Below are 134512 nucleotides of genomic sequence, written 5' to 3'. Positions count from 1 at the left end.
GATGACTTCTTCCCACTTGCCTGGAAAGCCCCTTGCTAGAGTCTCTATAAGTAGAAATCTAGGCAGGGTCAGTACTTTGAAGGGAGACCACCAAGGAAGACTCTGCAGAGGAAGGCAATGGCCAACCATCTCCGCTTCTCATGTGCCTTGAAAGCCCCTTGCTGGGGTCACCAGAAGTTGGACGCTAAGCGGTGTCGGTACATGGAGGGGAGACCACCAAGAAAGGCTCTGCAGAGGCAGACAATGGCTAACCACCTCTGCTTCTCGCTTGCCTTGTAAACCCTTTGCTGTGGTCACCAGAAGCCACCTGTGAGTGGACAGCACTTGACACCCGCATTCTGTCAGTTCAGACTGCCAGCCTGGGGGGGGTGGGTTTGACATCAGAGGTGGAATTCTAGTGGGAGCTCTTTTGCATATTAGGCCACACCCCCTGTTATAGCCAATCCTCCAAGAGCTCTTTTTTGTAAGCTCTGGGAGGATTAACTACATCAGGGGTGTGTGGCCTAATATGCAAAGGAGCTCCTGCTAGAATTCCTCCCCCTGGTTGACATTATTAACGCAGGGAGGATTAGAAACTGGCCACCTGAAGTGATCATCTCAGCATTTTGCTGCCTCTTTTTGCTGTAGGCGAGGATGCAGAAAACCTTTCTTAATAACTCCCCTCGTTTCCCTTCTCCCCAACCCCCACCACTGTGTGCATTCAGGGGCCACCTCAGCCTTGACGCCAGATCGATCCCTTCCTTCTGCTTGTCTCGTCTCCCACTCGGCAACCTTCACAAGCTGACGCTTTCGGTGAACAAACGGTAGCACAGTCATGTGCCCAGCCACTGCAATAAAGACCTTTTTTTAAAAAAAAGAAAGAAAGATTGCAATATTGTGGTGTGGTTGGTTTTAGCCTTTAGTCATTTCAAGAGCATTTTAAAATGTACTCCAAAAATCTGGCCCCTCTGTGGGTAGCCCAGGCAAGCTCGATTTCGTCAGATCTTGATTTTGTCAGCTAAGCAGGGTCAATTCTGGCAAGTACTTGGATAAGTGGAAAAGGAAAGGTCCAGTCGTTTCCGACTCTGGGGTGACGTTGCTTTCACAAGGTTTTCACAACAGACTTTTTACGGGGTGGTTTGCCCTTGCCTTCCCCGGTCATCTACGCTTTCCCCCCAGCAAGCTGGGTCCTCATTTTACCGACCTCGCAAGGATGGAAGGCTGAGTCAACCTCGAGCCGGCTACCTGAAAACCCAGCTTCCGCCGGGGATCGAGCTCAGGTCACGAGCAGAGCTTAGGACTGCAGTACTGAAGCTTTAACACTCTGCGCCATGGGGCTCTTCTTGGATGAGAGACCTCCTTGGAATACTAGCAGTTTGAAGGGCAGGGGCAGGCTTTGATTCAGCCCCCTCTCTGAATATCCTCCAAGCCCTCCCTAGAGGTCAATCACAAGAGGTTACCATGACTTCCAGGCAATGTTTCCTCTAATTTACGGAGACTTGTGAGCAAAAATTTTACTTTGTGAGCTGCTGGCATTAAAGTTGTGAGCTTCTGCATAAATGAGTGCGCTTTGGGGTCATCCTTCCTGAGCTAAAAGAGCCCCATGGCACGGAGCGGTAAAGCTGCAGTACTGCAGTCAGAGCCCTCTGCTCACGACCTGAGTTCCATCCCGGCGGAAGCTGGTTCAGGTAGCCGGCTCAAAGCTGACTCAGCCTTCCATCCTGCCGAGGTCGGTAAAATGAGGACCCAGCTTGCTGGGGGGGGAGGGGGGAAGCGTAGATGACTGGGGAAGGCAATGGCAAACCACCCTGTAAAAAGTCTGCTGTGAAAATGTTGTGAAAGCAACGTCACCCCAGAGTTGGAAACGACTGGTGCTTGCACTGGGGACTAACTTCACCTTTTTATTTTTTCCTGAGATAAGACAAAAATGTGTGAGCCGGAGGCTAAAAATCTGGGAGCCAGCTCATGCTAACTCAGGTTAGAGGAAACACTGCTTCCAGGTTCTTCTCTGGCAAGTTCTTGGATGGGAGCCCTCCAAAGGAATACCAGCAGACGGGAGGGCAGGGCAGGCTTTATTCAGCCACCAATCTAAATAGTCTCCAGGTCCCCAGTAGGGGTCAGAGGTCACCGTGACTTCCAGGTGCATGGTGCACTCACACACGCACATATGAATACAAAAAATATTCCCCCCCCAAAAAAAATCTGTATCTTCTTCATCACCACCAAACTCCTCCAAGATAGATCATTATAATTCCCATTTTGCAGAAAGCAAATTGCAGTAAGAGGGTGAGGCTTTAGCAGGCTATCAGCAGGTGCGGTGAGATCTGAACCCAGCTCCGCCACATTTGCAAGTCAACGTTCTGTCCCCAAAACGGGCATCTGTTTGCAGGTGTATGTCTGCTTTTGCCCATAACTTCGTACTTAGAGGAGAGTCAATGAGTGGGTATCAGACGCCACACCTCCGTTCCTCTACAACAGGCGACTCTTTCACACATATTGTGTGGCTCTCAAAGCCCCCACCACCCTGTTGGCCAGCTTGAACATATGAACATATGAAGCTGCCTTCTACTGAATCAGATCCTGGGTCCATCAAAGTCAGTAATGTCTACTCAGACTAGCAGCAGCTCTCCAGGGTCTCAAGCTGAGGTTTTTCACGCCTATTTTCCCTGGACCCTTTTTAGTTGGAGATGCCGGGGATTGAAACTGGGACCTTCTGCTTACCAAGCAGATGCTCTACCACTGAGCCATCGTCCTACCCCAGCTTGGAGAAGGCATGGCTCTTTTAGAGCCAGTTTGGTGTAATGGTTAAGTGTGAGGACTCTTATCTGGGAGAACCAGGTTTGATTCCCCCCTCCTCCACTTGCACCTGCTAGCATGGCCTTGGGTCCGCCATAGCTCTGGCAGAGGTTGTCCTTGAAAGGGCAGCTGCTGTGAGAGCCCTCTCCAGCTCCACCCACCTCACAGGGTGTCTGTTGTGGGGGAGGAAGGTAAAGGAGATTGTGAGCCGCTCTGAGACTCTTCGGAGTGGAGGGCGGGATATAAATCCAATATCTTCTTCATCTTCTTCTAAATCCCTTCTCCAAGCCAAGCCAGCCAGCAGCTTGGAAAACATATTTAAAGTTGCTTTATTTCCACCCTTCCCCCCCATCTATTTGTTTTCCTTCCTTCCTTCCTTGAACATCTGACATTCATTCTATGCAGCTCTTACATTAAACAAGTTTGGCCACCCTTGCTCCACGCCCTTAGCACAGTCCCATCCCAAGAATTGACACTTACGAGCAACACCAATCTTGTAAGGCGCAAAAAAGACGACACCGGTGAGGTCGAAACTACGTTAAAATACCTGGTAGGCTTTTAATAATTAATTCATCGACACCAAAACTCTGGCCGCAAGCGTGATCGAACGTGGGGACGAAACAAGCGTGGGAGTGCGCTGAACGAGGGGGAACACAAAGGCGGAGTTGCAGCTCAGACAGAAACAAGCGGAGGGGAGATCTGTAAGGGGGGGAGAGGGAAGAAAGGAGTGATAAAGGGTTTTTTAAGGCTGGAGGAGGATTTGGCATCGAGGGGGTGGTTTGAGCCACGTTCCACCCCCACCTGCCAAAAACCGAGGACGTCAGGAAACTGAAGATGCTGAGGAGGGCGAGTTGGGCGGGTAGAAGGGGCTTTAAGACGCACCTGCGTTTAACTGCATCAGCTTCACATGAACCGGAGCTCTATAAATGGGTGCCAATAAGTAGGGCTTTTTTGTAGCAGGAACTCCTTTGCATGTTAGGCCACACACATCCCCCCCCCCCCGATGTAGCCAATCCCCCAAGAGCTTACAGGACTCTTAATCCAAGGCCTACTGTAAACTCTCAGAGGATTGGCTACATCAGGGGGGTGCGGCCTAATATGCAAAGGAGTTCCTGCTACAAAAAAAAGCCCTGCCAAGAAGTACAGATAGTGGAAGCTCCCAAACACATCAGAACACTGGGACCTGGGGACGCCAGCTCAAGGCAACCTCCCTTTGTCCCTGGCATTTTGGGGTCAAGAAGCAAGACAGAGGCAGGAAGGAACAGTAGGCGTCACTCACAGTCCGTTAACATTCAGCGACTGGGCGTGGGGAGGGGGCAGGCGGTGGAGAAGTGGCACCCCCGGTTTAGACAGAGGCCAATCCCCACTATTCGGGGAGATAGCGAAGCCTCTGAGCTCCCCCCGTCGCCCCCTTCTTCCTCCCGACCCCGTCCGTCCGCTTGACTCGCTGCAGTTGGGGGGGCTGCCCCCCTCCGGCCTCCACACCCAGCCGCTTGACCCTCAGGAGGCTGGGTGGGTCGGGGAGGTCCCCTCCGTCCAAGAGAGCCCGCCGCAAACGCCGGGGGGACGCTGGGAGGCGCTGAGGGGGCAGGTTGGCACCGGACAGGATCTTGCCAATCAGGTACCTGCAAAAGAAGGAGACTGTAGATTTATACCCCGCCCTTCTCTCTGAATCTCAGAGTCTCAGCGCAGCTTACAATCTTTTTCATTTTCTTCCCCTGCACCAGACACCCTGTGAGGTAGGTAGGGCTGAGAGAGCTCTGACAGACGCTGCCCTTTCAAGGAGAGCTCTGCAAGAGCTACAGCTGACCCAAAGCCATTCCAGCAGCTGCCAAGTGGAGGAGTGGGGAATCAAACCCTGTGAGGTAGGTGGGGCTGAGAGAGCTCTCCTAGAAGCTGCCCTTTCAAGGACAACTCTGCGAAAGCTGCGGCTGACCCAAGGCCATGCCAGTAGGTGCAAGTGGAGGAGTGGGGAATCAAACCTGGTTCTGCCAGATAAGAGTCCACACACTTCACCACTACACCAAACTGGTTCTCGGCACAAAAGATCGTACAAAAGATAGTGAAACCAGGGGCTTTGAAATCAACAGAACCATTTGCTGGAGCCAGCAGCTGCAAGTGGAGAAGTGGGGAATCAAACCCGGTTCTCCAGGTAAGAGTCCACGCACTTAACCACCACATCAAACTGGCCCTGGAGATGAGTAAGGATTATGTCACTAACCAGGCACGAGAGCTTTACAAAATATGGCTCTTTCATGCCACAAGTAAATTGTTATTTCATGGCAAGCTGTGAATTTGGTGATGTTCTCTTATTGCAACAATTTGTTATTTTCCCTTAGAGCTGAAAAGCATGAGCAGTAGTCAGGGCTTTTTTGGGCAGAGAAAGCCCAGCAGGAACTCGTTTGAATATCAGGCCACGCCCACGGAACCAAGCCAGCCAGAACTGCGTTCCTGTGCATTCCTGCTCAAAAAAAGCCATGAGATTCTGGAGCAGAACGGTCGTGGAATCAGAGATGTTAGGTAGAAATTTCAGGGCTTTTTTGGTAGCAGGAAATCCTTTGCATATTAGGCCACACAGCCCTGATGTAGCCAATCCTCCTGGAGCTTACAGTAAGCCCTGTAAGAAGAGCCCTGTAAGCTCCAAGAAGATTGGCTACATCGGGGTGTGTGTCCTAATATGCAAAGGAGTTCCTGTTGCAAAAAAAGCCCTGGGTAGAATGCACGAATTCCCGTAGGTTTTGTTTCCTTAAGTTCCTAACAGGTTTTGGCGCATTGGAGCTACTTATCAGGCATTTTCTTTCTTACTGTCCTACAGCACAGTTGACGCGCTTACAAATTTATTCAGCTAGCATAAACCAGCTCTGATAACTGAAGTACCCTCTCCAGAACAGCCCTTCCTCTGCCGTCATAAATCCCAGGAAGAGAACCCTGGCATCACAACCGGCAACTCATCTTCAGCCTTTGCAGATCTGCTATTGCATCAGATCTCCGATTCAGCAGGAGCTCACAGGCGCACAACTTCTGAACCTTTCTGATGCCCCCCCCTCGTCTTCCCCACCTACCTCATCCATTGAATAAGTGTAGCTGCAAAACAATCCCTGGATTAGGAGAGCGGGCAGCCAGCCAGCCCCCAGGGGCTTTGCCACACCCCCAGCAGCTTTCATTAACCCCTTGAGAAGCCCGCACCACCCTTTCTCCACTTCTTATGTGATTTTGGGCAGCGGGTGGCTTGCTGGCCTTTGGACTGGGGGGGGTGTGTGGCCCAGGAGAGCCCCAGGCGAGTGAAACCTGCTTGGGCTGGCTGGATCTCTAGCCAGCCCAAGCAGGCCTCGCTCACCCAGCGCTCTCTTTTCTTGTGTCAGGTTGCTTTTGGCTGGGGGGTATATGCTAATGAGTTATGCTAATGAGCTTCACCACAATTTTTCATAGAATCATAGAGTTGGAAGGGACCTCTAGGGTCATCTACTCCAACCCCCTGCACAATGCAGGAAACTCACAAACACTTCCCCCTAAATTCACAGGATCTTCATTGCTGTCAGAGGGCCAGCTAGCCTCTGTTTCAAAACCTCCAAGGAAGGAGAGCCCACCACCTCCCGAGGAAGCCTGTTCCACTGAGGAATCGCTGTAACGGTCAGGAAGTTCTTCTTAATGTTGAGCCGGAAGCTCTTTTGATTTAATTTCAACCCATTGGTTCTCGTCCTACCTTCCGGGGCCACAGAAAACAATTCCACACCATCCTCTATATGACAGCCCTTCAAGTACTTGAAGATGGTGATCCTATCACCTCTCAGCCGCCTCCTTTCCAGGCTAAACATCCCCATTTTTCTACAAAACAACCCCTGTATAGCATCACCTTTAGCAAGCTGCGGATACACAAATGCACCCTTTCACACGTACACCCTATACCTAAGCTCTCAGCATTTCTTGGAAGACTGCGTACAGTTCTGGTCACTGGACCTCAAAAAAGATATTATAGCACTGGAAAAGGTACAGAAAAGGGCAACTAGAATGATTAAGCGGATGGAACACTTTCCCTAGGAAGAAAGATTAAAGAGGTCAGGTCTCCTTAGCTTGGAGAAAGGATGACTGAGGGCTGATATGACAGAGGTTTACAAAATTATGCATGGGGTAGAGACAAAGAAAGAAGTGCTTTTCTTCCTTTTGCACAGTACAAGAACTCGTGGGCACTCAAGGAAATATATGAGCTTAGAACAGATCAAAGGAAGTCCTTCTTCACCCAAAGAGTAACTAACATGTGGAATTCACTGCTGCGGGATGTGGGGGCGGCTGCAAGCATAGACAGCTTCAAGAGGGGATTGATTATCCTGTCGAACAGAGGTCCCTCAGAGGCTCTTAGCCACAAGGTACAGATGGACCCCTCTGTCTGGGGCAGTGATGCTCTGTATTCTTGGTGCTTGGGGGGCAACAGTGGGAAGGCTTCTAGAGTTCAGGCCCTGCTGGTGGATCACCTGATGGCACCTGGGTTTTCGCCACAGTGCGGCCACAGAGGGTTGCACTGGATGGGCCATTGGCCTGATGCACCATGGCTTCTCTTAAGTCCTTACGACATATGAGCTTTTCGAGGCTCAACTCAGTGACAGTACCTTGCCCGCATGGGCATCAGTAAAAGACCTAGGATTTGGATTCATTTGTAGACGCAGTTTAGTTAAGCCAGGGCTGCCACGTATTCTCATTGGCTCACAACAGCCTTTACGCATGCCAGTGTGACCTGCAGGGGTGGGATTCTAGCAGGAGCGCCTTTGCATATTAGGCCACACCCCCTGATGTCGCCAATCCTCCAAGAGCTTACAAAAAAGAGCCTTGTAAGCTCTTGGAGGATTGGCTACATCAGGGGTGTGTGGCCTAAAATGCAAAGGAGCTCCTACTAGAATTCCACCCCTGGTGACCTGACGTTTCCACTCTACCTTAGCATTTCGGGGTCCACCTCTCCGACAGGCTCTTCTTCCCCGCCCAGCTCTTCTTGGGGTTCAAACCCCCCTTCCGGGGCCCCGTAGCGACTGAGGGATGCTCTCGGTGGAGAGGAGCCACCACCTGCGAGGCTGGTCTCATCGTAGTCGGGGTACAAAGCAGCTCCCTTGGCCTCATCCCAAAGCCTCAACAGGTTGGCCAGATAGACAGACTCCTGTTCCCGGCGATGTCCGTCCTGAAGCAGACGCTGCAAAGCAAGGGCCATGCGCTCATCTGGTTGGAACTGGCTACCGGAGGGCGGTGCCACAGCCCTTTCTAACGCTTGGGCCAAGCGTTCATCTTGTAGTTGGTTGCCAGAAGACGCCAATGCTCTCTCTAAGGCTTGGGCAAGGTGCTCATCCCGCAGCTGTCCACCGGGGGGCGACATGGCTCTCTCCAGCGCTGCCAGCCGAACCAATTCGGGGTAGTACGCTTCATTGGCCAATGCAGTCTCCACCGCCTCATAGGGCGCTCCCTGAAGCTCACGTCGAACCCGTCGGGGACCCACAGATAAACTGTGGGGTTGACCTCCATGAGAGCTTCCCGCAGTGGAGAAAGGCTGCAAGAAACAAGAGAGAGGATGGAAAAGGCGTGAATGGAAACATCAGGAATCGGGCTGGTCAAATAAAGGGAAGGGCTACCCCACTATCCTTCCGGGCACCCTAATTGCTGTGGTGGAGCCCCTGAGTCGACATGATACAGGAGAAAAACAAACAAACCTTGATACAAATACTGATGTGTTGTTACCAGAATGTTAAAAGGTCACTTACAGAGCATTCCCAAACAGGTCTGCATGGAATTCCTTCTCAGCCTATCAAAAGAGAGTTTTTGCTTAAAATTAGGAAGAACGTCCTGACAGAGTGGTTCATCAGTGGAACAGGCTTCCTCGGGAGGTGGTGGGCTCTCATAAGAACATAAGAGAAGCCATGTTAGATCAGGCCAATGGCCCATCCAGTCCAACACTCTGTCTCACACAGTGGCCAAAAAAAATTATATATATATATACACACACACACACACACACACACACACTGTGGCTAATAGCCACTGATGGACCTCTGCTCCATATTTTTATCCAATCCTCTCTTGAAGGTGGCCATGCTTGTGGCCGCCACCACCTCCTGTGGCAGTGAATTCCACATGTTCATCACCCTTTGGGTGAAGAAGGACTTCCTTCTATCCGTTTTAACCTGTATGCTCAGCAATTTCATTGAATGCCCACGAGTTCTTGTATTGTGAGAAAGGGAGAAAAGTACTTCTTTCTCTACTTTCTCCATCCCGTGCATTATCTTGTAAACCTCTATCATGTCCCCCCGCAGTCGACGTTTCTCCAAGCTAAAGAGTCCCTTCTTTGGAGGTTTTCAAACAGAGGCTAGATGGCCATCTGACAGCAATGCGGATCCTGTGAACTTAGACAGAACTTAGGCTTTTGGTTGGGGCAGCGGATGTCCTTATTTCCATCTGCTTGGCCTCCCCTGCCTGTCGTGATGGTATCTTATCTGATCCTAATCTATTATTCCATCTCTGGGCCTACTGCTGTACAGATATATAGAATGAGCCCAATGGAAACCGCCCACCTGTGACATATATGCTATTTGTTTTATTGTATTTTATGGTTTTACCTTGTGGTTTTTTAAATTGTTTTAACTTTTGTTGCTATCCGCCCTGAGCCCGCTTGCGGAATACAAATTAACAATTTTTTTAAAATAAAAAAAAATTGTGAGAGGGAGGACAAGAAGGGTTGCATCAGTGACCACCACACTTTGGAGTCAGGCAACAATTTTTCTCCAGACCAGTTTAGCCAGGGATCCTGGAGGCTTTTTGCCATCTTCTGGGCTTTGTGCAGGGGTCACTCTGTGTGTGTGTGGAGGTATTTGTGAATTTCCTGCACTGAGTAGGGGGTTGGATTAGATGACCCTGGAGGTCCCTTCCAACTCTGTGATTCTATGCAATGGGGCTCTCTCCCATGAAAATGTTCCTAAGATTGCATTATTAATCATCCCCTTGAAACCAGAGACATCTAAATGAACTTCACTTTGGCTGCCTTCCACCCAAAAAATTCCTGGTCAATCCCCCAGAACAGTACGACGTAGAACAGGGGGTGACCAAACTATGGTTTGGGAGCTACATGTGGCTCTTTCACATACATCGTGTGGCTCTCAAAGCCCCCACCGCTGCATCAGCTGGTTTGGAGAAGGCATTTGTCTCTTTAAATCACTGCTGGCTTGGCTTGGGGAATGCATTTAAAGTTAAAATTGCTTTCTTTCCACCTCTCCCTTCCTTCTCCATCTCCTCTTCTCTTTCTTTCTTTCTTTCTTTCTTTCTTTCTTTCTTTCTTTCTTTCTTTCTTTCTTTCTTTCTTTCTTTCTCTGTCTCTCTTTCTTTCTCTCTCTCTTTCTCTCTTTCTCTCTCTCTCTCCCTCCCCCCCTCCCTCCTCCCAAACATCTAATGTTCATGTCTTGTGGCTCTGACATTTATTCCAAGTTTGACCATCCCTGATGTAGAACAAAGTAAATTTACTTTGCACTGAATAAAAAATAGACTGTGTGGTTTGCCTCATACCTCTTGGAATATTAGGTCTGACTCTAGAGGCTTAATTTAATAAAATGTACGCTGAAAATCCAAAGAGACCTGGAATATCTCTGGGCTCCTCCCCACCAATCTGTCCTCAGCCAAAGCCCTTCCCTCCGAATACAGAAGTAAGACCTGTTCCAGATTTTTCTCCTCAGCTTCAGTCTTGATATCCCTTCAATCAGTATACAGGAGAGTAGCAATCTACAGCTGGGGTGTCAAACATGCGGCCCAAGGGCCGGATTAGGCCCCCGGAGGGCTCCTATCAGGCCCCCAAGCAACTGGCTGTCATCTGTTTCCTTCTCCCTCTCTCTTGCTTCCTTCTGCATTATGCGTAACCGCTTGCTTTGCAAGACTTTCTCAACCACACAGCAGCTACGGAGCAAAAGCTCTATTTTCTCCATTGGCTGAGGGTCCTCCTTGCTTTGCCAGGTTCTCTCAATCACACAGCAGAGCTACTGAGCTAAGCCTCTCTTCCTTCTACTGGTTAAGATGCCTCCCCCTCTTGGTCCCCTGGAGAAAGAAGGAAAGAGCCAGAGCTTCCTTTGCCCAGTTCCCTGGATACCATGGAAGAAATACAAAGAAAGCACCTTTACATGCTAATGTTTTATGGGTTTTTTAAAAAAAATCTGTAATTGTGTTTGTCTGAATCCTTTAAAAGTGTATATCTCTGCTACCGAATCTTAAATAAGTACACACATGGCCCAGTCCAACGAGGTCTCATTTATGTCAGATCTGGCTCTCATAACAAATGAGTCTGACCCCCCTGGTCTTCAGTATCAAGGAAAAGCAGATGTACGTTGGGCAGCCCTGTGGGTTACAGTGGTATTCGTAGCAGATATCCATAGAAACATTTTTTGTAGCAGGAACTCCTTTGCATAGTAGGCCACTCCTCCTTGATGTAGCCAATCCTCCAAGAGTGTACAGGGCTCTTCGTAGAGGGCCTACTGTAAGCTCTTGGAGGATTGGCTACATCAGGGGGAAGTGGCCTAATATGCAAAGACGTTCCTGTTACCAAAAAGAGATCTATATACACACAAACCATGCAAGGAAACTCGGTTCTAAATTCTGGCCTACCAGCTCAATCGATCACCGACCTAATTGACGATAGAGACTCCCAACAATCCATTACTGTAAATCATCTGTCCGATTGTCGGAGCGTTATTAATTATTATTATTATTACTGTCGTTATTGCGCATTCCCAGGCTCATTTCGTAGAAAAAGAAGTGCCAGAGCACATTGGATTCTCTTATGTTCATATTACAAGCATTGCCAGCTTCAAGAGGGGATTGGATCAACATATGGAGCAGAGGTCCATCAGTGGCTATTAGCCACAGCGTATTGTTGGAACTCTCTGTCTGGGGCAAGTGATGCTCTGTATTCTGGGTGCTTGGGAGGGGCAACAGTGGGAGGGCTTCTAGTGTCCTGGCCCCACTGATGGACCTCCTGATGGTACCTGGGGTTTTTTTCCTACTGTGTGTACAGAGTGTTGGACTGGATGAGCCACTGGCCTGATCCAACATGGCTTCTCTTTTGTTCTTATTGGTACAACTCATTTGCATATGCTATACACCCCTGACATCACCGGAAGGTGTACTCAATTATATCAGCTCAGCATCTAACCTAAAATGCTTCTTGAATTAGGATTTTCATCATAAAACCTGACTCCCATCATACTTTTAAAATGACTTTCTCCTATGTTGCCACAGTGCCATGAAGGAGATTTCCATCTGTCGGCTTTATATGTTTTGGTTATTTTCCCATGTTTTTGTGGGGGGAAAATATTAAAAAGTTTGTCAACTCATAAAGTTCAGCAAAATTCTCACAGGGGGTTTGAACAATGGAGCCCAGAAGCAAGTATTTGGGGAGGGAGGGGGTTTTAAGAAAGAAAGAGAACAATAAAATTAAGAGTTTCCAGAGCTCCACTCCTGTGAGCTCCTGGCCAAAACGAGGCCTGAACTTTCCACATATCGTTGGGGGCAAAATGAAGTCATGAGCAGTGTTTTCTCTAAGCTGGGTTAGTGTGAGCTGGCTCAGTTTTTTAGCCTCTGGCTCACACATTTTTGTCTTACCTCAGGAAAAATGGCCCCAGAACAAACGCATTTATGCTGAAGTTCACAACTTTAATGCCAGTAACTCACAAAGTAGAAATTTTTCTCACAAGACCACAGCTTAGAGGGAACATTGGTCATGAGATGCTCTGATGTGGGGGCCAAAAACAAAAAGAGGAATCACATGAACAATAGGCAAACCAAAAACCTCTGGAGGTAAACGCGATCCAAATTACTAGGCTGTAATGTTCATATTGTATATCAAAGTCTTTAATAAACTAGATGTCTCACAGAATAGTTTCACACAGGTATGGTTCACAGTAGAACAAATATATCTTCAAATCCCAAAAAATTGTAGATTGTGACAGGATTGTTAACGTGTACTTCCTGTTTCCTATATATATATATATCCATTTCCTCAAGCTTGGGATTTACTAAGAAACCCAGAAATTAATCTGCTACTCAATTTTGTTTCATTTCCATTGTACCCAAAGGTCTCCACAACAATTCTATAACCGGCAGAAAAAGCTCAGTCAGGCTTACTGTGAACCATACCTGTGTGAAACATTTCTTTGAGACATCTAGTTTATTAAAGACTTTGATATACAATATGGACATTACAGCCTAGCAATCTGGATCACGTTTACCTTCAGAGGTTTTCGGTTTGCCTGATGTGGGGGCCAGCAGGCAAGCCTCTGCTCTCCCCTGGGGTTTCTGGGTAGGCCGATCTAAGCTGCCCCACGATTCAGAGGTAGAAATGTCCAGGGGTCATTTTGTAGAAAAACAGGTGGCGGAGCTCATTAGCATATGCCCCCCCCAGCCAAAAGCAACCTGATACAAGTTAGGAGAGCCCTGGGTGAGTGAGGCCTGCTTGGTCTGGCTAAAGGGAGGCCTGCTTGGTCCTGGCCCCTCCCTCCCAGTCCAAAGGCCAGCAAGCCACCTGCTGCCCAAAATCACATAAGAAGTGGAGAAAGGGTGTTGCTGGCTTCTCCGGGGGTTAATGAGGCTGCTGGGGGTGTGGCAAAGCCCCTGGTGGCTGGCTGGCTGCCCGCTTTCCTAATCCAGGGATTGTTATGCAGCTGCACCTGCTATTCAATGGACAAGGTAGGTGGGGAGGAAGAGGGGGAACCCTCAGAAAGTTTCAGGAGCTGTGCTCCTGCTGAATCCGAGGCCTGGAAATGCCCCCTCTGGAAATGGGGAAGGATTCCCGGGGTAGGAAATCCTGAGCCAGGCATCTCTGCAGCGGGATACAGAAAAGGGCGAGGATGCCGAAGCGGCTCTGCAGTCTGCCTGCAGGGTTAGTCACAGCCTTGAGGAGGAGGAGGAAAGGGAAGCTTGGTCCCCGGGAGAGTTGCTGATGCTGTGAAGCAGGAGCCTCTCAGAGCTTAGAGGAGATGTTTATTTCTGTCCTTTATCTCCTCCCGCCCCATATCCGTTCCACAATAGGCAAACGCCTCTTGGTTTCTGGTTTTGCATTCACTGTGCCGTACGATTTCCTCAAGCTGATACAAGTAAGGAGAGCCCTGGGCGAGCGAGACCTGCTTGGTCTGAGATCCAGCCAGCCCAAGCAGGCCTCGCTTGCCTGGGGCTCTCCTGAGCCACCCCCCCTCCCAGTCAAAAAGCCAGCAAGCTGCTCCCGCTTCATCGGCAGCAGCTTCAAGATGGATTAAAGCAGGGGTGTTGAACTCATTTGTTATGAGGGCCGGATCTGATATAAATGAGGCCTTGTTGGGCCGGGCCATGTCAGGCCAGGCCATGTGTATATCTATTTAAGATTAGATAGCAGAGATAAAAACTTTATAAAGGACAGAAAAACACAATTTTTAAAAAACACTTAAAACATGTTGGTCTTAAAGGTGCTTGCTTTGTATTTCTCCAATGGGATCTAGGGAACTGGGCAAAGGAAGCTCTGGCTCTTTCCTTCCCTCCCCAGGAGAGGGAGGAGCCTCAGGTAATAGAAGGAAGAGAGACTAAGCTCAGTAGCTCTGCTGTGCGATTGAGAGAGCCTGGCAAAGCAAGCTGCGATGCAGAAGGAAGCAAGAGATAGGGAGAAGGAAGTAGATGACAGCCAGTTGCTCGAGGGCCTGATAAGAGCCCTCTGGGGGCCTGATTTGGCCCCCGGGGCGCATGTTTGACACCCCTGGACTAAAGGAAATACTTTGGTCACCATATGAGAATGGAGCACTCACTGGAAAAGATCCTGATGCTGGGAAAGATTGAAGGTAAAAGAAGAAGGCGACGGCAAAGGGTGAGATGATTAGACAGTGTTACCGATGCAATGAATGTGAATTTGAGTGAACTAAGAAGGGCAGTGGAAGATAGAAAGGCCTGGTGTGATGTGGTCCATGGAGTCGCAAAGAGTCAGACTTGACTGTGCGACTGAGCAACAACAAAAAGAAATACTACTTTACACAGAGAGTGATTAAAGGAGGAGGAGGAGTTAATACCCTGCCCTTCACTCAGAGAGCAGCTTACAATCTCCTTCCCTTCCTCTCCCCACAACAGACAACCTGTGAGAGAGGTGGGGCTGAGAGAGCTCTGAGAGAACTTGTGACTGATCCAAGGTCACCCAGCTGGCTGCACATGGAGGAGGAGTGTTGGAATCAAACCTGGTTCTTCAGATTAGAGTCTGCCACCCTTCACCACCACACCAAACTGCAATTGGCTGCCAGAGGATGTAGCGACAGGCATAGACAGCTTTAAAAGTGGATTAGGTAGATTCATGGAGGAGAAGTCTATCAATGGCTACTGGCCATGGGGACTAAGGGGGAACCTCCACAGTCAGAGGAACTAATCCTCTGAATCCCAGAGCCAGGAGGCAACATCAGGGGAAGGCCTGGGCCTCTGTGCCCTGTTTTTGGCCCTCCAGAGGAACTGATTGGCCACTGTGGGAGACAGGATGCTGGACTAGATGAACCACTGGTCTGGTCCAGCAGGGCTCTTCTGATGTTCTAATGAAGGCCTCAGCCTCTCTGCCCTGTTGTTGGCCCTCCAGAGGAACTGATTGGCCACTGTGGGAGACAGGATGCTGGACTAGATGGACCACTGGTCTGATCCAGCAGGGCTCTTCTGATGTTCTCATGAAGGCCTCAGCCTCTCTGCCCTGTTGTTGGCTCTCCTGAGGAACTGGTTGACCACAGTGTGAGGCAGGATGCTGGACTAGATGGACCACTGGTCTGATCCCACAGGGCTCTGCTGATGTTCTTATGATCAATTGTCTTCTGGAAGTCCCTATGGGTCATAAGAGTTGGCAAGCACACCTCTTACAAAAAGGGGCACATATTTTGACCTTTGTCACCTCATCCACATCCACTCGAGACACACTATCTTTTCATAAAAGTGGGCATCGCACCTGTTTGATGGGCATACACCCCCCACACACACCTGTGAGAAGAAACACTGAGCACTTTTCTTGCAGAACTTACCCAGGATGCATCACAAACTCACCCCCCCCCCCCGGCTGCTTGTCTTCTCAATGATCCCAGATGTCCCCTTGGCAATTTGGTGTAATGGTTAAGTGTGCAGACTCTTATCTAGGAGAACCGGGTTTGATTCCCCACTCCTCCACTTGCAGCTGCTGGAATGGCCTTGGGTCAGCCATAGCTCTCACAGAGATGTCCTTGAAAGGGCAACTTCTGGGAGAGCTCTCTCAGCCCCACGCACCTCACAGGGTGTCTGTTGTGGGGGAGGAAGATAAAGGAGATTGTGAGCTGCTCTGAGACTTCAAGATTCAGAGTCTAGAGCAAGGTATAAATCTAATATCTTCTTTACACAGACGCCTGACGTTACTTATAATTCCCTTGCCTATCTATACACACTCACGCTGCCTAGTGTGGTGCGTGTTGCATGTTTTAAGCACAAGCCGTGAAATTCTGCACTAGCATATGCACAACTCCTCGTAAGGCAGCTTCCCTGCCCTGCACGACTACCCACCACACAAAACCTGTGACACGATTTTTCAGCAGGAACGCAAAGGAGTCACACGTCACAAGCACCTGCTTCCCTCTCCATCGAAGCTACACACACACGCAAGGCAGTTCTGGAGAGGTGGGAGAGAAAAACACACACACACACAAACATGACTCACTGCCTCCTGATTTCTCACAACACACACAGAGAGACACACACAGGGAGGGACGAACATCCTCAGATTTTGAGGGCAATTTGTCATTTCTGGATCTGCACAGTCTTATACAACACAGTGCCTGTCTCTTGATCTCGCACACACCGCCCTTCCCTAGAAAAAAGCACAAAAATTGCTTTCCTCCGTACACAAACTCCAGGGCTCCATAATCACATTCATCCTGGGGAGACAGAAAGGGGAAGAAAGGCCCATCTCTCCTGCTTTCTCTCCCTCGCCACACCACACCCCCAAACCAAGCCACATTCGTCCCCCTCCCCCCCCCCCCCGCCTCAGCCTCCACACAAATCAAATCGATGCAGTTCAGGCCAAGGTTCGCTAGAGGCAGGCAAAGAAATGTCTTGCAGAAAGAAAGGCGACCGTCATTATTTCTGCAGCACAGAATGAGGTCGTGTAGTGTTGCCAGGTCTGTGTTGGAAAACACCTGGAGACTTTGGGGGGGTGCAGAAGAGTGGGTCACGGGGAGGAGCCTCAGCATGATACAATGCCACAGAGTCCACCCTCCAAAGCAGTCGTTTTCTCCAGCGGAGCTGATCTCCGTCAGCTGGAAATCAGTTGTAATAGTGGGAGATCTCCAGGCCCCACCTGGGGGTTGGAAACCCTAGGCAGCTCCTGCTTGTCTGGAAGTAGGGTTGCCAACCCTGCGTTGGGAAATACCTGGAGACTTTGGGAGTGGATCCAGGAGAGGGTGGGTTATAGGCGCAGGGCCCTTTTGGTAGAAAAAGCATCAGAAGGAACTCATTTGCATTTTAGGCCACACCCCCTGACATCACCATCGTTCCACACAGGGGGGTTTAAAAAAGAAAAGGCCCAGCAGGAGTTCATTTGCATATTAGGCCACACCCCCTGGTGGCAAGCCTGCCGGAATTGCGTTCCTGCTCAGAAAAAGCTCTGGTTACAGGGAGGGGCCTCAGCCTGCTTCAATGCCCTAGAGCCCGCCCTCCAAAGCAGCCGTTTTCTCCGGAGGGGCTGATCTCTGCCAGCGAGAGATCAGCTGTAAAACCTGGAGATCTCCAGGCCCCACCTGGAGGCTGGCATCCTCACGAGATCAGCAAATTCATGCCCAGAGCCTAGATGGCCACTGGGGGAGTGGCACCAGAATACCCGCCTGCTAGAGTTGCCAAGTCCAATTCAAGAAATATCTGGGGACTTTGGGGGTGGAGCCAGGAGACTTTGGGGGTGGAGCCAGGAGCAAAGGTGTGACAAGCAGGATTGAACTCCAACGGGAATTCTGGCCATCACATTTCAAGGGACCCCACACCTTTTCAATGCCTTCCCTCCATTGGAAATAATGAAAGATAGGGGCACCTTCTCAGGGGGCTCACAGAATTGGACCCCCTGGTCCAATCCTTTAGAAAATTGGAGGGTATTTTGAGAAGAGGCATCGGATGCTATGCATAAAATTTGGTGCCTCTACCCCAAAAACAGCCCCCCCTCCCGAGCCCCAGATACCCACAGATCAATTCTCCATTATACCCTATGGGAATCGGTCTCCATGGGGAATAATGGAGTGCCCAGCAGACATTTCCCTCCACCACCTCACCACCACCACCCCCGCCTCGTCTGCCTACCTTGGCGGCTCCGAGGCCCGAGAGCAGCGCGAGCAGCAGCGCCGGGCCCATCGCTCCCTCGGTCGGACGGCGGGAAGCAGAGGCTGCCCAGGCGGCGGCGGCGGCGACAGCAAGCGAGCGACGGAGCCGAGCCCGACTACTGCGCCAGACAAGCGGCCGAGAGCGCAGCCACAACGCTCCACCCCTCCGCCGCCGCCTTGGCTCCGCCCGCCCGCCTTTGGGTCAAGGACGGTGCAGGAGGGGACGAGACCACCCCCCGAATCCGAGGGGAGCATCGCGGGAGGACCAAAAAGGGCAGGCAAAGGGGATGTCTCCCCCATGCCCGGCCAGCTCTTGGGGGGAGGGAAAGGAAAGACAGCGCATCATTCCTGGATTGTTCTTTGGGAAGAGGGAAAGGGTGCCTTTGGGCATGGGCAGAGTGCATCCCTCTCACCTCTGACCAGTTTTCCTGGGGAAAGGGAGAGGGTGCCTCTAGGCACGGGCAGAGTGCATCCCTCTCACCCCTGACCAGTTTTCTGGGGAGAAGAAGAGGGTGCCTCTGGGCACGGGCAGAGTGCATCCCTCTCACCCCTGACCAGTTTTCTGGGGAGAAGAGGGTGCCTCTGGGCACGGGCAGAGTGCATCCCTCTCACCCCTGACCAGTTTTCTGGGGAGAGGGAGAGGATGCCTCTGGGCACGGGCAGAGTGCATTCCTTTCATCCCTGACCAGTTTTTCTGGGGAAAGGGTGCCTCTGGGCATGGGCAGAGTGCATCTCCCTCAGTCCTTACCAGTTTTTCTAGGGAGAGGGAGAGGGTGCCTCTGGGAATGGGCAGGGTGCATCCCTCTCACCCCTGACCAATTTTTCTGGGGAGAGGAAGAGGGTGCCTCTGGGCACGGGCAGAGTGCATCCCTCTCACCCCTGACCAGTTTTCTGGGGAGAGGAAGAGGGTGCCTCTGGGCACGGGCAGAGTGCATCCCTCTCAGCCCTGACCAATTTTTCTGGGGAGAGGAAGAGGGTGCCTCTGGGCACGGGCAGAGTGCATCCCTCTCACCCCTGACCAGTTTTCTGGGGAGAGGAAGAGGGTGCCTCTGGGCATGGGCAGAGTGCATCCCTCTCACCCCTGACCAATTTTTCTGGGGAGAGGAAGAGGGTGCCTCTGGGCACGGGCAGAGTGCATCCCTCTCACCCCTGACCAGTTTTCTGGGGAGAGGAAGAGGGTGCCTCTGGGCACGGGCAGAGTGCATCCCTCTCACCCCTGACCAATTTTTCTGGGGAGAGGAAGAGGGTGCCTCTGGGCACGGGCAGAGTGCATCCCTCTCACCCCTGACCAGTTTTCTGGGGAGAGGGAGAGGGTGCCTTTGGGCACGGGCAGAGTGCATCCCTCTCACCCCTGACCAGTTTTCTGGGGAGAGGGAGAGGGTGCCTCTGGGCACGGGCAGAGTGCATCCCTCTCACCCCTGACCAGTTTTCTGGGGAGAGGGAGAGGGTGCCTCTGGGCACGGGCAGAGTGCATCCCTCTCACCCCTGACCAGTTTTCTGGGGAGAGGGAGAGGGTGCCTTTGGGCACGGGCAGAGTGCATCCCTCTCACCCCTGACCAGTTTTCTGGGGAGAGGGAGAGGGTGCCTCTGGGCACGGGCAGAGTGCATCCCTCTCACCCTTGACCGCTTATATGAAAAGAGGGAAAGGGTGCCTTTGGGCACAGGCAGAGTGCATCCCTTTCACCCCTGACCAGTTTTTCTGGGGAAAGGGTGCCTCTGGGCATGGGCAGAATGCATCTCCCTCAGTCCTTACCAGTTTTTCTGGGGAGAGGGAAAGGGTGCCTCTGGGCATGGGCAGAGTGCATCCCTCTCACCCCTGACCAATTTTTCTGGGGAGAGGAAGAGGGTGCCTCTGGGCACGGGCAGAGTGCATCCCTCTCACCCCTGACCAGTTTTTTGGGGAGAGGAAGAGGGTGCCTCTGGGCACGGGCAGAGTGCATCCCTCTCACCCCTGACCAATTTTTCTGGGGAGAGGAAGAGGGTGCCTCTGGGCACGGGCAGAGTGCATCCCTCTCACCCCTGACCAGTTTTCTGGGGAGAGGGAGAGGGTGCCTTTGGGCACGGGCAGAGTGCATCCCTCTCACCCCTGACCAGTTTTCTGGGGAGAGGGAGAGGGTGCCTCTGGGCACGGGCAGAGTGCATCCCTCTCACCCCTGACCAGTTTTCTGGGGAGAGGGAGAGGGTGCCTCTGGGCACGGGCAGAGTGCATCCCTCTCACCCCTGACCAGTTTTCTGGGGAGAGGGAGAGGGTGCCTCTGGGCACGGGCAGAGTGCATCCCTCTCACCCTTGACCGCTTATATGAAAAGAGGGAAAGGGTGCCTTTGGGCACAGGCAGAGTGCATCCCTTTCACCCCTGACCAGTTTTTCTGGGGAAAGGGTGCCTCTGGGCATGGGCAGAATGCATCTCCCTCAGTCCTTACCAGTTTTTCTGGGGAGAGGGAAAGGGTGCCTCTGGGCATGGGCAGAGGGCACCCATCTTGCCCCTGTCCAGTTATTTGAGGGTTGTAGACTTCTCAATTTCCTCTGAAAATCTAGTCATGGATCCAGGGAGAATTATGGCTTCCATTCTCAGATGGAATAGGAATCATTGCATTGTGACCCTGTCTGGTTGCCCTGCCTTAGAGAGAGAAATGGTCCCATCTCTATTTTATCTTTCGCTACCAGGATGTGTGCTGTCTGCCCTGATTCCATCCTAGCTGAATTTGCTTTGGCAGCCATGTTAGGAGTTAGCAGTGCCTTGCAGTGGAGAAAGACCAAGGTGCATAGCTGCGTTAGTCTGTTCTGTAGCAGCAAAAAAGAGCCGGCGTCCAGCAGCACCTGAAAAGCTAACAAAATTTGTGGCAGGGGAGGAGCTTTTGAGAGTCACCGCTTGCTTCTTCAGGTACCAAGGTAGGGTAGCCATGTTAGTCGGTCTGCAGCAGCAGAAAAGAGCACTTTAAAAGACTAACGAAACTTGTGGCACAGGGAAGGAGCTCCTGGAGAAATGAATGGCGGCTCATTTTGTTAGTTCAAGGGTGGCCAAACTGCAACTTGGGAGCCGCATTTGGCTCTTTCACGTGTATTGTGTGGCTCTCAAAGGCCCCACAGCCATGGTGGCTGGCTTGGAGAAGGCATTTCTCTCTTTAAATCACTTCTCCACCTCTCTGTCCCCTCGCCATCTCTTTTCCTTCCTTCCTTCCTTCCTTCCTTCCTTCCTTCCTTCCTTCCTTCCTTCCTTCCTTCCTTCCTTCCTTCCTTCCTTCCTTCCTTCCTTTTCTGAAACATCTGACATTTACTCTATGTTGCTCTTACATTAAGCAAGTTTGGCCCCTCCTGTGTTAGATCAAGGTGGGTAGCCATATTTGTCTCCATCTGTTGCAGTAAAAAAGAGCAGAAGTCCAGGAGCACCTGAAAGACTAACAAAATTGGCGGCAGGGCAGGAGCTCGTATGAGACACTGAAGAAGGGTGCTCTTCTAGCCTAAACTGTGCAGTCCCATCTCCATCCTCTCCACGTGCACAGAGACTCTGCTTTTCCTTCTCAGGGGCTTTGGGAGGTTCACTTGCCGCATGAGAGCACCCCCTCCACTGCCTTCCCTTATTCTTCTTTAGGATCTTTGTCTAACACACATACTCACTACCAGTTTGGTGTAGTGGTTAAGTGTGCGGACTCTTATCTGGGAGAACCAGGTTTGATTCCCCACTCCTCCACTTGCAGCTGCTAGCATGGCCTTGGGTCAGCCATAGCTCTGGCAGAGGTTGTCCTTGAAAGGGCAGCTTCTGGGAGAGCTCTCTCAGCCCCACCCACCTCACAGGGTATGATTCCCCACTCCTCCACTTGCAGCTGCGGGAATGGCCCTGGGTCAGCCGTAGCTCTGGCAGAGGTTGTCCTTGAAAGGGCAGCTTCTGGGAGAGCTCTCTCAGCTCCACCCACCTCACAGGGTATGATTCCCCACTCCTCCACTTGCAGCTGCGGGAATGGCCTTGGGTCAGCCGTAGCTCTGGCAGAGGTTGTCCTTGAAAGGGCAGCTTCTGGGAGAGCTCTCTCAGCTCCACCCACCTCACAGGGTATGATTCCCCACTCCTCCACTTGCAGCTGCGGGAATGGCCCTGGGTCAGCCGTAGCTCTGGCAGAGGTTGTCCTTGAAAGGGCAGCTTCTGAGAGAGCTCTCTCAGCTCCACCCACCTCACAGGGTATGATTCCCCACTCCTCCACTTGCAGCTGCTGGAATGGCCTTGGGTCAGCCGTAGCTCTGGCAGAGGTTGTCCTTGAAAGGGCAGCTTCTGGGAGAGCTCTCTCAGCTCCACCCACCTCACAGGGTATGATTCCCCACTCCTCCACTTGCAGCTGCGGGAATGGCCCTGGGTCAGCCGTAGCTCTGGCAGAGGTTGTCCTTGAAAGGGCAGCTTCTGGGAGAGCTCTCTCAGCTCCACCCACCTCACAGGGTATGATTCCCCACTCCTCCACTTGCAGCTGCGGGAATGGCCTTGGGTCAGCCGTAGCTCTGGCAGAGGTTGTCCTTGAAAGGGCAGCTTCTGGGAGAGCTCTCTCAGCCCCACCCACCTCACAGGGTATGATTCCCCACTCCTCCACTTGCAGCTGCGGGAATGGCCTTGGGTCAGCCGTAGCTCTGGCAGAGGTTGTCCTTGAAAGGGCAGCTTCTGGGAGAGCCCTCTCAGCCCCACCCACCTCACAGGGTATGATTCCCCACTCCTCCACTTGCAGCTGCGGGAATGGCCCTGGGTCAGCCGTAGCTCTGGCAGAGGTTGTCCTTGAAAGGGCAGCTGCTGGGAGAGCTCTCTCAGCTCCACCCACCTCACAGGGTATGATTCCCCACTCCTCCACTTGCAGCTGCTGGAATGGCCTTGGGTCAGCCGTAGCTCTGGCAGAGGTTGTCCTTGAAAGGGCAGCTTCTGGGAGAGCTCTCTCAGCTCCACCCACCTCACAGGGTATGATTCCCCACTCCTCCACTTGCAGCTGCGGGAATGGCCCTGGGTCAGCCGTAGCTCTGGCAGAGGTTGTCCTTGAAAGGGCAGCTTCTGGGAGAGCTCTCTCAGCTCCACCCACCTCACAGGGTATGATTCCCCACTCCTCCACTTGCAGCTGCGGGAATGGCCCTGGGTCAGCCGTAGCTCTGGCAGAGGTTGTCCTTGAAAGGGCAGCTTCTGGGAGAGCTCTCTCAGCCCCACCCACCTCACAGGGTATGATTCCCCACTCCTCCACTTGCAGCCGTAGCTCTGGCAGAGGTTCTGGGTATGATTCCCCACTCCTCCACTTGCAGCTGCGGGAATGGCCCTGGGTCAGACATAGCTCTGGCAGAGGTTGTCCTTGAAAGGGCAGCTTCTATCAGATCTCTCTCAGCCCCACCCACCTCTCAGGGTTTGATTCCCCACTCCTCCACTTGCAGCTGCTGAAATGGCTTTGGGTCAGCCATAGCTCTGGCAGAGGTTGTCCTTGAAAGGGCAGCTTCTATCAGAGCTCTCTCAGCCCCACCCACCTCACAGGGTGTCTGTTGTGGGGGAGGAAGGGAAAGGAGATTGTGAGTCGCTCTGAGACTTTGAGATTCAGAGTGAAAGGCAGGATATAAATCCAATTCCTTCTTATTATTAATGTTCTTCATTGAAACATATGCATGCATGAACATGTTGTATTTTCAAAATAAAGTAACACCTAAGATGCAAACAGTTCTTTGGCAAATGCAAATGACCAAGAGTCTAGAAATCCTATCCACAGTATGAATATCAGCTTTAAGAATATAAGAGAACATAAGAACATAAGAGAAGCCATGTTGGATCAGGCCAGTGGCCCATCCAGTCCAACACTCTGTGTCACACAGTGGCCGAAAAACCCAGGTGCCATCAGGAGGTCCATCAGTGGGGCCAGAACACTAGAAGTCCTCATACTGTTGCCCCTCCCAAGCACCAAGAATACAGAGCATCACTGCCCCAGACAGAGAGTTCCTACAATACGCTGTGGCTAAGATTCGCTCTGCTGCCGCTGTGTATCCTATTTGTTAGTTACTGCCCAGTTTTCTTCCGAGAAAACCTTATTGTTTTCTCAGTGTGAGTTGCTAGAATTGCCTTCAGGGTTTCTCTGTAGCTTTACAGCTGGAGTAGATGCCTCATTTTCAGTGCATTTGAATGTAAGCAAACATCCCTGGGTGAACACGGCCTGTCGTTTGAATTTCACAGTCTCCTTTTGTTCTGGATTGCTGGTCAGCCTGTAAAGCCGTCGTGTCTTTCTAGCGTCTGCAACATACAAAACAGGTATCTTCTTGGTCTTTCATACGGTGGCTTTAGATCATTGTGGGAATAAAAGAAGATAGCAGCCGGACTTCAATAGTGGTTGTGACTCATGCTGTTATCTTTCATATGATCGGTTTACAAGCTCGTCCTTGTTTTCATCTGTGAAATATTGGACAGTGAGCAGATTCTCAGCGTTATTGTTGCTTCTCTGGCCACCTCAAGTCAGACAAGATAAGGCTAGAGACTCAATGTTTTAAATAAATAATGCTGCCCAGGGGTCGTTTTGTAGAAAAATAGATGGCGGAGCTCATTAGCATAACTAATTAGCGTATGCCACCCTTCCAGTCAAAAGCAACCCAATGCAAGAAAGGAGAGCCCCAGGTAAGTCAGGCCTGCTTGAGCTGGCTAGAGATCCAGCCAGCCCAAGCAGGCCTCGCTCTCCTGGGGCTCTCTGAGCTGCCCCCCACACATAGTCAAAAGGTCAGCAAGCCACCCAAAATCACATAAGAAGTGGAGAAAGGGTGGTGTGGGCTTCTCCAGGGGTTAATGAGGGCTGCTGGGGCCGTGGCAAAGCCCCTGATGCCTGGCTGGCTGGCCGCTCTCCTAATCCAGAGATTGTCAGGCAGCTGCACCTACTATTCAATGGACAAGGTAGGTGGGGAGGAAGAGGAGGAACCCTCAGGTTCAGGAGCTGTGCTCCTGCTGCATCTGAGGCTTGCTCCCGCCTCCTTTTAACATGGCTTGAAGTTCTACATTCCCTCCCCCCCCCCCCCCCGCAGCCCCATGAGTGGTCATTGAAAATCAGCTGGATAGTTTACAGTACTGGGACCCAATGACATTTGGAGGGCTTACTTTCTGGACAGCACCACGAGAGAGAATAAGGATTATAGAACTTAATGGCATGATCAGCATACAGCGGGGGGGGGGGGGGGGGCAATCTATGGCTCGGGAGCCTCACGTGGCTCTTCCACGCATATTGTGCGGCTCTTGAAGCCCCCACTGCTTACAGAAGGCATTTGTCTCTTTAAATCACTTCTCCAAGCGAAGCTAGCTGGCAACTTGGAGAATGTATTTAAAAGTTAAAGTTGCTTTCTTTCCAACTCTCCCCCCTCCTTCCTATTTGCTTCCCTCCCTCCCGGTCTTGCAGCTCTCAAACATCTGATGGCCGTGTCTTGCGGCTCGCAGACGTCTAATGTTCGTGTCGTGTGACTCTCAGACATCTGACATTTATTCTATGTGTGGCTCTTGTTAAGGAAGTTTGGCCACCCCTGGCGTACAGTAAGGGCCTCCCCCTGAGATGACTCACTGACCGATTCCCCACCTAGCCTTATGCCACCCTCACCCTCCTCTTCTCCGCGGGGCTTCCATCGGATTTCACACTGTCTGCCCCGGGGCTGCAACTAGCTCCACTTTTTTTGCATAGCAAACAAGATCCTCTAAAAATCATTTTCTGTCTGCCGTTTGTTCTGTTTGTTCCTGTGCATCCACCTTCCCTCCCCACTGCCTTCTAAGCATTTGAGCGGGTGAGATGAGGGCCGTACTGGTTGTGAGAGTCCTATAATCTAGCATCTCATATTCAGACAAAGACTTCCTGGGCATGTGATGGAGATTTTAACCCTTGCCAATGGGATTTAAGTTAGACACAGTAGTTAGATTGGCTGACATAGCAATGAAAAATGAAAGTTAGGTGGTTAATAATCTGTTGTTGTTTTTTAAAGGTGAAAGATGTATACGATCTGAAGAGAAACCTAATCACGTTTACTTATTACCAAAACCTTATCACAGGAGGTTTTTTGATCCTGAAAAGGAATGTTAAGAAAGCTTTTTGTTTATTAAATAGTGAATGGCCACTCGTTTTAAAAAGAGGAAGGAAGGAAGGCAGGCAGACAAATAGATGAGGGAGAGGTAGAAAGAAAGCAACTTTAACTTTACATGCCTTTTCCAAGCCGCTAGCTGGCTTGGTGAAGTGATTGAAAGAGACAAATGCCTTCTCCAAGTCAGCTGATGAGGCAGTAGGGGCTTTGAGAGCCATACAATATGTGAGAAAGTGTCACATGCTGGCCACCTCTCCTTTATAGCAATTATGTCTACAATGTACACAGGGAAATGCTGTTGGTTCTTTACATAATGTTTACCATCGCAGATTTTGGAACCCCAGATTTTGTCTATCTGACTCAGACGCATGTGCATCCTCTCTCTGCCCTTCTCCTGTTTTCCTCCTGGGCCGTTACTGCAATTTTGCTTCCTGCTGCATCTGTCACCATGGAGATGTAATGACTCACTTAGGAATTAGGGAGGCTGGTGGCAGCGAAAGAGAGAGCCTGGTGTGGTGCATGATGGGATTGGTGTGGAGAGGCTGGCAATAAAACGGAGGTTTTTGGCTTCTAATGATGCTCTTAGGAGAGAAAAAGGGGTGAGGGCTTGCCGGGCGCCTTTTGATGCCCTCTTGCAATGCCCCCTAATGGTTGTCTGCAAAAGGGTACTGGGAGCGCAGTTGCCCCCAAATCCTAAATTTATGGTATAAAAACTGCAAGTCAAGTGATCTGCAGTGACAGGGAAAAAACCTTGCCCCCCTTCCAAATTATCTGTGGATACCCTTGTCCCTTGAGAGCAGAGTGGTGCAGCAGAGTGGTAAAGCTGCAGTACTGCAGTCCGAACTCTCTGCTCACAACCTGAGTACAATCCCAGCTTGGTTCAGGTAGCCGTCTCAAGGTTGACTCAGCCGTCCATTCTTCCGAGGTTGGTAAAATGAGCACCCAGCTTGCTGGGGGGAAAGCGTAGATGGCTGGGGAAGGCAATGGCAATGGCAATGGCAAACCACCCCATCAAAAATCTACTGTGAAAACATTGCGATGCAACATCACCCCAGAGTCAGAAACAACTGGTGCTTGCACAGGGGACTACCACCTCCACCTTTATCCTTGCTCCCTGCTGACCCCAGCCCAAACCATCCACAAACAGCCACACACCACAATACTTCACTTGTCAACAGGCCCGTAGCTAACCAGGTCCCTATGTAGGATTGCCAAACCTGCCAATTGCCAGGTGGAGGCAGGGGATCCCCCAGTTTGGAGCCCCTCCCTCTACTTCAAAGTCATCAGAAAGCAGGGGGGAGGGAAATTTCTGCCGGGCACTCCATTATTCCCTATGGAGAACGATTCCCATAGGGAATATTGGAAAATTGATCCATGGGTATCTGGGGCTCTGGGGGGCTGTTTTATTAAGGTAAAGACACTAAATTTTCAGCATAGCATCCAGTGCCTCTTTCCAAAGTACCATCCAAGTTTCAAAAGGATTGGACCGAGGGATCCAGTTCTATGAGCTCCAAAAGAAGGTGCCCCTATCCTTCATTATTTCCAATGGCGGGAAGGCATTTAAAAGGGGGGGGTGTGTGTGGTCCTTTTCAATGTGATGGCCAGAACTCCCTTTGGAGTTCAATGATGTTTTTCACAACCTTGCTCCTGGCTCCACCCCCAATGTCTCCCAGCTCCATCCCCAAAGTCCCCAGACATTTCTTGAATTGGACTTGACAACCTTAGGCCCATGGGGCCTGGTCCCCTGGCAGTTTTGGAGGGCCCCAGACTGCCCCGCTCCCTCCTGCATGGTTTTAATCGCATGGGAGGGGCACCCAGGAGCAGTTGCTATGCTACCCCTCCCATGCCAGTCAAAGGACCCAGAAACCAGCTGATTGGTGGGGTTCCAAATTACAGCAGGAAGGGTGGCAGAAGCAGCCACCAGCCTCCTGCATGATTTAAAGGGTCCCCTCCCCCATGGTCCCTCCCTCCCACACACCCCATGGCTCCTAGCTATGGATGGGGCTACTTGTCAAGTCTGAGCTTCCTTCCTGCTGTCTGGACCCCCCCTCCCTTCCAGCTTGCAGCAATTAAGCCGGGGAGCAAATAGATGCTGAGCTTTTTTGGCCTGGTTCCCTTTCTACCTTGTTAAGGGCTCTTTTGAAATCTGTAAGTAATCCCAGCCTGGCTGGCAGCTCTGGGAGGTATCTTGCCCATCCTGCTTACCCCAGGAGGCCGCCTCTCACCCTCTCCTAAGTGGGATGAATTACTTATGGTTGAATCCATTACCTCCGATGCTGCTGTGGTGGATTCTTGCTCTCCTCCAGGCCTCATTTTGGGCAGGAGCTCACAGGAACAGAGCTCTGGAACGTCTTGATTTTATTGTGCTCTTTCTGTCTTAAACTCCCCCCTCCCCCTAAAATGAGTCCCCAGCTTGCTGGGAGGAAGCGTAGATGACTGGGGAAGAAGAAGAAGATGATATTGGATTTATATCCCGAAGAGTCTCAGAGCGGCTCACAATCTCCTTTACCTTCCTCCTCCACAACAGACACCCTGTGAGGTTGGTGGGGCTGGAGAGGGCTCTCACAGCAGCTGCCCTTTCAAGGACAACCTCTGCCAGAGCTATGGCTGACCCAAGGCCATGCTAGCAGGTGCAAGTGGAGGAGTGGGGAATCAAACCCGGTTCTCCCAGATAAGAGTCCGCACACTTAACCACTACACCAAACTGGCTCTCCACTGGGGGGAAAGCGTAGATGACTGGGGAAGGCCATGGCAAACCACCCCGTAAAAAGTCTGCCATGAAAACATGAAAGCAACGTCACCCCAGAGTCGGAAACGACTGGTGCTTGCACAGGGGACTACCTTCACCGTTACCCCAAACTTGCTTTACCTTTACCCCAAACTTGCTTTACCTTTACCCCAAACTTGTTCAAATCCCTTGTGAGAATTTTGCTGAACTCTGAGGTTGGACAACCTTTCTAATCTTTCCTTCCCCCACCAAAAAATAGGGGAAAAAACCCAAACATATCAAGCAGACAGATGGAAATCTTCCTCGTGCCACTGTGGCCTACATAAGAGAAAGTCATTTTGAAAGTATGATTATAGGAAAGTTTTATGATTACAGTTCTAATTCAAGGAGCATTTTAAGGTAGATGCTGCGCTGGTATAAATTAGGTGACAGAAGTGTGTGGCATATGCAAATGAGTTGTGCTAATGAGTTCCAGTACTTCTTTTTCTACAAAACGACCCCTTTCTCTCCTCTATGGTTTCATGCTCTCTCCCTTTATGTTCCCACCAAGATAATACCTAAATGCAGCTGCCTTTGGTGTGCGGTCAGCTCTTTACGTGTCCCACGGCAACGCAGTAGTTGTTATAGCAAAACACACAAACACTTTTCAGTTTTGAGATGCTGCTTCTGAAACACTGGCGTTGGGACAGTGTTGTAACTCCCTTATTTCTTTCCGCCCACTGAAGCCAGCATGGTGTAGTGGGTAAGAGCAGCGGAATCTAATCTGGAGATCTGGGTTTGATTCCCCACTCCTCCTCCGCCTGCAGCCGGCTGGGTGACCTTGGGTCAGTCACAGTTCTTTTAGAACTCTCTCAGCCCCACCTACCTCACTGGCAATACTCCCTCTAAGCTGCAGCCAGATCAATACCTCGTCTTCTTTAATATTGCAATTGCATGCACAAGTATAAAATTGCAATGATGAGGAAGGAAAACGTGAGCAGTCGCTTTGGCTGCAAAAAGAAAAAAAACAGTACTTTGGCTGCAAAAAGAAAAGCAGCACACTCTTGCATGCACACTGGGAACAAGATTTAATCATTGCCTTCAGGAAAGCCTCGGCCATCTCAAGCGAAGAGGAAGGAACTAATTAAGCAAATAAAGGAAGCCGCCGTGAAACCGAGGAAACTTCACATAGCTCTTTCTCCTAGATCTTATAAACACTTCCTATTGCAGTAATCCTGACAACCAACTTTAAAGCAGGACTTTTAAAACCACTGTGTTGCGGAGGGTTGACATCTGTTTGCGTCTGCAGATGTCACAGCATTTCAGTGGCCTGCGCTAGGAAAGGGGCCGGTCAGGGGTCGTTTTGTAGGAAAAGATTTGCCGGAGCTCATTAGTAAAACTCCTTTGCATAACTCCTTTGACATCACCAGAAGGTGGACTTAATTATATCAGCTCAGTATCTACCTTAAAATGCTTCTTGAATTAGAATTGTCATCAGAAAACCTGACTCCCGTCATACTTTCTCCTCTGTGGCCACAGTGGCATGAGGAAGAGTTCCATCTGTCTGCTTTATATGTTTTGGCGATTTCCCCGTTTTTGTGGAGGGAAATATTAGAAAGGTTGTCAAATCTCAAGAGTTTCACCAAATTCTCCCAGGGGGTTTGAACCATGGAGCCCAGAAGCAAGTATTACGGGGGAGGGGGGGGGGGGAGAAAGGAACAGCACAATGTGAGCTCCTGCCTAAAATGAGGCCTGAGGCTGGTGATAGGAAAAAGCCCGCAGCAGTGGCTCCCAGCCTTTTGACACCAGGGACCAGTTTCATGGAAGACTATTTTTCCACGAACCTGGGGTGGGGGGGATGGTTTCAGGATGATACAATTGTGCACTTTATTTCTATTATGTTGTAATATATAATGAAATAATCATACAACTCATGGCCTGGTTGCAAAGAGGCTACATACTGGTCCGTGGTCCAGGGGTTGGGGACCCCTGGCCTAGAGAAGGAAACAGAAACCCTACACTAGGGGTGTCAAACAAGCAGCCCGGGGGCTGAATCAGGCCCCTGAGCAATTAGCTGTCATCTGCTTCCTTCCCTCTCTCTTGCTTCCTTCTGCATCACAGCTTGCTTTTCCTGGCTCTCTCAATCGCACAGTAGAGCTACTGAGCCAAGCATCTCCTCCTTCTATTGGCTGAGGCTCCTCCCCCTCCTTGTGCCCTGGGGAAGGAAGGAAAGAGCCAGAGCTTCCTTTGCCCAGTCCGCTGGATCCCATGGGAGAAATACAAAAAAAGCACCTTCCAGACCAATGAGCGCTAATATTTTAAGCATGTTTTATTTGAAGGGGTTTTAAAAAATTTAATTGTGTTTGTCTGTGTCCTTTATGACGTTTATATCTCTGCTACCTAATCTTAAATAGATACGCACATAGCCCGGCCTGATATACGGCCCGGCCTGACAAGGTCTCATTTATGTCAGATCCGGCCCTCCTAACCAACACCCTTGCCCTACACCTTGCATACAGCGGGATGCCGGCAAAAAGAACTCGTTCTGGGCAACAGCACATCGCTTTGAATTGCTTCTTCCCAACATTTGCCAACTTTGGGATGCAGCTGGCTCTGGAATGTGTGCGGCTGTTTATACACCAGGCGCTCAGATGCAGCCGCCTTTCGGGTGGAGCAGCTCACTGTGCTGTGGAACTCCCGATAGAGAGAAATAACTCTTTTCAGCGGAATCTCTCAGGCCGTTCCCTAGGCGGGAGAGGCTAAGCCAAGCCAAGGCCAGCCCAAGCTGGGCGCGATGGGAGCGGCCCCTCCATGTGATCCCATATTTGTTTCCCTCCCCGGCTATCAACGCCGAGCGCAGATCAGGATGTTGTGACGACAGACGAGCTGCAGCCTCGGGTAGCCCACAATGAAAGCACCACGAAAGGCGGAGGAGAGCCCATCGCGGCCTGCAAGCGTGGACCCCTCGCAGCGAGAGTGTGGAGTGCTGTAAAGAAGCCTGGCTCCATTTTCCAGGTCTGTGCGCAGGTAAGTTGGGGCCCTTTGGAGGAAAAGGGGCTTCCTTGGAGGCTGGGAGCTCTTGCTTTCTCAAACCCCTGTCCCCAACTTTATTATGCATCCCTGCGTTTGCCTGCCAAATTCGGTCTTAATCCTCGAAGACTACGGCTGCCAATCCCCAGGTGGGGGCAGGGGATCTTCCGGTTTGGAGGCTCTCCCCTTCCCCGCTTCTGGGTCATCAGAAAGCAGGGGGAGGGGAGGGAAATGTCTGCTGGGCACTCCATTATTCCCTATGGAGAGCAATTCCCACAGGGGATAACGGAGAATGGATCCGTGGGTATCTGGGGCTCAGGGGATTGTTTTTTGAGGTCAAGGCACCCAATTTTCAGCACAGCATCTGGTGCCTCTCTTCAAAAAAACAAAACCACCCATGTTTCAAAAAGATTGGACCACGGGGTCCGATTCTATGAGCCCCCAAAGAAGGTGCCCCATCCTACATTATTCCAAATGGAAAGGAAAAGTCCCCTGTGCAAGCACCAGTCGTTTCTGACTCTGGGGCGACGTTCCTTTCACAACGTTTTCGCGGCAGGCTTTTTACAGGGTGGTTTGCCGTTGCCTTCCTCAGTCATCTACGCTTTCCCCCCAGCAAGCTGGGTCCTCATTTGACCGACTTCGGAAGGCTGAGTCAACCTGAGCCGGCTACCTGAACCCAGCTTCCGCCGGGATCGAACTCCGGTCGTGAGCAGAGCTTAGGACTGCAGTACTGCAGCTTTACCACTCTGCGCCACGGGGCAATATTCTTAGGGATGAGTATTCTTACAGATCCTATAAAGCTAATATATCGGCAGTTTCAGTTAACAGCTAACTGAAATAATGTTGTCTTGCTGGCCTTTGCAGAACTGGTCATCCTGGAACCATCATTCTCTTCCTTGCAAGCAAAGCATACGCCTGAATTTCCAGCCGGTGATGAAATTGACCAGGTAGCACTGGCAGTCTGCAAATAGCTGTATTTCTTCCAAGAAATGAATGGCAACATGAATCCTAGGCTTACTTCATGTTTCTGTGATCCTTCTTCTCGGCCACCACTTAAATTGGAACCCGTGCTTTATATATTTCTCTCACTTTGGCTCACAAAAGCTCCAATGTGCTCACAGTAGCACATCAGTTCTGAATATGGAGGTCCCCTTCGTCCCCATGGCTACCAGCCACCAATGGACCCCTCTGCCGCGAATCTTTCCAATTCTTTCTTAAAGCCATCTGTGCTTGTGGGCAGCGCGGCATCCTCTGCTTAGGGTTGCCAGGTCTGTGCCACCTGGTGCTTGGCAACCCTAGCTCAAACTTTTTAGTTTCCAGTCCCCAGGTGGGGGCAGGAGATCCCCCCGGGCACTCCATTATTCTCTATGGAGACCGATTCCCACCGGGTATAATGGTGAATTGATCCGTAGGTATCTGGGGCTCGGGGGGGGGCTGCTTTTTTAGGTAGAGGCACCGAATTTTCAGCATAGCATCCAGTGCTTCTCTTCAGAGCACCCGCCAAGTTTCAAAAGGATTGGACCAGGGGGTCCAATTCTACGAGCCCCCAAAGAAGGTGCCCTTATCCGTTATTTCCAAATGGAGGGAAAGCAATGAAAAGGTGTGCAGTCCCTTTAAATGTGATGGGCAGGTCTCCTTTGGGGTTCAATTATGCTTGTCACAACCTAGTTCCTGGCTCCACCCCGATGTCTCCTGGCTCCACCCTCCAAGTCCCCAGATATTTCTTGAATTGGATTTGACAACCCTACTTCTGAGACCGTCCTGCCATCGCACTGCGGCTGCTGCTCCTGTAGCTGTTGGAAAGGAAAAGGAAAGATCCCCTGTGCAAGCACCAGTCGTTTCCGACTCTGGGGTGACATTGCTCTCACAACATTTTCACGGCAGACTTTTTACGGGGTGCTTTGCCCTTGCCTTCCCCAGTCATCTGCGCTTTCCCCCCGGCAAGCTGGGTCCTCATTTGACCAACCTCGGAAGGATGGAAGGCTAAGTAAACCTCGAGCTGGCGACCTGAAAACCCAGCTTCCACCGGGGATCGAACTCAGGTCGTGAGCAGAGTTTAGGACTGCAGTGCTGCAGCTTTAACATTCTGCGCCACGGGGCTCTTGAGGGGAGATTAAAAAGTCGCCAGGCTGCTGTCCTTCTTTGCTTCAGCCCACTTTAAAACTGTCTCCCACCCTAAAACCCAGGAGTCCCAGCCCCCTCCCCCCTCTCCCGCTCTTGTTCCTGCTGTTTTGCCTTCCCCTGTTATTCTAGCCCCAGTGGGGTGGGAGGTTAATGAGCCTGTTGCTTCCTGTTTCCCCCTCCCGGGGCTTTGAACTGGCAGGGTTGGTGGGGAGGACGGGAGAGGTCAGGAAATCACGGCCCAGCAGCCGCCTCATCTCCGAGCCCCTGGCTGCTTTCATCTCTGCACTGGCGCTAGCTCCGTGCTGTGGCTGTACCCACCTGATCTCGAACCCAAGTTAGCTGAAATGCCTGCCCTGCAGTTGACACAGAGTTTGGCAGGACTCTTCCATGAAGAAAGGTTCAAGTGGGCAGGGAAGCGTGTTGGTTTGAAGCAGGGGTCGTTTGGTGGAAAAATAGGTGGTGGGGCTCATTAGCATATGAAACACCCTCCCACACACACACCTGCTCCTGGCAAGCGAGGCCTGCTTGGGCTGGCTAGAGATCCAGCCAGCCCAAGAAGGGCTCGCTCACCTGGGGCTCTCCTGGGGTTGCCAGGTACGACTTCAGAAATATCTGGGGACTTTGGGGTGGAGCCAGGAGACTTTGGGGGTGGTGACAGCAGCAAGGGTGCGGCAAGCACAATTGAACTCCGAAGGGAGTTCTGGCTATCACCTTTAAAGGGACCGCACACCTTTTAAATGCCTTCCCTCTATTTGGAATAATGAAGGGTGGAGCACCTTCTTTTGGGGTTCATAGAACTGGACCCCCCAGTCCAATCTTTTTGAAACTTGGGTGCTTTTTTGGAGGACTGTCACCAGATGTTATGCTGAAAATTTGGTGTCTCTACCTCAAAACACAGCCCTCCTAGAGCTCCAGATACCCACGGATCAATTCTCCATTATACCCTATGGGAATCAGTCTCCATGGGAAGAATGGAGTGCCCAGCAGACATTTCCCTCCGCACTTTCTGCTGCTTTCTAATGACCCTGAAGTGGAAGGAGGGCCTCCAAACTGGGGGGGGATATCCCCTGCCCCCACCTGGGGATTGGCAGCTCTAGGCTCTCCTTGGCCGCTCCCCCCCACAGTCAAAAGACCAGCAAGCCACCCGCTGCCCAAAATCACATAAGAAGTGGAGAAAGGGTGGCGCGGGCTTCTCCAGGAGCGAATGAGGGCTGCTGAGGGTGTGACAAAGCCTCTGGTGACTGGCTGGCTGCCTGCTCTCCTAATCCAGGGATTGTTATGCCGCTGCACCTACTATTCAGTGGACGAAGTGGGGGGGGGGGGAGGAGGGGGAACCCTCAGAAAGGTTCAGGAGGTGTGCTCCTGTGAGCTCCTGCTGAATTCAAGGCCTACAAGAAGTACATTTGAGACCAGTGGCACCTTTATGACCAACAGAGTTTAATTCTGGCGGGGCTTTCTCAGCCGTACTAAGAGCCCTGTAAGCTCCAGAAGGACTGGCTACATCAGGCATGTGTGGCCTAATATGCAAAGGAGTTCCTGCTACAAAAAAAAAAGAGAGAGAAAAGCCCTGAATATTTTTCCACGGGCAAAGCTGTGTCCTTCTCTCACAGCAAAAATAAAGAGAAGTCTCGCGGCACCTTAAAGAGGCTTAAGAGAGGTTTCCCACTTTCAGCTTTTACAAATAATTGGGATTTCTGTCCCTTAACAGGCATTAACTATCTCCAGGGCTCCCCCCCCCTTCTTTAAAGCAGGAACGCACAGGAACGCAATCCCGGATGGCTTTGTGTCATGGGATGTGGCCTAATATGCAAATAAGTCCTTGCTTGGCTTTTTCTGCAAAAAAACCTATGTAAAACAATGGTGATATCAGGGGGTGTGGCCTAATATGCATATGAGTCCCTGCTGGGCATGTTCGACAAGCAAAGCCCTGACTATCTCAGCAAAACCCATTATAGGCGTTTCCTAGCTTAGCGTGAACAGCTTCTGTACTTTTCCTGATTATATGTGAATTTGACATAGTTACATTTCAGGCCGTACATCTCACATTCCATGTCCTTTGACATGTCTGGGGGTTTTTTTTCTCCCCATAACACTCCTACATAACACATCTACAGAATAAGAATCCAGTCACGGTGTCAAAAAAGGGGGGACTTTAGTGCACAAAGCTTTTGCTAGATTAAAATTCTATTAGGCTTCATGGCTCAACATGCCTTCTGTATGTTTATATATTGTTATCAGTCAGCACTGTGAGATAGATAAGTATGAGTAAGTTTAGCCTGGAGAGGAGGCGGCTGAGAGGTGATATGATTACCATCTTCAAGTACTTGAAGGGCTGTCATAGAGATAAAAGATGGTGTGGAATTGTTTTCTGTGGCCCCAGAAGGCCGGACCAGAACCAATGGGTTGAAATTAAATCAAAAGAGTTTCCAGCTCAACGTTAGGAAGAACTTCCTGACCGTCAGAGCGGTTCCTCAGTGGAACAGGCTTCCTCGGGAGGTGGTGGGCTCTCCTTCCTTGGAGGTTTTGAAACAGAGGCTCGATGGCCATCTGACAGCAATGAGGATCCTGCAAATTTAGGGGGAGGTATTTGTGAGTTTCCTGCATTGTGCAGGGTGTTGGGCTAGATGACCCTGGAGGTCCCTTCCAACTCTGATTCTATGAGTGTCCCCGCAATTGCTTTTTTAGTCTTTTTCTCTTTTTCAGGGCAGCTCTCTTTAATTAAGGGGTCATCCTCTTCCACCTACATTGTTGCACGCTGTCAGTATTGGTAAGTGTTTGCGCCGGACTCCAATGCTTCAAGGAGCAGGCTGTGGCCACCGCTGAGCCTTCTCTGATCTAGTTGCCACTCCACATTCGTCCTCTCCTTGTCACGGTTTCAGTTTCCAGATGTCTGCTGTCAACTCGGACGCACCTGGTGGGACTGAAGGAAGAAATGCAGAACCCAGTAAAGGGCCGGCAGACTCTCCAAAAGCCACTCCAGGCTCAGGTAAGAACTTTTGACTCTCTTTCTCAAGTGCAGATTCTTTGAGATTCCTGGAAACTTTAAAGGGTTATTCTGGCTCCGTGGATTTACCTTGGCACATGTGAGCTATAAAACAGTCTCCCTTGGTGATCAATTCCCCCCCTCCAAAAAAAAGAAATGTGACGGACAGATCAAACACGCTAACGAGGTGGGTCAGCAAAGGGACAACCTGTTCTGGTTTAAAAATTCTTCTCACATGAGCAGTAAGTTTAAGCAGGGGTGTCAAACGTGTGGCCCGTTGGCCGCACCAGGCCCCTGAATGGCTCCTATCAGGCCCACAAGCAAATCTGCTTACTTCTCCCTCTCTCTTGCTTCCTTCTGCATCACGGTTTGCTTTGCCAGCCTTGCTCCATTGCACAGGAGCTGCAGAACAAAGCCTCTGTTTTCTCCATTGGCTGAGGCTCCTTTCTTGCGGAAGAAATGGGGGAGGAAGGGGCAGCTCGCTTAGATACTGACCACAGTATTGCAAGAGTGCTGATACTTTAAGCATGTCTTATTTTAGTTTTTTTCTTTTCAAAAAATCTTTAATTGCGTTTGTCTGTGTCCTTTTTAAAATTGTATCTCCGCTAAAGTGATATTACATTTTGCAACACGCGTGGCCCAGCCAGACATGGTCTCATTTATGTCAGATCTGCCCTCATAACAAATGAGTCCAACACCCCTGGTTTAAGGCACTGGCGATCAATTATGGCAAGCAGTAAGCCCCTCAAGAGCATTGAAGCGAACTTAGCTGTGCTGGATCAGCTGGACTGGTCCAAGACTTTCTGCTCCCGAAAGCAATTGCAGCAGACAGTTTTTCATGGCCACCTTCATTAGAAAGAGACAAGGTTTTTCTTTGCTTAAGAAGAAGACGACTGCAGATTTATACCCCGTCCTTCTCTCTAAATCAGAGTCTCAGAGTGGCTCACAATCTCCTATATCTTCTCCCCCAATAACAGACACCCTGTGAGGTGGGTGGGGCTGACAGGGCTCTCACAGCAGCTGCCCTTTCCAGGACAAAGTCTCAGAGCGGCCTACAATCTCCTTTCCCTTCCTCCCCCACAACAGACACCCTGTGAGGTGGGTGGGGCTGACAGGGCTCTCACAGCAGCTGCCCTTTCTAGAACAGCGTCTCAGAGCGGCCTACAATCTCCTTTCCCTTCCTCCCCCACAACAGACACCCTGTGAGGTGGGTGGGGCTGACAGGGCTCTCATAGCAGCTGCCCTTTCAAGGACAACCTCTGCCAGAGCTATGGCTGACCGAAGGCCATTCCAGCAGGTGCAAGTGGAGGAGTGGGGAATCAAACCCGGTTCTCCCAGATAAGAGTCCGCACACTTAACCACTACACCAAACTTAGGGGATGGATGCCAAAAAGCGAAACAGCAAAATGGGTTCCCTCCGTCCCTTCAAGTGACGTTTGTGTGTGTGAAGGGGTGAATAGCCCACTGCAGTTGCTCAGATTACTCTTGCTCTTCTAGGGTCTGGATCTGGCCCAAAGTCCTGGGCTGATTCCCCGCTAGCCTTACCCCACTCTCACTCTCCTCTTTGCCGGATTTCGTACAAGCTGTCCTGAGGCTGCAACTCACTCCGCCTCTTTCGCGCAGCAAGATCCTCTACAAACCGGTTTCTGTTTGCCGCATGAAAGAGGCAAAGCAAACTGTAGCCTCAGGGCAGCTTGTGTGAAATCCGATGGAAGCCCCGTGGAGAAGAGCAGCGTGAGAGCGGGGGAAGGCTAGTGGAGACTTGGTCATGGTCCCTACCTTCAGAGATCTCAGAAGCAAAACAAAATCACCCTCTAGTCTCCACTCTGTGGTTCCTGCTCTTGAATCACCCCCTGCCCTGATCAACATACCAGAATTTTTGATTTCAAGAGCCTGAAATCCCAGGTATAATCCAAGATCTCTTGCAGAGGATGCTGCCTTTAATCATCAAAAGAGCCCCAGTGGTCCATCTAGTCCAGCATCCTGCCTCACACAGTGGCCAACTGGTTCCTCTGGAGGACCAACAAAAGGGCAGAGAGGCTGAGGCCTTCATAAGAACATCAGCAGAGCCCTGCTGGATCAGACCAGTGGTCCATCTAATCCAGCATCCTGTCTCCCACAGTGGCCAACCAGTTCTTCTGGAGGGCCAACAACAGGACAGAGAGGCTGAGGCCTTCATAAGAACATCACAAGAACCCTGCTGGATCAGACCAGTAATCTATCTAGTCCAGCATCCTGTCTCACGCAGTGGCCAACCAGTTCCTCTGGAGGGCCAACAAAACGGTAGAGAGGCTGAGGCCTTCATAAGAACATCAGAAGAGCCTTGCTGGATCAGACCAGTGGTCCATCTAGTCCAGCATCCTGTCTCATGCAGTGGCCAGCCAGTTCCTCTGGAGGGCCAACGACATATATACAAAATGTCACGGCTGTGTAAGTGTGGCATAGCCAGCACTGAAGTCACAAGCACCATATATCCCCCAGAGAGCACTGCGTTCAGGGGCAAAAAACTTACTGTCCGCCCCCGGACCAAAAGAAGCCAGGTTATGTGTGACAAGACCTAGGGCTTTTTCGGTGGCAGCACCAGAACTTTGGAACACCCTTCCGGAGGCCATAAGGGCCCTGCGGGATCTGTCTGCGTTCCGCAGGGCCTGTAAGACCGAATTGTTTAAGCAGGCCTTCGATGCTTAACTGAAAGAGGGCTGCCACCGGACATAGTAAGTAAGTAAGTAAGTAAAATTTTATTTGTATCCCGCCCTCCCCGCCTAGGCAGGCTCAGGGCAGCTAACAGCATTTCATACATATACAATAATAAATATAAAACTTTAAAACATCATATAGAATGCTGGTGATCGCTGTTCGAAAATTCAATGCCGCCTATATTGTACTGATGCAGCACCACAGAATTGGTTTTAAAAATCGAAAATGTAAATTATGGTTTTATATGTTTTATTGGTTTAATTGTATTGACATGATGTTGTGAGCCGCCCTGTGTCTGCTTGCGGAGAGGGCGGGATGCAAGTCGAACGTAATAAATAAATAATAACAGGGCAGAGAGGCTGAGGCCTTCCTAAGAACATCAGGAGAGCCCTGCTGGATCAGATCAGTGATCCATATAGTACAGCATCTTGTCTCATGCAGTGGCCAACCAGTTCCTCTGGAGGGCCAACAACAAGGCAGAGAGGCCGAGGCCTTCCCCTGATTCACTGTCCCCAAGTAACTGATTGACCCTCATGCAGTTGGGCCAACCTCAGGGAGAGGGCACAGCCTCTAGAAATGAAAGGGGAATTATTTTGTCACATGGTGCAGGATACAAAACGGCACAGCTGTGTAAGTGTGGCATAGCCAGCACTGAAGTCACAAGCACCATCTGTGACCACTAAGGAGATCCGACCATGAGGAAAAGAGAACATGGCTGCCTGATAGGGTCGTCAAGTCCAACTCAAGAAATATCTGGGGACTTTGAGGGTGGAGCCAGGAGCAAGGGTATGACTAGCACAACTGAACTCTGAAGGGAGTTCTGGCCATTACATTAAAAGGGACCACACACCTTTTCATTGCCTTGCTTCCCTTTGGAAATAATGAAGGATAGAGTCACCTTCTTTTGGGTTTCACAGAATTTGATCTCTTGGTCCAATCTTTTGAAACTTGGGGGGATGTTTTGAGGAGAGGCACTGGATGTTATGCTGAAAATGTGGTGCTTCTGCCTCAAAAAACAGCCCCCTCAGAGCCCAGACACCCATGGATCAGTTCTCCATAACACTCTATGGGAATCGGTCTCCATAGGGCATAATGGAGTGCCCAGGAGACATTTCCCTCCCCCAACCCGAGCTATCTGATAACCCTGAAGCAGAGGGAGGGCCTCCAAACTGGGGGAATCCCCTGCCCCCACCTGGAAATTGGCAACCCTACTGCCTGAAGAGGCAGATCTTGGGTGCTGTTAAGAGTGACAGGAAGCAAGACAGGTCTGCCCCACACTATCTTCTGAGGAACAACAGGTGCCAATGAAACAGGCAAGAAAAGTAGCAACCACTTTCCTTGTGCATCTGTACCCCGCGGCCATGAGCCAGAGAATGCCAGACATTTGAATTTTCCACTTCAGGTTTCAAAACAAGCCAGGCCCAACAGACAGGCCTTGAATTCAGCAGGAGCTCACAAGAGCACAGCTCCTGAACCTTTCTGAAGTTCTCCCTCTTCCTCCCCACCTACCTTGTCCATCGAATAGTACGTGCAGCTGCATAACAATCCCTGGATTAGGAGAGCGGGCAGCCAGCCAGCCACCAGGAGCTTTGCCACACCCCCAGCAGCCCTCATTCACCCCTGGAGAAGCCCACGCCACCTTTCTCCACTTCTTATGTGATTTTGGGCAGCGGGTGGCTTGCTGGTCTTTTGACTGGGAGGGGGAGGGCAGCCCAGGAGAGAAGAAGATATTGGATTTATATCCCGCCCTCCACTCCGAAGAGTCTCAGAGTGGCTCACAATCTCCTTTACCTTCCTCCCCCACAACAGACACCCTGTAAGGTGGGTGGGGCTGGAGAGGGCTCTCACAGCAGCTGCCCTTTCAAGGACAACCTCTGCCAGAGCTATGGCTGACCCAAGGCCATTCCAGCAGGTGCAAGTGGAGGAGTGGGGAGTCAAACCCGGTTCTCCCAGATAAGAGTCCGCACACTTAACCACTGGATCTCTAGTCAGCCCAAACAGGCTTCGCTCGCCCTGGGCTCTCCTTTCTTGCATCGGGTTGCTTTTGGTTGGGGGGTGGAGGTGGGGGTGGCGGCATATGCTAATGAGTTATGCTAATAAGCTGCACCCCTATTTTTCTACAAAACAACCCCTGCCGACAGACAAATGTCATCTCACCATCACAAAACACAGTGGCACGGTTGTGCTCGAAGGGCCAAGAAACGCTGTGTTTCCAGCAAGTGCGTTTTGCATCCCTTGTGCCAGGAAGAAGTAATTTGCAAGGGATGAGCAATAGCTGCACCAGGGAGAACCAGAATGTATGGTACAGCACTTCTGCAACAGCAAATTCGTCAAGCTATTTAGGGATAGCTCTCTTGAAACCAGTGGAATTAATCTGCGGTAAGCGGTTTGAGGATTCGCACCCGAGATTTATTTAGAGACCTACACAATGACAGCTCTCTGTTCAGAAGCATCACATTATACTGGAGGCAATCAGACTTCTTATCAAGTATCATGGCGCAGAGTGGTAAAGCTGCAGTGCTGCAGTCCAAGCTCTGCTCACGACCTGAGTTCGATCCCGATGAAAGTTGGGTTCAGGTAGCCGGCTCCAGGTCAACTCAGCCTTCCATTCTTCCAAGGACGGTAAAATGAGGACCCAGCTTGCTGGGGGGAAAGCGTAGATGACTGGGGAGGGCAATGGCAAACCACCCCGTAAAAAAGTCTGCTGTGAAAACGTTGTGAAAGCAACATCATCCCAGAGTTGGAAACGACTGGTGCTTGCACAGGGGACTACCTTTACCTTTAAGAGCCCTGTGGCACAGAGTGGTAAAGCTGCAGTACTGCAGTCTGAGCTCCCTGCTCACGACCTGAGTTCGATCCCGGAGGAAGCTGGGTTCAGGTAGCCGGCTCAAGGTTGACTCAGCCTTCCATTCTTCTGAGGTCGGTAAAATGAGGACCCAGCTTGCTGAGGGGAAAGTGTAGATGACTGGGGAAGGCAATGGCAAACCACCCCATAAAAATTCTGCCATGAAAACATCGTGATGCGACATTACCCCTTCTGAACAGAGAGGTGAATCCAGACTAACTGGATTCAATCTGCCCACCTGGACATTTCTGCAAGGAACTCCAGTCATGGGGGTGAATTTCCTGCTTCTTCCAGCCCATAGCCACCCAAAATGCCTCCCAAAATAATGTTTCCGGAGGGTCCCCTGTCTCCAAAAACAGGATTCAGGGAGCATTTCATGTTGCTGGTTGGGGACGGGGGAAGCATGCTCCGTGAGCAGATATCCTTGTATTTGCGGAGACATCTACTCTGGACCCAAGCCACTGTCTAAAACAGGGTGTCAAACTCATTTGTTTTGAGGGCCGGATCTGACATAAATGAGATCTTGCGGGGCTGGGCCATGTGTGTCAAAATGTAATGCCAGGTAGCAGAGATATATCAGGCTGGGCTGTGTGTGTTCCTATTTAAAATTAGGTAGCAGAGATATAAACATTGTAAAGGACACAAACAAACACAATTAAAGATTTAAAAAAAAACCCTTAAAATAAAACATGCTTAAAGCATTAGCTCTTGTTGGTCTTAAAGGTGATGATGATGATATTGGATTTATATTCCGCCCTCCACTCAATCTCCTTAATCTTCCTCCCCCACAACAGACACCCTGTGAGATGGGTGGGGCTGAGAGGACTCTCACAGGAGCTGCCCTTTCAAGGACAACCTCTGCCAGAGCTATGGCTGACCCAAGACCATTCCAGCAGGTGCAAGTGAAGGAGTGGGGAATCAAACCCGGTTCTCCCGGATAAGAGTCTGCAAACTTTACCACTACACCAAACTGGCTCTCCAGGTGCTTTCTTTGTATCTCTCTTGTGCAATCCAGGCACTCTCAGTTGCACAGTAGAGCTACTGAGCCTCTCTTCCTTCTATTGGCTGAGGCTCCAGCCCCTCCTGGTCCCCTGGAGAAGGAAGGAAAGAGCCAGAGCTTCCTTTGAAGCAAGTTATCCCTCCCCCCCTTCCTCCTCAAGGGAGGAGCCTCAGCCAATGGAGAAAATAGAGGCTTTGCTCTGTAGCTCCTGTATGGCTGAGCAAACATGGCAAAGCAAGCTGTGATGCAGAAAGAAGCAAGAGAGAGGGAGAAGGAAGCAGATGACAGCCAGTTACTCGAGTGCCCGATAGGAGCCTTCCGGGGGCCTGATTCTGGTGTGATGCTCTAGGAATCATGGTGAAACTCTGTGGTACCATAGAATTTTTAGTGCAAGTCCTAGATTGTCCCTGACACGACATCCCCGGTACGATGACATCACTTCCAGGTGACGTCATTGTGCCCTGCATGCGAAGGGTGTGCGAGGAACAAGCCCCACCCCCCACAGTGGCAGAGGGACTTGGCAACCCTAAGGAGGGCCTTCTACTGGCTGCCACCACTCTGCTAAGGGTCTGCATGGGAGGGCCCCTTTTATGCTTTCCTCCCAGGTCCCACTCCTCTCTGGGCCAATTTTCCCTCCAAAACCTTGCCACCCAATCAGAGGAACAGAGGGGATCCTGGAAAATGTAGGCTGTCTATAGCTACTTCTAGGCAGGCTTCTGGAGCCTGTAGGCCTCACTAGGCCCAGAATCAGGTCACTATGAGGATCAGGTCACTATGAGGATCTAGGAAAATTGCTGAGCAACTTGTCATGGAGAAGCCATTGCCCCTACAGCACCAGCAAAACCACACAGATGTCCCCAGATGTTTGAGAGCTGCAAGACATGAACGTCAGGTGCTTGAGAGCCGCAAGGCAGGAAGGAAAGGTAGAAAGAAAGCAAATACATATGGGAGGGAGCTGGAGGTGGAAAGAAAGCAACTTTAACTTTAAATGCATTCTCCAAGCTGCCAGCCAGCTTGGCTTCGTGAAGTGATTTAATGAGAAAATGCCTTCTCTATGCTGGCTGACAGGGCAGGCTTTGAGAGCCACACAATACGTGTGAAAGAGCTAAAGAGTCCTGTGTAGGGTTGCCAAGTCCTCTCCAAGCCCCGGCGGGGGTCATCTGTGCGCATGCGACGAAATGATGTCACCTGGAAGTGACATCATCAAAATGGTGGCGCGCACGCAGGCCGCTCTAGGCGTTTCTGGGAAAACTCTACGGTTTTCCTGGACACTCTAACCATTTGGGAGGTTAAAACTCTATGGTACCTATTGTACCATATGATGCCATAGAGCTTTCCTGGAAATGCCTCGAGTGGCCCTGCGTGCGCGCTGCCATTTTGATGACGTCACTTCTGGGTGACGTCAGTGTGCCGGCAACATGGGGAGGTTCCGGGGTGGGGGATTCTGCTTGGCAGCCCTCGTCCTGTGGCGCCTGAAAGATGGCTGCAATAGCTGTTGCCAGCTGCTTCCCATGATCTCTGGGCTTCACACCTTCTGTCATATTTCCTTGCAGAGCTCCCGTGTCCCACCAGCCCTGGCATCACCAGCTTCCCTTTCCAGCAGGGGAAGGTTCCCCTCCATCCTGTCTATGCCAACGGCTTCCGGGTTCCTCCGAGCTCCGTGAAGCAGCAGCCGCCGCCGGGGAAGCAGAGAGTCAGCTCTACTGCATCCGTCTGCTCCAAAAGCAGTCAAAAGAGCTGCAAATCCACAGCCTCTCAGATCCAGGAGGTGGCTGGGGATGGTGAGTGTGGGTGTGTGTGGGTGTGCCAGGAGGGGCATACGCAGGGGTGGAATCCTAGCAGGAGCTCCTTTGCATACTAAGCCACACCCCTCTGATGTAGCCAATCCTCCAAGAGCTTACAAATCTCTTTTTTGTAAGCTCCTGGAGGATTGGCTACATCAGCAGTGTGTGGCCTAATATGCAAAGGAGCTCCTGCTAGAATTCTACCCCTGGGCATACGCAGGGCTGAGCCAGTATGGGGCAATTGGCAAATGTAGGGTTGGCAATCCCCAGGTGGGAGCAGGGAATCCCCTGGTTTGGAAGTCGTCCTCCCGCTTCAGGATAATCAAAAAGTGAAAGGGTGGGGGAGGGAAATGTCTGCTGGGCACACCATTATTTGCTATGATGACCAATTCCCTTAGTATATAATGGAAAATTGATTTGTGGGTATCTGGGGCTCTGGGGGGGGGGCTGTTTCTTGAGGTAGAGGCACCAAATTTGCAGCTTAGCATCCAGACCCTCTCTTCAAAACACCTTCCAAATTTCAAAAAGATTGAACCAGGGGTTCCAATTTTATGAGCCCCCAAAGAAGGTGCCCCTATCCTTCATTATTATGCTTGTCATACCCTTGCTCCTGACTCCACCTCCAAAGTCTCCTGGCTCCACCCCCAAAGTCCCCAGATATTTCTTGAATTGGACTTGGCAACCTTAGGCAAGTGACTGGGGAGGCAGAAGACAAATCAGCATTGCTGAGGAATGGGGAGGGATAATCTCCAGAACAGAGGAGGAAGAGTGGGAAATGGGACCTACAGCCCACGACTGCGAGTGGACAATTGTGTGCCTACCTTGTCCCCTGGGGAAACAGCTTGGTGTTCTTTAGGCTTCCTTATTCCAATGTAAGCTAATAGTTAAAGAGCAGGAGTAGCCCAGCTAGGGTTGCCAAGTCCAATTTAAGAAATATCTGGGGACTTTGGGGGTGGAGCCAGGAGACTTTGGGGGTGGAGCCAAGAGCAAGGCTGTGACAAGCATAATTGAACTTCAAGGGAGTTCTGGACATCACATTTAAAGGGACTGCACATCTCTTTAAATGCCTTCCTTCCATAGGAAATAATGAAGGATAGGGGCACCTTCTTTTGGGGCTCATAGAATTGGACCCCCTGGTCCAATCTTTTTGAAACTTGGGAGGTATTTTGGGGGTAGGCATCAGATGCTATACTGAAAATTTGGTGCCTCTATCTCAAAGAACAGCCCTCCCAGAGCCCCCGATACCCATGGATTAATTCCCCATCGTTCCCTATGGGAATCGTTCATGGAGGTGCATGATGGCTTTGGGGGCGGGGCTTCCAGCTGGCTGGGGGAGGGGGGAAGCCTGTAAAACTGGGGGATCCCCCTCTGGGACCTGGGGATTGGCAAGCCTAAGCCCAGCCCTGCCCAAAGACTTCTTGTAATCCTGCCCTTTCAAAGTTTACCTGTAGGTCTGGCGCCCACCGTACAAGAACTCATGGGCGTTCAATGAAATTGCTGAGCAGTCGGGTTAAAATGGATAAAAGGAAGTCCTTCTTCAGCCAAAGGGTGATGAACATGTGGAATTCACTGCCACAGGAGGTGGTGGTGGCTACAAGCATAGCCAGCTTCAAGAGGGGATTGGATCAACATCTGGAGCAGAGGTCCATCAGTGGCTATTAGCCACAGCTTATCGTTGGAACTCTCTATCTGGGGTAGTGATGCTCTGTATTCTGGTGCTTAGGGGGGCACAGTGGGAGGGCTTCTAGCCCCACTGGTGGACCTCTTGATGGCACTTGGGTTTTTTTTGGCCCCTGTGTGACACAGAGTGGTTGGACTGGATGGGCCATTGGCCTGATCCAACATGGCTTCTCTTAGGTTCTTATCTGCACTGTGTGACTGACGGTAAGCTGTGGCAGCCATTTTGTGACTGGCTCTACCTCCTCTGGCAGCCATTTTGTGGCTGTGCCCACCACGCTGTGTCACAGTTCCAGAGGTACCCACAGACTCAAAAAGACTGGGGACCCTTGTGATGGAGCCAGCTGTGGGCTTCTCTTATGTTCTTCTGTTCTTACGTTCACCATCAGATGTCAGAATTCCAAAGATGCCCGCAAGGCTCAAAAAGTCTGGGGACCCCAGCACTAATCAGTTCACTCTGCAAGACTTCCATTGTAAACATGGGCATAACTGGTAGGGACTGAAACATAGCAGAGAATCAAGGCTCTTTTTCTAGCAGGAACACCTCTGCATATTAGGCCACACACCCCTGATGCAGCCAATCCTCCTGGAGCTTACAGTAGGCCCTGTATGAAGAGCCCTGTAAGCTCTAGGAGGATTGGCTACATCAGGGGTGTGTGGCCTAAAATGCAGAGGAGCTCCTGCTAGAAAAAGAGCCCTGGCAGGGATACTTCCAAATCAAGATATATAGATAGATAGATAGATAGATAGATAGATAGATAGATAGATAGATAGATAGATAGATAGATAGATAGATAGATAGATAGATAGATAGATAGATAGATAGATAGCTTCATGAGGGGCAACTGTGTGTTTCTGCTTTGTTTCCCTTTTGAGAGTTCTGGCACCCAGGGCTGGTGTGTCGGAATAGGCAAAATAGGCAACTACCTAGGGCGCCAACTTCCAGCAGGGGCGGGCACCCCCTCCCTGCTCACGCAGTCCTCGAGCCTCGGACTCGCTTCTCATCCCCAGCACCCTTTGAATTTGGCGAGCTCTGCACAGGGGAAGTGCGCAGTGTTCTTTCTTGACTTTAAGGAGTCGAGGGAAGCTCCCCCAACCCCTTAAAGCCAAGAAAGAATGGCGCTTCCACTCTGCAGTGTCCCCGAACTCGGCGAGCGCTGTGGAGGGGACGTGCTGAGTGCCCTGTGTGATGACGTCACCTCTGGGTGTCGTCATCATGCCGAACGTGTGCAAAGTGCCCGTTTGTGAAATTTACTGGGGAGGCAGAACCCCATGTGCCGAGCCTGCTGGCACCTCTTTCCCCCCCACAAAAAAAGCCCTGCCGGGGTTACTTCCAAATCAAGCTGCTCTGTGCTGAACAAACGCCACATCTGCCTTCACCCTCTCTCCTTCCTTCCCGCAGATCTCTGCGCCACTCTCCTCTTGGCCTGTCTCTTCTGCCGGTTCTCTGACCTCCTGGCTCTTCTTCCGGGGTGCTTCTGCTCCTGTCCGCCCCTGCAGGGCTGCAACTCCATGCTTCTGGGGCTCTGCTCCGACCCCCGTTGCTGCTGCTGTTGCTGCTGCTGCTACGGGAGCGACGGGGCAGTCCTAGAGTGCTGCTACCAGACTGGCGATTGCCTCGAACTAGCGTTAGAAATCTCGGAGATGTGCTATCACTAACTAACCCCCAGCTCTTAAGGATATGCCGTACTAACCCTAACCTTCTTCCGGGATCTTTGTGACAGGTGAGCAGCTTTTGGACTCATTTAGGCAGGTGTTTACGTACTGATTCTAAGAGCAGTGTGGTAAAGCTGCAGTACTGCAGTCGGAGCCCTCTGCTCACAACGAGCTGAGTTCGATCCCAGCAAAAGCTGGGTTCAGATAGCTGGCTCCAGGTTGACTCAGCCTTCCATCCTTCCGAGGTTGGTAAAATGAGGACCCAGCTTGCTGGGGGAAAGTGTAGATGACTGGGGAAGGCAATGGCCAACCACCCCGTAAAAAGTCTGCTGCGAAAACATTGTGAAAGCAACATCACCCCAGAGTCAGAAATGACTGGTGCTGGAGAGCCAGTTTGGTGTAGTGGTTAAGTGTGCGGACTCTTATCTGGGAGAACCGGGTTTGATTCCCCACTCCTCCACTTGCACCTGCTGGAATGGCCTTGGGTCAGCCATAGCTCTGGCAGAGGTTGTCCTTGAAAGGGCAGCTGCTGTGAGAGCCCTCTCCAGCCCCACCCACCTCACAGGGTGTCTGTTGTGGGGGAGGAAGGTAAAGGAGATTGTGAGTCGCTCTGAGACTCTTCGGAGTGGAGGGTGGGATATAAATCCAATATCTTCATCTACCTCACAGGGTGTCTGTTGTGGGGGAAGAAGGGAAAGGAGATTGTGAGCCGCTCTGAGACTCTTCGGAGTGGAGGGCGGGATATAAATCCAATATCTTCATCTACCTCACAGGGTGTCTGTTGTGGGGGAGGAAGGGAAAGGAGATTGTGAGCCGCTCTGAGACTCTTCGGAGTGGAGGGCGGGATATAAATCCAATATCTTCATCTACCTCACAGGGTGTCTGTTGTGGGGGAGGAAGGGAAAGGAGATTGTGAGCCGCTCTGAGACTCTTCGGAGTGGAGGGCGGGATATAAATCCAATATCTTCATCTACCTCACAGGGTGTCTGTTGTGGGGGAGGAAGGGAAAGGAGATTGTGAGCCGCTCTGAGACTCTTTGGAGTGGAGGGTGGGATATAAATCCAATATCTTCTTCCTCAAGAAGACTGTGATTATTTTTCCAGGCATATGTGGTCTAAAAGCAACCAATATGGCCAGGGATCCAGGAGGGGGTTTTTTTTTGCCATCTTCTGGGCATGCAGCAGGGGTCACTGGGGACGAGGGGGGATTATTTGTGAATTTCCTGAATTCTGTAGAGCAGAGGTGACCAACGGTAGCTCTTCAGATGTTTTTTGCCTACAACTCCCATCAGCCCCAGCCAGCATGGCCAATGGCTGGGGCTGATGGGAGTTGTAGGCAAAAAAAAAATCTGGAGATCCACCGTTGGCCACCCCTGCTGTAGACGGTTGGACTAGATCAGGGGTGGCCAAACTTGCTTAACATAAGACAAGCTGGAATGGGTCTAGAGGAGGGCAACAAAGATGGTGAGGGGTCTGGAGACCAAGTCCTATGAAGAAAGGTTGAAGGAGCTGGGCATGTTTAGCCTGGAGAGGAGGCGGCTGAGAGGTGATAGGATCACCATCAAGTACTTGAAGGGCTGTCATATAGAGGATGGTGTGGAATTGTTTTCTGTGGCCCTGGAAGGTTGGACCAGAACCAGTGGGTTGAAATTAAATCAAAAGCGTTTCCAGCTCAACGTTAGGAAGAACTTCCTGACCATTAGAGTGATTCCTCAGTGGAAGAGGCTTCCTCGGGAGGTGGTGGGCTCTCATTCCTTGGAGGTTTTTAAACAGAGGCTAGATGGCCATCTGACAGCAATGAGGATGCTGTGAATTTAGGGGGAGGTATTTGTGAGTTTCCTGCATTGTGCAGGGGGTTGGACTAGATGACCCTGGAGATCCCTTCCAACTCTATGATTCTAAGAGCCACATAGAATAAATGTCAGATGTTTGAGAGCCACAAGACATGAACATCAGTGGTTTGAGAGCCACAGGACAGGAAGGAAGGAAAGCAAATAGATGGGGAAAGAGAGGTGGAAAGAAAACAACTTTAAATGCATTCTCTGAGCTTCTGGCTAGCTTGTCTTGGAGAAGTGATTGAAAGAGACAAATATCTTCTCCAAGCCAGCCAACGAGGCTGGTGGGGACTTTAAGAGCCACACAATAGGTGTGAAAGAGTCACATGTGACTCCTAAGCCACAGTTTGGCCACCCCTGGACTAGATGATCCTGGAGGTACCTTCATACTCTATGATTCTATGACTAGTTTTACAGAAACTGATACTTCTCAGCTCTAGCTGACAGGTCATACAGGCCAAAGTCTTTGTAAGAACATCAGAAGAGTTCTGCAGGATCAGACCAGGGGTCCACCTAGTCCAGCATCCTGTCTCACGCAGTGGCCAACTAGTTCCTCTATAGGGCCAACAACAGGGCAGAGACGCCGAGACCTTCATAAGAACATCAGAAGAGCCCTGCTGGATCAGACCAGTAGTCCTTCTGTCCAGCATCCTGTCTCACGCAGTGGCCAACTAGTTCCTAGTTCCTGTGGAGAGCCAACAACAGGGCAGAGAGGCCGAGGCCTTCCCCTCATAAGAACATTAGAACAGCCCTGCTGGATCAGACCAATAGTCCTTCTAGTCCAGCATCCTGCCTCGCACAATGGCCAGCCAGTTCCTCTGGAGGGCCAACAACCGGGCAGAGAGGCTGAGGCCTTCATAAGAACATCAGAAGAGCCCTGCTGGATCAGACCAGTAGTCCTTCTAGTCCAGCATCCTGCATCACACAGTGGCCAACCAGTTCCTCTGGTCTGGAGGCCAACAACAGGGCATAGAGGCCGAGGCCTTCCTTCATGTTGCTTCCTGGCCCCAGGATTCAGAGGCGTAGCAGGATAGGGATAGAATAGGTGGGACAGAAACTCTCTGAACCTGTAGTTTTCCACACGTAGGAATATTTCTTTCACTGCAGGGGAGTATTCAGTCATGCAGTCCACCCATCTACAGCCTGAAGTGGTACAATTCTGAAAGTGATTGTGTGACGCTAGAGAACCCCTCTGTCTTAGTATTAGATCCAGGGCTTTTTTTGTAGAAAGAACTCCTTTGCATATTAGGCCACACAGCCCCTGATGTAGCCAATCCTCCTGGAGTTTACAGTGTTGTTGTTCAGTCGCACAGGCGATTCCGACTCTTTGCGACCCCATGGACAAAGTCACGCCAGGCCCTCCTGTCTTCCACCATCCTCCAAAGTCTGCTCAAATTCGTGTTTGTTACATCAGTAACGCTGTCCAGCCATCTCCTCTTTTGCCCTCCCCTTCTTCTTTTGCCTTCTGTCTTTCCCAGCATCAGGATCTTCTCCAGGGAGTGCTCCCTTCTCATTGGGTGGCCATAGTATTTGAGCTTCAGTTTCAGCATCTGACCTTCCAGGGAACAGACTGGGTTGATTTCTTTTAGGACTGACTGATTTGATCTTGCAGTCCAAGGGACTCTCAAGAGTCTTCTCCAGCACCACAGCTCAAAAGCATCTATTCTTCTGCGCTCGGCCTTCCTTAAGGTTCAGCTCTCACAGCCATACATTACTACTGGGACCCTATAAGCTCTTGGACGACTGGCTACATCAGGGGTGTGTGGCCTAATATGCAAAGGAGCTCCTGGGCCATACACCCCTGTTGTAGCCAATCCTCAAAGAGCTTACAGTAGGCCCTGTACTAAGAGCCCTGTAAGCTCCTGGCAGATTGGCTACATAAGAGGGGTGTGGCCTAATAGGCAAAGGAGTGCCTGCTACCAAAAAAGCCGAGAGCCTAGTTCAACTACAGAACTATGAGGGAAACCACTGAAGGCTGCAACAATTTGGGGAACCAGGCAGGGATCCGATTGGCAGGACTCCCAGATCCTTCCCTCCTTGCCCCCTAACCCTCTTCCTATTTCTCCCTCCTTCCGCAGACTGCTGTGCCCACTGTGCCCTCGCCTGCCTCTTCTGTGAGTTCGTCTCCCTCTGCGTGCTCGCCCTGGACTGTGTGGCCTGCGGGGGCTGCCTGAAGGCTTGCTGCGGCGGGGACGGCGGGGAACCGCTGGCGGAGTGTTGCTGCTGCAGGGAAGCGGGCGGAGGGAACTGCCCCTGCGGCTTCGGGTGCGGGATGCTGCAGGATTGCTGCGGTTCCTCGGACTGCCTGGAGATCTGCCTGGAGTGCTGCTCAATCTGCTTCCCGGCTTGACGCCGGGGGATTTGGCTCCAAGTCCCAGATGGCCGCCCTGGACCCAGACTTGACTGAACACATAGGTGGCCTGTCTGCTCCTTTAAGAACCACCCCTTTCCCCAGGGCTTTTTTCGGAGCAGGGACGCACAGGAACACAGTTCCGGCTGGCTTGGTGTCAGGAGGTGTGTCCTAATATGCAAATTAGTACCCACGGCTTTTTCCTACAATGGTGATGTCAGGGGAGTGTCCTAATATGCAAATAAGTTCCTTTGGGCTTTTTCTGCAATGGTGATGTCAGGGGTGTGTCCTAATATGCAAATGAGTTCCCACTGGGCTTTTTCTGCAAAAAAAAAAAGAACCCTGTGTGAAACAATGGTGACAGGGGTGTGTGGCCTATTATGAGTTCCTTTGGGCATTTTCTACACCACTGGCATCAGGGGTGTGTCCTAATATGCAAATGAATTCCTGCTGGGCTTTTTCTGCAAAAAGGTTCCATGTGGAACAATGGTGACATCAGGGGGTGTGGCCTAATGTGCAAATGAGTTCCTTCTGGGGGAAAAAAGCCCCGTGTGGAACAATGGTGACATCAGGAGGTGTGACCCAATATGCAAATGAGTTCCTGCCGGGCTTTTTCTACAAAAAAACCCCCTGCCCATTCCTATCACAAAGCACGGTAGTGGACTACTAAGGACCCTGTTGACGGTGACATCATCCAACAAGCTGCCCCTTCTTGCTTGATAGCCACACACACACACGACAGAGCACGGTTCTGTGAAATGAGGTTAAGGCCTGTTTACATCCTTCTGAGGCTGAGATGTCCCATTTAGGAAGCATGATGTCGCCAAAGAAGCTAAGCATGATCCATGTAGCCCTGCATACATTAGGCATGTTAAAGTCCACTCGTGTCCTGAAAAATACTCCAAGGCAGGAGTGTCAAACATGTGGCCCGGGGGCCAAATCAGGCCCCCGAGCAACTGGCTGTCATCTGCTTCCTTCTCCCCCTCTCTTGCTTCCTTCGGCATCACAGCTTGCTTTGCAAGGCTTGCTCAATCGCACGGGAACTACAGAGCAAAGCCTCTATTTTCTCCATTGGCTGAGGCTCCTCCCTTGGGGAGGCGAGGGGAGGAGGGATAGCTTGCTTTGCCAGGTTCTCCCAATCACACAGCAGAGCTACTGAGCCAAGCCTCTCTTCCTTCTATTGGCTGGGGCTCCTCTGGGGAAGGAAGGAGTGAGCCAGAGCTTCCTTTGCCCAGTTCCCTGGATCCTACTGGAGAGCTACAAAGAAAGGCCAATGAGTGCTAATGTTTTAAGCATGTTTTTTGTTTAAAACCCCTTTAATTGTGTTCGTCAGTGTCCTTTATAAAGTTTATGTCTCTGCTACCTTATATTAAATGCGTACACATATGGTTCAGTCTGACATGACTGAATGGCCCAGCCCGACAAGGTCTCATTTATGTCAGATTCGGCCCTCATAGCAAATTAGTTTGACACCCCTGCTCTAAGGGATTGGAGTCTTGTGAGCAAAAATTCGACTTCACGAGCTACCGGCATTAACGTTGTGAGCTACTGAAAAACATCAGTTTGTCCTGGGGCCATTTTTCCTGAGCTGAGACAAAGACGCGTGAGCTGGAGGCTAAAAAACTGTATGCTGGAGCACGCTCACTCAGCTTAGAGGGAACACCGGTCCTGAAATGGAATAGAATTGAACCTTCGTTTTGTTTTTGGGTTTTTTTGCTCCTGTGATATTACAAAAAAAAAAAGAACCGCACTCCCCTAACCTAGGCTGGAGATGGAATCTTTAACTGGGACCAGAGAACATTGACACTGATGCTGTGACGTCCCCCCAGGCAGACGAACGTTGAAGACTCTTGCTGTGACGTCCCAAAAACTTCCCTTTCTTTGACTCGAGCGTGCCGCCCCCAGCTCTTCAACCCATCGCTCCTGCCCTGAGGTTTCTGTTGTGGTTGTTATGCCTTCGTCCCTATGGCGTTACGTTACCCACAATGACTGACTGACTGAAATAAAGGAATGAAGAGAGAGACCAGCTGTTGCCTTCCACCTCTATATTTGCCCGCTGTTTGTGTTTCCATGCCATTTGCAAGTTCCTTTGCCTCCTGGTTAGCACTGCAGCACACCCTTGGGCATGAATTGTTTCTCACTCATATGAATGGCCCTTGTAGAGCGGTCTAGCCCGGTGCTATCTTCTTTGGTTGCTTTGCCAGTCCCCAGTTGGGTAAACACACAGCCACGAATGGTTATAGTGACCAACTACAAGACTATATAAAAAAGGTCAAGGTAGTCCCCTGTGCAAGCACCAGTCATTTCCGACTCTGGGGTGATGTTCCTTTCACAACGTTTTCACGGCAGACTTTTTACAGGGTAGTTTGCCATTGCCTTCCCCAGTCAGCTACACTTTCCCCCCAGCAAGCTGGGGACTCATTTTACTGACCTCAGAAGGATGGAAGGCTGAGTCAACCTGGAGCCAACTACCTGAACCCAGCTTCCTTTGGGATCGAACTCAGGTCGTGAGCAGAGGGCTCCGACTGCAGTACTGCAGCTTTATCACTCTGCGCCACGGGGCTCTATAGCAATACAATAATACGATAATAGGTGAGAATACGCAAATACATAGAGACATAGGCAAAACTCTCAAAGAGTGCATTCATGGAAAATAGCAGAGTGCCAAAGTGCAGGGAGTCAACTTGTAGCGTCTGCTTCGACAAATCTTCAAGCCATGGAAAGCTCTACTCCGCTTTTTTTCAAATCAAATAATCCACAAACCATAATTCATACAGCTTCACAATCAATCAGTGTCAACAACCTCTTCCATATAGCCCTAAAGTAAGCTCACAATATTTCATCCAAGGACATATAGTCTCAACTAACTTCAAACATGCTTGTTAATTGGGTTCGCCTCTGTCCTTTAGAACCTGACAATATATTTTACGACACACGTGCCCCGACCAAATGACGCTGATGTCGGATCTGTTCCTCATAACAAATGAGTTCGACGCCTATGGTTCGTATTGTGCTACTGGACCAGAGTCCCTCAGGCCTGGTCTCTTACATCAGGGGTGGCCAACGGTAGCTCTCCAGATGTTTTTTTTTTGCCTACAACTCCCATCAGCCCCAGCCAGCATGGCCAAAGGCTGGGGCTGATGGGAGTTGTAGGCAAAAAAAAATCTGGAGAGCTACCGTTGGCCAGCCCTGTCTTACATCTACCTCTTGGTGATAGAGTCAGGTGGGTAGCCATGTCAGTTTGAAGCCACAAAACAAAATTTGAGTGCAGTAGTACCTTGAAGACCAAGAAAGTTGAACTCTGGGTACAAGGTTTTGTGCGCACGCACACTTCTTCAGATCTGGAAAAGTATGCGAGCACACATAGGCTTATACCCAGAATCCAGCTTTGTTGATCTTAGAGGTGCCACTGGACTCAAACTTTGTTCTGTACCCTCTTGGCACACCTATTCTAAGCAAGCAGCACGTTTTGTTTTGTCAAGGATTGGGATTTTGCTTTTGGCCCAAACCAGACACACAGTTTTGCTGCCCTCTGCTGGTCAATCAGGGGAATGATGTCCTCCCGAGGCACACAGGACTATACCGAACTTCTACCAGCAAAGGGTCAGCTATATTACCACAGCGAGGAGGTACGACCACTTTGACCAACAGCAAATACACACAGCTGAATGCCACCTCCCTAGGGTTGCCAATCCCCAGGTGGAGGCAGGGGATCACCCTGTTTGGAGGCCCTCCGCCCGCTTGAGGATCATCAGAAACCGGGGGGAGGGAAGGGAAATGTCTGCTGGGCACTCCATTATTCCCTATGGAGACTGATTCCCATAGGATATAATGGAGAATTGATCTGTGGGTATCTGGGGTCCTAGGGGGGCTGCTTTTTGTGGTAGAGGCACCAAATTGGCAGCATAACATCTGGTGCCTCTCCTCAAAACACACTCCAAGTTTCAAAAAGATTGGACCAAGGGGTCCAATTCTATGAGCCCCCAAAGAAGGTGCCCCTATCCTTCATTATTTCCAATGGAGGGAAGGCATTTAAAAGGTGTGGGGACCCGTTTAATGTGATGGCCAGAACTCCCTTTGGAATTCAATTATGCTCAACACAACCTTGCTCCTGGCTCCACCCCCAAAGTCTCCTGACCCCACCCCCAAAGTCCCCAGATATTTCTTGAATTGGACTTGGCAACCCTACATCCAAATCCTAGCCAGGGCCGACCCTGCTTAGCTTCCTAGATCTGACAAGTTGCATGACGGTATATAGGCTGCCATTGCACAGGGTAGGATCACATTGGGAATTTGGAGTGGCAGTATCCTGCCTTTGAAAAGGCCGGTTTGCTTTGATGCGTTCCGCGGCAATCACACAGCCCCCTGCCCTGCTGCTGGGAGAGGCACGGGCTGCAGCCTGCACATGCGCAAGAGGAGCATTCAGACTGCTCATGCACATGCAGGGCACTTGCATCGCGCCCTGTGGCCATTCAGACAGCTGGGAAAGATAACCTGCGTGCGTTCTAGAGGTTTGACAGCAGGAACTTTCCAGTAGCTATTTAATCCAGTCCCAGCCTGTTCTAAGACAAGATAAGTGCGGGCAGGACTCAGGGGGCAGGTGTGCTCATGTGATCACGCACATTACATTGGGAGGGGAGGTATTATGAACTAAGGCCAGAACAGCTCTTCTTCGAAAACAAGTGATTTATCCAGCTCAGAAAATACAACAGAAGCCCCACAATACTCCCACTTACATATACTCCAGCCCGTCATCTTTTAATAACTATATACCAGGGGTGGCCAAACTGTGGCTCGGGAGCCACATGTGGCTCTTCCACACATAGGCCCTGTTCACACAGCGTGTTGAGTCCGTGTTAAACTGACCTGGTTCTGGCCCGAATATCTTTGTTCCGGATAATCTTGATCAGACTGCCATACTGCAATTCGAATCACTCCACGGTCTTCTGCCGTCCAAACGATGGCACCATGCAGTTCTTTTTTTCTCCACTATTATGCACATGTGCACAATATGCGCATGCGTGCACCATGTGCATGCGTCCACCATGCGCATGCGTGCATATGCGCATATGTTAAAACATTATGTGGTTATGCAGTTGTGCGCATATCGCTAGATAGTAAAAAAAATGGTGACTGTAAACCGGATGTCTGAGGCTTCTTTTGCTCTGGGACAGCCTTCAGACATCCGGAAGTTGGTTAATATCGCAGCAGAACTATCCAGACGGAGAAAATTATGAGGTGGAACCGGAGAACTCAGAAAACACCGCAAAGAAGCAGGTAACAAAATAATCCGGTTCCGAAAAGGATTGGGGGGGGGGCGCTACCATGAGTTAATACCGGGAGGCAGATGTTGCTGTCTGATCAGCCACTTTAAATCTGGAAGGAAACAGCAGCGACATCTGATTAAACTGTGCGTCTGAACAGGGCCACAGCGTGTGGCTTTTGAAGCCCCCACAGCCCCATCGGCTTGTAGAAGGCATTTATCTCTTTAAATCACTGCATTTAAAGTTAAAGTTGTTTTCTTTCCACTTCTCCCCTTTCTCTATTCTCCTTCCTTCCTTCCTTCCTTCCTTCCTTCCTTCCTTCCTTCCTTCCTTCCTTCCTTCCTTCCTTCCTTCCTTCCTTCCTTCCTTCCTTCCTTGTCTTGCAGCTCTCAAGCATCTGACACTCATGTCTTGCGGCTCTCAGACATCTGACGTTTATTCTGTGTGGCTCTTAAATTAAGCAAGTGGGGCCACCCCTGCTATATACAATGTTAAAAGTGTCCCAAAAATCAGCCAATCCAGATGTTCATTGAAGGTTCAATCAGGACAGTTCCCTTTCTAACAGTCTCTTTCCTGATTGGGCAAAGCTTAGAGTTCATAGGAGCCTAGCTGAAGCTCTGGCAATGTACAACAGGAGGCATGGCTAGGTTGGGCCCAATCTCTTGTGTGATTGCACCCCCACACTAAATAATGCACTTTCAACCCACTTTTTCAATGCACTTTCCAACTGGATTTGACTGTGAACTGGCCTTATCCAGTTGGAAAGTGCACGGAAAGTGGATTGAAAGCGCATTATTCCGTGTGCGCGATCGCAGCCTATCGGAATCTTTTCATTTGTTCTCTCTGAAGGCATGATGTAAGTGCCTCTGAGCTCAGAATGAATTTCGCGTAGACATAATTGTTTTTGTTTCAAATCTGCAATCCATCTGTTCTTAGATGGGGTTCTGGGCACGAAGCCATATATTCAAAGTTCGCTTTCTCGAGGCTGCAACGGCAAGAACATTGCTGCAAGGGTAAAAAGCAAATCCTCAGCGCTATTGTTCACGAGTCTATGCCATTAACGGTGACAACATCACAACACAATTAGAGAACCATGCGGGGGGGGGGGAGACAATAAAGCAGGACTGCAACTCTAGAGAGGTGAGTGAAACATATGGCATACAATTAAAAAAATGTAATACGCCTAGGCCGCAAAACAAGGGGAATGAACTTTGGTTGACTGACTATACGTAATTTTTTCCCCCTTCAAAACCTCTCTCACACTCATTGCTGTATTTGTCCCAGTTGGAACTTTTTAAATAGGGCGCAATCTCCCTTTTGTCTCAATAGCCCCCTTTCCCTTCCTTTATGTGTGGTGTGGGTTGCCAAGTCTACTTCAGAAAATATCTGGGGACTTTGGGGGTGGAGCCAGGAGACTTTGGTGGTGGAGACAGGAGAACTGGGGGTGGAGCCAGACTTTCCCATTCCCAAAATAAATATGTCAAAATACAGCAGTGCAGTTCACCTGAATAGTCATCATTTCCTCATGGCCCAATAGCTGCAATTCTAGCAAATGAAAGTGAATACACACAAAGCCGCCAAAATGCACAGAGTTTGCAAGCTCACATTTCACTGGGGCTTTACTCACGGGAACTGCTGTTCTTCAGGCTAACACTGGCAAACAAAAAGAGAGAGAGAGGTGGAGTTTTCCTCCATCCCATAACAGGTTCCTATACAAATACTCTGAAACAATGCAAAACAAGCATAGAGACAAACACACTCTTACTGGCTCTACAAAGACTTCTGAAAAGTACAGGGGCTGTTCTTTCTTTCTTTCTCTTTCTCTCCCTCCCCCTTTCTTTCTTTCTTTCTTTCTTTCTTTCTTTCTTTCTTTCTTTCTTTCTTTCTTTCTTTCTTTCTTTCTTTCTTTCTTTCTCTCTCTCTCTCTCTCTCTCACACACACACACACACACACTTAACTGGCTCTGGTTCCTCCACAACAAGTACAGGGGCTACGCTGCTCTCTCTCTCTCACACACACACACACACCTACTTGCTCTGAAATGAAAGCAAAACAAATGAAGGGGCTGTGCTCTGACAAGGCTCTGCTGCTGATCCTTCCCCATGAAGTACTTCCTGCTCAAATTGTTAAAGGCACACACAAACATTTTTAAAAAGGGGCAGTTTGCAGGTTTCTAAACCTACCGGAGTTCTAGAGGTACATGGTGGCTGTGGGGACGGAGCTTCCCCCCACCAACCAGCCGGCTGGGGCCTGTAAAACCGGGGGATCCCCTGTTGGAACCTGGGGATTGGGAAGCCCAGTGGTGTAGGCTAGGGATGGTCTCAAGCCAATTCAAGTATGCAACCAGTAAAGGGAAACGGCAAGGTGTGGTGTGCATTTGGGGAGATCATATTTGCAAATTCCTCTTTGTTGACATCCTTATTTCAAAAGGCCTTGGTGTGACTAAGCAAAGCTAGGGTTGCCAGCCTCTGGGCAGGGCCTGCTTTTACAACTGACCTCCTGCTGGCAGTAGGGCTGCCAAGCTCTCGCCGGGGGCGGGGTTTCCCCCAGTCTGGAGACCCCCAACCAGATGGCAGGGAGCAGGTCACCGGGGGGGGGGGGATCCCTGCCCCAAAGATTCCCACTGCTGCTATCCCCGGCACGATGACGTCACTCGGAAGCGATGCTATCGCTCCAGGGACGTCACAGAAGGGACGCTCTAGGACACGCGATAAAACTGTATGGTTGAGGAGTCCTCCTTGCAAACGCTACCCCTGCTCGACCTTCCCACAGTGCGGGAAAGTCCAGCGGGGCCAGATCACTCGGCCCTTTGCTTCCCCAGCGCCCTCGGAGGATTCTGGGGAAGGGAAATGCCACTTGTTTCTCGGCTCTGACGGATTGGGGGAGCTGAGAAAAAAATAAGCTGGAGGCTCAGGGACGGCGCAAGTGGGGAGGGGGCGCCCACCACCCACCCCTGCTGGGATCTGGCCCCATAGACAATCGCCTAGTTCGCCGACTCCCACGCGCTGGCCCCGGGAGGGCGTCCGAATTGGGGGTTGGCAACCCTAACCCCACAGCTGCCACAGCCACTAAGGAGAACGGCCCGTGGAGCATTTTCCATGGATAATCTAGAGTGCCTTTTCCTCTTTTTAAAACCCTTTGCAGCCTCTCAAGATTTCGCAGGCAAAAAAGAGCAATCTGCTGGTCCCTTTCCCTGCCCGACTTTCTAGAAGCTCCCCTTTCAGAACCAACGACAAAGACCCAGACGAAGCGGCTAGGAAAGAAATACATTTTCTTTTACTATCATAAAAGGTCCTCAGCAATCAAGCAACAAAGACCTAGATCAGGGGGTGGCCAAACTTGCTTAACGTAAGAGCCACATAGAATAGATGTCGGATGCTTGAGAGCCACATCAAATGTTTATTATTTATTTATTAATTACTTTAGTCTTCTATCCCGCCCCCTCCGCAAGCGGACTCCGGGCAGCTGACAGTCAATTCAAAACATTTACGATTACAATTTAAAACAATAAAATAACAATTAAAATACATTCCAAGGTGCTGTTCAACTTCAGTATGGGGGAGGGGTTCTTTCTTTCTTCCGACAGTGGTCCTGTAGTAATCGTAGTTCCTCAGCAGTGTAGGGTGGCAGTCCCCTCCCAGTTTAGGTGTTTAAGGGAGGGAAGAAGGGAAGGGAAGGAAATAGATGGGGAGGGAGGGAGAGGTGAAAAGAAAGCAATTTTAAATGCATTCTCCAAGCTGCCTTGGCTTAGAGAAGAGATTTAAAGAAAGGCCTTCTCCAAGTTGGCCAATGGAGCATTGGGGGCTTCAGTATGTGTGAAAGAGCCGCATGTGGCTCTCGAGCCACAGTTTGGCCACCCCTGACCTAGATGAACCAGCCCTTAAATACATATTGAATTTTCAGTGGATCTGCCCCTAAACTCCTGCCCCTGTTATCTGCTATGGCAAGCGCTTGCCTAATGACGTGTTCTCACGCCCCATTCCCTGATCTTCCCATCTCCCATGCTAGTCGTATTTTCTCTGTTCGGCACATTATGTCTTTTCTAACATTCCTGTTCAGCCTGCAGTGCCTCTTTTCGGCTGCTTGTCTCCCTGGGAAGCAACTGCTCGAAACTTGGCACAATACACAAGTCTATTGTTCTTTGTTTTGCATTGAAGCACATTGCCTAAAGCCTTATCTACCATGAAGCCAACTTGTTCTAGCTAGTGCACTCACAGAGAGGGGTTGCCAGTTTCCACACTGGAGATTTCCTTAATTTTATCTATCATGACTATGGTTGCCAAGTTTCCAGGCTGGACAGGAAAGCCAGTTTGGTGTAGTGGTGAAGTGTGCGGACTCATACCTGGGAGACCCAGGTTTGATTCCCCACTCCTCCACTTGCAACTGCTGGAATGGCCTTGGGTCAGTCATAGCTCTGGCAGAGGTTGTCCTTGAAAGGGCAGCTGCTGTGAGAGCCCTCTCAGCCCCACCCACCTCACAGTGTGTCTGTTGTGGGGGGAGAAGATATAAAAGATTGAAAGCCGCTCTGAGTCTCTGATTCAGGGAGAAGGGCGGGGTATAAATCTGCAGTCTTCTTCTTCTCCCATCCTGGGCCAGCAGAGGGATCCTCCCACAAAATCGCTGGTGCAATGACATCACTTGGAAGTGACATCATTGTGCTGGTGGCGCTCTAGGAGCATCTGGGAAAACTCTATGGTTTTCCCGATCTAGCAATTTGGGAGGAAAACTCTATGGCAGGGGTGGCCAATGATAGCTCTCCAGATGTTTTTTGCCTACAACTCCCATCAGCCCCAGCCAGCATGGCCAATGGCTGGGGCTGATGGGAGTTGTAGGCAAAAAACATCTGGAGAGTTACCGTTGGCCACCCCTGCTCTATGGTACCATAGAGTTTTCCCTCCCAAATTGCTAAAGCGTCCGGGAAAACCATAGAGTTTCCCCAGACGCTCCTAGAGTCTTCTCTGGCAGGAGAAGCTCAATTAGGATTTCTAAGGAGCTGAGGTTGGGTTGTAAAGTCATTCATAAAGTCATTCACTTACTTTAAAGCTCAGAGGGAAAAATCACACATAGCCTTTATCACCCCATTCATGCCTTTGAAGCCCCAAGTCCTGTGTTGATTGCCCAGCGGGGGGGCTTAGCCCTGCTGGGAAAATCGGGGCCTCCAGCCCCCCCTGTAGTTTACGCCTATGGAGTGAAGAAGTACTTCCTTTTATCAGTTCTAACACGACTGCTCAGCGATTTCATGGAGTGTCCATGAGTTCTTGTATTGTGAGAAAGGGAGAAAAGTACTTCTTTCTCTACCTTCTCTATCCCGTGCATAATCTTGTAAACCTCTATCATGTCACCCCTCAGTTGATGTTTCTCCAAGCTAAAGAGCCCCAAGAGTTTTAACCTTTCTTCATAGGGAAAGTGTTCCAACCCTTTAATCTTTCTAGTTGCCCTTTTCTGCACTTTATAGCCTTTGGCTTCTCCCCAGAAGGTGTCTCATCTGGTGGGTGAAAGCAAGGCCTCCAAGGCTCTGGTCTGCCTTTCCCAGCAATGCTGGTCTTGAGGGTGTTGCCCCCTCTCTGTTTTTTTTTTTTTTTTAATGCATGCAGATCCTCCCCTGAAGTCCTAAACTTTCGCACAATGAAGACTCATCCCACAATGGAGACTCAACAAGCAGAGCTAGGACTGGCGGCACTCTTTGGAAGCCACACCTACCTGGACTGCTAGTCCAAAAGGCTTTTTCTTCTTAGGGTTATCCTACACCACAGGGTTGTCGTTACACCACAAGGTATTGAGGGAACACTCTGTCTGGGGCAGTGATGCTCTGTATTCTTGGGGCTTGGAGGCCACAGTGGGAGGGCTTCTGGAGTTCTGGATCCACTCGTGGACCTCCTGGTGGCTCATGGGTTTTGGCCACTATGTGACACAGAGTGTTGGACTGGATGAGCCATTGGCCGAATCCAACATGACTTCTTTTACATTGTTATGTCTGAGGCAGTGATGCTCTGTCTTTTTGGTGCTTGTGGGGCAACAGTAGGAGGGTTTCTGGAGTCTGGTCCTACTGGTGGACCTCCTGATAGCCCCTGGGTTTTGGTCATTGTGTAATACACAGTGTTGGATTGGATGGGCCACCGGCCTACACCAACATGGCTTCTCTTACATTATGTCTGAGACAGTGATACTCTGTCTTCTTGGTGCTTGGGGGGCAACAGTGGGAGGGATTCTAGAGTTCTGGCCCTGCTGGTGGACCTCCTGATGGCTCATGGGTTTTGGCCACTTTGTGACGCAGACTGTTGAACTGGATGTGCCATTGACCTGATCCAACACGGCTTCTCTTATGTTCTTATGTCTGGGGCAGTGATTCTTGGTGCTCTCTCCTGAGGTTGCCTTTCTGCAGCATTGGTCTGGAGAGCTTCTCTTGTTGGCCAGGAGTCACTTGGAGCCTCCCAAAAGCCTGCTGCTTTCCTTGGCAGGGGCCATGCCAGAACCCCCCAGCTCACCTTCAGCAGGCAGTTTGGACTGAAGAATCTCCCGTCTTCAAGGGCCTGACAAAGTTGAAGGGATCTTTATGTTCTTCTTTGTATGTTGTTTGGACTGTTCTACAAAACAAGGTTGTTGCCATTTTAAAAAGACAAAAAGCAAACAACATCTTGAAATCTTACTGGAGACTTTCTGTCACATTTGTCCATTGAGAATTCTATGTGCAGTTTTTGGATGCATTGAAAAAGAATCTTGTGGGTTTTGCAACTTTTTGCAACTTATTGATGCATCAGAAACACTTTGATATTTTTTCTGAGTTTTGCCTTTGGTTGAGGAATGTGGTTGGAGCACCCTATCCTAGGCAAGCATTCGAAGCAGGAATAATCAAGTCGACCTCCTGTTCATTGTAGGGTTGCCAAGTCCCAGAAGTGACATCATCAAAATGGCAGTGCGCACGTGGGCCACTCTAGGCGTTCCTGGGAAAACTCTATGGTTTTCCTGGACGCTCTAGCCATTTGGGAGGTTAAAGCTCAATGGTACCTATTGCACCATAGAGTTTTACCTCCCAAATGGCTAGAGCATCTGGGAAAAACATAGTTTCCCCAGAAACGCCTAGAGTGGCCCTGTGTGTGCACTGCCATTTTGATGACATCACTTCCGGGTGACATCATTGCACCAACGACGCAGGGGAAGGTTCCTTCCACCGGCCCAATGTGGGCCGACAGGTTGGGAGCCTCCCAGGTAGGGGAATCGCCGCCCGGACTGAGGGCTTGGCAGTTCTTGTTTCTTGGGACTCCTTTGATGGAACTGTGAAACTTTTTGTTATTGCTATTTAGTCTTCTACTGAACATATTTATATGATTTTGTTTCAATACATTCTTAGTTATTTGGTCACCATAACTTCGGTTGTGCTGTCTTTATCCTACTAGTAACCTCTCTCCCTTTACCAATCCCCAGGTGGGGGCAGGGGATCTCCCAATTTGGAGGCCTCCCCCCGCTTCAGGGTCTTCACTAAGCGGGGGTAGGGCAGGGAAATGTCTGTTGGGCACTCTGTTATTCCCTATGGAAAACAATTCCCATAGGGCATAATGGAGAATTGATCCGCTAGTATCTGGGGCTGGGGGGAGCTGTTTTTTGAGGTAGATGCACCAAATTTTCAGCATAGCATCCAGCGCCCTTTCCCAAAATACCCCCCAAGTTTCAAAATAATTGGACCAGGGGGTCCAATTCTATGAGCCCCCAAAGAAGGTGCCCCTATCCTTCATTATTTCCTATGGAAGGAAGGCATTGAAAAGGTGTGCCGTCCCTTTAAATGTGATGACCAGAACTCCCTTTGGAGTTCAATTGTGCTTGTCGCAACCTTGCTCCTGGCTCCACCCCCAAAGTCCCCCAATATTTCTTGAATTGGACTAGGCAACCCTAGAGATAGAGTTGCCAATCCCCAGGTGGGGGCAGGGGATTCCCCGGTTTTGAGACCCTCCCCCTGCTTCAGGGTCATCAGAAAGCGGGGGGGGGGGAGGGGAGGGAAATGTCTACTGGGAACTCTATTATTCCCTATGGAAATTTATTCCCATAGAAAATCATGGAGAATTGATCTGTGAGTATCTGGGGCTCTGGGGGGGGGCTGTTTTTTGCGGTAGAGGCACCAAATTTTCAGTATAACATCTAGTGCCTCTCCCCAAAATACCCGCCAAGTTTCAAAAAGATTGGGCCAGGGGGTCCAATTCTATGAACCCAAAATAAGGTGCCCCTATCCTTCATTATTTCCTGTGGAAGGAAGGAATTGAAAAGGTGTGCCGTCCCTTTAAATGTGTTGGCCAGAACTCCCTTTGGAGTTCAATCCTGCTTGTCACAGCCTTGATCTTGGCTCCACCCCTAATGTCTCCTGGCTCCGCCCCCAAAGTCTCCTGGCTCCACCCCCAAAGTCCCCAGATATTTCTTGAATTGGACTTGGCAACCCTACCTAGAGACCATGTCTATGCGTGTCTGGCGAAGACACAGCGCGGACTGACCGCTAGGAGAGACCGGTGGTTTCATGGCTTGGGGGGGTGGGCAAAAATTGTGCGACAGTAGGAAGGCCGCAAGACCCCTCTCAGGGAAAAGCGGCCCGTAAAATGGCAGCCCAAACGGCTACTTGAATCTCCCTCATCTCGCGCCTGTGCCCTTCGCGGGAAAGCCGCACGAACTACAAGTCCCAAGAGCCCTTGCGCTGCAAATCGACCAATGGAAAAACTCCAGCAGCCGAAGCCGCCGCCTCATTGGTGGGCGGGAGAGATTGAAAGCAGGCGCGCGTGCCGGGTTGGTGCCTTCTGTTTTGAACTCAGCGAGCGCTTCTGAAGGAAGGGAAAAGGGCGGGAAGTGCTGGGGACGCTCCTGAGGGAAAAGGAGCGCGCCTGAAGTGGATTCGATAGGCAGTGGCTGAAGCTTGAGGAAGGCAGTTCTCCTCGGCTAAAAGCCTGAAGCCTGCCCGCGATTTCTCCCACCTCCTCCCTCCAATGTAACCTTGCAGTTTCCAGCCATGCTCCTGACTGGAAATAACCACATTAATTGCCAGCCAACCATAAGAACACGAGTAGCCATGTTGGATCAGGTCAGCGGCCCATCGGGTCCATCACTGTGTTTTCACACAGTGGCCAAAATCCATGGCCATCAGGAGGTCCACCAGTGGGGCCAGAACTCCAGAAGCCCTCCCACTGTTGCCCTCTAAGCACCAAGAAGACAGTGCATCGCTGCCCCAGACATACGAGAAGCCATGTTGGATCAGGCCAAGGGCCCATCCAGTCCAACACTCTGTCACACAGTGGCCAAAACCCAGAGGCCATCAGGAGGTCTACCTGTGGGTCCAGAACTCCAGAAGCCCTCCCACTGTTGCCCTCCAAGCACCAAGAATACAGAGCATCACTGTCCCAGACATAAGAACATAAGAGAAGCCGTGTTGGATCAGTCCAATGGCCCATCCAGTCCAACACTGTTTCACACAATGACTGAAACCCAGGGGCCATCAGGAGGTCCACCAGCAAGCCTCCCTCCACTGTTGCCCATCCCCCCAAGCACCAAGAATATAGAACATCACTGCCCTAGACATAAGAAAAGCCATGCTGGATCAGGCCAATGGTTCATCCAGTGCAACACTCTGTGTCCTACAATGGCCAAAACCCATCAGAAAGTCCACCTGCAGGGCCAGAACACCAGAAGCCCTCACTCCACCCCCCTACCCCCCGCAAGCATCAAGAATACAAAGCATCCCTGCCCCAGACAGAGTGTTCCCTCTATACCTTGTGGCTAATAGTCACTGATGGACCTTGCTCCATGTGTTCATCCAGTCCCCTCTTCAAGCTGTCTATGCTTGTAGCCACCACCACTTGCTGTGGCAGTGGATTCTGCCCACTGAATAACATATATACACCCTTGATTATTGTTTTTGGGCCTATCTACATTTCCAGTAGCAAACTGAAGAGAAACCTTCAACAATGTAGGACAATGTCTTCAAGATCCATATTAATGAGCAAGAAGCAGATCTTATGACCAAGTGTCCTTGCCAGGCCTTGAATTCAGCAGAAGCTCACAGGAGCACAGCTCCTGAACCTTTCTGATGCCCCCCACCACTCACTACCTACCTTGTCCATTGAATAGTAAATGCAGCTGCATAACAATCCAGCCAGAACAGCAGGCATCCAGCCAGCCACCAGGGGTTTTGCCACACCCTCAGCAGCCCTCATTAACCCCTGGAAAAGCCCACGCCACCCTTTCTCCACTTCTTATGTGATTTCGGGCAGCGGGTGGCGGGTGGCTTGCTGGCCTTTTGACTGGGGTGGGGGCGGCGGCCAAGGAGAGCCCCAGGTGAGTGAGGCCTACTTGGGCTGGCTGGATCTCTAACCAGCCCTAGCAGGCCTCACTTGGTCGGGGCTCTCCTTTCTTGTGTGGGGTTGCTTTTGGCTGGTGGAGGGCAGCATATGCTAATGAGCTCCACCACCTATTTTTCTACAAAAAAGACCCCTGGTCCTTGAATGGGAAAGTGAGGTAGGGAGTCCCTCAGCAAAGCGTCAATGGGCCTTACCTCGGTTACCCTCTGAAAGGAAAAAAACACGGTGGGGTTCTTCCCCCAGTTTAGTCCACATTTCCCGCCCTAGTTTGACCCTAATCAGCAACTCCTTCACCAGAATTGAGATGGACAATCTGAGAATTGTTTTCAGTCAGTGGGGAGTGGGGATTCTGCTGGGGGAAACAAGCAGGCCAGGATGGAGAAGCTGCTTCTGGGCTGCAGGAGGTGGGGATGCCTTGTCCTGCCCAAGAGGAGGCTGGTTCCCTGTTTGGTTCAGTGGCTAAGTGCGCGGACTGTTATCTGGGAGAACTGGGTTGGATTCCCCACTCCTGCACTTGCAGCTGCTGGAATGGCCTTGGGTCAGCCATAGCTCTCGCAGCAGTTGTCCTTGAAAGGGCAGCTTCTGGGAGAGCTCTTTCAGCCCCACCTAATTCACAGGGTGTCTGTTGTGAGGGAAGAAGATAAAGGAGATTATAAACCACTCTGAGACTCTGATTCAGAGAGAAGGGCGGGGTATAAATCTACAGGGACATTATAATATCAGCTGTTTTATTTTCAGTCTAATTCCTAATAACCCAGCATAGAGTTTGCCTTTTTCACTGCTGCAACACCCTGGGTTTACACTTTCATTGAACTCTCCACTGTGACCCCAAAATCTTTCTTCCTTCTCAGTCTCTGTAAGTTCAGACCCGATTAGCCAATAGCTGAAGTTAGGATTTTATTGTCCCAACAAAGATCGTCTTGCAGGTATTAACATTTAAAAAAAAAAGACAAAACAGGAAGGTGTTGAGATATTTATTTATTTAATTTATATCCCATCGTTCTGCCCGATGCAAGTCCAAAGTGATTTACATTCTTTCCATTGTATCCTCACAACAACCCTGTGAGGTAGATGAGGCCGCGAGTATGTGAGTGGCCACAGAAGCAGGACTTTTTTTTGTAGCAGGAACTCCTTTTGTTGTGTATGTGAACCAATATTATGCTTTACTGGGGTTCCTGCCTGGCTCATTGAAGCCTGTAGGACTGAGCTTGGGGTCTAAGGAACAATGCATAGTAGGATCCAAATCCCTGCTCCAATCACAGGCCCCCTACTGATCTTGATGATCCAATGGTATCCTTGTGCGGGAACTTTGATCTGTATATAGTTGGCCCAGTTGAGTCGTCTTAAGAGTTCGGCAGTTACTATGCTGTACTGAATAAATGAGCTATGATCACTGCTACCTTGTCTCCTCCTTACACTGAACCCACTGTGTTATAACTTTGCATATTAGGCCACAACCCCCTGATGTAGCCAATCCTCCAAGAGCTCGCAAGGCTATTAGTACAGGGCCTACTGTAAGCTCCAGGAGGATTGGCTACATCAGGAGCGTGTGGCCTAATATGGGGATCCCCTGATTTGGAGCACAGGGTATAATGAAGAATTGATCCATAGCTATCTGGGGCTCTCAGAGGGGCCTGCTTTTTGAGATAGAGTCACTAAATTTTCAGCATAACATTCAGAGCCTCTCCCCAAAATACCCTCCAAGTTTTAAAAGGATTGAAACAGGGAGTCCAATTCAATGAGCCCCAAAAGAAGGTGCCGCTATCCTTCATTACTCCAAATGGAGGGAAGGCATTTAAAAGGTGTGTGAACCCTATTAATATGACAGCCAGAACTCTCTTTGGAGTTTGATTATGCTTGTCACAACCTTGCTCCCGGCTCCACCCCCAAAGTCTCCTCCTGGCTCCACCCTCAAGTCCCCAGATATTTCTTGAATTGGACTTGGCAACTCTATCCATCAGTGGCTGTTAGCCACAGAGTAACATTGTGATGCTACATCACCCCAGAGTCGGAAGAAGAAGAAAGAATTGCAGATTCATACCCCGGCCTTCTCCCTGAATGAGAGACTCAGAGTGGCTTACAATCTCCTATGTCTTCTCCCCCACAACAGACACCCTGTGAGGTGGGTGGGGCTGAGCTGAGAGGGCTCTCACAGCAGCTGTCCTTTCAAGGACAAGTCCTGCAATAGCTATGGCTAACCCAAGGACATTCCAGCAGGTGCAAGTGGAGGAGTGGGGAATAAAACTCGGCTCTCCCAGATAAGAGTCCGCACACTTAACCACTACACCAAACTGGAAATGACTGGTGCTTGCACAGAGGACTACCTTTGCCTTTTTTTTATTGTTGGAATTCTGTCTGGGGCAGTGATGCTCTGTATTCTAGGTGCTTGGGGGGGGGGGGGCACAGTGGGAGGGCTTCTAGCGTCTTGGCCTCACCGATGGACCTCCTGATGGCCCCTGTGTGACAGAGTGTTTTTTTGGCCACTGTGTGACAGAGTGTTGGACTGGATGGGCCATTGGCCTGATCCAATATGGCTTCTCTTATTTTCTTATGATGGCTAGGGCTGGGAGCACAAACAAGAATCTAGTGGCATCTTAAGGGCTACAAAGATTTATTCCAGTTTGAATTTTATTCCTGTGAAACATGAGGCCGAATGAAATCTTGTTAGCAATTAAAATGCTCTGGACTCCTTTTTATTTTTGCTTCATCTTGGGAATTTGCTTGCACTGCATTACTTACCTCCAAGATTTTTTTTTAAAAAAAAAAAACGCTTTGCTTACTGCTGAATGCCTGCATTGAAAAGGAAAACCAGCCAGTGCAACACCAGGTATAAAGCAGAAAATGCATTCACGCTGAGAACGAAACCGATGCAGTGGAAGGCCTCCGTTTCCCCATGCTTGCCAGCGGCCCCTAAAGGCAAAAGTCTGCATGGCTTCGGAGTGGGGGGGAGGGTGGGGAGGTGGAGAAAGGGAGGGAATCCACAGCCTTGCAGATTATCTGCTGTCGGGCTCTGCCATTGGCCGGCCCATCCGTCCCTCTCCTCTGCCCCCCCAGCCTGCTCCAGCATCACTCGCTACCGGGCAGGACCAGGAGGAAAGGGTAGCAATTCCCCGTCGCCTTGGCTACGGCCAATGGTCCCTCCCCTGCTCACTGCTGCTATTTTGGGCAGCATCAGTATCCCAACTGTGCTATTGCACTCTCTGCTGCGGCTAGAGCCTGGGGTACTTGGAGGGGCAGGGAACTCTGAGCCGTGGACGGGCGAGCATCGGAACAGAGCTGGCGGCGGGGGCATCTACAGAGGTAAGGCAACCCCCCCCTCCTTTTCACAAGCCTCTCTTTTTCCCAGCATGGCGTGGGCAGGAGGATGAGCCGCTCTAATTGGATTGCCCAGTCTCCTCTGCGGGGTGGGGGGGGGGAGGAAGATGGGGTAGGCGGAGGTCATGAGGCAAAGGATCCAGGGTAGCAACCTTGGCGGGGGGGGGGACAAGTGGCAGCGAAGGTGATGGATAGAGCTGCATGCCAACCCATGGGAGTGGTTGATGAAAGGGGGGGGATGGAATGGGGAGATCATTACAGCCTTGCAGGGTGGGGAGGTGTTGATGGACAGCATGCAACAAGGGTGGCAAAGGATCTGGGTGCAGGTGTGGTGGTGGTGGATCGTCTCCTTCCATCAGGGCCACATCTCTTCCCCCCCCCCCACCCCCAGCACCACCACCCTGTTCGCCCTCCTGATCACAGCAGCCCCATGGCACCGAAAGGCAGACGGATCGATGCCGAAAAGCAGGGATTAGCCTGCCTGGACCTTACTCCAGGGGCACGGCCTTCACTCAGTCATGGTCGCCGGACACAGAGAAGCCGTGGCGGGATTTCCCAGGCCAAATCCTAGGCTTTGGTCACTGCTGATTAGGGGAGGGGAGAGGGATGCTGATCAGTCTCCAAGGAAATGGCAAAGAGCTGACTGTCTGTCTGCTCTGTCTGCTCAGTTAGATAGGTTTTGGTTGGAGTCTTTTCAGTTTTTTAAAAACACTGTTTCTCTTGCCTCTTGGGAATGGCCTGCTTTCTGGAGAGTTTCCTCCTAGCAGAGCCCCTTCCTTTATAGTGGGTCCAACTTGGGGCGGGGAACCTTGTTCCCTAATTTCTGGGAAAGGCAGTGTTGTGTATGTGACTATTTAACAGGCACATAGGTTTTTCACATGCTGAAAGATGCCTGAAGAGAACGAAGTCCCTACCAGGCCGCAAGGAGCTACAAGAGAACTTTTATCTCCAAACTAGACTAGATGATTAGACCGGCGAGTGAGATTCCCGCAGAGATAAAAAGGAATGCGCTTTGAGACAAAATAATCCTATTACACGCACGATGTCTCTTAGAGTTAAGGGGAAAATACTTGAAACCACTGTACAATTTGCAGCATACACAGAGCTGCAGAACTAGTTACTAAAAATGGTTGGGAGAGGTTTGGGAGTTCTTGTTTTATCATTTCCAGAGAATAAAACAGGGGTGGCCAAACTTACTTAATGTAAGAGCCACATGGAATATACATCAGATGTTTGAGGACCACAAAGGAGGGAATGAGGAAGCTGGGGGGGAGGTGGAAAGAAAGCAACTCCAAGCCGCCGGCTGGCTTGAAAAAGTGATTTAAAAAGAGAAATTCCTTCTCTAAGCCAGCTGACGAAGTGGTGGGGGCTTTGAGAGCCACATGGTATGTGTGAAAGAGCCACATGTGGCTCCCAAGCTGCAGTTTGGCCACCCCTGGTATAAAAGATTCAAAAGGGGGATTTTTAAAAATTGTTTGTTTGTGTAATGATGCATTATCTGGATTTATTCTGCTAATTTTGTATTACTTGAGTCCTGTCCATACCTGCGCAGGTTTTCTTGTTACACCTAGCTCTTCAGCAAGTGTTCCATGAGACAAATTACCCATTTTAATTCTCCATGATACAAAATGGGCAGAATCTTTATTGTGGACCAGCTGCTGTTGGCATAACAGTGTGCAGTTCTGAGAGATCCATGAAACCTGGAAAAGTTCATGCTCTTGCACTGTATAAATACTTGACATTTGTCTAGCACTTCAGACTGTTCACAAACCTTATTTTACAGTGCAATCATAAATTGAGTTGCTCCCTTCTAAACCTTTTGACTTGATTTCTATAACTCCACTTAGGATTCCACTCTGAGTAATCTTATAACACCAGTGTAAAGAGAGCAATGTTATTATCCCTGCATGGGGGGGAGGAGAGGTTATCTAAGGCCATCTAGTGACTGAATGAAGGATTTCCTACTTCTTAAGAGCCTGATTGGTATAATGGTTAGGAACAGCAGGCTCTAAGCTGGAGAGCTGGGTTTTGATTCCCCACTCTCAACATGCAACCAGCTGGGTGCCCTTGGATCGATCACAATTCTCTCAGATCACCTAACTCACAGGGTGTCTGTTGTGGGGAGAGGAATGGAATAAGATTATAAACTATTTTGAGTCTCCAAGTGAGAGGCAGAGTATAAAGCCAAACTACTACTACTACTTTCTTCTTCTTCTTCTTCTGCTTCTGAGAGCCAGTTTGGTGTAGTGGTTAAGTGTGCAGACTCTTATCTGGAAGAACCGGGTCTGATTCCCCACTCCTCCACTTGAGGCTTCTGGAATGGCCTTGGGTCAGCCATAGCTGTTGTAGGAGTTGTCCTTGAAAGGGCAGCTGCTGTGAGAGCCCTCTCAGCCCCACCCACCTCACGGGCTGTCTGTTGTGTGTAGGAGGGGGGCGGAAAGTAAAGGAGATTGTGACAGCTCTGAGGCTCTGAGATTCAGAGTATAGGGTGGGATATAAATCCAATATCTTCTTATCTGGGAGAACTAGGTTTGATTCATCCACTTGCAGCTGCCGGAATGGCCTTGGGTCAGCCATAGCTCTTGCAGAACTGTTCTTGAAAGGGCAGCTTCTGTCAGAGCTCTCTTATCCCTACCTACCTCACAGGGTGTCTGTTGTGGGGGAGGAAGGTAAAGGAGATAGTGAACTGCCCTGATACTCTGAGGTTTGGAGTGGAGGGCAGGATATAAGTCCAATATCAAAGTCGTTACCTACTCATTGTCTCCTAAAGGATTGTTCATAAAGGAACAACATACAGAAAATATTGTAATTTAATAGTTTGGTCCCATTCCCCCCACCCCGCCAATACTTGTTCAGACCACTTCTATTTGTAAATATTTGAATACTCCTCTCTCTGCTAAATCCTGCCCCCCCAGAAATTCACTGATCAGAAAGAAGCCCAGACGGTGAGCTTCTTCTTGACATGGTGGTTTTCTGCCTAAGAGGAGCTCTATCAGGCAGATAACCCTTTGCTCGCAGCTTTAACCAGTCAATTCCAGGCAAGCTTCACCACTCCAAATTCATCTGTGAACCAGGAAATCCCCAATTCAGAAACCATTGCTAGGCGGCCTTTGGCTTCTCAGTCTGCAGTATGGGGGCTTTTAAGAACATCAGAAGAGCCCTGCTGGATCAAACCAGTGGTCCATCCAGTCCAGCATCCTGCCTCACACTGTGGCCAACCAGTTCCTCTGGAGGGCCAACAACAGGGCACAGAGGCTGAGGTCTTCATGAGAACATCAGAAAAGCCCTGCTGGATCAGACCAGTGGCCCATCTAGTCCAGCATCCTGTCTCACACAGTGGTCAACCAGTTCCTCTGGAGGACCAAAAACAGGGTTTAGAGGCTGAGGCCTTCATGAGAACATCAGAAGAGCCCTGCTGGATCAGACCAGTGGCCCATCTAGTCCAGCATCCTGTTTCACACAGTGGCCAGCCAACTCCTCTGGAGAGCCAAAAACAGAATTTAGAGGCTGAGGCCTTCATAAGAACATCTGGATCAGACCAGAGGCCCATCTAGTCCAGCATCCTGTTTCACACAGTGGCCAGCCAGTTCCTCTGGAGGGCCAAAAACAGGGTGTTTAGGCTGAGGCCTTCGTAAGATCATCAGAAGAGCCCTGGCTGGATCAGACCAGTGAGGGTCCACCTAGTCCAGCATCCTGTCTCACACAGGGGCCAACCAGTTCCTCTGGAGGGCCAACAACAGGGCATAGAGATGTCAGGGCCTTTGCCTAATGTTGCCTGCTTGCACTGAGGTTTACTGCCTCTGAATGTGGAGGTTCCTTTTAGTTAGCATGACTGTAGTAGCTGCTGATATGCCTATCCTTCATAAATCTATCCCCTTTGAAAGCTGTCTATGGCTGTAGCCATCACTACATCATCTTGCTGCAAATTCCACTCACTGTAAAGAAGCATTTCTTTTTGTCCATTCTGAATCGATTGCTGTAACTCTGTTCCATCAGTCTTTTGTAATTTTAATGGTTTCAACAGAATTTCCTGACTTGCGAGTGTATGTATGGGCAGAATACACTGAGATACTCTTTATGCATTGACATTTCCAACGTCAGTTCAGCTTCCTCGAGAGTAATTTCCTTTCATACAAACACTTCTTGGTAAAAGGTGTTTTGGTAGACCAGTTGGAATGTACAGAAATTCCGTACCTTAAAACTGTTTATGACATGAGACGCGGTCTTTAAAACAAAACAGAATTCTCAACATTGGTGGAGGCTAGAGTTCTCACTACAGGGACATAAACATTTTAATAGCTTGCATTCAGATAATGGTTCTCATTTATTGGGGAGTTGTGGAGAATGTCAGTGTTAGATAGGGTTGCTAACCTCCTATCCCCCAAGGGATCCCCCAGTTTGGAGGGGCCCCCCCCAAGCAGAGCAGGGGAGTTGAATGTATCTGTGGATCTGGGGGGTTGTTTTTTGAGGTAGAGGCACCAGATTTTAGCAGAGCACCTGGACTTTCCTCAACACCCCCCAACCCCAAGTTTCTAAAAGTTTGGATGGGTCTACTTCAGTTTTCCCTCTAAGCTGAGTTAGTGTGAGCTAGCTCACAGTTTTTTAGCCTCTGGCTCCCACATTTTTGTCTTAGCTCAGGAAGGATGACCCTAGAGCACAACAATTGATGCAGCAGCCAAATCGCTGGCTCACAACTTTAATGCCAGTAGCTCGCAAAGGAGAATTTTTGCACACAAGACTCCACAGCTTAAGAGGGAACACCAGTTTTATGAGCCCCCAAAGAAGGTGCCCCCATTCTCTATTATTTCCAATAAAGGGATGACGTTTAAAAGGAATGTGGTCCTTTTAAATGTGATGGCCAGAACTCCACCCCCCAAAGTCTCCTGGCTCTACCCCCAAAGTCCCCAGGTATTTCCTGAGTTGGACCCGGCAACCCTAGTGTTAGACCCAGAGTTAGGTGAAGTTGTGTGGCTTGTCTGTGCTAAGAAGGTTGAGCCTTCTTCAGGCAAAGAAGAGGACCGGCACATCTATTGATCAGTGTGATTGGCAGGCGGTATGGCATCTCTGGGTTGGCCAGGCCTGGGATAAAAATAGGAGACGTATTGTCAGAGCCCTAATGCTGATCAAACGCTTCTGTTGTTTTTCTTTCAGGGTCTGTGTAGGCACATTGCTCTTAATTTGGGAGGGGAATTGCAACTCTGGGTATTACGGGAAAGATCTGCAGCCGTCAGCACCTTCCGCTGATAGATCACTGGACCCAACACATCATCCATAAAATCAAAAAGACAAGTAGAACATTCTGCCCTGGCTCCCCTCGCTCTTTTCCATTGCCTGTTTGTCAGGGGAGAGACCAGTCTTGGTTGCACGTAAAGTTCTGTAGGGTCAAATGAATGAATGGCACTGTGTTTATTATTAAATTAATAAAGCGCATCCTGAATTGCGGCTTCTCTCCGAACATGTTTTTCTACCCAAGTAAAGGCCAGCAGAAGCAGGGTCATTTTTTGCGAATGTTTCCCTTCTCACTGCTGACCCCCATGTTATCACCCTGTGTTGTTACCGGGGTCTGCTGGAGGCAACCTTTCACGTGGTACAGTTGCATTACAGCAAGAGACGGAGGCCAGAAAGTTCCATTTGTCTTGCTGATTTCCACTGGTGGTAGTTGGATCCAGCCAGAGGTAGCATCAGCCAAACACAGAGGTGGCCAAACTGTGGCTTGGGAGCCACATGTGGCTCTCACACATATTGTGTGACTCTCAAACCCGCCCCCACCCACCCCTGTTAGCTGGCTTGGAGAAGGCACTTTGCTCTTTAAATCACTTCTCCAAGCCAAGCCAGCCAGCCAGCAGCTTGGAGAATGCATTTAAAGTTGCCTTTTTTCCTACCTCTTCTTCCCTCTTTCTTCCCTCCCCCATCTTCCCTCCTTCCTTCCTTCCTTCCTTCCTTCCTTCCTTCCTTCCTTCCTTCCTTCCTTCCTTCCTTCCTTCCTTCCTTCCTTCCTTCCTTCCTTCCTTCCTTCCTTCCTTCCTTCCTTCCTGTCTTGCAGCTCTCAAACATCTGACATTGTGTGTTGGCGCCCTTTTTGTTTAACCTCTTTCTTAATGATCTTGCTCCCTTTTTGTCAGATACTGACCATCATAGTCCAAAACTCGGTGCCAGACACATTCCCTTACTGTTATATGCAGATGATACAGTCTTACTATCTTGTTCCAGAATTGGATTAAAACGTTTGCTTGTTCGTTGTATCACCTTCCTTAACAACAATAATCTCCTATTGAACTATGACAAATCTAACATTGTTGTATTTTCCAAATCTTGGAAACCAACTAAATGGTCAATAGGCAGCAAAGAGATAGAACAAGTAAAATACTATAAATACCTAGGAATTCATTTCCAATATAACACACTTTGGACTAATCACCGTAACTGTATAATTAAGTCAGTCAATGTTAACGTTGCAGCTATCCAGTGCTTCTTTTACAGCAGAGGCAATCAGTTTATCCCAGCCGCACTAAAAATCTTTAAGGCTAAAGTGATACCGCAGCTTTTATATGGGGTCCCAGTGTGGCTCACAGCCCTGGATAACAACATTGAAGGGGTCCAATCAAAATTCCTACGGAAAATCCTGGGATTCCCAAAGTGCGTACCATATGCGGTTTTATGTTTAGAAACAGGGACAAATCTTGTGGAAACACAAGCATGTCACTTAAGTATTGGTTACGGCTACATTTCCACTCTGATTTGGAGAGCCTTTTATATCAACTGCTCTCCGAATCTAATATGTCAAATTGGCTACTATTTATTGAGAGGAAAATTAAATCTATGGGCATTGATTTAGATTCACTTCTTATGCTATCCCTAAAAGATGCATTTTTGAAACTTAAGCTCAGAATTCTAGATATAGAAATGCAAACATTATATAGCCTGGCCAACAAGTCTTGCTTCCCACTGAATTTCAAACTTCCTCTCTCAGTAGGGAAGTTAGCATCATATTTTTCCTCTCTGCAAGCTCCACAGCAACGGCATGAGTTCTCGTTAATGAGATGTAATGCATTACCATCTGCTATCTTATTTGGTAGATTTAACAGGATTGAGTACTCTAATAGACATTGTCTTTGTAATCCCAAGTGCACTGAAACTATTTCCCATGTATTATTGAACTGTCCCCTTTATGATGATATTCATTGTATATACCTGAAAGATATTTTAGCAGATATGTTGGGCTGTGCTGATTCAGGCAAAGTCCAAAAACTTTTAAATGACACTTGTTCTGAGGTAACTTTAACGGTTGCTAGATTTCTTCAACAGGCCATGGAAATACGACAGAGAATGGTTCTGGAATGACCACATTTTATTTGTTTTAATTATTTAATTTGGCTAAACTTGACTCATATATATTTTACTTATTTTATGTATATTAGCTCCCTACGTACTCTATTATCTAGGGTTTTATATTATTTATATTGATACTTTACTGCTAAATCTGTTTTATGCCAATAAAGGCTTGCTGTTGTTGCTATGTGGCTCTTACATTAAACAAGTTTGGCTGTTCCTGGCCAAACAGGACACTCCTACACCGTGGGTGTCCCTAGTGGGCTGAAACTTGTCCTCCCATAGACATAGCATCAGTTGTGCATGGCTGGTAGTGATCAGGTCTGTTTTGGCTGTGTTGATTGCAATTAGAGTTGGTCCCAATTACCATATCATGCCACCAGGGCTTTGTTTGTAGAACAAGCCCAGCAGGAACTCATTTGCATATTAAGCCACACTCCCTGATATCACCATTGTTTTACATAGGGCTTTTTCTACAGAAAAGCCCAGCAGGGACTAATTTGCATATTAGGCCACACCCCCTGACACCAAGCTAGCCGGAACTGTGTTCCTGTGCATTCCTGCTCAAACCCCCCCCCCCCCCCCTGCATACCACTATTTTTCCTTTGGTCTTTTCTTGCTGGAAGCAGGGCTGATCCCATAGAGCAGGCCAAGCAAAGATCTGTGAACTTCCAAAATTATATGAAACGAGGGCTTTTTTTGAGCAGGAACGCATAGAAATGCAGTTCTGACTGGCTTGATGTCAGGGTGTGTGGCCTAATATACAAATGAATTCTGCTGGGATTCCCCCCCCCCCAAAAAAAGCCCTATGTGAAACAATGGTGACATCAGGGGTGTGTGGCCTAATATGCAGATGAGTTCCTGCTGGGCTTTTTCTACCAAAAAAGCCCTGTATGAAACCAAACAGCATTCTAGGATTTCTTTCTCTGTGATCATGTCCCCCTACTCTGCACCCAAACCCTGCCCTCATTGGTGATAGCCCAGTAAGGGAAGGACGTCAACATCTCCTCCCAAAAAACTGCATGTCCTGTGTATGTACAATGGAGTAAAAAGTGCACCAACTTCAATGGATGCTGTTTCCACCTAAGCCCAGCCCAGCCCAGCAACCCCGTATGGTGGCCCATTGGGAGCTTGCTTTGCTCATCCTTTTCTGGCTGCCTACAGGGCCGGTGCCAGGCTTCCTGGTGGCCTAGGTTGGGAGGGTGAAGTTGCCCCCCTCCCTCCCAGGTGATATAAATCACCCGGGAGGGCCCCAGGAGCAGCCTCTGCCTTCCAGTGCCAGTGAAAGGTCCCTGCCAATCTGTTGATCAGTCGGACTTTTAACTGGTGTGGGACGTGCCAGCAGAAGCAGCCAGCTGTCCTCAACATCCATGTAAAGAGCCTGCTGACCAGGTGGTTGTGAGGTCTTTAAATCACACAGAGAGGCATGCGGCTGCTTCTGCCACCACTCCTGTGTTGCCAGCGGGGGCAGGGGCTTGAGGACCGCTCCCACCAGTGATTCAAATCATGCAAGAGGGCTGGCAGAAGCAGCCACACACCTCCCCACGCAGTTTACATGGAGGGGGGCCAGCCAGCCGCTTCTTCTGGCACTCCCTGTGCCAGTGAAAGGTTCTGCTGAACAGCTGATCGGTGGGGACCTTTCACTGGTGCAGAAGGGCAGTGGTTGCTCTTGGCCCCCCACCCCCGGGCAGTTTAAATCACCCAGGAGGGAGAGGGCAGCCAATTCAGTGCCCCCCCGGGGTGCCGCCCTAGGTGACCACCTAAGGTTGTGTAATGGGTGTGCCGGTCCTGGCTGCCTACCTGGGAATTCACAAACTGGTAGTTAAGTTCCCAACTAATACATAAGTAATGGGGTGGAGAGTTGCCCCGTGGCGCAGAGTGGTAAAGCTGCAGTATTGCAGTCGGAGCCCTCTGCTCACGACCTGGGTTCTATCCCAGCGAAAGCTGGTTCAAGTAGTCAGCTCCAGGTTGACTCAGTCTTCCATCCTTCCGAGGTCGGTAAAATGAGTGCCCAGCTTGCTGGGGGGAAAGTGTAGATGACTGGGGAAGGCAATGGCAAACCACCCCGCAAAAAGTCTGCTGTGAAAACATCATGATGCGATGTCACCCCAGAGTCAGAAACAACTGGTGCTTGCACAGGGGACTACCGTTACCTTTTTTTTAATGGGGTGCAAGTTATACAGACCTTACTGAAGAAGGCCTCTCCACATGTCCTGTGGGTTCAGAAGAGTTTGGGCTTTCCGTGAGCATCCCACATAGAACTAGGAAGACTCATCCCATGAGGTTTTCTAATCTATTTGCACAATAGACTTGAATCTGAACTTCTTTCAACGTTTGTGTCTCCCAGCAGGACAAAGTGAGGCAACCTCTGGGGGCCCTGCGAAGCCCCCCTGTAGGGTGCGGGGGGCACGGCTTGGGCCCCCGAAGCGAGATCCCTGGCTGTGCTGACTGCGGGGTAGCCATGGGGGGTGCTGGCCCCCATGTGCATGACTGGGGCTCGGAGCGAATCGAGCCCTGCGGCATCAGGTCAGTCCAGCTCTCCACTACTGGAGAGGACTGGGGTGGCCGGGAGGACCGATTCCCTCTTTTCGTATTCACCTCTTTTGCTTCCACTTTCCCAAAGCTGCAGTACCCGACAAAGCCCCCAGGTGACGTGTGAAGCTCGTCTTCCAGCGACAGAGACCACCCCTGCTGCAGGAGGTGAGTGGAAGAGGTGGGCCAGTTTCGGGGTGTCAGTAGGATGGCCTGAAGAGGCTGGTGCTGAGTGGGAATTCATTCTCCCTCTGAGTCGGAGGCCATCTTGTCAGCCAGGAAATTTGGCCCAATCCGCATAAGCTGAGACCTGAGCAAAGGGCTCTTTAGCCCAGCGATTCCCAACCTTTTTGGCACTAGGGACCGGTTTCCTGGAAAACAATTTTTCCAGGGATGGGGGTGGGTGCGGCAGTGCTGTTTTTTTTTTTTGCTGCCCCACAGCACTGGCACTAAACAGCCTGCGCAAAGCTGACGCCCCAGGCAAGGTGTCCCCGCCGCTCCTCGCCTCCTCAGCAAGGGCAAGCTCTGCGGCAGCCGCCACGGATCTTCTGAGCTGAGTACATGCACACACACGCCGGCTCTCCATCCCTCACGTCTGTGTGTACAGGAAGTCTAGGAAAACCAGAGCCAGTTTGTGTAGTGGTGAAGTGCGTGGACTCTTATCTGGGAGAACTGGGTTTGATTCCCCACTCCTCCACTTGCACCTGCTGGAATGCCCTTGGGTCAGCCATAGTTCTGGCAGAGGTTGTCCTTGAAAGGGCAGCTGCTGTGAGAGCCCTCTCAGCCCCACCCACCTCACGGGTTGTCTGTTGTGTAGGAAGGAGATAAAGGTGTCTGTTATGGGGGGAGAAGATATAGGGCAGGGGTGGCCGGTAGCTCTCCAGATGTTTTTTGCCTACAACTCCCATCAGCCCCAGCCAGCATGGCCAATGGCTGGGGCTGATGGGAGTTGTAGGCAAAAAACATCTGGAGAGCTACGTTGGCCACCCCTGATATAGGAGATTGTAAGCTGCTCTTAGTCTCTGATTCAGAGAGAAAGATGGGGTATAAATCTGCAATTATTCTTCTTTGTAGGCAACTAACACTTGTGAATTTATGTACTGGGAGGGAGGAGTGTTGCATGCTCGTAAATTTACCTGTTGCCTTTTCTGCCCCCCAAGTTGTCAAAACGGAGCCCTCTGCTGCCTTAGAATATGGGTAGGTGGTATGTACTCTAGGTTTACTCTTTTAGTGGAATTGCAGTCTCTCTGACCACTGCGGTCTTGTACCACCCCCCTGCTGAGGTGTAACTGCTGAGACTGCAGTCTTTGCCCCTCAAATGCATGAAGAGAGAGACAAGCAAATTGGAATTATTATTCTAGCCGAATAAACATCATGAGAAGCCCAGAGGGGTTTTAAATTTCCTTGAGGGGAATATTCTCTGGTCTTCTTCACTTATCTCCTTTAGCATTAGAAATCTATTTTTTTTCCTGGAAATGATAAAGACATGGGGAGAAAAGCATTTTTCTGGCTTTTTTTTTTCTCCAGAAAGAAACCAAATTTTGAGAGAAAATTGAAATTCACGCAATACTTTTCATATCAACCTAGACTTACTTTGCTGTGTTAAGGCATATAGAATCGTACTATGTGAGATATTTTATTGAAGAATTTTTGGCATCTGAGATACAGGACAAAGCTAAAGATTGTAAGGTAGGGTTGCCAATCCCCAGGTTTGGGGGCTCTCCCCCCACTTCAGGATCATCAGAAAGCAGGGCGGGGAGACTGATTCTCATAGGATATAATGGAGAATTAATCTGTGGCTAACTAGGACTCTAGGGGGGCTGTTTTTTGAGGCAAAGGCACCAAATGTTCAGCATAACCTCTTTTGCCTCTCCTCAAGAAACCCCCCCAAATTTCAAAAAGATTGGACTAGGGGGTCCAATTCTATGAACCCCAGAAGAAGGTGCCCCTATCCTCCAGTATTTCCAAATAGAGGAAAGGCATTTGAAAGGCGTGCAGTCCCGTTAGATGTGATGGCCACAACTCCCTTCAGAGTTCAATTGTAATTTTCACACCCTTGCTCCTGACTACATCCCTAAAGTCTCCTGGTTCCACCCCCAAGGTCCCCAGCTATTTCCCGAGTTGGACCTGGCAACCCTATTGTAAGGAGAAACCATCAATTTTGAAGTAAACAACAGAAACGTTATTTATTGGACAGCAAACACATTTGTGCAGGCAACACATTTAAAGGTCTATCAGTAGCTTTGGATATTACAGGGGTGGCCAACAGTAGTTCTCCAGATGTTTTTTGCCTACAACTTCCATCAGCCCCCGTCATTGGCCATGCTGGCTGGGGCTGATGGGAGTTGTAGGCAAAAAAAATCCAGAGACCTACCGTTGGCCACCCCTGGGATATTGGGTTAAATTTGACAGCCCTAAAAAACCATCTTTTCAATAATTAGGGTTCTCAGCTCCAGGTTAGGAAATACCTGGAGATCTGGGGGGTGGAGCCTGAGCAGGAGAGGAGAGAGTCTTCAATGAGGTCTAATGCCATAGAGGCCACTTTCCAAAGCAGCCATTTTGTCCAGGGGAACTGTTCTCTGTTGCTTGGAGACCAGTTGTTATTCCAGGAGATCTCCAGCCACCACCTGGAGGTTGGCAACCTACTTAATGCCTCATACTAATTTTAGACAAGATTGGTTACCTAGTCTAAGAATGTATCTTTTCAAGTGTGCTGAATATGTATACAGTACACTTGAATATATAGAAGAACTGATTATTATCTAATATGGCAGTTCATCAAAATCATCACACTATAGGAAACATTCTGAGTGAGTTCTTAGGAAACATTCTGAGTGAGTAACTTTGCCTTAAAAAGGCATCTCACTCGTTTCCACAACAGAAAATACTTCACAGGAATTTTTTATTCAATGTTCCCTCAAAATTCCAATTTTTTTTTCTGTGAAAAGACTGAGAGAAAAAAAAGCCCTCAGGGAAAAAAATTGCTTTTTCCACGTTTTCTCCAGACCTTTATATTTCTATTTGGGATCCTTTCTCTATCAGCGTCACTTTTGTTTGTTGCAAAACATATTGTTGAATCATTTTGGTTGACCTGGAGACAGCTTCGTCCTGTCTTCCCACATGACGATAGATCACAAGCCCTTCTACCAATTTGATTCTTCAGAGAAGAAATACTCTATATTATATCATCCTAAAAGGCTAACAAACCACCTTAAAGACTAACAAAATTTGTGGCAGGGAATGAACTTTTGTGAGTCACTGCTCGCTTATTCAGTGACTCACAAAAGCTCATGCCTTGCCCCAAATTTTTGTTAGTCTTAAAGCTGCTACTGGATTTTTGCTCTTTTCAGCTGCTGCAGATGGACTACCACAGCTTGACCTATATCATCCTAGAGTCAGACCCAGATGGCTATATCATTCTAAATGTTCCCAAGGAAGGAGAAAAATACCCCAATATTTTCAGGCCAGGGTAACCATTTCTTTGGACTTACAGGGCCCCATCAGATTTAGAAATGTATTTCTCCACAGATCCGATTCTGTTTTTGCAGTCACTGGGTATCTTTGATCCCACAACTGCTCTAAAGAGAGGATTTTTTCATCCTAAATGTTTGAAAGGAACCAATTTTATAGCCTTGCTTTTTGGCCTTGCATTCCGTAGGAGCACGCTTCGTCTTGGCTAGAGCTGAAATGGATATCTGAAATTTGCCAAAATTGCCATTCCACCCCTCCACCGCCACCAATTTACACTGTGGATTTTAATTTCAGCTGAATTCATAATGAATGTGAAATGTTTCCTCAAAATTCACATAATGTAGACTTGCTAGCATCTTTTTGTTGCTTTGGCAGGCATTCCCCCCCTCTTTATTTACACATGTATCTCCTTAGAAACCACCACTCCCTTGTGCTGTCCAAACAGCTCACAAAACGTGTTAGCAATACAGAGTAGTAGGTCTGAAATTTCACAAGCTGTTCAGAAGTGTCGATACCAAATACCAATGACATGCTTTCTATCAAATGTTATTTGATCTTGAGTGCCTTTACGTGTCAACTATCAAATATAATCTATGGGTTGGATCCAGGGCGGCGTATCCACAGGAGCCAGGACTTCCACCCATAAGCATTTCTTTCTCAGCTTCCCCTGCCATAGCAGCCCCAAATGCTTCCCATAATCCCGCTCCTGAGGCAGAAGGGACACCAAGAACAGGACTTCAGGGAACATTTTAGGCCAGGGGTGTTGAACCCACTTTGTTTTGAGGGCCAGATATGACATAAATCTTCTTGGGCTGGGCCATGTGTGTCATAAAACATAATTCTGGGTAACGGAGATAGGAACTTTATAAAGGATACAAAAACAATGAAATATGCTTAAAAGATTAAAATATGCTTAAAAGATTAACACTTCTGCAATATTTTGATCATTTAACAGTTTCTGATAACTGATCCGTCTTGCTCTGTATTATTGCATCAAAATCTGAAGACAATGTCTGTGCTGTAGCAATCTTGAGTATGCTGTTCAGGTGTTGTCCAGGTTTGTGTCTATAAGTTGTAAAACTTTTGATTGACATTCATTACAGAATTCTTATGCTCAATGCTTTGAGCCTAAGACCCAGAGGAAAACATGAAATGGCTGGGCATTGTGAGCGTTTGTACATAAGTTGCTTCATGTGCTGGTCAGCCAATGGAGAAAACAGAGGTTTTGCTCTGTAGCTCCTGTGCGATTGACTAAGCCTGGCAAAGCAAGCTGTGATGCAGAAGGAAGCAAGATATAGGGAGAAGGAAGAAGATGACATTGAGTTGCTCACGGGCCTGACAGGAGTCCCCCGGGGGCCTGATCTGGCTCTCAGGCCTCACATTTGACACCCCAGTTTTAGGCTGCTGAGGGAGAGGTAAGCCATGAAAGCCATCCTCTATGGGCAAAAGTCCTTGCACCCATGGAAATGTTGCATTTGATCCCAGCCTGTGCTTGAACACTGTTGATAGGTTATCGCTTGTTAACCGTCAACCCCTGTCAAATGCGAAACACCATTGCATGCTAGCTTCTAAATGCGGCCTGGTACTAAATACCCATTTGATGAAACCTGACAAATATCATAGGTTGTCAAATGCATACGTCACATATTGGAGAAATATTTAGTAAGTGTCGGGAAAATACTTGGAATATCAAAAGTTGCAAGGCACAATTTGGAAGACATTTTCTTGGAGCAGATTTCTTTCAGCCCCAGTCTTGGCTGTAAGGGGTAACGTCATTCTTGGGCAAAGATCATTCTCTCCCCCCACCCCTTTCCTTCCTGCAGTGAATGTCGTAGTAGTGGTTGACGGGAACTGCATACTCCAGTATACCCACCGGCAGTCACCTTGTTCCTGCCTCTCCGACGGGGAACCCCTCTTGCCCCGCCGCCCTCCACCCACTTACGGTGCTGTGCCCCCCAGCCCCACCGTTCCCCGAGGCCCAGCCTGCGGCCAAGAAGCCGGACCACCCCCCTCCCGCAGGATCCGTGGACTCAGCGTCCGCTGTTGCACCAAAGCCTGCCTGGGCGACGAAGAGGATCACGCCGAGCGGCACTTCCACCGGGGGGCGACCTGCAGCCGCCTCACCCCGGTCCCCTTGCCCCGCAGCCCCTCCGGGCCCTGGTTCGGAGTGGGATGTCTCAGCGGGGGCAAGCCAGGGGCTCGGGTGGTGAAGATCTGGGACCAGCAGAGATGCCCTTTGCTGGAGGAAGGAGACGTCATCGCTAAGGTGAATGGAGCGGACGTCCGAGATCTGAGCCCTGGGGAAGTGGAGACCGTCTTACAAGAACATACGCGAGCCGGGGATGTGATCCTGCTGGTGGAGAGGAAAGGTAAGAATCACCTGCACCCAGGACTGGTCCAATGTTTTTTGCTGCTGTGGGTGTGGAAAGTGGTGTTAGGCCACATCTGACCTATAGCAACCCCATAGGGCAGGGGTGGCCAAACTTGCTTGACGTAAGAGCCAAATAAAATAAATGACAGATGTGGCCAAACATGTGACTCTTTCACACATGTTGTGCGGCTCTCAAAGCCCCATCAGCCGGCTTGGAGAAGGCATTTGTATCTTAAAATCCCTTCTCCAAGACAAGCCAGCTGGTGGCTTGGAGAATGCATTTAAAGTTAAAGTTGCTTTATTTCTACCTCCACCCATCTATTTGCCTTCCTTCCTTCCTGCTCCCAAATATCTGATGCTCATGTCTTGAGACTCTCAAACATAATCGGTCTGTTGTTAAAAAATACAGAGATAATTGATGCAAATTAACCTCTCCGACCACCTAGAAAAACGTGAGCTGATTTATTCGGCTAGTTATGCGGCACCAGCAGTTTACATGACACTTTATGCCGTAAGCAAAAAAAGAGTCAGGTCTCCTGTCTGCTTTCCTGTGGCACCTCCCTAAGGGCTTGTCAGTGCAACTGTATGCAATGCCACTTCTGACAGCTGCCTGTGGCACGTGAAAAATCACAAATGCTCTGAATAATGCTGTGCAGGAAGCATTGCCATTCCCACCTGTGGAGCAGCAAGCCCCCTTTGAGTGCTTGGAAACAGTCACAATCCAAAGTGCTACTTTGAAAAGGGGTCTGTGAATGACTAATGTGAAACCACAAGGTATTTACGGGGCAAACAACAGCAGATCCCCGTTTGTACAGAAAGTAGAGCTGAAATGGAATTTCAGCACCCCCCCCCCCCAAATGCAATGATTATTATTATTTTTTTTGTAGATTTTGCAGTTCAGCTTTTGATGAAGTCAACAACAACATGTGCATTTCACAATTCAGTGTGGATGTCAACACTGGCAGTTTGATTGTTTCACTTCTATAACATATTCAGGAGGATGTTTACTGTTTGGTGCAGTGGTTAAGTGTGCGGACTCTTATCTGGGAGAACCGGGTTTGATTCCCCACTCCTCCACTTGCACCTGCTGGAATGGCCTTGGGTCAGCCATAACTCTCACAGAGTTGTCCTTGAAAGGGCAGCTGCCGTGAGAGCTCTCTCAGCCCCACCCACCTCACAGGGTCTGATTCCCCACTCCTCCACTTGCACCTGCTGCAATGGCCTTGGGTCAGCCATAGCTCTCACAGAGTTGTCCTTGAAAGGGCAGCTGCCGTGAGAGCTCTCTCAGCCCCACCCACCTCACAGGGTCTGATTCCCCACTCCTCCACTTGCACCTGCTGGAATGGCCTTGGGTCAGCCATAACTCTCACAGAATTGTCCTTGAAAGGGCAGCTGCCGTGAGAGCTCTCTCAGCCCCACCCACCACACAGGGCATCTGTTGTGCAGGAAGGAGATAAAGGTGATTGAAAGCCGCTCTGAGACTCTGATTCAAATAGAAGGGTGGGGTCAGGGCCGGTGCTACCATTAGACAGCTGTAGGCGGCTGCTGGGAGCGCTGTGCCGGGCAAGGGGTGGCACGCCGAGGGAAAGAGCGCCGTGTTTGGGCCCTCCCACCCTCCCTTGCTTCTGAGCGGACAGAAATAGTCCACTTGGAAGCAATAGCAAGGCTCTCAGTCACAGACGCAAGAGGCAAAGCAGCGGCAGACAGCGATGGCATGCACACAGAGACCGGAAGCTTCGCTGCCACTGCACTCGCCCTTGTCGGTGCTGGCGGTGGGGCGGCAACTGTGACTTGCTTGAGGCACCGGCCTTTGACTGCACCCTAGCACCGCCCCTGAGCGAGGTATAAATCTGTGGGCTTTTTCTTCTTCTTCTGTGAGGTCCTTTTGTGGGAATATGCCCCTTTGAAGGGACATGAGTAGGAGTCTAAGAAGATTTGTTCAGCATTGTTCTCTAAATGAATGACTGAAGTTAGCACAAAATGTGTTAAATGCTACTACATGTCAGTTATTAGATATAATCTGTTGCATGTTACCTGCCAAGGCCTATCAACAGTTTCCTGCTGGCACTGTAAGTCTGTCTGACAGTCACTGTTCCTGTCCCCAGCCCAAAAGGAGGGCAACTATTGAGTCACGCCTTCACAGAAAACTAGCCGAGAGATTATGCGCAAACGTTTTTCAAAATCAGACCTATAAAGCCTTGCACAGTTTTAATAGTAGGTGTGGGTATATAAACTCTGTGGGGAAGATGAAGGAGTTTCTGCCCGTCACCCTCATTCTCACAGAGAGTGTGGTGTGCAATAGAGTTTGCGAGCTGCGTAGGTGGAAGTGAAGTCAGTACTTCTCAATCTTCGACAGATTTAACTGCAGGAGTGAGCAGATGGCCATGAGAGTAAAAGCAAGTGGAGAAGAGGGGACCTTCACAAGAGCTGGCTTAGTAAATAAACTGTGATTCAGGAGGTTCCTGGTTTGGGTCTTGCCTCTGCCATACCCAGTGTTCCCTCTAATCCCCACCCCCCACCCCCACTGAGTGGAGCACATCCTTGAGCAGTCTGGGACCAACATATCTACGGGACTGCTTCCTCCGCTATGTCTCTGGAAGGGCATTACGCTTTCTGGTCAGAACTTGTTGGTGATCCTTATCGTGCGGTGCCACCACCAGAACCTCTTTCTGGTCAGAACTTGTTGGTGATCCTTGGCCCTAAGGTCCGGCTGTCCTCGATGAGGGCCAGGACTTTTTCAGGGGGGAAAAGGACCCTGTTGTTGCACAAAGTGCTCGGCATGGTGATATCACCTGGAAGTGATGTCATCATGCCAGGGGTTCTCTAGGATTTGTGGTACCATAGAGTTTTAACTGCGAATCCTAGAGCATCCCCAGTGTGACGTGCCCAGCACGATGACGTCACTTCTGGGTGACGGCATCATGCTGCGCATGCTGAGTCCCCAGCCTCAGCAGCGGAGGGACTTGGCAAATCTATGCACAAACCAGGGTTTGTTTCTTACATCCAAGGGTGGAATTCTAGCAGGAGCTCCTTTGCATATTTATTTTATTTATTTATTTATTTGGGATTTATATCCCGCCCTTCCCACAAGTGGCTCAGGGCGGCTTCCAGTGATAGATCCAACAAAATTACAATATTTAAACATATAAAGGGATCAGCATTTAAACAGATAAAAACAGATAAAACCATGATTATCAATAAATTATTAATAAATATTAGGAGTCTTGTAATCTCTCAGAGGATTGGCTGCATCAGGGTGTGTGGCCTAATACGCAAAGGAGCTCCTGCTAGAATTCCACCCCTGCTTACATCTGATACACTATCCAGCATTTGTTGCACAAACCACAGTTTATCATAACACCTGAATACAACCTAAAACTGGTGCTGCCAGCTTCTTAAAAAAAATCAGAGCTACTTCTGCAAAATGTCCTGAGCTGCTTTCCGCCCATCCACACCCTGGCACATTTTAACCTATTTTTCTGCATGTCCTAGAAACAGAATACAAAATGCACCAGTTGGGAGACCCCTGGCATAGGTCCCTATGTTCAACATGGCCTTAATACCTTAACCTACAGGGCTGTTGTGACCATCACAACAAGATAATGCATGAGAAAATGCTGCTGAAATTCTATCTCTTCCCCTTATTCCTGCAGGCCACCACTCCCGGAGACACCCCCATGAAAACTGCTCTTTTAGACGGGAACACCTCTTGCCCGATCCCCCTCCCAATAAAGGAGTCCCACGAGATGCGCCAAACCCTTGGGGAGGCTCTGCAGGTGACACTCTGGCGGTGACCAGTTTTGTGGGCCCTGAGCCCCGGGACGTCCTGGTGTGTCCAGCTCGCTGTTCCCAGAGGCTGAGGCGGCCCCGGCCAGCAGGAGGGGCCGGAGAACCCACGAGCGGGATGGACGGTCCCAAAGAAGAAGAGGGACGCAGCGCCGGTATCGTCGCGCCAACTGATGGAAGCGGAACTGGGCATGCAGGTGAGGTTCTGGTGGCAGCACAGCATGATAAGAGCTGGGAGCATTCTGTGCTTCCACTCGGATTCCAAGCGTTCCACCCAGAGGCCCAGCGAGTTCCATATAGTTGCATCATAGCCTTAATGTGGAGTTGGTTGCAATACCTGGTTGCATCACACAGCCTGTTGACAGCACGGCGCACAGAATAATCTGGAGGGATTATGTTGAGGAAATCCACACATATCTCAGGTAACATGGGGTTTCCCCCCCAAATACTGGCTGCCTAGGATTGCGACAAATTGGGAACACGGCACAGGGAAGAAAACTGAAACCTCTTTTCTATGTTCACCACTGTCCCGACCTAATTGGCTACTGTACATGCAGCAGTTGAGGAGAATAGGGTTGCCAGTCCCCAGGTTGGGGCAGGGGATCCCCTGGTGTGGAGGCCCTCCCCCCGCTTCAGGGTCATCAGAATGTGGGAGGCGAAGGATATGTCAGCTGGGAGCTCCATTATTCTCTATTGGGACCAATTTCATAGGGTATAATGCATAATTGATATGCAGGTATCTGGGGCTCTGGAGCTGCCCTGTTTTTTGAGGTAGAAGCACCAAATTTGCAGCATAGCATCTGGTGTCTCTCCTCAAAACACCCTCCATGTTTCAAAAGGATTGGACCTGGGGGTCCAAATCTGTGAGCCCCCAAAGAAGGTGCCCCTATCCTTCATTATTTCCAATGGTGGGGAGGCATTTAAAAGGTGTGCGGTGCCTTTAAATGTGATGGCCAGCACTCCCTTTGGAGTTCAGTTATGCTTGTCACAGTCTTGCTCCTGGCTCCGCCCCTAAAGTCCCCAGATATTTCTTGAATTGGGCCTGGCAACCCTATCACTGACGTGTGATTGGGGTACCTCTGACACAGGGCAAGGACTCCAGACCCAATCCATTGAACTCTGTAATGAGTGAACAGTAAGATATGGTCCCATCATTTTTTTGTGCTGGGCTATTTATTTATTTATCCTACAAGATTTGGCACCTTCCCTCAAGCAGTCCCTCTGCCGGCACGAATGAATGAACAGAATGTGAATTTTTGCCTTTACAGTGTGAACTGCAGTTCTAATCCTAGTCCCGAGGCTAATTCAAGGTGTTGTTTTTGATCTTTAAAACCCTATGTAGGTTGAGGCTTGGGTATCTGAAGGACTGTCTTCTTCCATGTGCTCCTGCCCAGGAATTAAGATCACAGGGGGAGGCCCTCTTGACCGTGCCATCACTCAAAGAAGCTAATTTGGTGGGCAAACAAAAGGAGCCTTTTCAGTGGCAGCCCCCCAATTACGGAACAGCCTCCCCAAGGAGGTGCACTTTCAAACTTTAGAAGGCTGTTGAACACAATTTTATTTGTTTGTTTACAATATTTATAAGCCACTTTTCTTCCGACTGAGCTCGCTACTTACATTATTAATAAAATAATATTATTCAACATTATTCAACATCTTTTATCAATGATTTGGATGAAGGAATAGAGGGAATGCTTATTAAATTTGCAGATGATACTAAATTGGGAGGGGTTGCAAACACAGAAGAAGACAGAAACAGGATACAGGATGACCTTGAATGGCTGCAAAACTGGGCTAAAACCAATAAAATGAATTTTAACAGGGATAAATGTTAAGTTCTGCATTTAGGTAGGAAAAATCCAATGCATGGTTATAGAATGGGGGAGACTTGTCTTAGCAATAGTAGGTGTGAAAAGGATCTAGGGGTCTTAGTGGATAATACGCTGAACATGAGTCAACAGTGTGATGCGGTGGCTAAAAAGGCAAATGCAATTTTGGGGTGTATCAAAAGAAGTATAGTGTCCAGATCATGTGATGTGATGGTATCACTTTACTCTGCTCTGGTAAGACCTCATCTGGAGTACTGTGTTCAGTTTTGGGCACCACATTTTAAGAAGAATATAGACAAGCTGGAACGGGTCCAGAGGAGGGCAACGAAGATGGTGAGGGACCTGGAGACCAAGTCCTATGAGGAAAGGTTGAAGGAGCTGGGAATGTTTAGTCTGGAGAGGAGGTGGCTGAGAGGTGATAGGATCACCATCTTCAAGTCCTTGAAGGGCTGTCATCTAGAGGATGGTGCGGAATTGTTTTCTGTGGCCCCATAAGATAGGACCAGAACCAATGGGTTGAGATTAAATCAAAAGAGTTTTCAGCTCAACATTAGGAAGAACTTCCTGACGGTTAGAGTGATTCCTCAGTGGAACAGATAGATAGATAGATAGATAGATAGATAGATAGATAGATAGATAGATAGATAGATAGATAGATAGATAGATAGATAGATAGATAGATAGATAGATAGATAGATTTATTGTCATTGTTCTCAAAAAAGAAAATGAGAGCAACGAAATGAGGTGCTCTTCCACAAACAAAATGAGGAGCTCTTCCACAAACAGGCTTCCTCCTTGGGAGGTGGTGGGCTCTCCTTCCTTGGAGGTTTTGAAACAGAGGCTACATGGCCATCTGACAGCAATGAAGATCCTGTGAATTTAGGGGGAGGTGTTTGTGAGTTTCCTGCATTGTGCAGGGGGTTGGACTAGATGACCCTAGAGGTCCTTTCCAACTCTATGATTCTATGAAAATATATACAAACACCTAAAAACAAAAAATTTAAATCTAAATTTAGGACTGCTTTCATTAAATGCAGTCCTAAATGTATGCCGGCCGCTCTAGGAGTTACAAGTGATCTCCAGGGAACAGAGATGAGTTCACCTGGACAAAATGGTTGCTTTGGAGGGTGGACTTTATGGCATTATATCCCATTGAAGTCTCTCCCCTCCCCAAACCTCACCCTCCTCGGGCTCCAGGAATTTCTCCTCTGAGAGTTGGCAACCCTAAGGGCACCGGAAAGCCGACGCCCAATCTGCCAGTTTCTGAGCTTACAGGTGAACAGGATTTTTAAAATAATACTTCCAAGAAACCCCTGGGACATTATAGGTGTGGGGAGTGGGGACTCTTCTCTAAAGAACACTCAGTGCCCACCATGAGAATTCTCAGCATTTATTGGCACAAGTCACAACTGGTGTGAAATTTATACATATTTATAACTGCCCCGTGGCACAGAGTGGTAAAGCTGCAGTACTTCAGTCTGAGCTTTCTGCTCACCACCTGAGTTTGATCCTGGCGGAAGCTGGGTTCAGGTCACCAGCTCGAGGTTGACTCAGCCTTCCATCCTTCCGAGGTCGGCCAAATGAGGACCCAGCTTGCTGGGGGGGAAGCGTAGATGACTGGGGAAGGCAGTGGCAAACCACCCCGTAAAAAAGTCTGCCGTGAAAACGTCGTGATGCGACGTCACCCCAGAGTTGGAAACGACTGGTGCTTGCACAGGGGACTACCTTGACCTTTTTTATAGCTGAAATACACCCCTCAAGAATAATAGTCTTCCCTTTGCTGCTTTTTGATCGAAAAGTTACAGTGTGTTTCTGTTCATTGGATGGGGAGGGGGGGAAGAGGAGAATTCTGGGAGGCTGAGGCTTTGGATTGGGGTTTGTAGGTTAGGTGTGTTGTCGTCCTGATTGGGGATATGCAGGGCTTTTTTTTGAGCAAGAATGCACAGGAATGCAGTTCTGGCTGGCTTGCCATCAGAGGGAGCGGCCTAATATGTAACTGGGCTCTTGCTGGGCTTTTTTCTACATAAAACCCCTCTGTAAAATAATGGTGATGTCAAGGGGCATGGCTTAATATGCAAATGAGTTCCTGCTGGGCTTTTTCTACAAAAAAAGCCCTGGGGATATGTATGAAGAAACACCTGTCGCCCGGTTATACCTTGCACTTAGAAAAGTGGAACAGGAAATGCCAGAGAGAGTGTAGAAACCTGGAACCTTTCCACATACACAGAACAACAACTCCTCTCTCCTGGCTCTGAACAGGTTAAGGCTCGGTCATCTCTCCTCCCCCCTCCCCTGAAAGTCCTTGGCTTATCGCGAAACCTCCACGCACAGAGGAATTCGGAGCGAGGCAAGAGGGTCCCTGGAAAATCAGGGAGAGAAGCGGCGGGGGGGTGAGGAAAGAATCAATCCGTCGACTCTTTCCTTTACCCTAACTGCGTTGCTGCTTTGTCCTTCTCTCTCTACCCCCCCAAAATGTTGGAGCAAGTCCAGTCTTTTCTGCGCCACATCCAGGATTTCAAGCGTAAATACCAACCTCCCAACACTTTTACTTTGTTGCTTATTTTGGGGGGGAGGCTTCTGCATTCCAGAAAGCAGGGGAGCACAGGTGTAATGATGTCTAACTCTCCCTCTAGAGTAGGGTGGGTGTGTTGCTCTCTACTTACAACAAGTTGGAACTGAGCTGTTGGAGTGGGTATGAGGTGTGTGGTTTTTAAGGGGGGGGGAGCTAAGTATATGAGTTTGTTTGGGGGTGGGTTGCTGGCTGGAGTGTTTGTGTATTTGGATTGAGAAGGAGTTCATGAGCTGGGATGTCAGCCTCTGGGTGGGACCTGTGTCTGAGTAGGGGCTATGGCTCAGTGGAAGAGCCCCTGCTTTGTGTGCAGAAGGTCCCAGGTTCAACCCCCGGCATCGCTGGTCAAAGGATCAGGCAGCAGGTGATATGAAAGACTGCCTAAAACCCTGGAGAGTCAGTTTGAGTAGACAATACTGACCATGATGCACCCAGAGTCTGAATCAGTATCAGATAGCTTCGTGTGTGGAATTATAGCTCATTTCCAGACTACAGGGATCTGTTCCCATGGAGAAAATGTATGCTTTGGAGGGTGGACTCTACGGCAGGGGTGGCCAAACTCTGGCTCAGGAGCCACATGTGGCTCTTTCACACATATTGTGTGACTCAAAAAGCTCCCACCACCCTGTTGATCAGTTTGGAGGAGGCATATCACTTATCCAAGCCAAGGCAGCCAGTGGCTTGGAAAATGCATTTAAAGTTGCTTTCTTTCCTCCTCCCTCTGCCTTATCTATTTTCTTTCCTTCCTTTTCTCAAATATCTGACACTCATGTCTTGCAGCTCTCAAATATCTGACGCTCATGTCTTGCAGCTCTCAAATATCTGACACTCATGTCTTGCAGCTCTCAAATATCTGACCCTCATGTCTTGCAGCTTTCAAATATCTGACGCTCATGTCTTGCAGCTCTCAAATATCTGAAGCTCATGTCTTGCAGCTCTCAAATATCTGACACTCATGTCTTGCAGCTCTCAAATATCTGACGCTCATATCTTGCAGCTCTCAAATATCTGACGCTCATGTCTTGCAGCTCTCAAATATCTGACCCTCATGTCTTGCAGCTCTCAAATATCTGACCCTCATGTCTGGCAGCTTTCAAATATCTGACCCTCATGTCTTGCAGCTCTCAAATATCTGACCCTCATGTCTTGCAGCTCTCAAATATCTGACACTCATGTCTTGCAGCTCTCAAACATCTGACGCTCATGTCTTGCAGCTCTCAAATATCTGACCCTCATGTCTTGCAGCTCTCAAACATCTGACGCTCATGTCTTGCAGCTCTCAAATATCTGACCCTCATGTCTTGCAGCTCTCAAATATCTGACCCTCATGTCTTGCAGCTTTCAAATATCTGACCCTCATGTCTTGCAGCTCTCAAACATCTGACGCTCATGTCTTGCAGCTCTCAAATATCTGACATTTATTCTATGTGGCTCCAACGTTAAGCAAGCTTGGCCAACCCTGCTTTATGGCATTGTACCCTGCTGCAGTCCCTGTCCTCCCCAGGCTTCATCCCCAAATCTCCAGGAGTCTCCCAGACTGGATCTGGCACTCCCATCCTCTGCCAGTAGCCAGGAGGGACCAGGCATCCCTATTTGTGAGTGACATCTGTCAGTACCAAGACTCAGAAGTTGCTACCTCAGCATTGCCTATAGAACAGGGGTGGTCCAGCCATTCCCTAGACTTCTGCTGGTTTGAGAAGCTGGGGCTTTGAGGGTGTGTGCGTGTGTGTTGTGGAATGTGTGAGGGTGTTGCAGTATTGTGCGCTATGGGGCGTGAGTGTTGGAATGAGGGTGTTGTGCAGCCCCACATGCCAAAGGGGGAAAGTTTATGCAGAACTTCGAGGAGCATGAAAATTGTTTTCTTGAAAGAGTGTTCCATTTGTGGGGCTTGGTTTTGCATTCCCCATGCCTAAACATTAACTTTTAAAAATCTCATCAGCAAGAACATGGGTTGGTTCAAATAGGGGGTCCTTTCCATTTCCCATTAACAGCATGGTGAGCAGCACAATTGGAATGAAATATTGGGCTGTATCAACAAAAGTCTAGTGTCCAGATCACGTGAAGTGATGGTATCGCTTTACTCTGCTCTGGTAAGACCTCACCTGGAATATTGTGTTCAGTTTTGGGCACCACATTTTAAGAAGGACATAGGCAAGCTGGAACGGGTCCAGAGGAGGGCGACGAAGATGGTGAGGGGTCTGGAGACCAAGTCTTATGAAGAAAGGTTGAAGGAGCTGGGAATGTTTAGCCTGGAGAGGAGGCGGTGAGAGGTGACATGATCACCATCTTCAAATACTTGAAGGGCTGTCATCTAGAGGATGATGTGGAATTGTTTTCTGTGACCCCAGAAGGTAGGACCAGAACCAATGAGTTAAAATTGAATCAAAAGAGTTTCCAGCTCAAGATTAGGAAGAACTTCCTGACTGTTAAAGCGATTCCTCAGTGGAACAGGCTTCCTCCTTGGGAGGTGGTGGGCTCTCCTTCCTTGGAGGTTTTTAAACAGAGGCTAGATGGCCATCTGACGGCAATGAAGATCCTGTGGATTTAGGGGGAGGTATTGATGAGTTTCCTGCATTGTGCAGTGGGTTGGACTAGATGACCCCGGAGGTCCTTTCTAACTCTCTGATTCTATGAAAGAGGCATTGTTAGCCACTGTTGTCATCTGTGCTAAAGCCGTGAAGGTGAGACAGTAGCCCCTAAGATCCTGTCGTTAGCTCTAGAGAATCTCATTGCTGTTGGGAAACTGCAAAAAAGCCCCTGACTGCCATGAACAGGAGTGGAAAGTTGACTGGGTGTGTGAATTGCAAGTGCAAGCGCATCTGCTTTGTGAGATTTGTCAGTGCTGATTTGGAGGAGGGGGGCGCATTCCCCTTCTATGGCCCAGCTGAATTCCTGTGCTCAGATATGGCAGGTAAATACTGACTTGGAGAAATCTGCAAAACTTCCAGGGCTCCTATATTATACAAGAAGGAGGAGGAGCATTTTGTGTTTGGCACGTTTCCCTTTAGGGTGCAGTTCTGGTTAGCGTTGCTCAAGAGAAGCTCTGGGGTTTTCATAGATGCACAGGGCTGGGTCAAGAGTTTCAGCATAGCTGATGTATTCTTCCAGATTAGGTTTCCAGGTAAACACTGTAGCTCCTCCTGAGCAATTTACTCAAGACAAATGCATTGTGTTTAGCATACATATGGAAGTACTGTGTCTCGCAGTTGCACCTGTCGCAGAAGTTACAGTACCTCTTCATGCGCAACAGGCCCAGCCCACAGATTCTCATGTGCAGCAGTAAGCTGAATAGGTGCACGCTAGGGTTGCCAAGTCCAATTCAAGAAATATCTGGGTACTTTGGGGGTGGAGCCAGGAGCAAGAGTGTGACAAGCATAAATGAACTCCAGAGGGAGTTCTGGCCATCACATTTAAAGGGACCGCACACCTTCTCAATGCCTTCCCTCCATTAGAAATAATGAAGGATAGAGGCACTTTCTTTGAGGGCTCATAGAATTGGACCCCCTGGTCCAATCTTTTTGAAACTTGAGGGATATTTTGTGGAGAGGCACTGGATGCTATGCTTCAAATTTGGTGCCTCTACCTCAAAAAACAGCCCCCCCCAGAGCCCCAGATACCGACAAATCAATTCTCCATTATTTCCTGTGGGAATAAGTCTCCATAGGGAATAATAGAGTTCCCAACAGACATTTCCCTCCCCTCCCCCTGCTTTCTGATGACCCTGAAGCGGGGGGAGGGTTTCCAACCCGGGCGATCCCCTGCCCCCACCGCGGGATTGGCAACCCTAGAGCACACACATGTGTGGATATGTGCGCACACACACATCATGCTTGCCAGATCGTCAGATCTGATGGCACTGATCACCTGTTAGGGTGAAGGGAGGAGAGGCTTCTGGATTCGGCCCTTCCTCCCCACACACACAGTTAAGCAGGTAACCAGCACAAAGATGACTACGCTTGCCATATGTAAAGGGATTTCATGTGGACCCAGTTTCCCAAAAGCTAGTCCAGGCATATAGCCGAAGTCAAGGGTGTCAAACTCATTTGTAACGAGGGCTGGATGTCATTTGTGACGAGGAACTGTAGCACATGACAAACACGCAGTAGCATTGGTGCGCACAGTTATATTTTTAATTTTTTTGCACAAGAACTGGAACAGACACAACGTCACAGGTCTTCCCCCCTGGTCTTGTCAGGGATGCTGAAGAGCAGAAGGTGCAAATGACAAATTATTCTTGTGAGCAGGGCCAGCCCTCAGGGTCAGGCCTCAGAGGCGCCAAACTGGGCACCCCCCATGTGACTTGCAGCTTTCCCCACTCCTGCGCTGGCTTCCCCGCTCTCCTGCTGCCTCCCCTGCCTCCATCTCTCCCTCAGTGTGCAAGTGGTGGGGCATGGCGCCGTGGGATGGTGCCTTGAAAGGGGGTAGCGGGGGGGGGGGGGCAGCAGGCAACAGGCCTGCCTAGGGCCAGCCCTGCTGGTGGGGGTGCATCTGAGTCTCCTTGCAGGGTGACATTGTGGAGTGACCGCTGCAGGAGAGGCTTCCTTTGCCATAGCTGGGGAGGGGGGGGTTGCAAGGTCCTTTTCTGTGGATTTTGATAGCGTGTTTTAACTGAACAAAGTGGGGAAACTGATCGTGCTTTAAATCAGGGATGTCAAACATCCTTTTGGTGGCCGAATCAGGCCCCCGAGCAACTGGCTGTCGTCTGCTTCCTTCTCCCTCTCTCTTGCTTCCTTCTGCATCTCAGCTTGCTTTGCAAGGCTTGCTCAATGGCACAGGAGCTACAGAGCAAAACCTTTATTTCCTCCATTGGCTGAGACTCCTCCCTTGGGGAGGAAGGGGGGGAGGCAGAGCTAGTTTTTCCAGGCTCTCTCAATCGCACAGCAGAGCTACTGAGCCAAGCCTCTCTCCCTTCTATTGGCTGAGGCTCCCCACCCCCCTGGGGAAGGAAGGAAAGAGCCAGAGCTTCCTTTGCCCAGTTCCCTGGATCCCATGGGAGAGATACAAAGAAAGCAGCTTTAAGAACAATGAGTGCTAATGTTTTAAGTTTTTTTAAAAAAATTAATTGTTTTTGTCTGTGTCATTTATAAAGTTTATATCTCTGCTACCTAATCTTAAACAGGCACATACATGGCTTGGCCCAACCTGACATGGCCCAGCCCAACAAGGTCTCATTTATGTCAGATCCAGCTCATAACAAATGAGTTCGACACGCCTGCTTTAAATACTTTTGAATGAAGCTGGGGAAAACGCTTCAAGAAGCGCACATGACTACAGATGTGTTTCCCCCTCCCCTCCAGTGGAGCTTGCCGAGGGACACATTTCCCGCTGGATTGTGCCCCATGTTTGTATAGAAAGAAGTGGAGCCATTTGGACTTTGCACCAAACCGGCTATCGAGAGCTGGAATTCGGTATCCTGTTCCCAGGAGGTTAGCAGGCCCAGAGCAACACAAACCCCTAGGCAGGCCCGGGCTTAAAGGCCGCAATCAGATGGTGCACTGTGTGGTCATTAGTCGGCTTGCAAGCCCACAAAAAGCAGCCTTACTGTTCGACACACGAGCCTGGGTTCTGGGGGGTTGGTAAGGGGCCCAGCTTCCCAACGCTCAGCTAAGCCCTCCTTCCTCCCCCTGCCAGAGCACTGCTCCTCCTCACAGGAAATCTCACGGGATTTAAAGGGGCAGCGCTTTGGCTTGAAGCTGTATCTTGCGGTGCCAGAAGAATTAAAACTGTTGAGATCTCGTCTTCAATCTCCTCTTCTCCAGACTGAGCATCCCCAAGTCCCTCAGCCTTTCCTCACAGGGCTTCTGGGTCTCCAGGTCCCTGATCATCCTCCTCGCTCTCCTCTGCACTTGCTTCATTCTGTCCACATCCTTTTTGAAAGGCTAATGCCAGTTTGGTGTAGTGGTTAAGTGCAAGGACTCTTATATGGGAGAAGCAGGTTTGAATCCCCACTCCTCCACTTGCACCTGCTGGAATGGCCTTGTGTCAGCCATAGCTCTTGTAGGAGCTGTCCTTGAAAGGGCAGCTGCTGTGAGAGCCCTCTCAGCCCCACCCACCTCACAGGGTGTCTGTTGTGGGGGAGGAAGATATAGGAGATTGTAAGCTGCTCTGAGTCTCTGATTCAGAGAGGAGGGTGGGGTATAAATCTGCAGTCGTCTTCTTCTTGGGATGTATCAACAGAGGCATAACATTCAAATCACCAGATGTCATAGTCCTATTCAGTAGGGTTGCCAAGTCCCCTGTGTCCTCCGGCAGGGAACTATGCATGTGCGATGCAATGACATCACTTGTAAGTGATGTCATCACACCAGCGATGCCACACACTGGCTGCTCTAGGAGTTTCTGGGAAACCTCGATGGTTTTCCTGGATGCTCTAGCAATTTGGGAGGAAAACTTTATTGTACCAAATTGCTAGAGCGTCCAGGAAAACCATAGAGTTTTCTCAGAAGCTCCTAGAGTGGCAGGCACACAATGTCGCCGGCACGATGATGTCACTTGCGAGTGACGTCATCTCGCCAGGGACATCAGGAGGGGATCCCCCCGCTGGCCCACTGCAGGCTGGCGGGTTAGGGACCTTCAAAGCTGGAGAACCCCTGCTTCACCCGGGAGGTTGGCAGCCCTACCATTCAGTGTTGCCTCTTCTGGGAGAGCTCTCTCAGCCCCACCTTCCACAAAGGGTGTCTTTTGGGGCAGGGGGAGATAAAGGGGATTGTGACCGCTCTGGGACTCTGAGATTCAAAGTATAGGGCAGGATATAAATCCAATATCTTTCTTTGACAAGGAACACCAAAATGGAGTAAAGTCAAAATCAAGTTGTAGATCTACTTTTCTGCTTGGCCCGAGAACTTGAGTCGGGAGTAGACGGAACATCCCCTTCCCTCCCTCTCCCCATCTGCTGACCCACCTGCTCTTTCTCTCCCCTCCCAGCCAGCTCCTTGTTGCCCCATCAGGAGGAGGGCCCCTCGCATCAAGAGGACGGGGGACTTCTCACGCGGTTGTCCCATGGGGACGTCGGGGGCATCTTCCGCCAAGCAGGCAGCCGGGTACGCATGAGAGTCCGGAGTCGCAAGGATGCTGGTAAGCCAATATGGGGTGCGAGAGGGCGGGGAAGAGGCAGGGAGGGTGGGGGGGCAAACGAGCCAAGAGAATGGGCATGAGGAAGAAGAAGACCGCAGATTTATACCCCGCCCTTCTCTCTGAATCAGAGTCTCAGAGTGGCTCACAATCTCCTTTATCTCCTCCCGCCACAACAGACACCCTGTGAGGTGGGTGGAGCTGTGAGAGCTCTCCCAGCAGCTGCCCTTTCAAGGATAGCTCTGTGACAGCTATGGCTGACCCAAGGCCATTCCAGCAGGTGCTAGTGGAGGAGAGGGGAATCAAACCTGGTTCTCCCAGATAAGAGTCCACACACTTAACCACTACACCAAACTGGCAGATGGGACGAACCACTGGCACATGGTAAAGATGGGCAGTCCTGGGGCATAAGGGAAGAGAGCAGGCAGTGGGGGGAGAGGCTAAAGCAGGGGTGGCCAAACCTGCTTAACATAAGAGCCACACAGACTAAACATCAGATGCCTGAGAACTGCAAGACATTATATCTAAGGACAGTCAGGAAGGAAGGCAGGCAGGCATTCTCCAAGCCGCTGGCTGGCTTGGCTCGGATAAGTGATTTAAAGAGACAAATGCCTTCCCAAAAATGGCCAACAGAGCAGTGGGGATTTCAAGACCTGCACAAGAAGAAGAAGATATTGGATTTATATCCCGCCCTCCACTCCGAAGAGTCTCAGAGCGGCTCACAATCTCCTTTCCCTTCCTCCCCCACAACAGACACCCTGTGGCGGGTGGGGCTGGAGAGGGCTCTCACAGCAGCTGCCCTTTCAAGGACAACCTCTGCCAGAGCTATGGCTGACCCAAGGCCATTCCAGCAGGTGCAAGTGGAGGAGTGGGGAATCAAACCCGGTTCTCCCAGATAAGAGTCCGCACACTTAACCACTACACCAAAATGGCTCCCCGATATGTGCAAAAGAGTCACATGTGGCTCCCAAGTTGCAGCTTGACCACCCCTGGTCTAATGCAACAGGAAGAAAGCTTAACCGTATGTAGGACCAGTTTATTTTATATAAAAGAACATTTAATACAACAGAATGTAACCCTGACCGGTATGAATCCAAATGCGTAAACATTTGGTTTCTTTTGGTAAACATCTACAGTGGAGAATGATATAATTCCAATTAATCCTTTATATTAAAAATGCTATTTTTAAAAGATGGAACTGTTACGTTTGGTATTTTGGTTGTTCTATTGTTTTATTATATTTTTTTATATATATTGTGATAGTACATGGGAGAATGATTTGTATTTCTGTATGTCAGAAGATAGTTAATAAAAAATTAAATTAAAAAAAAGGAAGGAAAGCTGTCTTCCTCATGCCGATTTCTCCCTTAATTCAATTCCAGGAGTTTCCAGCGATTTGAACACCGCCGATATAGACGTGGGTGAAAGTCCTCGGAGCCCTACCTACCGCCCGTGTCATACCCAGGAACCAAAGGTGAAGGAATGAGTGGTTTGGGGACCACCGTGGCTTTTTCTGTAGCAGGAACTCCTTTGCATATTAGGCCACACCTCCCTGACGTAGCCAATCCTCCTGCAGCTTACAGGACTCTTCTTACAGGGCCTACTGTGAGCTCTTGGAGGATTGGCTACATCAGGGGTGTGTGGCCTAATAAGCAAAGGAGTTCCTGCTACTAGAAAAGCCCTGGGGACCGCAGCAAGGTCGAAGGGAGGATGGGCAACCACTTGGTGGAATCTTGCTGCTGCAGTGCATGCCCTGGGAACATCTGGAGTAGATTACTGCAGGGCTGCTCTTAAAGACTGTCCAGAAACTACATTCGGTACAGAATGCCATAGCCAGCATGCTGACTGGAGTGGGTCGTAGGAACCCTAGCGTTTAAGAACATAAAAGAAGCCATGTTGGATCAGTCCAATGGCCCATCCAGTCCAACACTCTGTGTCACACAGCGGCCAAAACCCCCCCCCAAGTGCCCTCAGGAGGTCCATCAGTGGGGCCAGGACACCAGAAGCCCTCCCACTGTGCCCCCCCGCCAAGCACCAAGAATACAGAGCAACACTGCCCCATACATAGGAACATAACAGAAGCCATGTTGGATCAGGCCAATGGCCCATCCAGTCCAACACTCTGTGTCACACAGTGGCCAAAAAAACCCAGATGCCATCAGGAGGTCCATCAGTGGGGCTAGGACACTAGAAGCCCTCCCACTGTGCCCCCCAAGCATCTGTGGCTAATAGCCACTGATGGACCTCTGCTCCATATGCTTATCCAATCCCCCTCTTGAAGCTGTCTATGCTTATAGCCACCACCACCTCCTGTGGCAGTGAATTCCATGTGTTAATCACCCTTTGGGTGAAGAAGGGCTTCCTTTTATCCGTTCTAACCCAACTGCTCAGCAACTTCATTGAATGTCCACGAGTTCTCATATTGTGAGAAGGGGAGAAAAGTACTTCTTTTCTCTACCTTCTCTATCCCATGCATAATCTTGTAAACCTCTATCGAAAATGGTGAGGGGTCTGGAGACCAAGTCCTATGAGGAAAGGTTGAAGGAGGTGGGCATGTTTAGCCTGGAGAGGAGGCGGCTGAGAGGTGATATGATCACCATCTTCAAGTACCTGAAGGGCTGTCATATAGAGGAGGGTGTGGAATTGTTTTCTGTGGCCCCAGAATGTAGGATCAGAACCTAGGGGTTGAAATTAAATCAGAAGAGTTTCCGGCTCAACATTAGGAAGAACTTCCTGACTGTTAGAACGGTTCCTCAGTGGAACAGGCTTCCTCGGGAGCTGGTGGGCTCTCCTTCCTTGGAGGTTTTGAAACAGAGGTTAGATGGCCATCTGACAGCGATGAAGATCCTGTGAATTTAGGGGGAGGTGTTTGTGAGTTTCCTGCATTGTGCAAGAGGTTGGACTAGATGACCCTGGAGGTCTCTTCCAACTCTATGATTCTTGAAGGCTCAAATATTTTGGCCACCCAATGAGAAGGGAGCACACACTGGAGAAGACCCTGATGCTGGGAAAGACAGAAGGCAAAAGAAGAAGGGGACGGCAAAAGATGAGATGGCTGGACAGCATTACTGACAGGGCTTTTTTGGTCGAAAACGCCCAGCAGGAACTCGGTTGCATATTAGGCCACACCTGCTGACATCACTTTTTAAAAGACTTTTTTAAAAGAAAAAACCCAGCAGGAACTCATTTGCATATTAGACCACACCCCCTGATACCAAGCTAGCCAGAACTGTGTTCCTGTGCGTTCCTGCTCAGAAAGGAGCCCTGGTAACTGATGTAACTAACATGAATTTGAGTGGACTTTGGAGGATGGTGGAAGACAGGAGGACCTGGCATGACTTGGTCCATGGAGTTGCAAAGAGTCAGACTCAACTGTACAACTGAACAACAACAACATCCTTCATTATTCCAAATGGAGGGAAAGCATTTAAAAGCTGCACTGTCCCTTTCAATGCGATGGCCAGAACTCCCTTTGAAGTTCAATCGTGCTTGTCACAACATTTCTCCTGGCTCCACCCCCAAAGTCCCCAGATATTCCTTGAGTTGGACCTGGCAACCCTAGTCATGCACCTGTGCACTGACATGCATCCAGCATATTGTGTTGTTTGACCCTCACCTGCCCTGGCAAAGGGACAGGGCAAGCATCTCATCTGTCCAATGGGCCTGTGAGGTTTGGTGCCAAAAGAAGCGGGGAAAGGCACTCAGCTTCAATGCATAGGCCTCGTAGAGCATTTAAAAAAGGGCATCAGGAAAGGACAGATCCAGAAGGAAGCTGTCAAGGAAGTTGGGGGGAAGATTTTGCTCCACCCAAGAGCGTGTGAGCACATTCCTTGCATCCTTCGGTTGTGAGATAATAGTAATCAAGTCTGGGTCACAACTGTACACCAGGAAATGTTTTCAGCAGCTGGCCCATGACTGTAGACTTCCCTTTTCCTGGAGACAGCAAACATATTTTCGAAGCCCGGTTGAGGCTTTTAAAAATTGGGCTGGTTTTGAACGTCCAGGGTCGTCAAGCAACCAGCGACGAAATGCACAGGGAAAGAAGCATCTTCATTCCAGTTACAAATGTTAGGTTTGGATTCAGGTAAAGAGGCTTTATCTAAGACGCAGTGCTTTCCACTGTATTAGGCCTTTGACGGTCCAAGTTCTGTTTGTCATATCTGGTTTACAGAGCTTTGACTGGAGGTTTATACCTTTGGAAATTTTGTTGGTCTTAAAGTGCTACTGGACTCAAGTCTTGCTTTTCTGCTGCAGGCCAACCCAGCTACACACCTGAAACCAGGTATTTCATTGGCATCAGTTGCATTCTTAGCTGTTATCACATGATGTACATGCAGGCCTGAAATGGCTTTAGACCAGGGGTGGCCAAACTTGCTTAATGTAAGAGCCACATAGAATAAACGTCAGATGTTTGAGAGCCGGAAGACATGAATGTCGGATGAGGAAGGAAGGAAGGAAGATAGGGAGGGAGGTGAAAAGAAAGCAACTTTAATTATAAATGCATTCTCCAAACTGCTGGCTGTACCGCTGAGAACAAGATGCTGGGAGCTAACGAGTGGATGGATGCCACCATTGTGCCTGGCTATTGTGGCCTCCAGAGCCCTCTGGCTGCCCATAGATGGTGTCAAACAGCAGGGGACCAGGAAGGGCCTTCTACTGGCTGTCAACACTCTGGTAAGGGTCTGTCTGGGGGGGGCCCAGAGCACCTACCCAACCTCTCGTCTATCTTCCTAACAAAACACCTATCTGTGACCAAAGAGACGTGAGGACCCAGGTGGTATTAGGGCTGCTAAGTTCCCGGGCCAGGCAGGGATTCCCCCGTCCTGGAGGTTCCCAACCCACTGGCTGCTCTAGGAGCTTCCTGGAAAACTCTGTGGTTTTCCATGACACTCTAGTAATTTGGAAGGGAAAATTCCATGGTGCCTATTGTACCATAGAGTTTCCCCTCCCAAGAGCATTTGGGAAAACCAAAGAGTTTTCCCAGAAGCTTTTAGAGCAGCCGGCGCACAATGTCGCCAGCGCGATGATGTAGCTCGTGAGTGATGTCATTGCGCCATATGCGTATGAAACCAGTCTCCCGCTGGAGGCTGCGGGGGACTTGGTAATCCTAGGCGATATAACAATAACAGATTTATTGTAAGTGCTCAGAAGGATTTTTTGTTATTAGTGCAACAGTGAAAGGTAGAAACAGTAAAGGTGATGCAAAGAAATAACAGCCCAGACACGATTAACTCAATGTTATCCTCTAATGCTGACAAACTCCCCACCCCTTGGGTGTGGGATTCCTCCTGCCGCACCCTCTCTCCATCCCGGTCTTCAGAGAGCCCTTCCTTCTCTAGCCAGGCCTATTTATTCTGTCTTCCCAGGTCCCACCCCCTCTGGGCAAATTTCCCCTCCAAAACTGCTATCCACCCAATCAGAGGGACAGAAGGGATCCTGGGAAATGTAGGCCCCTGTAGCTACTCTAACACAGGCTTCCCTGGAGCCTGTAGGCCTCACTAGGCCTAGGCTCGTGACAGACAGGGACATAATACCAGATGGACCTTAGTTGGATCCAGCAAGACAGTTTTCGCACCCTGAATTATTCAAACCCCCTTGACTTTCTTTGCAGGAGACAGGCCAGTACTCCGTGGAGCTGGTACGAGGACCCAAAGGCTTTGGCTTTAGCCTGCGAGGTGGCAGTGAATATAACATGGACATCTATGTCTTGGCCCTCATGGAAGGTGGCCCAGCCCAGCAATGTGGCAAGATTCAGGTACACAGTATTCTCAGGAGCTGATGGGACAGTTCCTTGCATTGTATTGCTGAAACCAAATATCAGAAGCCTTCTTTTTCTCTGAGCTCTGCTTCATTGATGGAGGGACTGTGGCCGAATGATGCAGGTGCAAGCAGAAGCTTCCTGGTTCAATCTTTGGCAGGTCCAGGTAGGGTTGCCAAGTCCCCTGCGTTCTGCAGCTGGGGACTTTCACGTGCACGAGAAGCGCGCACGCAATGCAATGACATCACCTGGAAGTGACATCATCGCACCAGTGATGTTGCGTGCAGCTGCTCTAGGCGTTTCTAGGGAAACGCTATGGTTTCCCCAGACACTCTAGCCATTTGGGAGAGGGAAACTCTATGGTTCCTCTTGCACAAGAGTTTTCCCTCCCAAATGGCTAGAGTGTCTGGAAAAACCATAGAGTTTTCCTGGAAATGCTAGAGTGGCCGCTGTGAGACTTTGCGATTATGTCACTTCCAGGTGATGTTATCGCACTAGCGACGTTGGGGGAGGTTCCTTCCACTGGCCCAATGTGGGCCAGCAGGCTGGGAACCTCCTGGGCGGGGATATCCTTGCCCAGACGGGGCTTGGCAACCCTAGGTCCAGGAGGATATATGGAAGACCAGAGGTGGCCAAACTTGCTTAATGTAGGAGCCACATAGAATAAATGTCATACATTTGAGAGCCACAAGACATGAACGTCAGATGTTTGAGAGCCGCAAGACATGAACGTCAGATGTTTGAGAACCCCAAGACATGAACGTCAGATGTTTGAGAGCCACAAGGCATGAACGTCAGATGTTTGAGAGCCACAAGACATGAACATCAGATGTTTGAGAGCCATAAGGCATGAACGTCAGATGTTTGAGAGCCACAAGGCATGAACATCAGGTGTTTGAGAGCCGCAAGACATGAATGTTAGATTTTGAGAGCTGCAAGGAAGGAAGGAAGGAAGGCAAATAGATGTGGGAGAGGTGGATATAAAGCAACTAACTTCAGATGCATTCTCCATGCTGTTGGCTGTTTTGACTTGGAGAAGTGACTTAAGGAGAGAAATGCCTTCTCCAAACCAGCCAATGTGGGGGTGGGGGCTTCAAGAACCATACAATATGTGTGAAAGAGCCACATGTTGCTCCTAAGCTGCAGTTTGGCCACCCCTGTGGAAGACCTTTGCATGAGACCCTGGAGAGCTGCTGCCAGTGTAAGTGGACAAGACTGACCTGGATAAACCAGGGAACTGACTTAACAGCCAGCTTTGCCCAGCCCTGGATAGCCCAGGCAAGCCCAATCTCATCAGATCTTAGAAGCTAAGCAGGGTTGACTCTGGCAAGGACCAGTTCAGTGAAGTGGTTCAGTGTGTGGACCCTTATCTAGGAGAACGGGTTTTGATTCCCCACTCCTCCACTTGCAGCTTCTGGAATAGCCTTGGGTCAGCCATAGCTCTGGCAGAGGTTGTCCTTGAAAGGGCAGCTGCTGTGGTGGGGGGAGAAGATATAGGAGATTGTGAGCCGCTCTGAGACTCTGATACAGAGAGAAGGGCAGGGTATAAATCTGCGGTCTTCCTCCTTGGAATATCAACAGTCAGGAGCGCAGGGGCAGGCTTTATTCAGCCACCGCTTTGAATATCTTCCAGGCCCCCAGTAGGCGCCAGTTGCCATGACTTCCAGGTGCATGCACACTCGCACATGCACACAGAAATACATAAAAGAAAAAGCAACACCCCCCCCCTGAAAAAAAAAAAACAAAGTAAAAGGTGGCTTCATTTGGAAAGGGGCCGTGGCTCAGTGGTGGAGCATCCACTTTGCATGCAGAAGGTCCCAGGTTGAACCCCCAGCATCTTCCATTAAAAGGACTGTGTAGGAGTCAAGAGATTACCTGAGATCATGGAAGATATCGGCAGAGTTGATTCCCCACTCCTCCACTTACAGCTGCTGGAATGGCTTTGGGTGAACCATAACACTTGGAAGAGTTGTCCTTGAAAGGGCAGCTTCTGGAAGAGCTCTCTCAGCCCCACCCACCTCACAGGGTGTCTGTTGTGGACTGTCACCATACTGACCTTGATAAACCCGGTAGTAGTAGTCGTAATAGTAGTAGTAGTTGTTGTTGTTGTTTTAGCCCTGGTAAGGAAAAAGACGGGCTTAAAACTATCTTTCCCCCCCTACCAGGACTAAAAGTAGTTATGGAAGAGACATTTCTGATCAGAGAAATGGGAGAGAGAAGTTCTATCTTCCTTCCCCATCAGTGTAGATCTGATGCACCCTCCTCCCTAAACACACATGCACAATTTGGAGCGGTTCCTCAATGGAACAGGCTTCCTCGGTAGGTGGTGGGCTCTCCTTCCTTGGAGGTTTTTAAACAGAGGCTGGATGGCCATCTGACAGCAATGAAGATCCTGTGAATTTAGGGGGGAGGTGTTTGTGAGTTTCCTGCATTGTGCAGGGGGGTGGACTAGATGACCCTGGGGGTCCCTTCCAACTCTATGATTCTATGGGTGTTTTCGCACTCACGTTTTACTGGCGCCACGACCCTCCTGACGCCGGCGAATCTGCATGGATTTCGCAACAGAAGCGCCGGCGCTCCCAGAAGCGCCGGCGCTTTCCGTCGCTAAGCCAGCGCAAACGTTTTCCTGCATCTTTGCGATTTCCGTTTGCGCTGGCTTAGCGACGGAAGTAGCCGGTGCTTCTGGGAGCGCTGGCGCTTCTGGTGCGAAATCCATGCAGATTCGCCGGCGTCAGGAGGGTCGTGGCGCCAGTAAAACGTGAGTGCGAAAACGGCCTATGAATTTACATCAGAAGATCCGAACTCAGGCCCTCACTCAGTACCCTGTGCCGCTTGGCCCTCCCTCTGAAACTCTCTGACGATCCTAGGTGAGCGACCAGCTGATCGAGATCAACGGGGAGCCCACTGCCGGCATGACGCACGCACAAGCGGTGGAGCATATCCGCAGTGGGGGCAGCCGGATGCGCCTGGTGCTGAAGCAGGGCAACGGCTTCATTCCCAATTATGGTATGTCTGCGTCCGATCTCTTTTCCTCTCTTCTGCACAGCAGAGCTAGTAAGTCTCCGACGTTCTGTGCTGCTCATGCCAGCCATGAAAAATTAATTTCCTGCAAAGGTGGGACAGCCCCTAGAGTGAATCCTTTGTGGCTCTGGGAGGAAACGATTCGGCACTACACACCTTCTCTTCTCATCCCCCCGCTCAAAACTACAAGCAACTTTTCTCCCATCTGCTAAGGGAGAGGAGGCGGCCCCTGCTTCATCTCTCTGTCTCAAGAGATGAAGCCTGACCCATCGTGATAAATCTCTTCAACAAAATTCTTGCCAAAAGACACCTTTCCCCCTCTCCTCCCTTTGGAGGGTCTCTGCAGAGAGGCAGGTTCTGGGGCTCGAATATTCACCCCTCTCTCCTCTTCTCTTTTCTTTCCTGCCCCTGTCGTCCTTCGTCCGTCTGACCTCCCCTCCCCCATATGCTACCCCAACCCACCCATGGTTCTGTCTGACCGCCCCCTCCCTGCCTAATCTGTGCCAACCTTGCCTTCTCCTGTCTGATCTGTGACGGCTTCATCCTTCCCCTCACCTGATTTGTGCTGGCCTTGTAACTTCCCAATCGCCTCCCCCTCCCCCCAAAGTCTCCATCTGTCTCCGCCCCACAGGGCAGCCGCTGGCCAGTCTGGCTCTCTGCGTGACCAACTCCCCCCGGGGGGAGCCCTGCTTCTGCCTCGTGGGACGGGTCGAGAATAAATGGTGGGTGCCCAGTCCCCCCCCCTCCAAACGGACCAGTGGAATCACCCAGGCCCTAAGTATCCTGTAGCGTTCCATGGAGCCATTGTTCAAAACCCTCTGCAGGGGGTAGGGGGAGCTCTTGTTCTCTAGGGCGGCGGTCCCCAACCTTTTGGCACCAGGAACTGGTTTTGTGGAAGACAATTTTTCCACAGACCGGGGTGGGTGGTGGGGTTGATGGTTTTGGGACGATACAATTGTTCACTTTATTTCTATTGGTTTGGTGCGGTAGTTAAGTGTGCTGACTCTTATATAGGAAAACCGGGTTTGATTTCCCACTCCTCCACTTGCAGCTGTTAGAATGGCCTTGGGTCAGCCATAGCTCTGGCAGAGGTTGTCCTTGAAAGGGCAGCTGCTGTGAGAGTCCTCTCAGCCCAACCCACCTCACAGGGTGTCTGTTGTGGGGGAGGAAGATAAAGGAGATTGTAGGCAGCTCTGCGACCCTGTCCTTGAAAAGGCAGCTTCTGGGAGAGCTCTCTCAGCCCCACCCACCTCACAGGGTGTTTGTTGGGCGTGGGGGGGGGAAGGTAAAAGGAGATTGTGAGCTGCTCTGAAATCCAATTTCTTCTTCTTGGAGAGCCAGTTTGGAGTCGTGGTTAAGTGCGCAGACTCTTATCTGGGAGAACCGGGTTTGATTCCCCACTCCTCCACTTGCAGCTGCTGGAATAGCCTTGGGTCAGCCATAGCTCTGGCAGAGGTTGTCCTTGAAAGGGCAGCTGCTGTGAGAGTCCTCTCAGCCCCACCCACCTCACAGGGTGTCTGTTATGGGAGAGGAAGATAAAGGAGATTGTGAGCCACTCTGAGACTCTGAAATTTGGAATGGAGGGCAGGATATAAATCCTATGTCTTATTATTACTACATTGTAATATATAATGAAATAATTATACAACTCACAGCCCGGTTGCTAACAGGCCACGGACCGGTACCGGTCTATGGCCTGGGGGTTGGGAACCCCTGCTCTAGGGGAGTGCCGGAGCCACACCCTCGCTCCTCAATGATCACACACCCTCACTCCCTTCCCCCAGTTTAATACTCTCCCTCAGTCGCTCTTCCATATCTTCTCGCCATCGTCTCAGTGAACCTTCTCCAGTAGTATAATATTGTGGGTTCGACGCAAGGAGACGAGGTTGCCGTGATCGTAGCTCTCTTTATTCAGGACAGCATAGTAACGGCTGAACTCTTAAGACTGAAGAACTGGTCCCACGGGGCCAACTATATACAGTCCAAGGTTCCCGCACTAGAACACCATTGGGTCATTTGAACCAGCAGGGGGCCTGCAATTGGACCAGGGCAGCAGGGATTTGGATCCTACTGCCCGTTGTTCCTATGTCCCCCAAGCTCAGTCCATGCAGCTCCAATGAGCCAGGAAGGAACACTGGTAAACATATTGCATGAGTCCACATACACAACATGTGGTCAAGGCCGTGTGAATGCCACAATTCCGCAGAGGTGCAGGAAAGCAACAGAACTAGGTTTTGACTGCAACGTCTTGAGGATCTCAGGGGGAAGGCAGGCAGAACAGCCTGACAGCGGTGGGAGAAGTAAGGAAGCCCCTTCCCCACTACATCCAAGCATTTCACTGGCTGGCACCAATTGGCGGGTGCTTGTGACGTCATAACCCACCCCATCCCTTATCTCCATGGCAGTTTTGTACTTCCTTTAATTTTTTTTTTCAGTGCAACAGATTGTGCCCTTTTTGTTGTTTTTAAACATGACAGTCCTCGGCTGGGCTTTTTTTGTAGCAGAAACTCCTTTGTGTATTGGGCCACACTCCCTAGAGAGCCAGTTTGGTGTAGTGGTCAAGTGTGCGGACTCTTATATGGGAGAACCGGGTTTGATTCCCCACTCCTCCACTTGCATCTGCTGGAATGGCCTTGGGTCAGCCATAGCTATCACAGGAGTTGTCCTTGAAGGGCAGCTTCTGTCAGAGCTCTCTCAGCCCCACCTACCTCACAGGGTTTGATTCCCCACTCCTCCACTTGCAGCTGCTGGAATGGCCTTGGGTCAGCCACAGCTATCACAGGAGTTGTCCTTGAAGGGCAGCTTCTGTCAGAGCTCTCTCAGCCCCACCTACCTCACAGGGTTTGATTCCCCACTCCTCCACTTGCAGCTGCTGGAATGGCCTTGGGTCAGCCATAGCTCTGGCAGAGGTTGTTATTGAAAGGGCAGCTGCTGTGAGAACTCTCTCCAGCTCCACCCACCTCCCAGGGTGTCTGTTGTGGGGGAGGAAGGTAAAGGAGATTGTGAGCCGCTCTGGGACTCTGAGATTCAGAGTGGAGGGCGGGAGATAAATCCAATATCCTCTTCTTCCCTGATGTAGCCAATCCTCCAAGAGTTTACAGTAGGCCCTGTAAGAAGAACCCTGTAAGCTCTAGGAGGATTGGCTACATCAGGAGGGTGTGGCCTAATATGCAAAGGAGTTCCTGCTACAAAAAAAGCCCTGGTCCTTGTACAGGAGGTCGGGTCAGCTTCCACCAATTTGCCCCTCCCTCTGCATCCCCCAGCCTTCCATCCTTCCGAAGTTGTTAAATGAGTACCCAGCTTGCTGGGGGGTGGGAAGCGTAGATGACTGGGGAAGGCAATGGCAAATCACCCCGTAAAAAGTCTGCCATGAAAACGTTGTGAAAGCAACGTCACCCCAGAGTCAGAAACGACTGGTGCTTGCACAGGGGACCTTTCCTTTTTCCTGCAACCCCACTGGGCTGTTAGCCAATTTTAGACCCCCACTGGAAGACTGCTCTGACCTGGATAGCCCATTCATTCTCACCAGATCTTGGAAGCTGAGCAGTCTCAGAGCTGCTCAGTCCTTGGAGGGGAGGCCACCAAGGAAGCCCAGGGTTCCGGTGCAGAGGCAGGCAATGGCAAGCCACCTCTGAACGTCTCTTGCCTTGAAAACCGTCTGGGGCTGCCATAAATTGGCAGGGACTTCATGACAAAAAAATACATATATCTATATCAGCAAATCCCAGCTAGTTTTTGTGATTCGCTGGAAATATCTCAGTCCCACATTCCTGGTCTCAAGTGATCTGGGTGTGGAAATTCCAGTGCCCTGAAGCAGAATAAAAAAAGTTGTGTATGCATAGTTACATCATATGTATCTCCCACAGAGTCCAGCGTTTCTGCATGCAGAATGGTGATGATCAACCCTCCCTTTTGTGCATGTGGCCCTCCATTCCTCCTGTCACTACCTTCAGCTGCCTCCCTCATTCCCCATGCCTCACTGCTTTATTCAGGGCTTCACTTCCCCACATGTGCAGAAATGTCATGGATTGCAATACTAGATTCCACCACCACCAGGCCCCACCCCACATACTCCCTTGCAGGCCTTCTAAGAATTCTCTCTGCCTTCTAAGAATTCAGCCAGGGCTTTTTTTTTTTTTAGAAAAAGCCCAGCAGGAACTCATTTGCATATTAGGCCACACCCCTGACGTCACCATTGTTTTATGCAGGGCTTTTTTGTAGAAAACGCCCAACAGGAACTCATTTGCATATTAAACCACACCCCTGACAACAAGTCAAACGGAAGTGTGTCCCTGTGCGTTCCTGCTCCAAGAAAGCCCTGAATTCAGCTATAATAATGGGTCTAAATTAAGGCGAGGCATTGGATCCCTTCCATGGTAGAAATGCCTTGCAGTAGTTTCTAGGAACATGATCCACTCTGGGGATCAAAGGGGTACTGATGGTTTTTTTTGTAGAAAAAGCCCAGCGGGGACTCATTTGCATATTAGGCCACACCCCCTGACAGCACCATTGTTTCACACAGGGCTTTTTTTGTAGAAGAGGCCCAGCAGGAACTTATTTGCATGTTAGGCTACACCCCTGACGCCAAGTCAGCAGGAACTGCATTCCAGTGCACTCCTGCTCCCAAAAACCCCCTGGATATGGAACTAGGGTTGCCAAGTCCTCTTCATCCCCCAGCGGGGGACATTTGCGTGTGCAACGCACGGGCGCGCGACAAAATGACATCACCTGGAAGTGACGTCATCAAAGTGGTGGCGCCTGTGCAGGGCCGCTCTAGGCATTTCCGGGGAAACGATGGTTTTCCTGGACGCTCTAGCTATTTGGGAGGTTAAAACTCTATGGTACCTATTGTACCATAGAGTTTTCCCTCCCAAATGGCTAGAGCGTCCGGGAAAACCATAGAGTTTTCCTGGAAACACCTAAAGCAGCCCTGCACGGGCACCGCCATTTTGATGACATCACTTTTGGGTAACGTCATTGCTCCAGCGACGCAGAGGGAGGTTCCCCTCTGCCAGCCCACAGTGGGCCGGCGGATTGAGAACCTCCCAGGCGGAAGATTCCCCGCCTGGACCGGGGACTTGGCAGCTCTATATGGAACTGAAGCCCAGAATGCTGCACATTCCCCTACAGAATCACAGGCAGGGAATCATTGGGAAATTCTGAGTGTGTGTGGGGAGGAGATTCCCTGGCATATATAACCTCCAGAGGTAGGGGTGCAAACTAGCACATGTTTTATTGGCCATAATAATAAGCCGGCCTGTAGCCACTGGAGGGGGGGGGAGCTGGTTCCAGGCCGGGCCTGCTAACTCCCAGGGGGCCCTCCAGGGTGCAGCCATTGTTTTTGTCACGAAGCAGGAAGAGCGGAGCAGGGCACAATGCACTGCAGCAGCAAAAGCAGCAGGTGGAGAGGAGGGGGAGGCAGGGCAGGCCGCGTGGGATGGGCTGAGGAGAGGGGGGTGGATGGAGCTGCTGGCTCCAAAGATGGGAGAGAGGGAGCCCCCCTGCTTGCACGCGAGGTGCAGTCCCTTCTTGACTCCAACTTAGCCACTTCCGTCGCCTTTTGCCCCCTCCCCAAAAAACGTCTGAGAAGTGGCAAGCCCTGCAGTGGATGGGAAAGGATCCCCCTCCCCACACACTTTTTAAGAAGCCCCTGACTTTTAAAATCCTGGCTGAGGTCCTGATAATAAAGGCGTGGGTTGGATGCAGCCGAAAAGTTATCAGAAACTGCTGGCAGAACGGATGTTTCCTTGCCTTCCCCCCCCCCCCCCCAGCAGCCTGACGCTTTCACTGAAAGTCATCTTGGGGGCACCAGGGGAACCTTGCAAAGGAAATGCACAAGGCTACAGGGCGCTGCAGCAGCCGGGGAGGAGAATTGCTTTCTGATGCTCGTTGATGCAAGCCGCACTCAGAAGATGGAAACGGAAACCCTCTTATCTGATCCGTCCCGCCTTGCCGCTGCGGCATCTGCCTCTTGTGGTGCATTTTGTTTCAGAGGCTCTTCCGACTGCCCGAGAGGACTTTCAGAACAAACGGCAGGCTGCTCGAGGCAGGGGAGGGTGGGGAAAACGCATCAACTTTTTCTGCAGCATTCTTCCCAGCTCCAAACCCACATTCTACCAGCACCAAGCTACGAGAAGCTAGCAGCTTCTGCCAAGCTCCATCCCCTGACCCATGTGATTCCATCTTGGCCCCACCCAGGCCTCAGATTCAGCAGGAGCTCAGAGGAGCACAGCTCCTGAATCTTTCTGAGGGTTCCCCCTCTTCCTCCCCACCTACCTTGTCCACTGAATAGTAGGTGCAGCTGCACAACAATCCCTGGATTAGGAGAGCAGGCAGCCAGCCAGCCAGCCAGCCACCAGGGGCTTTGCCACACCCCCAGCAACACTCACTAACCTCTTGGGGAGCCCATGCCACCCTTTCTCCACTTCTTATGTGATTTTGGGTGGTGGGTGGCTTGCTCGCCTTTTGACTGCGGGGGGTGGGGGTGGCCCAGAAGAGCCCCAGGTGAGCAAGGCCTGCTTGGGCTGGCTGGATCTCTAGCCAGCCGAAGCAGGCTTCGCTTGCCCTGGGCTCTCCTTTCTTGCATTGGGTTGCTTTTGGCTGGGGGGGTATGTGCTAATGAGTTATGCTAATGAGCTTCACCACTATTTTTCTACAAAATGACCCCTGACCCCACCCATGACCTTCTGGATTCTTCCGGGTCCCACCCTTGACCTGCCCAATTCTGCCTGCCCTAGCTTGACGCTTCCGGTCTTCCCTAGACTGTCAGCATTTTAAAATAAAATCTAGCTACCCTTTGTGAAGCACTACGCAGTGTGGGCTAGGGTTGCCAAGCATCTATTGTACCATAGAGTTTTCCCTCCCAAATTGCTAGAGCGCCCGGGAAAATCATAGAATTTCCCTGGAAACGCCTAGATCGGCCAGTGGGTTGGGAACCTCCCAGGTGGGAGAACCCCTGCCCGGACCAGGGGCTTGGCAGCCCTGGGCGGGACTTCCTTACAAACTGCAGACACAACGACTCTGCCCTGATCTAAGGATTGCTTCCGGGACTAACGCCTCTTGTTCTACCCACCCCTCTTTTTCCTAGACCGCGAGTACAGCCAGAGTCCCACCAAGCTACAACTGGCGCCGGAGGCAGAGGACAAAGGCAGGCAGCGGCGCCGGAGACCAAACCCACTCGGGCCCCCGCAGTGTCAGGGACCGAACGTCTGCGATGGGGGCAGCCAGGAAGCATCGCCCGGTAACAGGCAGCAGCTTCCCAAAACCCGGCAGCAGCACCACGGCTCCACCAAGACACAGGGGGACGAAGACAAAGAAGAGGGGGAGGGGGGCTGGAGGCACCGAGAGCAAGGGAAGACAGCGGCGGAGGGCAGCAGAGACAGCTGCAAGCTCCTCTCCCCCAGGCCGAGCCGGAAGCTACGCTCAGACCTGGTCCCCGGGCCCTGGCTTGTCCCCAGCAAGGAACGCCTCTCTCGGGCTCTGTGGGGCGTCTGCATGGGGCAGGGGGAGGAGGAGGAGCAGAAGGGCGACACGGGGAGGGGAAAGGGCATGGAGGTGAAGAGGCGGAGCTAGAGCCCCCCCTCCTTGGCATGGTGCAGAACTACTCAGTGCCTGGGGCAATGGCATGCCCCGCCCCTGCCAATCTGGACTATGCAATAGGATCTTCCTCTTTTTTTGGTGTGCGTTCCCTTTTCTCCATTCATACTATGCAACCAGAAGCCTTTCTTTGTTTTGCTCTCTGCTCCCATCCCTCTTCCACACTATGCAATGGGTCTTGACACCACCTTCTGCCCCCCACCCCAAACATCTGTCTTCTCGTTGCCACCCTCCCTGGGACTGTGCAATGGAATCTTCCGTCCTGCTGCTGCTACCTGCAGGAACTCATTTGCATATTAGACCACACCTCCGACATCACCACTGTTTCACACAGGGCTTTTTTGTAGAAGCCCAGCAGGAACTCATTTGCATATTAGGCCACACACCCCAGCATAGCAATTATTTCGTGGGGCTTTTCAAGGAGCCCAGCAGGAACTCATTTGCATATTAGGCCACACCCCCTGACACAACCATTGTTTCGCGCAGCTTTTTGTAGAAGCCCACCAGGAACTCATTTGCATATTAAACCACACGCCCCGGCATCACCATTGTTTCACAGGGCTTTGTTGTAGGAAAAAGCCCAGCAGGAACTCGTTTGCATATTAGGCCACACCCCTGACATCATTGTTTCACACAGGGCTTTATTGGTAGAAAAGGCCCAGGAGGAACTTGTTTGCATATTAGGCCACACCCCCTGACACCGTGCCTGCCAGAACTGCATCCCTGCTTTAAAAACCCCCAAAATCCTAATGCTCTGTCTGTAAAACCTTCCACCCTGAAATCTTCTAGGGCACTCTGCCCTCCTAAGCAGCATTTCCAGAAGTTCCCCAGAAGCCAGTTGGGAGTTTCTCGAGGAGAATGTCAGTAGTGGCAGATGTGTCGCCCTGAAAGCTGGCCTGTGCATCAGTATGTGACTGCGGGGAGGGGGAGTGCAAAAGGTTCTAGGATATGCTCTCGGTTTGCTTGAGGCAATGGCTAATCGCCAGGCTGTTTTTTGTAGCAGGAACTCCTTTGCATGAGGCCACACACCCCTGATGTAACCAATCCTCCTGGAGCTTTCTGGGTTCTTAGCACAGGACCTACTGTAAGCTCTAGGAGGATTGGCTACATCAGTGGGGTGTGGCCTCATATGCAAAGGAGTTCCTGCTACAAAAAAAAGCTCTGCCAATCGCAACAGGCCAGATTGGAGCCCGGCACGATTCAAGGATGCACCCCACTGCAGCATGCCCAGATGTTGTATTTTTCAGTACCTTTTGTCCTTTCTTCTAGGAGCTCAGGGCAGCTGACATAATTCTCTATTTTGTCTTCACGCAAACCCTGTGAGATTAGGCCGGGAGGGTGTGGCTGACTCAGAGTCAGGGAGCTGGTTTTATTGAGGACTAGATCGGGTGGGTAGCTGTGTTGGGCTGAAGCGACAGAAGAGAGCCCAGCGGCACCGTGCTCATAACTGAATAAAACTCGGTTGGTCTTGAAAGGGCCGCTGGACTGTATTTTATCTAGGAATGCATTTGATTAAATAAAGGTAAAAGGTAGTCCCCTGTCCAAGCACCGGTCGTTTCCGACTCTGGGGTGATGTTACTTTCACAACATTTTCACGGCAGACTTTTTACGGGGTGGTTTGCCATTGCCTTCCCCCGTCATCTACGCTTTCCCCCCAGCAAGCTGGGTCCTCATTTTACCCACCTCGGAAGGATGGAAGGCTGAGTCAATCTGGAGCTGGCTACCTGAACCCAGCTTCTGCCGGGATCGAACTCAGGTCGTGAGCAGAGCTTAGGACTGCAGTACTGCAGCTTTACCACTCTGTGCCACGGGGCTCTTGCATTTGATTAAAGCACTGCCAAATTGTGATTTTCAATTTTGGTTTCATGTATTTTGAATGTACTCTTGTTTTGTGTGTTTGGTTTATATCGTAAGCTGCCCTGAGCTCTGGAAGGAAGGCAGGAAGGCAGCTTATAAAGGTTTTTAATAAATAAGCTGTTAAAATCAACACAGGAAGGATTCCCGTAGGCCAAGTAACTTGAAAGCCATCCTTTCCCTCTGGAAACAGCCTGCCAAGAAACCCATTTCCATATCTCACACGTTGCAGAAGATTCTGGGTCCTATTCAGGGGTCATTGCATAGAAAAAGAGGTTCCGGAGCTCATTAGCACAACTCATTTGCATATGCCGCACGCCCCTGACATCACCAGAAGGTGGACTAAATTAGATCAGCTCAGCATCTACCTTAAAATGCTAATTGAAGTATAATTGTCATAATAAAACCTTACTCCCATCATATTTTATAAATTACTTTCTCCTATGCTGCCACTGTGGCACGAGGAAGATTACCATCTGCTTTATATATATATATATTTTGTTATTTTCCCCTTTTTTTGTGGGTGAAAATATTAAAAAGTTTGTCAGATCTTAAAGAGTTCAGGAAAATTCTCACAGGAGGGTTGAATAATGGAGCCCAGAAGCAAGTATTTGGTGGGGAGGGATAAGAAAGAAAGAGCACAATACAATTTAGAGGTACTGGAGCTTTGCTCCTGTGAACTTCTGCCCAAAATGAGGCCTGGTCCTATTCTAAAAAGGTAAAGGTAGTCCCTGAGCAAGCAGCAGTCAATTCTGACTCGGGTGACATCACATCACAACGTTTTCACGGCAGACTTTTTACGGGTTGCTTTGCCATTGCCTTCCCCAGTCATCTACACTTTCCCCCCAGCAAGGTGGGTCCTCATTTGACCCACCTCGGAAGGATGGAAGGCTGAGTCGACCTTAAGCCGGCGGCTACCTGAACCCAGCTTCCGCCGGGATAAAACTCAGGTCATGAGCAAAGAGCTTGGACTGCAGTACTGGAAATCACTTCTCTGTGTCACGGGGCTGCTAGTCCCATTCTAGAGTTCGCATAAAACTAAAACTAGAACATCCACAGCAAACTGAGAATATGTCTCTAAACTGTTTGCCAAACTTCCCTCTAATTGCTTATAGCACCTGAAGTCAAGATAGGCCAGCTGCATCTTAGGGACCCTTGTCTGCCACTGCTGATCTTCTCACAGAGAAACACCTACTAAATTTCTGAGGAGTCCCAGGGCCGGAAGAACCACTGTTCCTTTCTCAGCGCGCTTTTCAAGACTGTCGTTGGTTCCACTTCAAGGCTGCGTCTCTCTTGGCACGGTCCAGCCACATAGTAAGTTCTTTTCTCGCCACCCCCCAGGCTGAGTCATTGTCTCCCTTGGACCCTTTCCACTCCACTGGTGCCTCAAGTCACCCACAGCTCCCCGGGCCGGTGCCCCTTTCTCTGTCCAGAATGCCACAGCGTTCTCCACTCTGCTAGTGCCAACCGACACGTGTGTGACAATTGTCATGCGCCAAAAACACATGCCATACGGGGTAGAGAAGAGCCCCACGCTCAAACCACGTGCACCAAGCCATGCCTCCTCCATGCCGTGAAACTTGGGTCTCATGTACAGATCTGTGTTCACTGGCAGCTGAGAACGTGCTGTTCCTAGCCGTCGATTTCCGCTTCCCCCTCCCTGATTGGTCGCAACGGGCTCCCACTGGTGGGCACACTGCGGGCCCACTCTGCTTCCTCCCACGTTGAAAAGGCTTGCTGTTAACGGAGGACTGTGAGACAAGCGAGTTAGCAAGCAGACCGCTAGCTTCTCTTTGGTAGGAGGAACATGAGAGCAAGAGGAAATCTCCCTTTACCCCAGGGGTGTCAAACTCATGAGGGCCGGATCTGACATAAATGAGACCTTGTTAGGCCAGGCCATGTCAGGCCGGGCCATGTGTGTACCTATTTAAGATTAGGTAACAGAGATATAAACTTTATAAAGGACACAGACAAACACAACTAAAGATTTTTTTTTAAAAAAAAACCTTAAAACATGCTTAAAACATTAACACTCGTTGGTCTTAAAGGTGCTTTTTTTGTCTCTCTCCCATGGGATCCAAGGACCTGGGCAAAGGAAGCTGTGGCTCTTTCCTTCCTTCCGCAGGGGACCAGGAGGGGGAGGAGCCTCAACCAACAGAGAAAATAGAGGTTTTGCTTTATAGCTCCTGTGTGTAGCATCACAAATCACGCTGAGATGCAGAAGAAAGCAAGAGGGATAAGGAAATAGACGAGAGCCTGATTCGGCCCCTGGACCACATGTTTGACACCCCTGCCCTACCCCTTCAAAAAGAACAAGAGTTGTTCCCTCTGATCAGATCTCTCATGTGACCTCTCAGTTTCTCATGCAATACATCTGCTCAGGCGCTCCTCAGCATGTCCAGGGGAAGGGTGGGGGGTCTTGGTAGCATCCTGGGTCATTCCAGCAAAAGCGTGCCTTGTGCCCACCCCTTCCTTTAAGAGCCCATGTGCATTGCATGCAGTGCGCAGACACAAACCAATGCGAAACGCGCATGCATCCACCAGGTGCAAACACGTGGCAGAGACCATGCTTTTGCTCAGTGTGAGGCTCCCATACATGCACACGGCTTTTTTTGTAGCAGAAACTACTTTGCATATTAGGCCCCGCCCCACTGGTGTAGCCAATCCTCCAAGAGCTTACAGGGCTCTTCTTACAGGGCCTACTGTAAGCTCCAGGAGAACTGGCTACATCAGAGGGGTGGGGCCTAATATGCAAAGGAGTTCCTGCTCCAAAAAAAGTCCTGCATGCACATGTGTCGGAAGAACCACAGGAGGGGGGGAGGCTCGCATGACAACAGCCATGGCACACCTGGGACCGCCCACCTTATCGCGTTCAGAAAGCCAGAGGCTTTACCTAGCAAACCGACTTCTGCCCCACGCCTCACCCAGCTCCAGAAGTTATCTGTCGTGCAGACTGGCAAAATGTCACTGGGTCTCCGATCTTCCCGGAAGCTGCCTCCTTAAAACCAGCTGTCCCACCACCTACTCTCAGGCGCATTGATACAGATTGGCAGGGCTTTTTGGGGGGGGGGGGGGTAGCAGGAGTTCCTTTGCATATTAGGCCACACCTCCCTGATGTAGCCAATCCTCCAAGAGCTGATAGTAGGCCCTGTACAAAGAGCCCTGTAAGCTTTTGGAGGATTAACTACATCAGGGGATGTGGCCTAATATGCAGGGGTGGAATTCTAGGAGAGCTCCTTTGCATATTAGGCCACACCCCCTGATGCAGCCGATCCTCCTGGAGCTGACAGTAGGCCCTCTATGAAGAGCCCTGTAAGCTTTTGGAGGATTGGCTACATCAGGGGGTGTGGCCTAATAAACAAAGGAATTCCTGCTACCAAAAAAGCCCTGCAGGTTGGTTTGTCAGAGAATGAGGGGAAAGATTTCTCTTTGCAGGCGCAGAGACATTCTGTAACCCACCTGCGGTTCCAAGTAGAAGGGAGCCCCGTATGAAATGAATACTGGTTGTTCCTTCTGGCCGTGAGAATGACGAGGTTGTAGGGCGACCAGGTAGAATAGACCTCCAAACGTTTGAGGAGAACCGCAGCTAGGTCACACCACCTGCCCTCCAAGGTGGGTCGCGCCAATGGAAAGGGCACCATTTAATTGTCTCATGGGGTGTTGGTGTCTTCTAAAGGAAAAGAGATGGGGGAAATATGGGGAAAGCAAGAAGGAGCGGGGGAGGGAAAGAAGCAGCGGCAAGAGCGGGGTGGTTTTTTTTTAAGTTTCATGTTGCAGGATGAGGCCAAAACGGGTCGTAAAGCTACTGCACTGTCCTTGTAAGTCACTTTAGAAACGTGTGTGTGCCAGACAAGTTCAACAGGGGCAGATTGGTGCTTTTGACATTGGGGGTGGGTATGAGAGGGGTGTGAGATGTTGTCGCAGGCATGCCCAGCAGTGAAGTTATGCAACAGACATGGTTTTTAAATAAATAAAAATAAATCTTTACAAAGAAATTCAGTTCTTTTACGTTGTTTTCTGCTTGGCTGGCCGCCTAACCCAAAGACCCTGCATCAGAACAATGTAGGCTATGAGCCTCTTCAAGAGCAGCTACAATTTATAATGCAACCCGCCCCAACTTGGGGGATAAGATGTACCTGCACCAAACAAAACACAGACCTCCAGTTTGGTGTAGTGGTTATGTGTGCATCACTTCTACAAGCCAAGCCAGCTGGCAGTTTGGAGAATGTATTTAAAGTTAAAGTTGCTTCCTTTCAATCTCTCTCTCCCCCATCTATTTGCTTTCCTTCCTTCCTTCTCTCAAACATCTATGTTCATATGCAGGGGCTCTCAAACATCTTACATTTATTCTATGTGGCTTTTACATTCAGCAAGTTTGACCATCCCTGCTGTATATTGTTCCAGTGATAATGTGTGCAGAGAATGTGAAAGGGCAGGCATCAGGGAGATACTATAAGGAAGAATTGAAGAAGAATTGCAGATTTATACCCCGCCCTTCTCTCTGAATCAGAGACTCAGAACGGCTTACAATCTCCTTTATCTTCTCCCCCCACAACAGACACCCTGTGAGGTGGGTGGGACTGAGAGGGCTCTCACAGCAGCTGCCCTTTCAAGGACAACCTCTGCCAGAGCTATGGCTGACCCAAGGCCATTCCAGCGGCTGCAAGTGGAGGAGTGGGGAATCAAACCTGGTTCTCCCAGATAAGAGTCCACGCACTTCACCACTACATCAAACTGGCTCTCAACACCAAACTGGCTCTCTGCACCAAACAGAACACATAGACCTTTGCAACATACTGCAAGAGTGTTAATGTTTTAAGTATGGCTATACTTTGAGTCTAAAATAATGCCATTAATTGGGTTTGCCTTTGCCCTTTATGAAGTTTATATTGCTGGTACCAGGTATTACATTTTATGACACACATGGCAAGTCCTGACATATAGACCGTTTTCGCACACAGCTTACCACGTGGTCACGTTCCTGTTCTCTCCGCAGCATCTGTCGGATTTCCCGCTATCTGCGCCGAAGTTACAGGAAGTGCTGCGGCTTTTGCGTAGCAAACGTAAACCGCTAAAACCCAGTTTACGTTTGCTATGCAAAAGCCACGGCACTTCCTGTAACTCCAGCTCAGATAGTGGGAAATCCAACGGACGCTGCAGAAAGAACAGGAACGTGACTGCGTGGTAAGCTGTATGCGAAAACGGTAAGTGACATTTATGTCAGATCCAGCCTTCTTACCAAATGAGTTCGACAACTCTGGTCTAGGCTAAGAAGAAGAAGAAATTTGATTTATATCCCGCCATATACTATGAATCTCCGAGTGGTCGCAATCTCCTTTCCTTTCCTTTCCCCCACCCACACACACAATAGACACCCTGTGAGGTAGGTGGGGCTGAGAGAGCTCTCCCAGAAGCTGCCCTTTCAAGGACAACTCCTGTGAGAGCTATGGCTGACTCAAAGCTATTCCAGCAGGTGCAAGTGGATGAGTGGGGAATCAAACCCCGTTCTCCCCGATAAAAGTCCACGCACTTCACCACTACACCAAACTGACTCACGTCAGGGAACCAGTCCACACACTTCACCACTACACCTAAACGTCAGAGAACCAAGGAACTTGAGTTCCTTGCAGAGGTCTTCATTCTCGTGAATAACAGAAGCAAACATATGCAAAGTGGTCCAATAATAGACATGCATATTTGCCTTACTGGCATAATTGGTACTGAAGCCCTCGTGCAAGCATCCCTGGCCCAGAATCCCTGTCACTGCAGAATTCTTATCTCCTTTCGTGGCACAGAGACTTGCACAGACAGCTCTGCCTGTTTGTCTGCATGGAATGGGAAGAGCACGATGCAGAAAAGGTGCCTGTGGAAGCCGAGGGATTGTGCTTCGGAGGCGAAATGCCCTTCTGCTCCCACGCAGGGGTCGCTTTGCAGAGAAAGCAGTGCCAGACCTTATTAGCAAAACCCATTCGCACGCCTCATTTGCACATGCCACCCCCCCCCCCGGCATCACCGGAAGGTGTACTACCTTATAGCGGCTCAGCATCTACCTTAAAATGCTTCTGGAATTAGAACTGTCGTCATAAAACCTTACTTCCATCGAGGGTTGCCAAGTCCGCTTCAAGAAATATCTGGGGGCTTTGGGGGTGGAGCCAGGAGACTTTGGGGGTGGAGCCAGGAGCAAGGGTGGGACAAGCACGACTGAGCTCCAAAAGGACTTCCGGCCATCGCACGGAAAGGGCCCCCACACGCTTTAAATGCCTTCCCTCCATCGGAAAGAATGAAGGAGAGGGGCACCTCCTTTTGGGGCGCATAGAATTAGACCTCCTGGTCCAATCCTTTTGAAACTTGGGAGGGTGTTTTGAGGGGAGGCCCAGGATGCTGCGCTGCAAATTTGGTGCCTCTACCTCAAAACACAGCCCCCCCCCCCCAGAGCCCCAGATACCCGCAGATCGGTTCTTCATTATAGCGTATGGGAATCAGTCACCACAGGGAATAATGGAGAACCCAGAAGACCTTTCCCTCCCGTTTTCTGATGACACTGAAGCGGGGGGAGGGCCTCCAAACTGGGGGATCCCCTGCCCCCACCTGGGGATTGGCAACCCTACTTTTTCAATTACTTTCTCTCATTTCAATTACTTTCTCTCATGTGGCCACATGAATTTCAGGTGTTTGAGAGAAGGAAGGAAAGAAGGAAGGCAAATAGATGGGGGATGAGGGAGAGAGGGGGAATAAAAGCAACTTTAATTTTAAATGCATTTTCCAGTCCGCCAGCTGGCTTGGCTTGGAGAAGTAATTTAAAGAGACAAATGCCTCCCCCAAGCCAGCCAATAGGGCAGTGGGGGCTTCAAGAGCCACACTGTATGTGTGAAAGAACCACATGTGGCTCCCAAGCTACAGTTTGGCCACCCCTGCTCCAGGTTTTCTCCAATCTTTACTACAAAGGTTAGAGAAAGATCGCAGCAGTGCTGGGATGGCACCCATGTGAATGGGAAAGTTCCCGCCTTTGTAGCAGCAGCTATTTTCCGCGTGCCTACAGCATGCATTTCCTCCCCCCACCACCAGGAGGCCGTCTGGTTTGTGTTTGTTTAAACAGCAGCTGGATATCATTATATCAACATAACTTTACAACACCAGATTCTCTGAAGCATTCGTCCAAAAAGAGCAATTGCCTAGCCCTGGGGTCAATTTGTAGAAAAAGAAGTGCTGGAGCTCATTAGCACAACTCATTAGCCCAAATCATGCCACAAACCCCTGACATCACTGGAAGGTGGACTAAATTATATTCGCGTCTACCTTTAAATGCTTCTTGAATCGGAATTGTCCTAATCAAATCTTACTCCCATCATACTTTTTAAATTACTTTCTCCTGTGTGGCCACGATGAAGATTTCCATCTGTCAGCTTTATATGTTTTGGTTCTTTTCTGGAGAGCCAGTCTGGTGTAGTGGTTAAGTGTGCGGACTCTTATCTGGGAGAACCAGGTTTGATTCCCCACTCCTCCACTTGCACCTGCTAGCGTGGCCTTGGGTCAGCCATAGCTCTGGCAGAGATTGTCCTTGAAAGGGCAGCTGTTGTGAGAGCCCTCTCCAGCCCCACCCATCTCACAGGGTGTCTGTTGTTGGGGAGGAAGGTAAAGGAGATTGTGAGCCGCTCTGAGACTCTTCGAACTGGAGGGCGGGATATAAATCCAATATCTTCATCTTCTTCTTTTCCCCATGTTTTGTGAGGCAAAATATTGGGAAGTTTGTCAGATCTTAGAATCCAGGAAAATTCTCACAGGGGGGTTGAGCAATAGAGCCCAGAAGCAAGGGTTTTTTTGTGTGGGGGGGAGGTAGAAAAGAAAGAGCACATTTACTGGCGCGACCACCCTCTTCACACCGGAGGATCTGCCCGGATTTCGCACAAGAAGCGCCGGCGCACCCAAAAGAGCCGGCTACTTCCGTCGCGAAACCTGCTCAAACGGAAACCGCCAAGAAGCAGGAAAACGTTTGAGCGGGTTTCGAGACGGAAGTAGCCGGCTCTTTTGGGTGCGCCGGCGCTTCTTGTGCGAAATCCGGGCAGATCCTCCGGTGTGAAGAGGGTGGTCGCGCCAGTAAAAGGTCAGTGCGAAAACGGCCTTAGAGTTTCCAGAGCTCTGTTCCTGTAAGCTCATGCCCAAAATACAGCCTGATCACCTTGAGAGCCAGTTTGGTGTAGTGGTAAAATGTGCGGACTCTTATCTAGGAGAACCAACTTTGATTCTCCATTCCTCCACTTGCAGCTGCTGGAATGGCCTTGGGTCAGCCATAGCCCTCGCAGAGCTGTCCTTGAAAGGGCAGCTTCTGTCAGAGCTCTCTCAGCCCCACCCACCTCACAGGGTGCCTGTTGTGGGGGGTTAAGGTAGAGGAGATTGCGACCGCTCTGAGACTCTAAGATTCAGAGTATAGGGCAGGATATTAATCCAATATCATCTTCTTCTTCTTGATGCTCCCACAAACCTCAAAACGGTTCCTCTCTCTCTCTCCCTCCTCCTTCAGTTCGTGACCACTGACTGATCATTTAGGACGGGTGGGGAACCTCCGTCTTGAAGGCTGTATGCGGCCCTCGAGATCACTTGGTACAGCCCTCAGGGATTGCTGGGCCGAACCGAGCCATGTGGCAGCCTCCCTGGGGCCTGGCTGGCCAGCAAGGATCATGGGGCCCAGTCGAGCTGTGCAGCAGCCTCCCCAGGGCCAGGCAGGGATCACAAGGCCCAGATATACTGTGAGGCAGCCTCTCTGGGGCCTGGCTGGCCAGCAAGGATCATGGGGCCCAGCTGCATTGTGTAGGAACCTCCCCAGGGCCAGGCAGGGATCACAGGGCCCAGATGTACTGTGCGGCAGCCTCCCTGGGGCCTGGCTGGCCGGCCAGAATTGCTACGGGGCCTGGAAAAGTTACTGTCACAGTTCAGGTAAGTTTCCCCCTCATTTATTTATTTCCCTTTCTTTCCATTTCTCCCCCCATTTCTTTGTTCCCCTTTATTTCCCTTTATTCCTATTTCTTTATTTATTGATTATCCCAGATGGTGTGGCCTAATATGCTAATGAGTGCGTGACCTAATATGCTAATATTAGGAGATGTGGTCTAATATGCTACTGAGTTCCTGCTGGGCTTTTTCTACAAAAAAAAAGCCCTGGACCTATGCATTTGCCTAGGGCGGCGGGCCAGGTATGTGTGTGTGTGTGTGCTTCAGATTAGGCTCTCCCCACATGATTTCAAATAGAAAAACAATTATTTGCATTAATTTTGCTGGCCTGAATCATTCTCCTTCAGCGGAGCACTGTTTTTTAAGTTGATAATTTTTTATGGCCTGCGAATGATGTTGTAAATATCCATATGGCCCTTGGCAGAAAAAAAGATTCCCCACCCCTGGTCTAAACTATCACAAGGTTTTATTACGGTACTATTTCCCATAAAGTCTTAAATATATCATTAGCAGAAAAGTGGAACAGCAACAGTTATTGCCTTTACTGACTACATACAAATTAGTAACATCAGCATCCTGCATCATCCCAAGCTCAGAAAGAAAAGAAAAAGAAATAGAAAAGTAAAGCGTGTGAGAATGAAGCAAGAAGATTCGCTGCTGTTGCATTCCGCCATCAATTTATTAAAAACCTGAAATTTAGCACCATAAATGTTAATTTTAAGCGGAATGTTGATTTAAACGGTGGTTTTATAATGTAGTATTTATTGAATTATATGATTTTATTGTATTATATTGAATTATTATGTTGTGAGCCGCTCTGAGCCTGCTTCGGCGGGGAGGGCGGGATATAAATAAAATATATTATTGAACATGAACATATGAACATATGAAGCTGCCTTATACTGAATCAGACCCTCGGTCCATCAAAGTCAGTACTGTCTTCTCAGACTGGCAGCGGCTCTCCAGGGTCTCAAGCTGAGGTTTTTCACACCTATTTGCCTGGACCCTTTTTTGGAGATGCCAGGGATTGAACCTGGGACCTTCTGCTTCCCGAGCAGATGCTCTACCACTGAGCCACCGTCCCTCCCCTGATTATTATTATTAAGAGAAAAGAAGAGAGGTGGGGACAGCAAATTGTAATTGTGAGAGCCAGTTTGGTGTAATCAGGACTTTTTTTGTAGAAAAAGGCCAGCAGGAACTCATTTGCATATTCGGCCACACACCCCGACATCACCATTGTTGCACACATGGCTTTTTGTAGAAAAAGCCCAGCAGGGACTCATTTGGATATTAGGCCACATCCCATGACACCAAGCCAGCCAGAACTGCATTCCTGTGCGTTCCTGCTCAGAAAAAGCCCTCGTGAAGTGTGCGGACTCTTATCTAGGAGAACCGGATTTGATTCTCCACTTCTCCACTTGCACCTGCTGGAATGGCCTTAGGTCAGTCCTAGCTCTCGCAGAGATGTCCTTGAAAGGGTAGCTTCTGTCAAAGCTCTTTCAGCCCCACCCTCCTCACAGGGTGCCTGTTGTGGGGTGAGAAGATAAAGGAGATTGTAGGCCACTCTGAGACTCTGTCCTTGAAAGGGCAGCTTCTGGGAGAGCTCTCTCAGTCCCACCTCCCTCACAGGGTGTCTGTTGTGGGAGATGAAGGTAAAGGAGACTGAAGGCCACTCTGAGACTCTGTCCTGGAATGGGCAGCTTCTGGGAAAGCTCTCTCAGCCCCACCTGCCTCACAGGGTGTCTGTTGTGGAGGAGGAAGATAAAGGAGATTGAAGGCCACTCTGAGGCTGTGTCATTAAAAGGGCAGCTGCTGTGAGAGCCCTCTCAGCCCCACCCTCCTCACAGGGTGTTTGTTATGGCGGGGGAGAAGATAAAGGAGATTGTAAGCCGCTTTTAGATTCAGAGAGAAGGGCGAGGTATAAATCTGCATTCTTCTTCTTAAGGAGAGAAACGGATGATAAGATGTTTGTGGGCACTATTGAAGGATTTATTAAAGGTTTAAAAAAGGGTACAAATGCATAGCAATGGATTGAGCAACAAACACAAAGGAAAGATGTAAACGTGTGAGCCCTCGTCACTCAGATCTTCCGACTTCCACGGATCTCCAGACAATTGCGATCGGTTCCCCTTGAGAAAATTGCTTTGGAGGATGGACTCTATGGCATTGCAACATTAAAAACGTTGCTTGGGCAGGTGGACCCGTATGGCATTAAACCCCGGATCTGCTCTCTCTCCCCTTCCCACGCCCCTCCATCCCCAGGTCTGCCCCCAAATCTCCAGGAATTTCCCATCGCAGAGCTGCGAGACAGAATGGAAACTGGACAGCCTTTGGACATGGCCCAGCTTCACTCCACTTATATTCTGATCCTGGTAACTTGGTTGTACAAATTGGCTCTGATTGCACCAGGGCAAGAAGACCGGGCGCGCCAGGGGATAATCTGACTCACGGGCTGTTCTACGTTCTTTTCCTGCGCAGCGAGCAAGCTGGAACAGGCCTGGATCGGCACAGTGTTCTCCAACGCTCCAGACGACATTAGGATTCCCAGGGAACTCAAGTAAGCTTCTAAGATTCCCGCTGAAATCCAGGGACCAAAAAAAAGGGGGTGGGGCAGTGGGAATTGTGTACCAAGAAGCCACGGTACAGGGATTCCTCTCAGCTCTAGAGAGTGTGAAAACCGTTTGTTGTTCAGTCGCACAGTCGAGTCCGACTCTTTGCGACCCCATGGACAAAGTCACACCAGGCCCTCCTGTCTTCCACCATCCTCCGAAGTCTGCTCAAATGTGTGTTCGTTACCTCAGTGACGCTGTCCAGCCATCTCATCTTTTGCCGTCCCCTTCTTCTTTTGCCTTCTGTCTTTCCCAGCATCAGTGTCTTCTCCAGGGAGTGCTCCCTTCTCATTTGGTGGCCAAAGGATTTGAGCTTCAGCATCTGACCTTCCAGGGAACTGGGTTGATTTCCCTTAGGACTGACTGATTTGATCGTCTTGCAGTCCAAGGGACTCTCAAGATTCTTCTCCAGCACCACATCTCAAAAGCATCTATTCTTCTGCGCTCGGCCTTCCTTGTGGTCCAGTTCTCACAGCCATACATTACTACTGGGAATACCATCACTTTGACTATATGGACTTTTGTTGGCAGGGTGATGTCTCTACGTTTTATTATACTGCCCAGGTTCGCCATAGCTGTCCTCCCAAGGAGCAAACGTCTTTTAATTTCATGGCTACAGTCGCCATCTGCAGTGATCCTGAATCCCAGAAAAGTGAAGTCTCTCCCTACTTCCATGTCTTCCCCTTCTATTTGCCAAGGTGTGATGGGGCCGGATGCCAGGATCTTAGTGAAAACCGTAGAGAGTGCTTAAAGCTTCCCAGCCATTGAGAAACTGTGGAATTTTGGCACAGTGTAGTGAGTGCAACCGCAAAATGGCTGCTGCAGGAGGTGGAGCCAGGAGCAAGGGTGGAACAAGCATGATTGAACTCCGAAGGGAGTTCTGGCCGTCACATTTAAAGGGACCGCATGCCTTTTAAATGCCTTCCCTCCATTTGGAATCATGAAGGATAGGGCACCTTTTGGGGGGGCTCATAGAATTGGACTCCCTAGTCCTCTTACCTTTTTGTAACTTGGGGGGTGTTCTGAGCAGAAGCTATGCTGAAAATTTCGTGCCTCTGCCTCAAAAAACAGCCTCCCCACAGCCCCAGATACCAGCAGATCAATTCACTATTATACCCTATGGGAATTGGTCTCCATAGAGTATAATGGAGTGCCCAGCAGATGTTTATTCCCCCCTGCTTTGAAGGGATCTTTCCCTTAAAGAGGCTGGGGTCTGCTCCCTCTTAAAAAAACCATCTGCTGACTCGGCCGAATTAGTGAACTATCGGCCGGCGTCAAACCTACCCTTTCTGGGTAAGGTCATAGAGCGGGCTGTAGTGGCTCAGTTACAGGGGTTCCTGGATGACACTTCAGGAATGCTGGATGTGTTTCAGTCCGGCTTCCGTCCGGGTCACGGGATGGAGACGGTTCTGGTTGCCCTCATAGATGACCTTCTGCGGCATCTGGATCGAGGCAGCTCAGCGGTGCTGCTGTTATTAGATCTGTCAGCCACATTCAATACGGTTGACCATCAGCTACCGACTACCCACCTCGCTGACGTGGGGGTTCAGGGGTCCGCCTTAAAATGGCAGGCTTCTTTCCTCCAAGGTCGGGGACAAAGGGTGGTGATAGGGGAGGAATTGTCCCAGAGACACCCACTTATGTGTGGTGTGCCACAAGGGGCGGTTCTATCCCCGATGTTATTTAACATCTATATGTGCCCCCTTGCCCAGATTGTCAGGAGGTATGGGCTGGGATGTCATCGATATGTGGATGACACCCAGCTCTATCTGTTGATGGGTGGCCAGTCCGGCTCTGCCTCGGATAACTTAGACCTGGCATTACAAGCTGTGACATCTTAGCTCAGGCTGAGTTGACTGAAGTTGAATCTGACGAAGACAGAGGTTCTCCATCTGAGTTGCAGTAGTCCAGGAAAGGAGATTCCCTTGCTGGCCTTTGACGGGGTGCCGTTGACAACGGCCCCTAAGGTGTGCTCCTGGAGTCCTCTCTATGGAGGCCCAGATAGCAGCCACTGTCAAGTCTGCCTTTTCTCATCTGCG

The 134512-nt window shown here is 50.0% G+C and overlaps 3 protein-coding genes across 6 annotated transcripts; 2 read left to right on the top strand and 1 right to left on the bottom strand.

Moving 5' to 3' along the window:
* Positions 1 to 4112: 4112 nt before the first annotated feature.
* Positions 4113 to 18236, bottom strand: PCSK1N (proprotein convertase subtilisin/kexin type 1 inhibitor). Its single transcript, XM_060252430.1, has 3 exons — positions 18079 to 18236; positions 7701 to 8302; positions 4113 to 4400 (listed from the first exon to the last, which is right to left on the bottom strand). Exons 1-3 carry the CDS (start codon positions 18127 to 18129, stop codon positions 4142 to 4144), a joined length of 912 nt encoding a protein of 303 aa, XP_060108413.1. The 5' UTR covers positions 18130 to 18236; the 3' UTR covers positions 4113 to 4141.
* Positions 18237 to 36789: 18553 nt separating this feature from the next.
* LOC132581563 (myoD family inhibitor-like) lies at positions 36790 to 52905 on the top strand. Of its 2 annotated transcripts, none has more exons than XM_060252873.1 (3): positions 36790 to 36983; positions 45076 to 45303; positions 52552 to 52905. In XM_060252873.1, the coding sequence occupies exons 1-3, from the start codon at positions 36884 to 36886 to the stop codon at positions 52821 to 52823; spliced, it is 600 nt and encodes a 199-aa protein (XP_060108856.1). In that variant the 5' UTR covers positions 36790 to 36883; the 3' UTR covers positions 52824 to 52905. The 2 variants fall into 2 exon arrangements, with proteins under 2 accessions (XP_060108856.1, XP_060108857.1); XM_060252874.1 differs by lacking the exon at positions 52552 to 52905 and adding an exon at positions 48386 to 48718.
* Positions 52906 to 71529: 18624 nt separating this feature from the next.
* Positions 71530 to 119323, top strand: MAGIX (MAGI family member, X-linked). 3 transcript variants are annotated; one of them, XM_060253102.1, is made up of 11 exons: positions 71530 to 71716; positions 81408 to 81586; positions 81684 to 81760; positions 86887 to 87432; positions 91088 to 91417; positions 102543 to 102692; positions 104072 to 104163; positions 108301 to 108444; positions 111315 to 111453; positions 112076 to 112190; positions 118556 to 118687. In XM_060253102.1, coding segments are annotated over exons 2-11 (1659 nt in total). In that variant the 5' UTR covers positions 71530 to 71716; positions 81408 to 81521; the 3' UTR covers positions 118557 to 118687. The 3 variants fall into 3 exon arrangements, with proteins under 3 accessions (XP_060109085.1, XP_060109083.1, XP_060109084.1); XM_060253100.1 differs by lacking the exon at positions 112076 to 112190 and having other exon boundaries at positions 71531 to 71716; positions 118556 to 119323; XM_060253101.1 differs by lacking the exons at positions 71530 to 71716; positions 81408 to 81586; positions 112076 to 112190 and adding an exon at positions 82753 to 82789 and having other exon boundaries at positions 118556 to 119303.
* The last annotated feature ends 15189 nt before the right edge of the window (positions 119324 to 134512 follow it).

Source organism: Heteronotia binoei, chromosome 13 (genome assembly GCF_032191835.1).
Source record: "Heteronotia binoei isolate CCM8104 ecotype False Entrance Well chromosome 13, APGP_CSIRO_Hbin_v1, whole genome shotgun sequence".
Taxonomy (NCBI): Eukaryota; Metazoa; Chordata; class Lepidosauria; order Squamata; family Gekkonidae; genus Heteronotia; species Heteronotia binoei.
The sequence above is the reverse complement of the archived record's forward strand: the minus strand, read 5'-3'. Positions and strand labels throughout refer to the sequence as shown.

Coding starts and splice junctions, on each gene's coding strand:
- LOC132581563 (XM_060252873.1), top strand. CDS start 36,884: ATGTCTGCTGTCAACTCGGACGCACCTGGTGGGACTGAAGGAAGAAAT. Junction 36,984..45,075: donor AAAAGCCACTCCAGGCTCAG/GTAAGAACTTTT, acceptor ATTTCCTTGCAG/AGCTCCCGTGTCCCACCAGC. Junction 45,304..52,551: donor CCAGGAGGTGGCTGGGGATG/GTGAGTGTGGGT, acceptor CTCCTTCCGCAG/ACTGCTGTGCCCACTGTGCC.
- PCSK1N (XM_060252430.1), bottom strand. CDS start 18,129: ATGGGCCCGGCGCTGCTGCTCGCGCTGCTCTCGGGCCTCGGAGCCGCC. Junction 8,303..18,078: donor CGGGCCTCGGAGCCGCCAAG/GTAGGCAGACGA, acceptor TGTTTCTTGCAG/CCTTTCTCCACTGCGGGAAG. Junction 4,401..7,700: donor GTGGACCCCGAAATGCTAAG/GTAGAGTGGAAA, acceptor CTTCTTTTGCAG/GTACCTGATTGGCAAGATCC.
- MAGIX (XM_060253100.1), top strand. CDS start 81,522: ATGGGGGGTGCTGGCCCCCATGTGCATGACTGGGGCTCGGAGCGAATC. Junction 91,418..102,542: donor AAGCGGAACTGGGCATGCAG/GTGAGGTTCTGG, acceptor CTCCCCTCCCAG/CCAGCTCCTTGTTGCCCCAT. Junction 111,454..118,555: donor CGGCTTCATTCCCAATTATG/GTATGTCTGCGT, acceptor TCTTTTTCCTAG/ACCGCGAGTACAGCCAGAGT.